We start from the raw sequence: 144179 nt of genomic DNA on the forward strand, positions 1-144179 counted from the left end.
TTATTTTTATATTTTAATAGCTACTAGTTGACTAGTTTTCTAATTAGTCGACTAGATGTAATAACCAGATAATAAGAAGAACAGAAATTAAGATGCAGAAATAAAGTGCAGGAATTAAAGACACCGAAATTTTTATACTGGTTCGGATTCAATGTGAATCCTAGTCCAGTCCCATTGGGTTGCAAGGGAGTTCTCTTTCAGTGAATGAGTTTATGGAGTACAATCGTGAATGGTGTGGTTTACACCAATAGCTCAGTTTCTATGTCACTATTTTCTTTTTGATACAATGCCTCACAAGTATTTTTCTCTCTTTCTTCTCTAACTTGTTACACAGCAGATCTAATAGAGCTACAATGTTTGTTTGCAGTAGAACAAAGAGAGGGTATTTGGTTCGATCAAAGTATGTTTTTTAAGGCTTAAGAATGTGTATAAATACTTTGTAAGAGGCCGTTGCTGAAGAGATTTGCAACCCAAGAGATTTGATCCTTGGAAAGAGATTTATTCTTTTCAAGAATAAGGTTATTTGCCGTTGCTCTTCCTTGATGAAAGGACTTTAATAGCTTTCCTTCTACAGGTCTTGATAGCGCCGGATTTACTCCTTGATTTTTGGTCCTTCCAGTAATAGCAACTTGATCGATCATCTTGAAAAATCTTCGGTACTTGTTTTCCGCTTCAATCAATCTTGGATTGATTTCCTTGTCTTTGATTGATTACTTTAATCTTGGATGCTTTCCTTGAGTTCCTTTAATTGATTCCTCTAATCTTGGATGGTTTCCTTGAGTCCCTATACCAAGTGCAATTATATTATTTTCATCATTAAAACTAAAACCTAACAGACTGTGCGGTGGGTGCAGGAGTAGAAGCCACGTAGGTATATTAAATTACAGATGTAGATGAAATTATTAAAATACCCTCAATGTATTTTAATTCAACTAAGCACATATATCGAAACCTCAACTTTTATAATCTATATTATTATAAAAGTATGAATACAATATTGGTTTACAAAAATAACCTTATAATATTGAGCATAATAAATCATAATAAAAGGACATAACCGAAATTCTAGATATTAGCCTTAGAATCCTATTAGTTTTAGAACATAATACTATACGTTAGGAATATTACATGATTACCTTTAAGAATCATATTAGTATAATTGCATTCTGGTTGTTTAATTCATATAAAATTGAACAAGTAAATACCTTTAGTCATGTAATCCTATTACTTTTTGGATATACTTCTTAAAAATTCCTATCACTAATTTAATTTGAAAACGTATTATAATGTCCTATTACTAATTTAATTTGAGAATGTATTATATTGTCCAAATCCATTTAGAAAAGGGAGAGCCTATATTATTATAAAAGCATAAATACAATATTAATATACCAAAATAGCCCTAAAATACTAAACGAAAGAACTCATAGGGAAAGGGCATAACTGCAATAACTTTTTTTTGGACTACAATACCTTCTATGCTAATTTTTAATATTTAAGATTTTAAAATTAATAAAAAAATTCCTATTAAATTATTATTAAAAATATGTAGGAATGTTTAATAAAATTAATTTCGTCAGAATTCTCCGCATTGGCAATACATTACCACTCCATAATATCCAATACAAAAAAAAAGTAATATTAAATGGACTACATAATGAGTTGACATTGAGGAAAAAAACTATCACCACGATAATATATTTTTATATTATATTTGAACTTTTTTCCTACTCAAATAATATTTTTTTTATTAATTTTTTGTGTAATATTAAAAGATACCCAATTATTAAACAACAACTAAGAAAGTATTTAAGAATATAGATGTGTGAGAAAGAGGAGAAAAAATGGTTGGCAAGAGTCAATACCACTAATGATTCTACAGACATAAAGATCTAAAAGTGAAATGTCATATCAATCTTTTACTCTTTAAAAATAAAATTTATGGTGGATAAAATTATAATTAAGATTAAATATTCAAAAACAAGAGATGAACTAATATTAAGATATGAATCAACATAGAATAAATTATTTTTTATGTTAAAATCAAATAATTAAATCCTTTAATTAATTATTTAGCAAGAGAATCCAATTCAATTATTTTTAAAATTCATCACATGAGTAAAATTCTTATTCAAGTTAAAATAAATCTTAAGGCACATAAACTTATTCCATAAAAAGAGCGTTAGAACATAAAGTAAAAAGGTTAATATATCATTAAGAATCAAAATGTTATACAAGTGTATGAGGAAGCACAATTAAAGCTAAATCCTAAACAAGAACAAGCTTTCAAGACTATATTATAAAGAGTCGACTCTGCTATAACTGAATTATTCTTTGTAGATGCCTCGGCGAAATTGAAATAATATTTCTATGTCATGTATTACTTGCAAATATCATATCAAGAAGTATGACACTATAACGACCCGATCGGTCGTTTTGAGCTCTAGCGCATTGTTCAACAGTTTGAGGCCATGAGCAACTTCACTTCAGGTATTATGACTTGTACGCGTGGTCGGAATTGAAATTTCGGAAGTTCAGAGTTGATTTGAAAAGAAAATTCTCATTTCGGAAGCTTTAAGTTGAAAGAATTGACTAAGGTTGAATTTTTGAGTAAACGATATCGGAATCAGGATTTGAAGGTTCCAACAAGTTCGTATGATGATTTCAGACTTGGGCGTAGGTCCGGATCGGATTTTGGATGACCCGAGAGCGTTTCAGAGCCTATTGTGGAAGTTGGCATTTTGGAAGAATTTCATAAATTTGGGTTGAAGTGCAATTCAATATTATCGATATCCGTTTGGAATTCCGAGTCTGAGAATAGCTCTGTATGGTGATTCCGATATTGGGAGCGCGCCCGGAAGTAGATTTGGAGGTGCGTAGGTCATTTTGGAGTCGTTTGGCGAAAGTTAGGAATTTGAAGATTTTCGAGAAGTTTGACCGGAAGTGGACTTTTTGATATCGGGGTCGGATTCCGATTCCAAAAGTCGGAGTAGGTCCGTAATGTCAAATGTGACTTGTGTGCAAAATTTGAGGACAATCGGACGTGATTTGATAGGTTTTAGCATCGATTGTAGAAGTTGAAGTTTCAAAGTTCATTAAGTTTGAATTGGGGTGCGATTCATGATTTCGATCTTGTTTGATGTGATTTGAGGTCTCGAGCAAGTTTGTGTTATGTTATGGGACTGGTTGGTAAGAATGGACGGGGTCCAGGGGGCCTCGGGTGTGTTTCGGGGTGGTTTCAGACCAAAATAGAATTATTTGCTACTGCTGTATCTGGTATCTGGTTTTCTTATTCGCAAACGCGAAGGGAGTCCCGCATTCGCGAAGAGAAACTTTGAGACTGCTGGGATTTGGCCTTCGCGAACGCGGTGAAGAAATTGAGGAACCTACGCGCACGCGAGTGGGAAGTCACGAACGCGTAAAAGGAAATGAGGACTGAGCCTGAGGATGTTTGGCCTACGCGAATGCGAGGCTGGGTATGCGAACGCGTAGCAGTGAGGGAGGAAAGCTTCGTGAACGCGTCGTGAGGAACGCGAACGCGAAGAGGAAATTTGGGGACGATGTGTCTTTGGCCTTCGCGATCGCGATGGTTTTTCCGCGATCGCGAAAAAGGGCGGACCTGGGCAGTGAAGTTTTATATATGGGATTTGGTCATTTTCCTCCACATTTCATTTTGGTTGGGCAATTTTTGGAGCTTTTGAAGAGGAGATTTCATCATCTATTATGAGGTAGGTAATTCCTGCACATTGTGAGTTAAATACATGGTTTATATATGGATTTAGACATGAAAATTTGTAGAAATTATGGGGTTTTGGTAGGAAACCTAGAAATTGGTATTCTTGGATTTTGATCACGAAATTGGGCATGAAATGGAGAATAATTTTATATTTGAGTTCGTGGGGTTATGGGTAAAGTTTATCTTTGAAAAGTTTTGGAATCCGGGCACGTGGGCCCGAGGGTGATTTTTATCGAATTTTCGAACGGAGTTGGGAATTGTTATAAATTGGATTAAAATGAGTATTAGAGTACATATTTATGGATTTGCTTATTTATTGACTAGTTTTGGAGCATTGGGCATCGGTTTGAGTTGATTGAATGGCTTGGGAGCCGGTTATGGAACATCGGAGGGAGGTAAGTCTCCTTTTTAACCTTGTAAGAGGGAATTTACCCCATAGGTGAAATAAATCACTATGTGCTCCTATTTGTGGGGGATACGTACGCACAAGGTGACGAGAGTCCGTGCGTAGCTACTATTATGCCTAAGTTCGGGTAGTCTAGGACCCAAAAGCATGCTTACTTGTAATATTTGAAATCTTGTTGTCAATTTAAAATGCTTAAATCATATCGAACTGTGTTAATAAATTTCTAAAAGGCTAGGCATTATTTTCTTGACTTTTAAGAGAGAAATTGCCTTTTTCTTGGATAATTGCCCCTTGATGAATTCTTGATTGATTATTTGAATGTGTTATATTTTGTGAAACGGGCCGAACGCCTCGGTAGATTAAATAGATGCATCTATGGTTCGCGCCATTCGACCCTCTGGCAGTGCACAGTTTAAATATTTGTTGGACCGGGCCGTACAACCTCGACATGATTTGCGCATGCTTGTATTGCTTGCCTTGAAATTTATAAATAATGATATTGCCTCCTCGACCTGAGTTAAATTGTTAAATAATGGGAGATAAATTTGGAGATTTCTTAATTATGATAGAACTGCTTACTTACTTCAAAATATTGAGCTTGCAACCGTTCATATGATCCATACTTAATTATACCATTGATATCCCATTTCTAGCCCATAGTAAGTGTCGAAGTCGACCCCTCGTCACTACTTCTTCGGGGTTAGGCGGGATACTTACTGGGTACGCGTTGATTTACGTACTCATACTACACTTGCTGCATATTTTTGTGCATGTACACATATGTTTAGAGGCCTTGTGGGCGCAGAGGCGCGATTATGGCGGGAACTTAGGTGAGCTGCATCCTATACGACGCACCGCAACCAGCAGAGTCTCCTTCAGTGAATTGTATTTTCTTTCCTGTCCAAGTTGTATTCCGGACATCTATTGTATTTTATTTTAAATTTCTAGAAAAGGCTCATGCACTTATGACACCGGGTTCTGGGATGATTACGGGATGTTCACTATTGTAATTGGAAAACATTGTTATTTATTTTGTAAATTCATCTTTTACTAGATAAATTAAAGTAAATTTACGATTTCAAAAGTATTTAAATAAGGATTTAATTAACTATTTAGTGTTGCCTTGCCTGGTAATGAAGTCCGGTGCCATCACGACCTTTATGGATTTTGGGTCGTGACAACATGGTATCAGAGCGCTAGGTTCACTTAGGTCTCACGAGTCATGAACGAGTCTTACGGATCGATACGGAGACGTCTGTACTTATCTTCAAGAGGCTACAGGGCTGTTAGGAGCACTTCCCTTCTTGATTTCTCATCGTGCGATTTGATTCCTTTGAGGCTTATGCTTTCATCTCTTTCTCATTCAATCTTATGCGACGTGAAGCGCTGGTTATAAATCGGAAATTAAGGAATTGTAATAGTACTACAGATGTGGTGTGGGGTATTTCTCCCTGCATAGTTGATTGGGCTATTGTCGTCGCCTTGTGGAGGGATATTTTGTCATTTCAGCCCAGTAACTGTACTTCTGAGAGCTTTGAGGCTATGCACAAGTTGCTATGATGCTCAAGAGTTGTTGTTCCGTAATATTGATGTGATGGTAGGATGCTTGCCTATGTCTCAGGGCAATGAATGTCTTGAAAAGAGGTTTACTCAGTGCATGATTCAGATTCGGTATTTTACTCCCGACGAAGGAAAGGCAATCGAACTAAGAATGTTTAGAATTGGGTTGATGGAGTAGCGAGACTCGATATTTTTGAGCATGGCGGAATCTTTGCTTGTGATGTGGCGCCATCGTCCTTGATTGGTTATTATGTGTTAAGTTCGCCGGTGTTATGGTTTCCTTTAATTCGCCTTGGGGCAGAGTATTATAAATAGTACCGAGAAAGCGACTGTCAGAGGTCGCAGTGTGCAAGGGTTCAGGATCGAATCAGCATTCCTGGTATTGATGACTCGAGAAAGATGATTTCTAGAATGGTTTAAAGTTGGTAGCAATCTATCGGTTCAAGTGCTACAGAGGTAGATTTTGATTTAAGGCAACAACTGGGCAACGAAGGATGAGGAAGGACATGTGTGAGGTGCTTTGCGATGGATAAACTTATAGAAGTCCAAGCGTGAGAAACAAGAGTCGGGTAGTTACTTAATGGAGCGAGTTTGACCAAAGTGGGTGAGTAGAAGAGTAGCATGTGGGTTTTGTGGTAGGATGACTACACGCATTGGGAAAGTTTAGAGAGATTTGGGATTCATGGTGGACCGTGACTAGGTCTACGGACTTAATTTGGAATATTGGCTGCTATATTAAAGAAGATTGGGTGTGACAGGAGGGAGTTGCTTGGTATGAAGAAGAATACAACATGACTTTGGATTGGAATGTATTGTCACACCTTTAGTTGATATCCATGAGGAGTTAACGGACCTGTAAAGCTGGTGGATGAGCATGGGCTCAGGATGGTTTGTTGGCTTCGTGGTAATTGTACTCGGTGCAGCATAGTGGGAATATGTTGGCATGTAATTTACACAGGTGGTTTATCTCCTGTGAGCAGGTTAGCGGTTGCGTGGTGTTGATGGAGCTGTCACGAAAGAATTCTACTGGTTATCTGGCAAGAGGTCGAATATGTGAATGTGGTTAGTGATTCAGAGTGTTCATTAAAGGTTAATAGAAGGAGTTCGAGGAATTTGGTGGGTTGATTGTGCTAGATCATGTCGATGAAGGAAGAATCTTGATGGGTTCCAGGTTTATGCAATAGTAGCTTCAAGCTAAGTGGGAGAGTCCCACTGCCTACAGTTGGATTGCATGGTCATCTATTTGTAAGATTTCTAGTTATCGGCATATTGATGGGTTATTACGACTAAGGAAAGAGAACATCAATGGTAATTTGAGCAAGCGATTTGAGGAATGTGTGCTATAGTTGGCCTTATCGATTCATGCTCAGGCTTTGGGAAGATTCAGGATTTATGCTTCGTGTAGAGGCGAGTTACAAGGAAGATGATTCGGCCAAGTGTGTAATGACTCGGCCGGTCGTTTCGAGAGTTATAACCCTTTTCCCCCATTCCTACTTATTTTTGGTATTATTCAGCTATATTATGTTATATCGGGTTAGTGGGTTCGAGTCCGGAAGGAACTCGGAGTGAAATGAGACACATATGGACATATATGTAAACGACCTCGGATTTGAATTTTGATGATTCCAATAGCTCCGTATGGTGATATTGGGCTTAGGAGAGTGTCCGAAATATTATTTGGAAGTCCGTAGAGGAATTAGGCTTGAAATGCCGAAAGTTTTATTTTTGAGAAGTTTGACCGGGGGTTGACTTTTTGATATCGGGGTCAGAATCCGATTCTAAAAATTAGAATACCTCTGTTATGTTATTTAGGACTTGTGTGCAAAATTTGAGGTCAATCGGACGTGATTTGATAGGTTCCAGAGTTGTTTGTGAAAATTAGAAATTTCAAAGTTCAATAGGCTTGAATTGGGGGTGTAATTCATGGTTTTAGCATTGTTTGAGGTAATTTGAGGATTCGACTAAGTTCGTATGATGTTTTAGGACTTGTTGGTATATCTGGTTGAGGCCCCGAGGGCCTCGGGTGAGTTTCGGATGGTTAACGGATCAAAAATTGAACTAGAACAGCTGCTGCAATTTCCTTCTGTTGGAAATTGCTTCTGCCCAGAAATCGAGCCCAGATGTGAGCCCAGATCGAGCTCAGGGTCGAGGGCAACAATCGAAGCCCAGATCAAGCTCAGGGTCGAGGGCCACGATCGGGGCCATGATCGAGCCCAGAGTCGAGGGACACGATCGAAGGCATGATCGATCCCAGGGTCGAGGGTCACGGTCGAAGACATAATTGAGGTCCAGGATCGAGAACCAGGATCGAGGGGTAGGACCGAGGCCAGGATCGAGGACCTCGATCGAAGGCCAAGATCGAGGATGTCTGGGCAGAATTATAAAAATAGAGACTTCGTTCCATTTGCCATTTTTGACAAATTGGAGCTTGAGGAGAGGCGATTTTTGATATATTTTCAAGGGAAACTTGAGGTAAGTATCATCGAATAATCCGACTAGATTACATGATTTTGAGGTGTAAATTGGAGATTGGAATTTAGAAATTTGGAAATAAGATTTGTAGATTTGAGGGTCGAGTTGAGGTCGGATTTTGGTAAAATTGGTATGGGTAGACTCGTGGTTGAATGGGCTTTCGGATTTTGTAACTTTGTTGGGTTTCGAGACGTGGGCCCCACATGCGATATTTGAGCTAATTTTTGGATTTTTATGGAAAAATCATTATTATCTTGTGGAATTAATTCCAATGAATTTTATTGACTGAAACGAATTATTTGTGACTAGATTCTAGGCATTCAGAGGCCGATTTGCGAGGCAAAGGCATAGCAGAGTAAAAAGTTTCACGTTTTGAGGTAAGTAACGACTGTAAATCTAGTCCTGAGGGTATGAAACCCCGGATTTTGTATCATTCTACTATTTTTAGTGACGCACATACTAGGTGACGGGCGTGTGGGCGTGCACTGTTGGGGATTTGTGACTTGGTCCGCCCCGTAGCAACTGTAAAGTTGCATACTTTGTTGAAACCATTGATACTTATATGTTTTAGAAAGATTTTCTGTAAATTGGGCTGAATGCCATGTTTGGGCCTTGCGCCAATGCTGTTTGGACCCTTAGGGGCTGTTTCTTACCATCCTCTCACTGTTTTCGATTGAAAATCTATACTCAGTCATGTTTATACTTGTTTACCACATAACTTAGTTTTATGACTCTATTTTGATGCATATTAATGTTTTGGGCCGAATCCCCTGTTTTACTAAAATGCTCGAGTGGCCTGATTTGTGAGGATGAGTGTGGATCGGGGCTACCCGCCTGCAGCATACTTTATGACTGAGTGAGGCCGAGGGCCTAATTTGTGAGGATGAGTGTGGATTGGGGCTGCCCGCCTGCAACATACTTTATTATTATCGCACTTGAGTTGTCTGTGCAGTTATAGCACTTGGGGTGAAGGAGCCCCTCCGGAGTCTGTACACACACCTAGTAAGCGCAGGTACCTACTGAGTGTGAGTGCTGAGTGCCGAGTGCTGAGTGACTGGGAGGCAAGAGTGATTGTGAGGTATGCCCGAGTGGCAAGAGTGATTGTGAGGTATGCCCGAGTGGCACGAGTGACAGTGAGGTTTGCCCGAGGGGCTGTATATAAGTGATGTTTTGCCCGAGGGGCTGTTTATGATTTCATCATTTTTGCTCACCTTTGCATTGAGCCTTTGTTTGAAAAACTGTTGGAAAAAAATGTCTTTAAGTGATTTTTACTGGAACTGGGTTTAAACGAGATGTTTGATTCAAATCCTGATTTTTTTAAGAGCATGTGGTATTTTACTGAGATTTCCTGATATGAACGTTATATGCTTTATTGCTCGTCACTACTGCTCAGTCTTTATTTATTGTTGTTACTTACTGAGTTGGCGTACTCACGTTACTCCCTGCACCTTGTGTGCAGATCCAGGTGTAGCTGGACACAGTAGCGGTTATTGAGTGTTCTGGTTGCAGATTTTCTTGGAGATAGCAAGGTAGCTGTTTGGCGATCGCAGCCCCTGCTCTTCTCCCTCTTATCTTCCTCTAGTTGTATTTAGCTATTTTCCGGGCTGAGTTAGCCTTGATATTGTTAGACAGATTATAGTATATGCTCATGACTAGTGAGACCCCGGTGTCGGGCTTTTCTTTTCCACACTTCTATTTTTCTTTGATTTGAACTCTTTAAATGGAGGTTTTATGTTAAATAACCTTGAAATTATCTTTGAAATGAGTCGACTTGCCTAGTTCCACGATAGGCGCTATCACGATAGGGGTTAATTTTGGGTCGTGACAAGGTGCTTCCTTGAGAGGATACTCATGTGCTAACGGAGCCTTGGCGTTGATTATATTCGGGACCAAGTCAAAGTGGGTGACTCTCAATAACGGTCCTAGTGGATTCAAAAGTTAAGGCGCGGTGCCTAAGGATTTCGAGTCCATAGTATGGTTGAATATCGAGCTTCTACAGCGGATTGATAAAGGAGCTTGGAGTGTTCCGTGTTATCTTTGGTCTACGAGATATCACGAGAGGAAGGGGATCATGCAACTTTGGATTTATAGAAGAATCATCAGAATAAGTGTATCAGCTGAAGACGCGATTATACGCACAAGGAGGGTATGAAATAGTTCGTGGGTTTTGGAGACAATATGGTGTCGGAACATGGGGTCGCTCGGGATGAGTGCGGATTGAGTTCGTTATATTGATAAATGAGCCGTTGTTATTTCTAAGGAAGATCCAAAGTAAATTAGGAGAAGTCGGGTTTGGTTAGCAATGTATGAATTGGCATAATGATGGTAATGATCAGCTCCTTCGGTGTGTTAGGTTATTCATGTGATTTGTGACGGTACGTGCGAGGTTTGACGGTCGCCGTAACCGATCTTATTTGGAGGCTTTCGAGTAATATAGCCTGTTATGTGCAGATGGATCCCGGAGGGGTTATGGTGGTTTAGACCACTACATGAGGTTGGTATTTTCTGCGGATATGAGGATTTAGTCGCTTGTTGCAGTGGTTCTCTTGAAGTGAGTTAAGTAGAAGGTTCCTATTTGATAAAGTATCTACCCTATTAGTGGTTCAGGAGTTAAGATGAAATTTTTGTACTCTTGCGCATTGGCATGACTAAGTACAGTGATCGACATGGGATTCAGAAGTTGAGGATCAAGGTTGTAGTTTGGTGTCGACAAGAATGTCAAGAGCTCGGATGAGCGGGGAAAGGATTCAGATAGTCAGAGTAATCTGGTATTATCTTTAGTATCACCTGAGATCGGTGTCCTGTGTAAGAGGCTTTGAGTAGTGAATTCGGATTTTTGATTTGCTTTACAACTTTAGTGCGGTCGGTGGTATAAATGTGCAGACTCGTTTTCTGGTGCGGAAGGTCGTGGGAGCGTGTCCCACGGGAAGATTGTATAAGAGTGGCATGTAGCCACTTGCATGAGTGAATATTGGAACCAAGTATGAAGATTGTGGCGATATCGCCAATTCGAGAATTTATGCCTGGAAGGCGCTCGGTCCATTTGGTTGTGGACTGTGGAAGTTTGTTCCAGTTATGATGGCTGGTCTTGTATGTTATGGGAAAAAGGGTTATTATGGATCCTTGAAAGGTTATTAGCCTAGTACGGTGCGATCAGAATCGGCTTGAGGTCTGTGGATAGATTTAAATACGAATATGGGCTCTATATCAGGACGGATGTGTTCATTTCAGCATAACACTCCTTATGGAGGAGTATTTAGACGTTGGATGTCGTTTCGACGTCGGCTATTTCATGTAATACTATATTGTGCCATGTGAGTTGTGAAATGGCTTGATCAATTTCTTATGTGTTAAGGTACCGCGTAGCGATGATGTTATGTGAGCAGGATAACTCTCGAGATTCAGATCATATATCGCACCTTAGTTGTGCTTGAGTGTTGTAGCGTATGGCGCTGTTTGACATCCCAGGGATGGTATTATGCACTTAGCGTGCTTATGGCCGATATTCGGGTATTTTGTAGTAATGAGCATTTTAGCTCGGTAAGTATTTTCTTATAGATGTTATGTATGGATCGGGTGGCACGCCGCCACGGGTATGTTGTTTGGATCGGGTTGCGCGCCGCAACGGTGTGATGTTGAGTATAGTCCCTTATATTCTATTTTGCGTATTTTGTGTCCCATTTTCTATGGAAGGTTCATGACACCTTTTCGGTTGTCTAATTAGTTACGTGGGTTGAGTTCCAGAGTTCATTTTCCTTATGTATCACGTTCGAGTTGGTAGCTTGTTGGCACATTGTGGCATCACATGAGACTTTTGATCGTGTCTGAGGTGGCTTATTGCCTGAGTAGCTTGTACTGGGTGAGACGAGATTTTTGTATCAGGGATCAGTGCGATCAGATTATATGAACCATATTAAAGAGCAGATACTATTATTTGGTTCATAATGAGGTGATGATTCTAGTCAAGAGGAGAGGTTCAATGGTTTGTTGACTCGACAGTTGGTTATGAATTTCTACACAGCTCTTCCGTCGTGGAGGTATTGCCAAAGTTGAAACAGGACTTATATATGTCATGAGGTGTATTGTGAGCATCAGATTTGTGAGATTTCGGCTATTATGATAAGAGAATGTTATTATGGTCATGTGAATGTTGCGGTGCATGGTGTGAGTTCAGCAAAGGTATGCAGTCATGTTCTGGTACATCGTGTGGTGATTGATACAGTGTTCGTATGTGGGAAGCCAGCTGGCGGAGAATTTCGGATGTTGGAACTGGGTTCTAAGGCTTATTTGCCTAAATAAAAGAGAATATCTTCAGATTTGGTCGAGCTAATGTGCTCAACTGAGTTGTGGTAGCACGGGTAGGTGCACGAGGTGTTAAACAGTGATTTCGGACAACTCCAGCGCAGTTCTTAGCACGTTCGAGGACGAACGTATGTTTAAGTGGGAGAGAATGTAACGATCCGATCGGTCGTTTTGAGCTCTAGCGTGTCGTTCAACAGTTTGAGTCCATGAGCAACTTCACTTCAGATATTATGACTTGTACGCGTGGTCGGAATTGAAATTTCGGAAGTGCAGACTTGATTTGAAAAGAAAATTCTCATTTCGGAAGCTTTAAGTTGAAAGAATTGACTAAGGTTGGATTTTTGAGTAAACAATATTGGAATCGGGATTTGAAAGTTCCAACAGGCTCGTATGATGAATTCAGACTTGGGCGTATGTCCGGATCAGGTTTTGGATGATCCGAGAGCGTTTCGGCGCATATTGTGGAAGTTGGCATTTTGGAAGAATTTCATAAATTTAGGTTGAAGTACATTTCAATGTTATCGATGTCCATTTGGAATTCGAGTCTAAGAATAGCTCCGTATGGTGATTGAGGTATTGGGAGCGCGCCCGGAAGTGGATTTGGAGGTGCGTAGGTCATTTTGGAGTCGTTTGGCGAAAGTTAGGAATTTGAAGATTTTCGAGAAGTTTGACCGAAAGTGTGGACTTTTTGATATCGGGGTCGGATTCCGATTCCCAAAGTTGGAGTAGGTCGGTAATGTCAAATGTGACTTGTGTGCCAAATTTGAGGACAATCAGACGTGATTTGATAGGTTTCAGCATCGATTGTAGAAGTTGAAGTTTCAAAGTTCATTAAGTTTGAATTGGGGTGCGATTCATGATTTCGATGTTGTTTGATGTGATTTGAGGTCTCGAGCAAGTTTGTGTTATGTTATGGGACTGGTTGGTATGATTGGACGGGGTCCCGGGGGCCTCGGGTGTGTTTCGGACCAAAACGGAATGATTTGCTGCTACTGTATCGGGTTTCCTTCTTCGCGAACGCGAAGGGAGTCCCGCGTTCGTGAAGAGGAACTTTGAGGCTGCTGGGATTTGGCCTTTGAGAACACGAAGGTTGAGACGCGAACGCGGTAAAGAACTTGAGGAACCTACGCGAACGCTAGTGGGGAGTCGCGAACGCATAGAAGGAAATGAGGACCGGGCCTGAGGATATTTGGCCTACGCGAACGCGAGGCTGGGTATGCGAACGCAAAGCAGTGAGGGCGGAAAGCTTCCAGAACGTGTCGTGAGGAACGCGAACGCGAAGAAGAAATTTGGGGACGGTGTATCTTTGGCCTTCGCGATCGCGATGGTCTTTCTGCGATCGCAAAGAAGGGCGGACCTGGGCAACGAAGTTTTATATATGGGATTTGGCCATTTTCCTCCACATTTAATTTTGGTTGGGCAATATTTGGAGCTTTTGAAGAGGAGATTTCATCATCTATTATGAGGTAGGTAATTCCTGCATATTGTGAGTTAAATACATGGTTTATATATGGATTTAGACATGGAAATTTGTAGAAATTATGGGGTTTTGGTAGGAAACCTAGAAATTGGTATTCTTGAATTTTGATCATGAAATTGGGCATGAAATGGAGAATAATTATATATTTGAGTTCGTGGGATTATGGGTAAAGTTTATCTTTGAAAATTTTCGGAATCTGGGCACGTGGGCTTGAGGGTGGTTTTTATCGACTTTTCGAACGGAGTTGGAAATTGTTATAAATTGGATTAAAATGAGTATTAGAGTACATATTTATGGATTTGCTCATTTATTGACTAGTTTTGGAGCGTTGGGCATCGATTTGAGTTGATTGAATGGCTTGGGAGCCGGTTATGAAACTTCGGAGCGAGGTAAGTCTCCTTTCTAACCTTGTAAGAGGAAATTTACCCCATAGATAAAATAAATCATTGTGTGCTCCTATTTGTGGGGGATACGTACGCACAAGGTGACGAGAGTCTGTGCGTAGCTACTATTATGCCTAAGTTCGGGTAGTCTAGGACCCAAAAGTATGCTTACTTGTAATATTTGAAATCTTGTTGTCAATTTAAAATGCTTAAATCATATCGAACTTTGTTAATAAATTTCTAAAAGGCTAGGCATCGTTTTCTTGACTTTTAAGAGAGAAATTGCCTTTTTCTTGGATAATTGCCCCTTGATGAATTCTTGATTGATTATTTGAATGTGTTATTATTTGTGGAACGGGCCGAACGCCTCGGTAGATTAAATAGATGCATCTATGGTTTGCGCCATTCGACCCTCTGGCAGTCCACAGTTTAAATATTTATTGGATCGGACCGTACAACCTCGGCATAATTTGCGCATGCTTGTATTGCTTGCCTTGAAATTTATAAATAATGATATTGCCTCCTCGGCCTGAGTTAAATTGTTAAATAATGGGAGATAAATTTGGAGATTTCTTAATTATGAAAGAATTGCTTACTTACTTCAAAATATTGAGCTTGCAACCGTTCATATGATCCATACTTAATTATATCATTGATATCCCATTTATAGCCCATAGTAAGTGTCGAAGTCGACCCCTCGTCACTACTTCTTCAGGGTTAGGCGAGATACTTACTGGGTACGCGTTGATTTACATACTCATACTACATTTGCTGCATATTTTTGTGCAGGTACACATATGTTTAGCGGCCTTGTGGGCGCAGAGGCGCGATTATGCGGGAACTTAGGTGAGCTGCATCCTATACGACGCACCGCAGCCAGCAGAGTCTCCTTTAATAAATTGTATTTTCTTTCCTGTCAAAGTTGTATTTCGGACAGCTATTGTATTTTATTTTAAATTTCTAGAAAAGGCTCATGCACTTGTGACACCGGGTTCTGGGATGATTACGGGATGTTCATTATTGGAATTGGTAAACATTGTTATTTATTCTGTAAATTCATCTTTTACTAGATAAATTGAAGTAAATTTATGATTTCAAAAGTATTAAAATGAGGATTTAATTAACTATTTAGTGTTGGCTTGCATGACAATGGAGTCCGGCGCCATCACGACCTTTATGAATTTTGGGTCGTGACAGACACTGTTAGCAATAATAGCAAGTGGTGTACCAACAACGATATTATTATGAGGCCACCCACTTTAGATTTGATATACCTCTTCAAACAACTTAAATAACCATCACAAATATATCAAAGCAGAACAATGGTGTTAAATTTATAAGAAAAACAAAATTGATAATATGGGATGAACCACTTTTGGATAAGTGTCAAATGGAGTTATAGAGATATATTAGATATTAATGAACCGTTGATAAAAAATCAATGGTTTGGGAGGTAATTTATGTCAAATACTACCAGTAGTTCCAAAATCGACAAAAAGTAGAGACTGTAAAAGCTAACTTGCCAAAGTTATACTTCTGGCCTCAAACGAAAAAGATTCAACTAAGAAGAAATATAAAGTAAAAACAAATCCAGTATTCAGTATTTTCTTGCTTCGTGTCGGAAACAAATAAGAGCATTCAATAAAAGATGATTTTGTTCTTCCTGAACACTTGGTTATCAATCCTAATGGTAATAGTAGTGCATTTGATAAGAGAAATATTTCTATCATTAGATTAAAACGTAATTTATGCTAATCACATGATAGAATTAAAGAGATATCTTAGCTAGCAGAAATGAATATGTTGATCAACTAAATAAAAGGTTGATTGCAAAAATTTTATAGTAAAAATAAAATATTTTTCTGTTTTTGACTCAGTAGCAAATGATATCAATAATTACTACTAGAAGAATACTTAAATACTTTAATACCAAATGGCCTTCTATCATACATATTTGTTGTCAAATTTATTATTTCTTACGTATGTTAGTGTAACCATATATATATATGTAACGACCCGATCAGTCGTTTTGAGCATTTACGCTCCTTTCAACTATTTGAAGTCTTGAATAACTTTCTACGAGGTATTATAACTTATGTGAATTATCGGTTTTGGTTTTAACGTATTTCAGAGTTAGTTTGGAAGAATGAATTTTCATGTTGGAAGCTTAAGTTGAAATAGTTGACCGGATATTGACTTATGTGTAAACGACCTCGGAATTTAATTCTGATGATTCCAATAGCTCCGTATGGTGATTTTGGACTTAAGAGCGTGTCCAAAAAAAGATTTGGAGGTCCGTAGTGGAATTAGGCTTGAAATGTCGAAGGTTGAATTTTGGGAAGTTTGACCCGTGACCGGGGTTGACTTTTTGATATCAAGGTCGGAATCCGATTCTGGAAATTGGAATAGCTTCGTTATGTCATTTATGACTTGTGTGCAAAATTTGAAGTCATTCCGGATTGATTTGATGTATTTCGGCACAAGATATAGAATTTGAAAGTTCAAAGTTCATAAGGCTTGAATTGAGGTGCGATTCATAGTTTTAGCGTTGTTTGATGTGATTTGAGGCTTCGACTAAGTTCGTATGATGTTTTAGGACTTGTTGGTATATTTGGTTGAGGTCCCGAAAGGCTCGGGTGAGTTTCGGATCATTTTAGGCCATTTTTAATTGCTGGTTTCTGCCTACAGAGGTGTGCATCGCGATCGCGAACATTTGGTCGCATTCGCGAAGAGCAAACAGCAGGTTGGGGCCTTGTTAATCGCGATCGCGGAAGCTCTTTCGCGATCGCGTAGAACAAAATCTCTACTGCACAAACCCAAATTTGGAAGCTTATATCTCGCAATCTATAAGTAATTTGGAGATGATCCAAAAATAAAAGTTATAGCCCTTGATGTCTAGTTTTTAGAGAGGTAAACTATTTGTCATTTGGAGTTGTGTAAAAAATGTTATGGTAGATAAACTATAGGCTGTCTGGGAAGAGATTGCAAATCTCTGTTGCATAGGGTTTACTTTGGAAGCATATATCTATGAATCTATAAGGAACTGGGAGATAAGAAACAAATGAAAGTTATAGTCCTTCGTATCTAATTTTCAGAAAGTTAAACCATTTGCAATTTGGAATTTTGTACAAAACGTTATGACCATTATACTAGAGGCTGTCTGGAAGAGTTGGAGAGTTTGTTCTTCGCGATCGCGATAGGTTTTCCGCGATCGCGAAGAGCAATTTTGGGGCTGAAAAATTTTGTACTTCGCGATCGAGAAGCAATTTCCGCGATCACGAAGAGTAAATACCTGGATAGTAGGTATATTTCGAGGTTTCAGCCATTTTTAACATATTTGGAGCTATGGAGCTCAGATTGAAGCGATGTTTTAGGCGATTTTCATTATATGGATTGGGTAAGTGTTCTATATCCGAAAGTGATTATACTTCATGATTATATGGTTATATTCATCATTTATTTCAGATTTAAATAGAAGAAATCAAGATTTTTCAAAATCTTCCAAGAACAAAAATTTAAGATTTGGAGGTCGAGTTTTTATCGGAATTTAATAAAATTGGTATGGTTGAACTCGTATCGGAATGAGTGTTCGGATATTATAACTTTTGTCGGGTTCCGAGAAGTGGGCCCCATGGGCGATTTTTGAGCTAAATTTCAGTTTTTATGGAAAATTAGCATTTTCTTATGGAATTAATTCCAATAAATTTTATTGACTGAATCGAATTATTTATGGCTAGATTCGAGGTGTTTGGAGGCCAATTCACGTGGAAAAGACATTGCAGAATAAGAATTTCACAGTTTGAAGTAAGTAACAGTTATAAATCTGGTCCTAAGGGTATGAAACCCCGGACTTTGTATCATGTGATTATTTTGGAGGTGACGCACATGCTTGGTGACGTGCGTGTGGGCGTGCACCGAGGGGATTGTGACTTGGTCCGTCTCGTGGAAACTGTAAAGTTGAATAAGTTGTTGTTAGCTATGTGCTCTCTATGTGTTGGAAAAATTTGACTGTAAGTCATGTTAGAAACCATGTTTAGGCTATATGTTGGTACTATTGGGACCCACAGAGGTCGTGTACATGTTGAACTATCTGCTTAATTGTTGTTTTGTACTTAAACATAGTTTACTTGATTATTTTATCCTAGTCTCTATTGTTCATTATTGATGCATCATATCATTGTTGTTTGGGCTGATTTCATGATTGTTGAGAGCCCGAGAGACTGGAGAGATTTATGACTGAGCGAGGCCGAGGGCCTGATTGTAAGATATTATACTATAGCACGTGAGTTGTCCGTACATCAAGTGAGTTGTCCGTGCGGATCCAGATATTATACTATAGCACGTGAGTTGTCCTTGCAGATTATAGCGCTTGGGATGTAGGAGCCCCTCCGGAGTCTATACACCCCCAGTGAGCGCGGGTACCCATTGAGTGTGAGTGCTGAGGGCTGGGAGCCTAGTGAGTGATTGTTGTCCTGAGAGGCTGTACTTGCTTTTCATTTGTTGTTGCACTTAGTTGCTATCTGTCATTGTTGTGAAATTTTTTGAAAGATTTTTATATCCGGAATACATGAACTTGAACTGTATAGAATTGATTTGACTTAAAATGCTGGATTTGAAAGCATGTCTATTCTTTGTTGGAATTACTAAAAATGAACTATAACTGTGTAGCTCGTCACTATCATCAGTTCCTTATTTATTATTGTTACTTACTGAGTTAGTTATACTCATACTACACCCTGTACTTCGTGTGCAGATCCAGGTGTTCCCGGACATAGCGGGTGTTGATTCTTTCGCGCAGTTGATTTTCCGGAGATTCTGCGGTAGTTGCCGTGTTTCACAGACCTTGTCTCTCCTTCCCTATCTCCTTGTTTACTGTATTTGGTCTTAGACTATCATAGATCGTATTTTCCAGACTTGAAATCATATTAGATGCTCATGTACTCAGTGATACCAGGTTTTGGGGAGTGTTCGTATAAGTATTTATGGGATTTTATATTGTATTTAAATATTATATTTTTTAACTTAAAAGGAAATCGGGGGTTATTGATGTTATCAGCCTTCCTAGTATTGAGATAGGTGCCATCATGACATGTCAGATTTCGGGTCGTGACAAGTTGGTATCAGAACTCTAGGTAACATAGGTCTCACGAGTCATGAGCAGGTTTAGTAGAGTCTTGTGGATCGGTACGGAGACCTGTGTACTTATCTTCGAGAGGCTGCCAAACCCTTAGGAAAATTTCACTTTCTTGTATTCTATCGTGCGGAATTGATTCAGCTTGAAACATAAATCTTTGAATTTCTTCCACGCATTCGTATACGCACATGAGCGCTCGGTATCAGCTATGTATCGCCGGCTTGTGATTCTATGAACGAGGTTCAAGATGTGTATTATATATTTTGGTGACGGGCTAGTCTGGAGGACTTGAGGCTAGGTTTAGACCGCAGCTTAGGCTCGATAGCTTCAGTTGTAACCTGTATATTTGGACTCATATGTCCGGTAATGTCCTACGAGTGAAGTTTGTGGATCGATGAGCAGTGAAATGGCTTTGTGATGAGTATGATGTAACTGCGGGATGTGTTAAGACTATTTGAATGTGACGAAAAGTGTTTCCTTGAAGTGTAAAGGAAGGCCATTGGGTGCTTTATTTTCATTTTGATGTGACGTACAATCTCGAGTGTGAATGTTTTGAAAGATCTTTCACGTTGTTAAATTTTGGGGCAAATTAAATTCTCGTGTCTGGTTAATGAGTTCGGACTCAGAAAGATTAAGTGATGTCATAGTAATTGTGGTTGTGAAAGGGTATAACAAGATGCCAATTTGAGACTAAGCATGAGGGTTATCTCCTGCGCAGTAATCTATATAGGTGTGTTCCTTATGATGTGAATAGAGAGTTTCTTTTCTACCAACGGGCCGTATGTGTTGATATTTGAATTTGAATCGGGTTGAGAAACTTTGACTTGATTGCCACGAGAATAAATGCTAAATTAGCGGATGATTGAGGTATTTTATGGTGGGTGTTGCATAAGCTTGAGAAGCATTTTTGTTGAATTGACTGCAGTATTATGACAATAATGAAGTATGGGTACTATGAGTTATCGAGTGTTTTGTTCTATGGCTTTGAGCCAAGTGGGGGAGTCTGCTATTGACAATTCAATTTCATGGATATATGTTAAATTTTAGTTTTGGTTTGAGGCATACTTGTGGGTTAGTTATGACTTACATAGGTGAAAATCGAGGATGACTCAGGTAAGTAAATTCCTGGATACGGGTTACATTGAACTTTATGAAAATATGAAAATTATGGAATGATTAAGTTGTTATTTTGAAGGATGTAGTGCGCACGAAGTATGAATTCAATTGGTCATGTTAAGGCAGGGTTACTTCTTTGAGTGTTGATCGTGCTAAAGGAGCACATGTCTTTTGGCCCGTTTGGGGCAGAGTAAATTATATTTGAGCAGAGTGGATGACTTTCGAGAGGGTTCTAATGGATTCAAAATGTATAAGTAAAAATTGAATTTTTTTCGAATTTGTATATCACTAGAATCGGTTACTTACATTGGATGGTATCGGGACGTGCGGTAATTCTGTTTGGCTATGAATTCTACATTTCAGTATAAGAAAGGAAAGTGGAACAATTTTAAATTTGCATAAGGTATTTTCAGAGTGAGTGTTACAGTTGTGGTATTTATGGAGGTGCTTAAGAAGAATACAATGGCTTATGGGCCTTAGGGCGGTGTCGTTTTATGTTAGGATGTCTTGTAGTGAGCTTTGGGTAAAGTAGTGGTGTTCTAACAAGGAGAAATGGAAACTTGAGGATAATCCAGAAGAAACTCGGAGAAAATAGGACAAATGGGTAACATGCTGGATCAATATGGTAATGGCATGCTCGGTTCTTTTAGTTCTTATGATGAGGTGAGGCTTTACGGGTGTTTTGTGGCAATACTCTCGGATTTGGCAACCTGTGTGGCTTGGTCGAGTTAGAGGAATTCAGTTCTGATAGCTTGGTTATATGCAAATGGATTTCAAAATGTTCATGATGGTTTCTACCATGGTTTGAACCGAATATTTTCTACCGGTGTGGGGAACATGTTGTGTATTATGATTTCCTCCTAGAAAGAAGCAAGAGAGAGGTTTCTAACTAATAGGGTATGTAATTTGCTGGTGACTCAGAGTTTATAATGAGATTCTCGTGCCATTCACATGATACATGTTATGTGTTGTGCCAGATTTAGATTTACATGTACAAGGTGGCAGTTCATTCTTGAAAGGAAGATCATGAATTTTGGACAGAATGGTCAGTTTTAGATATTTAGATGAATGTTATAACGGCTCGATAATCCCTGAGAAGGGTGCGCATTTCAAAAGGCGCATTGTGTTTTGACTTACGGATGTTCATTGGTATTGCAGTACTCACCTGGTTGATAGACTGCTCATATTCAAATTATTGCTATGTGGCACGGAAGAATTATGAAAGTATTCCTCATGGGAAGATCGTGAATGGAAGATGTGTTAGTCGTTCTAGTTGGGATCAGTTGCGGTGATTTAGGTGTTTGATGAATTTGGAGACTGAGAGTTCTCAGAAGTATATTGTTTCGGGTTGCGGCCTGTTTGAGATGAGTATTTTCTTTAAAACTCGGCGGAGGCACTAGTTTGCGTTAATTATTTGTGATAGCTATGCGCTATGAGTGCGCATATATGTGAGGTTTGAGCCCATATGCGGGTATTAGAGCAAGTATTCATACTCGGAAGAATGCTTAGGCTACTATATGCCTAGAGTTGACTGTTAAGCGTAAAGTTATAACGTTTCCCTTATTCGTACCTTTGTTGAGAACTACCTGGGCTATACGTGAGGTTACAAAGAAGATGATTCCCTAAATAAATTGGGTGGTTACTAATTCTGCATTAAAAAAATTGCCGATTTAAAGTGTGATAGCAGACTTTGCACATGCTTACACTATGGCATGCTATTTATACCAGTCCAGGAGCATGATAATCTTATTTCATTATCATATACAAGTGTACTTGTTTAATTACTCATGTATGATATGCTGGGACTGGAGGCCTGTGACCATGCCGGGCGATTCATATTATTGGCACGTGAGTCGTCCGTGCAGTATGTGAGAATTATATTTCTATGATAATTTATCTGATTCATTAATTTCCTTCCTCTACAATTGTGCATATGCACCTACGGTTATCCTCTTCATGAAATTTGAGGAGTTGGTTGTAACATTGCGGTTGTAGTGGTGCTTGTTGAACTTGCAATACGATTCTCTTTCTTGAGACATCTCCCATAATTGGGTACACAGATTGCGCAGTTGTGGCTTGAGTTATATTGTTGTGGCGTGTCTATGGGATAGTTGTGTTTAATAATATAAGTCATTGGACCTAGAATGGGTAGTATTAGGTTTGATTAATGTATATTCGGGAGGATAATATTGAAAGTCTGCTTAGAAAGTGATTATTGTTCTGGTTGGGGCGAGAGAGCTCCATGACTTGTTGCTCTGATAAGGGGTCATGAGATTTCTGCATGTTTCTTTTATTATCAGTAGTGTACGAAGGTTTTTGGAACGAGGTTTGGCTTGATATGAGGTTTTATACTAGTACTTGGTTGGTTTTGAGTAGTTACTATGATCAGAAATGGTGTTACGAATATGCGAGTTGTGTAGTATGTTATGTGATTATATCTGGGATTATGGTTATGGATGGATACAGCTTGTTCAAGCTTATACAGTGTGTAGATGTGAGATTCAGGTCTTGAAAAGAATTCTGGATGTTAGAAATTTGGCTCCAAGGTTTTTGGGCTAAGGTTAAATTAATGATTTTCAGTTAGGTTGTGTGGTCAAGCCTATATAGAATAGGGTGACGTGAAATCACCCCCGGGTATGTGCGTGGTAAGGTGGAATAGAGATTTGAAGGTTAAGAACAACTGGCACGTTCGAGGACGAACATATGTTTAAGTGGGGGAGATTGTAACGACCCGTCGGGTCGTTTTGAGCATTTACGCTCCTTTCAACTATTTGAAGTCTTGAATAACTTCATACGAGGTATTATGACTTGTGTGAATTGTTGGTTTTGATTTTAAGGTAATTCGGAGTTAGCTTGGAAGAATGAATTTTCATGTTGGAAGCTTAAGTTGAAATAGTTGACCGGATATTGACTTATGTGTAAACGACCTCGGAATTTAATTCTGATGATTCCAATAGCTCCGTATGGTGATTTTGGACTTAAGAGCGTGTCTGGAAAATTATTTGGAGGTCCGTAGTGAAATTAGGCTTAAAATGCCGAAAGTTGAATTTTGAAAAGTTTGACAGGGGGTTGACTTTTTGATATCGAGGACGGAATCCGATTCTGAAAATTGGAATAGCTTCGTTATGTCATTTATGACTTGTGTACAAAATTGAAAGTCATTCCAAATTGATTTGATGTATTTCGGCACAAGATATAGAATTTGAAAGTTCAAAGTTCATTAGGCTTGAATTGAGGTGCGATTAGTGGTTTTAGCGTTGTTTGATGTGATTCGAGGCTTCGACTAAGTTTGTATGATGTTTTAGGACTTGTTGGTATATTTGGTTGAGGTCCCGAGGGGCTCGGGTGAGTTTCGTGGGTGGTTTTGGACCATTTCTAGGCCATTTTTAATTGTTGGTTTCTGCCTACAGAGGTGTGCATCGCGATCGCGAACATTTGGTCGTGTTCGCGTAGAGAAAACAACAGTTTGGGGCCTTGTGAATCGCGACCGCGGAAGCTCTTTCGCGATCGCATAGAACAAAATCTCCGCTGCACTGACTTGACTTTGGAAGCTTATATCTCACAATCTATAAAGAATTTGGAGATGATCCAAAAATAAAAGTTTTAGCCCTTGATGTGTAATCTTCATAAAAGTAAACCATTTTTTATTTTGAGTTGTGTAAAAAAAGTTATGGTAGATACACTATAGGCTATCTTGGAAGAGTTTGAAAATCTCTGTTGCACATGGCTGACTTTGGAAGCTTATATCTAGGAATTGGGATGAGCAACAAATGAAAGTTATAGATCTTGGTGTCTAGTTTTCATAAAGTTACACCATTTGCAATTTAGAGTTTTGTACAAAACGTTATGACCATTATACTAGAGGCTGTCTAGAAGATTTGGGGAGTTTGTTCTTCGCGATCGCGATTGGTTTTCCGCAATCGCGAAGAGCAATTTTGGGGCTGAAAAATTTTGTGCTTCGCGATCACGAAGCAATTTCCGCAATCGCGAAGAGTAAATACATGGGCAGTAGCTATATTTTGAGGTTTCAGTCATTTTTAACATATTTGCAGCTATGGAGCTCGGATTGAAGCGATGTTTAGGCGATTTTCACCATATGGATTTGGGTAAGTGTTCTATATCCGAAAGTGATTATACTTCATGATTATATGGTTATATTAATCATTTATTTCAGATTTAAATGGAAGAAATCAAGATTTTTGTAAAATCTTCCAAAAACAAAAAATTTAAGATTTGGAGGTCGAGTTATTATCGGAATTTGATAAAATTGGTATGATTGAACTCGTATTAGAATGGGTGTACGGATTTTGTAACTTTTGTTGGGTTCCGAGCGATTTTTGAGCTAAATTTCGGATTTTTATAGAAAATTAGCATTTTCTTATGAAATTAATTTCAATAAATTTTATTGACTGAATCGAATTATTTATGGCTAGATTCGAGGCGTTTGGAGGCCAATTCACGAGGAAAAGACATTGCAGAATAAGAATTTCACAGTTTGAGATAAGTAACAGCTATAAATCTGGTCTTGAGGGTATGAAACCCCGGACTTTGTATCATGTGATTATTTTGGAGGTGACGCACATGCTTGGTGACGGGCGTGTGGGCGTGCATCGAGGGGATTGTGACTTGGTCCTTCCCGTAAAGTTGAATAACTTGTTGTTAGCTATGTGCTCTCTATGTGTTGTGGAAATTTGATTGTAAGTCATGTTAGAAACCATGTTTAGGCTATATGTTGGTACTATTGGGACCTACAAAGGTCGTGTACATATTGAACTATCTCCTTAATTGATGTTTTGTACTCAGTCACAGTTTACTTGATTATTTTATCCTAGTCTGTATTATTCATTATTGTTGCATCATATCATTATTATTTGGGCTGATTTCATGATTGTTGAGAGCCCGAGAGACTGGAGTGATTTATGACTGAGCGAGGCCGAGGGCCTGATTGTAAGATATTATGCTATAGTACGTGAGTTGTCCGTGCATCACGTGAGTTGTCCGTGCGGATTCAAATATTATACTATAGCACATGAGTTGTCCGTGCAGCACGTGAATTGTCCATGCCGATCCAGATATTTATACTATAGCACGTGAGTTGTCCGTGCGGATTATAGCGCTTGGGCTGTAGTATCCCCTCCGGAGTCTGTACACCCCCAGTGAGCGCGGGTACCCATTGAGTGTGAGTGCTGAGGGCTGGGAGCCCAGTGAGTGATTGTTGTCCTGAAAGGTTGTACTTGCTTTGCATTTGATGTTGCACTTAGTTGCTATCTGTCATTGTTGTGAAATTTTTTGAAAGATTTTTATATCCGGAATACATGAATTTGAACTGTATAGAATTGATTTGACTTAAAATGCTGGATTTGAAAGCACGTCTATTCTTTGCTGGAATTACTGAAAATGAACTATAACTGTGTAGCTCGTCACTATCTTTAGTTCCTTATTTATTATTGTTACTTACTAAGTTGGTTGTACTCATACTACACCCTGCACTTCGTGTGCAGATCCAGGTATTTCCGGACATAGCGGGTATTAAATCTTTCGCGCAGTTGATTTTCCGGAGATTTTGAGGTAGTTGCCGTATTTCGCAGACCTTGTCTCTTCTTCCCTATCTCCTTGTTTACTGTATTTGGTCTCAGACTATCATAGACCGTATTTTCCAAACTTGTAATCATATTAGATGCTCATGTACTCAGTGACACCAGGTTTTGGGGAATGTTCGTATCAGTATTTATGGGATTTTGTATTGTATTTAAATATTATATTTTTTTAACTTAAAGGAAATCGAGGGTTATTGATGTTATCGGCTTGCCTAGTATTGAGATAGGCACCATCACGACAGGTCTTATTTCGGGTCGTGACAATATAATAGACTAAGTTGATCTTACATTGTATATAGGTTGATTTTGAATAAAAATATGCCCGTCATGCTACTGAAAAACTTAAATACGCCGAATAGCTCATGTAATAGCACACATATGGTATATAAAAGTTTTGACAATAACGCCATACATGCAAAAATTATGATACTGGTCAATGTGCTTCTAAATATATTTTTATCCTTGAATTCAACTTTCGTTTTCCAAAACTAAGGAATATCCTTTTAAATTTGTGTGAAAATAATTTTTAGTATGTTTATGTTTTACAAAATATAATAAATAATGCACAAGGAAAAACATCCTAAATATTAGACTATATTTACCGCAATATATTTTCTTGCACGAACAACTGTATGTTGCACTTTCAAGAGGGATATCAAGATCGACAACAAGAGTTCTGGTTAAGGCAGAGCAACCAAAGTATTAGGAGGAAACATACACAAAAAAATATTGTCTTCAAAGAAGTGTTCGTTAAGATACCACCACATTAAATACTTTTAAACTATAATATATAATTATTTAACTAACATGACAAAATTGATTACTTGTGTAAGTTTTGATGATGTCCTTTTATTTTAAATTCATGTATTATGCTAATGTAATAATATTTTTCGGCATTTAAATGATTTTGTATTATTATACATAAAATTTCTCTTATTAATTAAATTTTGTTGTTCCTTCATATAAATAAATATTTAAATCATCACGTGTCATTATTAACGTGCAACACACGTTCATAGATACTAGTATAGTAATAATTATGGGCTGGAATTTGGCGATTTACTTAGGTTCTTAGTTTGAAAGTTGAAATGTTGGAACTCAAGGTAAAAATGGAAAATTACAGCGATAATCGAATATGAATTTGTATGTGTAACCTTGTCTATAAATTATTGTGTATATCGTTTTATTAACACATGACCCATGAATTGTTTAGTGGAAATTGTAGAGAAATGATCGAAATAGTCATATATCATATAGCCCAGAGAACAATAGATACACGTATTATGTTAGGATTTTAGGAATAACCGATAAAAAGACCTAATTGAGATTACAATTTCTTTTTGGCCTGAAGAGGAGTCTAGCGTACTTCCAACACTTAAAAAAATGCCTAAGAACTAACTAGCAGACAAAGAGATCACCCCTAGCTAACGAGACAGTGTATGATTGTTGCGATACACACATAATACGAATAGAGATCCAACATATCAAGTTAGAACTAAACTAAGTTGTGTATGTAATCTATCATAATGTAAATTCTGATTTTAATGCACATAAACTCTTAATGGTAAATTGTGGAACTTTCTGATGTAACAAACTAATAATATATCATAAAGTTTTTCAGACTTGCTTAAATTGTGGTAAAAGTAAAACCCAACCACAACCCCTGCATGTATTATTAAGTTCATTTTACGGACCACCAAGAGGTATATTAGGATAGTACGAGTTTTTAATTTCGTCTCTAACCAGAAATTTCAAGTTCGATCCATGAAAATAAAATTTCTTTTGGTATAGAGTATTAAAAATCCATATTGAACTTTGTATGGCCTGATTTTGAACTTCATATGTTTATACCAATATAAAAGAATAACCTCAAGAGACTCCCAATGTACAACCCTTTCACGGGTAGTAGTACACTACTGATTTCAATTGTTTTGAGTCTTACGACAAGAATAAATTTTGCTGCCAAAATATACTAAGTGTCAAAGAGAATGCAAAGCTACCTATTGGGAGTGAGATCTAATCCATTGAATTTTTTACTACTAGCAAATAGGGTAATTATTATTATTATTTTTTTTTGGTAAACACATACACTACCGAATCCCTTTGATATAAGAGAATTTGATAGTTAAGTGATAAGGGAGTTCAAAATTTACTTTAAGTTTTAGGTTCAAATTAATTTCAAATGTGTTATTGTTGTAATTTTTTGAACTGTTACCAGAATCCTTAGCTCTGCAACTAGTGTCAAATTGTCAATCGAAAATGTTAGGAACATTTGTACGTTCTACTAAAATAAAGGGGCTTAAACCATAATGTTTTCATCAATGACAAAGTTTCAAGTTTCTCATCAAAAGCTTATTTATTACCCAATTAAGAAGCTGATTTAGGATTTGAAAGTGGCGGGTGCCACAATTTTTTTTAATGTACACCTTATAATAATTAATATAGAGTTTGTTCGGAACTTTGTTCGATTCATTGTTTTAGTTTACTAGTCTTTAAGGTAAGCGCAATGCATGTACTTCGTCTTGTACAAAATTTTAAAGAATTACATAGATTTTATATTAAAAATTATGTTCGAATTAGTATAAAAGAAAAACTATGTTCCCTTTGACAAGTATGGAATTTTATGAGCTTAATGACTACAACTGATAAGCATGTGCGACACCTACTCATCGATATTGGAACCCAAAAAAAAAAAAAAAAAAATTACCAGCTTCACATTTGATGGTAACAGACTAGATCTCGGTTTGTAATCCAAATTGGGGAAATCGAAAATCTAAATTATCATAATAAATTGATTTTCGAAAAAGTCCGCGGATTCTTGAGAGAATTTGCTCCTAAGGATATTCAATCCTTTCCACGTACTAGATTCTCATTATTTTCTTATGCACCTGCATGTGTTACGTAATACTAAATATATTTTAATATTATGTTTTGGGATTTTATTATTATATGTCATGCCAATTTTTTAAACTTAATCTAAATAAATAAATTTACCAAACAAAAATTGATCGAAATACTAATTATAGTACATCCAATTACAGACAATGATAAAACTCCACTCTTTGGTCGTTGAAGTAGATCTAATTAAACATTTACTAGCAGTCTTGCACTAAAGTATTTGTTAGGATCGAGAATCCGGGTAGTGCGGAATTTAGCCAAACAACGGTATAATGACAATAACAAAGACAATGAAAGTTGATAATAACGGCAATTAAAGAATATAAAGAAGACACAAATTTAACGTGGTTGGTCAAGGTGACCTACGTCCACAAGCGGAGATGAGTAATTTCACTATACCAACAAGAGTACAAAATTAGAGTAAATACTCTAATTAATCCCAAATACCCCAAGAGAATAACCTCACAAGATCACTCCAAAGAAAGGGTTCACACAAGTGTTTTCCAACACCCACTCTCTTACAAAATACTCTATAATGAAATAAAGGAGGAGAAAGAAAGACAAGAGTGAAAAACTCTTGAATTGGTGTGTTTGCAAATGAGGAGAAACTCCTCTATTTATAGCAAGAAATCCTTGGCCTAATAATGGATATTATGTCATGGCAAATGTCATGATCCACAAAATTGTTATAATGGATATTATGTCATGGCAAATGTCATGAACCACAAATTTGTTATAATGGATATTATGTCATGGCAAATGTCATGAACCACAAATTTGTTATAATGGATATTATGTCATGGCAAATGTCATAAAAATTTGACCATATTACAAATCTCCACCTTGGCCTAATTTCGGCTTATAGTAAATTTTCTCCATCTTCTCCGCAAAAACCCCAATGGGCAAAATCATTCTTCATAAATACCAATCAAGTTCAGGCAAAACTTGAACTTGGATACTGGAAGAGGTTTTGTGAACATGTCAGCAGGATTGCCTCTAGTGTTGATCTTCTGAACAGAGACTTTTCTTTCAGCAATGGTTTCTCGGATGAAATGATACTTTATATCAATGTGCTTCGTCCTCTCATGATACATTTGATCTTTAGTCAAGTGAATGGCACTTTGACTATCACAAAAAATGGTAACACCACCTTGGTGTAAACTGAGTTTCGCATATAGACCCTTCAACCATAAAGCTTCTTTGATCGCCTCGGTCACTGCCATATATTCTGCTTCGGTAGTAGATAAAGCTACTATATGTTGTAATGTAGCTTTCCAACTAATAGCGCAACCCCCGATGCAAAATACATAGCCTGTCAGTGATCTTCTTTTGTCAAGATCACCTGCATAATCTGAGTCTACAAAATCAACCAAAATGTTAGTATTTCTCCTAAACTCCAAACATGTGTTTGAAGTACCTCGCAAGTATCTGAGAATCCATTTCACAGTATTCCAATGTGCTTTACCAGGGCAAGCCATATACCGGCTTACCACGCTCACTGCTTGTGAAATGTCTGGACGTGTACAAACCATTGCATACATAATACTGCCGACTGCACTGGAATAAGGAACCTGTGCCATGTACCTCTCTTCTTCCTCTGACTGCGGGAACTGAGCAACTGATAACTTAAAATGAGCAGCAAGAGGGGTACTAATTGGTTTAGCATCTTTCATGCCAAACCTCTCCAAGACTTTCTCCAAGTACTTCTTCTGGGTCAGAAATAGCCTATTGGCTTTTCGATCTCTTTTGATCTCCATGCCAAGGATTTTCTTAGCTGCTCCCAAATCTTTCATCTCAAATTCACTTTTCAGCTGACTTTTCAAATTGTGATTTTCTGTTAAATCCTTAGCAGCAATGAGCATGTCATCAACATATAATAATAGGTACACAAATGAACCATCATTTAACTTCCGGAAGTAAACACAACTATCATACATGCTTCTCGAATAACCATGACCCAACATAAAGGAATCAAACTTTTTATACCATTGCCTTGAAGACTGCATTAATCCGTACAAGGATTTCTTCAACAAGCAAACATGATCTTCTTTTCCTTCAATTTCAAATCCTTCGGGTTGATGCATGTATATTTGTTCCTCAAGTTCGCCATATAAGAAAGTTGTCTTAACATCAAGTTGTTCTAATTCCAAATCATACATGGCAACGAAGGTAAGCAAGACACGAATAGAGCTATGTTTAATAATAGGTGAGAAAATATCATTAAAATCAACTCCTTGTACCTGACTATAGCCCTTTGCAACTAATCGTGCCTTATACCTCGCATCTTCAGCCCCTGGAATGCCATCCTTTTTTTTGAAGACCCATTTGCAACCAACAATTCTTTTTCCTGATGGCAGCTTTACAAGAGACCAAGTACCATTCTTGTGGAGAGACTCAATTTCTTCATTCATTGCAATCAGTCACTTGGCTGAGTCAGCACCAGAAACTGCTTCTGAATATTTTGATGGTTCTCCAATTTCTTCAGTTTCCTGTGCAACTGAAAAAGCAAATGCAACATAATCTCCAAACCTTAATGGTTGTTTACCTTCTCTTCTTGGTCTATGTTTGGCTATAGAATACTCCTCTTCTTCTGGTTCAACTTCAGGAGTTTCAGCTTCTGTCTCAACTTCAGGAGTTTCAACTGTATTTTGCTCCAAAGTTGATGAGCTTGGCTCAGAAGGAATGCCAATCTCAATCTCCACCTGGTTCTGTGTACTCTTTCCTTTATCTGTATTACAAGAACTAGAAGACTCTTTTCTAGAATGTAACATAGAGAATTCATCAAAGGTTACATCTCTGCTAATTATAAATTTTGGTGCCGTGGGATCAGGATACCATAGTCGGTATCCTTTCACCCCAGATGCATACCCAAGGAAAATGCACTTTTTAGCCCTTGGCTATAATTTTCCATCATTTACATGCATGTATGCAGGGCATCCAAATATCTTTAAATCAGAATAATTAGCAGGAGTACCTGACCACATTTTCTCTGGAGTCTTAAAGTTCAAAGGTGCAGAAAGAGCTCGGTTGACAATATAACAAGCTATAGAGATAGCTTCTGCCCAAAAGGCGTTTGTCAACCCAGCATTTGAAATCATGCAACGAGCCCTTTCCAAAAGAGTTCTATTCATCCTTTCTGCCACACCATTTTGCTGAGGTGTCATTCTCACAGTACGATGTGGAGCAATTCCTTCATTCTCGCAAAATTCGTTGAATTCATCATTACAAAATTCCAAGCCATTATCTGTTCTAAGGCGCTTAACCTGTTTTCTTGTTTGCTTCTCAATCAAAACTTTCCATTGTTTGAAATTTAAGAAAACATCACTTTTATTTTTCAGGAAATAAACCCAAACTTTTCTTGAATAATCATCAATAAAAGTTAACATATACCTGGCACCACCTTTTGATGGGGTACATGAAGGACCCCAAAGATCTGAATGAATGTAATCCAAAGTACCTTTTGTTCTATGAATCGCTGGAGATTTGAAGCTGACTCTTTTCTGCTTCCCGAACACACAATGTTCATAGAACTCTATATTTCCGGTACTTTGGCCACATAAGAGACCTCTTTTACTGAGGATGGAAAGACCTTTTTCACTCATATGCCCTAATCGCATATGCCACAATTTGGTGATGTCAGAATCTGATTTATCTGATATTGAAACTGCAGCAGCACCTGTAACAGTAGATCCCAAAAGAGTATACAACGTACCAGATCTGCGTGCTTTCATGATCACAAGAGCACCATGAGAAATTTTTAGAACTCCATCTTCACATGTGTACTTGCACCCAAGAGATTCTAGAGTGCCCAAAGAGATGTGATTTTTCTTCAAGTCAGGAACATGTCTAACATCGGTGAGAGTTCTCACCACACCATCGTGCATTTTGATTCGGACTGTACCTTTTTCAATAACTTTACAGGCAGCATTGTTGCCCATCAAGACAACTCCACCTCCAATAGATTCATATGTGGTAAATAAATCCTGACTGGGACACATATGATAAGAACAACCCGAATCTAAAATCCACTCATTGTTAGATTTGAAACTATTATTAGTTGCTAAAAAAATAATTTTCTCAGTCTCATCAGCAGCTACACTTGCTTCGGCAGTGTCAGTATTTTTGTGCTCATTTTTCTTTTCTGTATGCTTTTCTTTGTTTTTCAATTTAAAGCATTCAGAAATAATGTGACCTTTCTTATGACAATATTTGCACATGACATTTCTGCATCTGGATTTTGACCTTGATTTAGGTTTCTCACTATTTGAATCTTTCTTATTGGATCTACCTCTTATGAATAAGCCTTCCCCTTGGTTCCCACTAGTTTCCCCAGTAATATCTCTATTTATTTGTTCTTTTGATTTCAAAATAGATTTGATATCTTTATAAGAGATATTATCCTTTCCATAAAGCATAGTATCTCTTATATGTTTAAACGACTGGGGTAAGGAAACAAGCAATAACACAGCTTGATCCCCATCTTTGATTTCAGCATCTATGTTACTTAAATCCATAAGAAGAGAATCAAAAGTATCAAGATGAGTAAGTATAGAGTTACCTTCAGCCATACGAAACGTATAGAGTTTTTGCTTTAGGTAAAACCTGTTCTTTTCATATATAGGGTTTTAAGCTTTTCCCATATGCTTTTGGCTGAGCTTTCTGCTGCAACTTCACGCAAAACCTCATTTGAAAGATTTAAAACAATACCTGCTTTTGTCTTTTTGTCTATGACGGCAAACTCCTCGTCCGTTATTTTATCCGACATCTTCTCCTTTCCTTGCAGTGCCAAATCTAAGCCATCCTGAATTAGGATAACTTCTATCTTTAATTGTCACATTTCAAAATTTGCACTTCGGTCAAATTTCTCAACATAAGACTTTGTTAGAGTCATTTTGGCTATTAAAAATAATCCGGTTAGATCTGGCTCTAATACCAATTTGTTAGGATCGAAAATTCGGGTAGTACGAAATTTAGCCCAACAACGGTATAATGACAATAACAAAGACAATGGAAGTTGATAATAACAACAATTAAAGAATATAAAGAAGACACAAATTTAACGTGGTTCGGTCAAGGTGACCTACGCCCACAAGCGGAGATGAGCAATTTCACTATACCAACAAGAGTACAAAAGAGAGTACAAAATTAGAGTAAATACTCTAATTAATCCCAAATACCCCAAGAGAATAACCTCACAAAATCACTCCAAAGAAAGGGTTCACACAAGTGTTTCCCAACACTCACTCTCTTACAAAATACTCTATAATGAAATAAAGGAGGAGGAGAAAGAAAGACAAGAGTGAAAAGCTCTTGAATTGGTGTGTTTGCAAATGAGGAGAAGCTCCTCTATTTATAGCAAGAAATCTTTGGCCTAATAATGGATATTATGTCATGGCAAATGTCATGATCCACAAATTTGTTATAATGGATATTATGTCATGGCAAATGTCATGAACCACAAATTTGTTATAATGGATATTATATCATAGCAAATGTCATAAAAATTTGGCCATATTACAGTACTAAAGGACAGCATCAGTGAATCTGATTGTTAGATATTAAAATTTCAAATAGAATTTTAACTTTAGGAACATCATATGCAAAGATGATTTATAGACTTTTTTTCCCTCTCTTTCTCTTGCTTTAAATCCAAAAATGTCATTAACAGCGAGTAAATGGATCATCATTCACAAAAAGTTAAGAGCTAAGATATATATAATTTTCAATTAGAATAGCAATCACAAAGGTCAAAATTATAATAGGATACATGTAAGAAAACAAATCATTGCAATTTAATACATTAAAAATACTTGGCGACTACACATCGTTTTCATTTCTTTCTGTCGTACATAATGAAAATTATAACTAATCATTGTCATACTTGTGATAGTTCGCTTCACTCATCCTGTAATATAACTAACATATATGTATAAAGCAAAACTGCCCAGTAGTATTTAATTATTCAAAGTTGGAGGCATATGAGAGATAAATCCAAATGGCGGCCATTGCAAGAGGGAAAATGAGGAGGACAAAGATTAATGAAGGTGGCTGAAGTGGACCCATAAACAATGGTAGAACGAGAAGACAAATCACCACGACTAGCATCATCAATATTGAACCAACTCCCCATTGATATTGCTCCATTTCTTTTGCCATATTCTCGATGTATATACCTATAAATTATTATTTTTTGCTTTCAGAAAAGAGTTATGTATGCAACAACGGTAATGGGCTCGTGCTTATATATGTAGTTTTCGTCGACAGTGTTACGCTGTTTTAAAGTTGCACCGGCTTATAAATTTTCATTTTCACACTGTGTTTTGAATAGAGTGAAAACAAAAAGGAAAATCGTATTGATGACTTCATATAGTTTCTAAAACAAGAGAGCATTAATACAGCATAATTAGGAGTATTTTGTTTCTGTATATATGGACAATTAATGACAAATTACAAAATACCATAAATAGACATTTAAATTATCTTCTCGATAGAATTGTATTCACTATTATTCCAACTCTAGTGTGGTAGCATTAACTAGTTCCAACGTCTGATCGACCAAAGTGTGTAACTAATTATTGAAACTCTATTGGTACACAATCTGGCGCGCGCAAAAGGTAAAGAAATTATAATTATATACTAAAATTGTTAAAATGTTGTGTTATGATTTTGCCAACATTAGTTCAGACGAAAGAATAAAATTCATTACCCAGTTCTAAAGCTCTTTTAAAATAGTTTATACCTTTTCTTGTTTTGCTTTCTTTATTTCTATTTAGTTGCAACATGAAAATTAATTAATATCAGATTATTTTTAATATATCAAGTAATTGTGTGGCTATAAATCGTTTAACAAGAATCCCAGTACTTATTCTGTTCATCAGGCATCTCTTCAAATTTCACTATTCAAAAATCCATATGATTCAATTTCCCGATAGAGATTTTTAAATTTTTCACCTTTTATTCTAATTATATCATTATTATTACTATTATTATTATTATTATTATTATTATTATTATTATTATTTAAAACTATACTTATATATATTAGAATTTTAATAATTCAATTCGTATAAATAAATTTTACTATTGCCATGAGTTTTTCTTTTCACTACATCTCCACCGAAAATCTTGAACAAGCAGAATTATTATTTTTCCTTCTTATTCTGTACTACTATTGTAACAAATGTGGGTACGGTGGAAACACATTTGAAGAGTTGGCAAATTACCTTTGGAACTCCGAAAAGGACTCCGGAAAGATGCCTATATATTGAAGAGAAACATAATCAATTAGGATGCATTCTATGAAGTCGTCTCTTTATTTTCTTAGTTGGTTAGATTAACTCTCGAAACTCACTCCCTTCTTCCTTTTCTGTTTCTTCTTCTCTTGGAAGATTTGGTTACTAATTTGGAGTAAATGTGTTTTAAGATAGAACTCTTATATTAATGTACACGATTTCAATTCTCCTTATCAATACAATTCCCCTTCATTACATTAGTGCTTTCATCGTCCCTCGGAGAAGATCTACACTTCCATCAAAACCGTACATGATTTAGTGATAGAGTTACAAGAAAGTAACTCCCGTATGCTCTCTAATTTTAGCCACATGGGGTCAGTGCTGCAAGAGTTGCAATTGGACTCAACAATTTTGGCAGAGACAACAACGGAGGAGGCCACTGTGGATGATGAACCAGACAATGTTGCGTTGGTTGGTGTCAATGAGAGTGACTTTGATTTAGTCTACAAAACCTCAAAAGCTCTTGATCCACAATCTCTTGTTATTAAAGGTGGGGATACATTTCCAGAACTAGAGGGTTTCAAAGTTCTACCTATTGCTACTGTTTTCACATACTCTAAGGTAGAATTTATTCAGGCTGCCGTACTTGGTTTCAAGAACCTAATTTGGGTATTGTTTCCTTCAACGGTCCGATGGAATTTTGTTTACATTTTGAGCGACCTAGAGTTGCTTACAACCTGTTCGATCAAATGCCTAAATCTAATAGACTGTATAGGTACTGGATGATGCCTAAAGTTGTGACTGCGCAACATACGTTACTTCATTTTCCATTTGATCCTAGTTCAGCAAATGGACTTTATATCTGAAAGTGTAGCACTGGTGTTTGATAATAGTCTTCTATGGAATTTTCGCTATAGTATGTTTGTTGAGATGTTGGCAATTGGGATGGGAGATCGAGCAGGGGCTTTTGCAGACCAAGTGTTTGATGGAAATTTTCAAAAAAACAACCATGAGTGTATTTTCCTGTTTGCAAACAAGGAGTCGATTTTAATTTCTCTTAGTTACCACGATTGTCGAATATCTACTGAGACAGAGGGATTGAGTAGAAATGCAGCTTTCCTTCAAAGCATCTTAAACCTTCAATATGGACATCAATTTTCCATGTACCATTGTCGTTGTCTTGATACTGGACAAACACCATCTCTAGTGACACTGTCTGGAGCTGTTCAAAGTTGGCTCAAATGTCTTGATAATGAACCAGCAACTGTAGGGGTCTTTGTTGCTGCACTTGCATCAGCTGTAGAAGCTACACAGTCAAACCTTATGGACCAGATGCTTGACGAAATGCCTCCTTACTGCTCTAAGTTGTTCGATCTTGGGCCATCAGCTGCAACTGTCATTCTCGCGGCAATGGTACTTTATCTGACAAATGAACATTCAGAAGAGGGCCATTTATTCATTGAATGTCCTCAACTGGTTAAATGTGGGGTCCATTTGCTGACATTGGATTAATTTAAATAAATAAAGAGAAAAAGTGAATTTGTAGATGATAGAAAACTTAATAGATAGTACAAGAGAAATAGAGGGAAAGAAAAAACATGGAAACCATTTTCCTTCCTTAATTACCAACTTTTGTCATCACAATAGACAATAGACTCCAACAAAATTTCTCACCACTTTGTGTTGATCAACATAGTCTAACGAAGGCCACATCAAATCTATATTCAAAGGAAAACGATATTCTATCCAAATGTAATACTCCATATACATTTTCTATATATCTTTCTTCTTCTTGTTTTTTTTAATTATCATAGTTTATATCTTTCCAAATTCATCTTCAGTTGCCAAACCTTTAAAACTGAATCTTTAGAAGTTATTCATCGATATCAATATGAAATACAAAATTGTGCTCACTAAATACTCTTCTTTTCCATATCAGTATGAAATACAAAATTGTGCTCCCAAAATACTCTTGTCAATATAAAATTTATGTCTTCTTGTTAATAAAATGCTCCTTATTTTGGTACATAAATACAAATTTGTGCCCACTGACATTGAGACACTTGCATTTGATCCATTTTGCTACCATACCTACAAAACAAATATATCGATACAAAAATATTGTTTACTATAAATTTAAAATAAGATCAGCATGAACTTTTGGTATCAAGGTAATCTTTTAGTGCTAAAATGAGATGGTGGACCAAATTTGCACCAAAGATTTATAGAAAGGTAAGTTTGTTTTCTAATTTTGTGTTCTAAGAGGGATTTGTTTTTGTTGACAGGGGATTCCTGAAACAACATAAACTATTGTACCAGTGGCTAGAGGTGGAGTTAATTTTGCTTTGGGGACTAAGACAGTGCCTACTGCTCCTGTTTCTTACCAAGATCATAATGCAAATAATGAGGAAAATTCCACAACGATACATAATGTGTATAATATCGACAAGAACTTTGCTTTTAAGATTGGCATGAAATTGTTGGAGTAACAATTGGCTTCAGAAGCTATATGACTTGAGGGCGAAGTGGTGTCCCGCATTCAGTCGTTCTTTTTCCTCTGCGGGTATCAGATCAACTCAAAGAAGTGAGAGCACGAATAGGGTCTTTACAGAAATGGCATGACAATGAGTATAACTGAATTTGTAAAGCACTACGAGCAACGGGAAACTGAAATGTGTGATATTGAGGCAACTGAGGATTACAAGTGTCGAAGAAAACCTAAACTTTCCATAGAAGATTGTGGGATCTTAAAGCATACTGCTAGTGTTTACACCAGAAGAATTTTTTCCTGGTTTCAACATGAATTTTTGCAATGGACAACCAAAAAAGTAGTCAATATTGAGAGTAATGGGCCTAGTAGTAAGTTTACAATTTTAAAGGGTGAAAGTGGGAAAACTGAAATCGTTCAGTTCAATTCTCTTGACAAATCCATTATTTGTAGTTGCCAGATGTTGAATCCATGGGTTGGCTATGTTGTCATGCACTAAGAGTTTTGTTCTTTGACTTACACTTTTCTTGTATCCCTCGGCAATACATTTTGAAAAGATGGACAAAGAATGCTAAACATGGTAATGGATTTGAGGAGTACATCAAAAAAAGGAACCGTTAAAATCCTCTATGGCAATTTGCTTAAATGGTTTAATGAAGGAGTCGTTTGCACTTGTGACTTTAGCAGCAAATGATGTCGACTCCGAGGAAATTGCTAGAAAGTATTTGTATCAAGCAAATGTTGAGATAACTAAGCTCCAAAGTGCGTTATATGTAGATGGTCGTGATAAAGATCGGCATAAGTTTATTTCTGTAACGACCCGACCGGTCGTTTTGAGAATTTAAGTCTCGTTCGGCGGCATAAGGCCCTGATCAGCTTCGTATTATGTGTATTGACTTGCGTGCGTGGTTGAATTCAGTTACCGGATGATTCAGAGTGATTTGGGACGCTTAGTCCCTAAAACGGAAGCTTAAGTTTTAGGATTTTGACCGTAGTCGGAACTATGTGAAGACAACTCCGGAATGGAGTTCTGTCGGTTCCGTTAGCTCCGTTGGATGATTTTGGACTTAGAAGCGTGTCCGGACTGTGAATTTGAGCTCTGTAGCTGATTTAGGCTTGAAATGGCGAAAGTAAAATTTTCGGAGATTTTGACCGGAAGTGGACATTTTGATATCGGGGTCGGAATGCGATTCCGAGAGTTAGAACAACTCCGTTATGTTATTTGGGACTTGCATGTAAAATTTGACGTCTTTCCGATTTGGTTTGATAGGTTTTAGTGCGGGTTTTAGAAATTGGAAGATTTGAAAGTTCATAAGTTCAATTCGTGGTCCGATTCGTAGTTTCGACATTATTTGATGTGATTTGAGACCTCAAGCGAGTCCGTGTTAGGTTATGGAACTCGTTGGTATACTTGGACGGGGTCCCGGGGGCCTCAGGTGTGTTTCGGATGGGCTACGGGCCATTTTCTTCTATTTTTGGACTTCTAATATCTGTCATTTGGTTTTCTCCTTCGCGTTCGCGTTTGCTCCTCTGCGTTCGCGATGAGTAATTTTGGAGGAGAGAATATTTTTTCTTCGCATTCACATTCCTCATTCCGCGATCGCAGAAGCCAACCTTTTCCTTCATCGCATTTGCGTTCATCCCACGCGTTCGCGTAGCTATGCCATTCCACTCTTCGCATTCGCGTACTACTTCACGCGTTCGCGAAGAGCAGTCGTTGGGCCGTCAGACTTTTCCTCTCCGCGTTCGCGAACGTGTTGTCGCGTTCGCAAAGCACAAATGGGTAGTTTTCATTTTCCTTCTTCGCGAACGCGATTGCTCTTCCGCGTTCGCGATGCATAAACACCTAGGCAGAATATAAGATCTTCAAATCGAGGGTTAGGCCATTTTTATCATATCTTGACTTGTAGAGCTCGGTTTTGAGCGATTCCTTGTGGGGTTTTCAAGAAAATCGATTGGGTAAGTGTACTTCACCTAGAATTTATTATATTCTATGATTTTATCTTTATTTTTATCATTTAATTTGTGTTTTGAGTTGGGAAAAAAAGAGGTTTTTGAAGAAAATTTTCAAAATGAAAAATCATGATTTGAGGGACGAAATGGTATCGGAATTTGATGATTTTAGTATGGCTGAACTCGTATTGGAATGGGTGTTCGAATTTTTTAAAATTTGTCTAGTTCCGAAGTACGGGCCAGGGGGTCGACTTTTGGGTCGATTTTTAGATTTTGATAAAGATTGAGGCTTTATGATCCGGAATAGTCTCTTATGAGTTTTATTTGTGTTTTGAAGTTATTTTGATTAGATTTGAGCCGCTCGGAGGTTATTTCACCCGAGAAGTTCGTTTTTGAGTATCAGTCTGTCTTCTTTGAGGTAAGTATCTTGCCTAACTTCGTGTGAGAGAACTACCCCTTATGATTTGAGTCTTCTATGCTAATTGTAGTCCGTATACGTGAGGTGACGAGTACGTGCCCAGACTTATTTGTGGAAAATTAGCCTTTAGGGATTCTTAGGTCCTTATATTCATTGAATATACAGTTGCTCTCATTACGATTACGCTTCTTAATTTCCAGTTTCACTTCTATATGCTTTAATTGGAATTTAATTGCTTCATGATCCACTCTTGTTGTTCATTTGATCCATATGTGCCTTAACTGAAATTGTTATATCTTCTATTACCGTGTTATCTTTTCCCTAACTGCTTATCTTTATCTGAAATTTTAATTATCTCTTCTGTAATTGTTCATCCTTAATTGAGGCAAATGATTATCCTTATACTGCTTATCCTTAATTGAAGTTGTTGTATCTCTCTTAATTGCCCAACCTTACAAGAAGTTAGATATCCTATATTTTAGTTGACCTGTCCTTATTTGGAATTATTCGTCTTGTGCTAGCTCCCTCGTTGTCGAATTGTACATTGTGGACCGTTGTTACATAATACTTCCTTTCTTGTTGAGATGTTCTTATTATGACTAGCATTCTCTATTGTGGCTAATCCTTGTGACATAGTTCCTCCGTTTCTTTGAGTTCAGGAATTCCTGAGTTGACTTATTTGTCGTACCCTTGTATTATTATCATTGTTGTTGTTGTTGTACTTATTGTGGTGATGCACGAGATTTCTTCCGTGCGGTTGTTGTTATTGTGATGCATGAGGTTTCTGCCGTGTGGTTGTGGTTATTGTGATGCACGAGATTTCTGTCGTGCGGTTGTTATTATGGGGTTGCACGAGGTTTCTAACGTGCTATTGTTACTATTGATATTTGCACATGCGGTGTGATAAGGCAGGATATATATACATACATATATATATATATATATATATATATATATATATATATATATGTGTGTGTGTGTGGGGGGGGGGGGATATATATTGCGCATGTGGCGAGACAAGGTGGGAACATTGTTATGCACGTGTGGCGAGACAAGGCGGGCACTTACTTTATTATTGCACACGTAGCGAGACAAGGTGGGCTATGTTATGGATTGATTTGTGAAGATTTGTGATGGCATGGGGCATTCTTGTTGTTGATATTTGTGTAGTGGTATACTTACCTGTGTGAGCTTTATCTCGTGAAAGTTGTGAGAAAATATTCTACGTGTTGTCCATTCTTTTTCCTTATGCTTATTTGCTGGTATGGACTATGTTAGGACACTGGCATAAACATACATGTAGTTAAGCACTCTTATCGGATAAGAGGCTTTCTTGATATTGTTGAGCATAGATGCTCACCCTTGTTTACTTGCCTTCTAGGTGAGAATGGCTCTATTGGCACGTGAGTCGTCAGTGCGGTTATGAGGTATTATGAGGGCACATGATGCCAAGTGTTAGGGTTCAGGTATTGAGACCCGTGAGTTGTGATTTGTCCAAGGTTCGGTACCTCGTGGAGTTTGTTAACTAAAACCTGATGTAAAAGCGGTTGTAGTTGCTGAGTTATTACGTGTCCTTACTGTATATGTGATTCCGTATTTAGGTTGTGTTCCATTCACTTTTCTGTGTTATTTTTATGGTATTCCGCTGATACTTGATGTTTTCTTTCTTATTGCAATTGCCGTATTGTTAGCCATTGTCACGACCCAAATCGATGGGAGGCGACAGGCACCCGATACCTTATTCAACTGAGTACCAACGTAACGTATCTTTAGTATCATACTATCATAGGTAAATGAGGCGGAGAGGCTGTCGTGAGATAAGTAGAATAAAACATGAGAAAATACTCAATATAGGGTGACCCAACTTGATATACCGACTTATACATATAACGTACTGGCCTATCACGCCATACCAGTATCCGTATACATGACATCTGTCTACAAGCCTCTAAGAGTACATAAATATCATAAAGGTCGGGACAGAGCCCCGCCATACCAATCAATGCATATTCAACTCATACTGACCAAATAGGCAACTCTGGAGCAAGTGGAGTGCACAAACACCTTCTATTGAACTGATAGTCTACTAGGAGAACTCTCAACCTGTCTATCGGGACCTGCTAGAATGAAACGCAGCATCCCCAGGCAAAAGGGACGTCAGTACAAATAAAGTACCGAGTATGTAAGGCGCGACAGTAGTTTATAAAAGACATGAAAGAAACATGGAGTAAAGAACTCAACCTGAAATTCTGAATAGCTCTATGAATCATGAAAATTTATAATGTCATGCATGTGCGTATAAATGTTATACCATGCATAGGTATATGCGTACATAACACCATCAAGCCTTTGAGGGCATCCCATCATATCATCTCAGCCACTGTGGGCAAAGTCATCAACATATACCAGCTGATCAAGTGGAGGTGCGTATATAACGCCATAACCTTTTCCCAAATCCCATATACATATAATATACGCGTATATAACGTCATCTGGTCATGGGTCAATGTACATGTATACATTAATGAAATGCATAAGAAGTACATTAATAAGATTTCTCAAAATGTCATAAGATCACTATGCCTTTGATTAATATCATGAAATAAACTTTATCAACTTACGTATTTTTCTGAGACCCATGAACATATGATAGAATAATAAGACACATGGGGAATCAAGAATATAGACACCCATAGTATTTCTATGAATAGAGTCATTTATGAAAGTTGCGTATTTTGCTCGTTTCGTTTGTATCATTTTGATCATGCCAAAAAGAAAGAAGGGATAGACTTAACATACCTTAACTCCGTTGAGTCCTTAATACCTTCCAAGAAATTCTTCAAACAACTCACAATCTACCACATCAAGGAGATTCAAAATCAGTGTTGAGTAAAGGCTGAGTCCGCAACTTAAACTAGTAGCTCGTTTACGTAAATTTGGGAAGCATCTCTCCTGTAACTAAGCCCTCCTCCAATACCATATACCAACAACAACAAGAACACAATAATAACAACATGTAAGCATCATTTTCCAACCTTATATCCATCACAATATACCACAAAACAGCCCACACACCCTACTCACTTCATACATAAAACGACAATTAAAGTAGTGTCAAACAACTTTAAAAATGTAACGACAAATGACCAGTCCACCATTCCGTCATTATGTGGTATTTCTCCACATCATTTGTCCTCCAAAATTCCATTAAACAATAGAAAATATACAGCCCAAAGGCAACGCGAAACAGATCACAAAACAGTCTACTACAAGTCAAATAACTCGAACTCACGGCTTCTGATCACCGTCCTGTGAGTTCTAACTATTAGAAAACGAATTTATCAATATTCCTTGATATTTAAACACTTAAATACAAAAATTACACATTTTCTTAACTATGAAGTACCTTCCAAAACTCAAACTATAAAGGAAAAGAGAGACGATATAGCGATACTTACGTCGTAGGGATCGTTTTAATGTTAATGCTTCTTGATTCCGTGCTCGGGATGATAATCTTATTTGAAGCTCTTGCAGAGAGATTAAGAGTAAAGTTAGGGGTGTTATTTGGGTGTGTTCTTTGGAAAAATGGAGAAAGAGACGAGATGGGATGTAAATATCCCATTTTGTTTTAAAAAGTCAAAAGAGTGCTACTTGGCACCCTCTGATTGGCCCTTCTTCTAATGCTTATAACTTTTTATTCGGGTGTTGTATGAACGAACGATTAAGAGCGTTGGAAACTACATTCCAAGACCTTCAATTTGGTATATAATATGTCCCATAAAGACCTCGTATAACATATTAAATTTATTTCTCAAAAAGCTCTGTTACAAGGCAAATCCTTAGTCGGTTTTTCCGCAACTTAAATTTGATTTGTCCCAAACTTTATATTTTCTATCCAAACATCATATATAGTCATATTATGACTTTAAAATTATTTAAATAATGATTAACAAGTCTCATATTCATTACGTCATCTTGGGACGCACAGGGTGTAACAACCATATTGCATAGTCTTTATGTATATATCATATTTCTGTTGTTCCTATACTTATACTTGTTCAGTTTATTAGACCAGTAGGTGTCTTGACTGTTCCTCATCACTACTCCACCGAGGTTAGTCTTGATACTTATTGGTCACCGTTGTGGTGTGCTCATACTACACTTCTGCACATTTTTGTGCAGATCCGGGTATTTGTTCGTTAGTAGCTGTGCGGGTCACCTTCAAGTTTTTGTTTTGCACTGTTTATTCTTATTTCTAGGCAGTTATATTTAGAAGTTTTCTAGAAAACACTCTGTAGAGCTTTATGACTTGTACTACCAGTTTTGAAAAATTATAAATTTTATAGAGGATTCCTGTTTCTAAAGTTGTCCGATGTTATTTATTATTGTATTCGATAAATGTTAGAGTTATCTAGTCCCTAAAATTAGGTGCCATCACGATACCCAACGAAGGGTAAATTGGGTCATGACAATTTCAACTATTGATCCTCTGCTAGGTGGTATGGATCAGATTCTGGATCCAATCAAGAAAAAAGGAAAGGAAAAGGGATATGGGATATTAAAGCCAATTAATGAGCAAAGAAGGAGAATGGACATCTCAAAAGTTATCAAAAGCTAAAGCAGGACTACCACATGCGTCCACGAGATTATATTTTGAGGTCTAATCTCTATGCATGTCAAGGTTACATATTTTTTGTTAATGGTTTTTGCACCTTTCTTTCATATAATAATTTTAATATGTATTTTCCTTCCAATTTCAAATATGAAGCTATATGGAGATTCAAATAGTATTATCACCCAATTGTTGACTCAAGAGTCAGGCTTGCAGACAGCATGTTGCAGCCAAAATCAAGCTCAAACAACAACCAATGCTGGCATCAACTAAAACATAATAGGATTCTATTTTGTGTGAATATATTTGAATATGCTTTTGTACTCTTCCTAGGGGTGTTCTCAAACAATTTACTGCAGAATATTACACTATATGACAAGTGAATTTTGTATTTTGGTACTACTAATTTCAAGCGTAGAAAATGCTTCAACATCTAGAATCTGTATTTGTGAGACATCTTAAATATAATTTATTTTTGTGAGCAATATACAAAGAAGCCATAAGAGATTGAGAAAGAATTTACCTTAAATCCATGGATAAACGTAAGTAGCAGAAGATCTTTAGAATTGAACTAAAATTTGACCGAACAGGATTAGAACTGTACAAGCTAGAACTTTGCATTGAAGTTAATCACAATCTATAAATGATTTCAGATTTACTAGTTGCATTCAAAGCAATCGCATATCTAAGTTTAGCTAAGTAAAAAAATATGAACTATGAAAGTGTTACATTGTAGAGATGAATACGGCAAGAATTGGTTTAAGTAGAAAAAATTACATTGAATAATACCTTAATACACTAGAATAAATGGTGTTTGGAGAAGTTTTTTTTGCTACGGATAGTGTTTTTGGTGGTAAAAACGAGAAGGAGAAGCTCTTCAATTCATCTCATATGGGACCTAAAGTCCACTTTCTCTTTTTTCTATTTTATTTAAGTGGACCCGCAATGACCTCATACAACTAATACAACTATTGTTGTGTGAGTCTCCCAAAATAAAATTTCTCCTCCTTTACTGGTTGGGTGACTGCCAATGTTACAACAAAAATCCCATGGACTTCCTTTCCACCGCCTCCACACTTATATCACCGTCAATATTTTGCTGAACGGGGCAGATCAATAAATATGAAGGACTAAAGCAAAAATTCAATAAGAGATCCTTTTTTTATATAAAAGAAAAAATTCATATATAATTTCATTTAAATTCTGTATTTCTAGTTTTTTATATGCAAAGTTATTAATAATTTTATCTAATTCATTTAATTTCTCTTGAGATATACACGTTCTGGGACTGTATTAAAGTTTTAACCTTTTTTGAGTTGTGAATTAATAGTCGAATCCTTTCTGAATTTATGGTCTAGAGAGTGATTCCCAAAAAGATATTTTTTCTCAATTTATGACCAACAATTTAATCATACTTCTTTACTATGAAAATTTATACTTTCTCATTTTAAGCAGTGAATATTCTTTTAAAAATAAATTAATATACCACCTATTAAAAAAATTTGGGGCCCAAAAAATTATGAGGTCCAAAGCATGCTTTAGCAGCCTTACCCTTGGCCGGCACCGGCCTACACCGCCGAGCCCCACTTTTTTACCTGTAGTTTTGGAGATCCATCAAAATCCGTACATGATTTAGTGATAGAGTTACAAGAAAGTAACTCCCGTATGCTCTCTCATTTTAGCCACGTGGGGTCAGTCCTGCAAGACATGCAATTGGACTCAACAACTTTGGCAGAGAAAACAACAGAGGAGGCCACTGTGGATGATGAACCGGACAATATAATGTTGTGTTAGTTGGTGTCAATGAGAGTGACTTTGATTTAGTCTACAAAACCTCAAAAGCTCTTGATCCACAATCTCTTGTTATTAATGGTGGGGATACATTTCCAGAACTAGAGGGTTTCAAAGTTCTACCTATTGCTACTGTTATCACATACTCTAAGGCAGATGCGAAGCCGGGTATTTAAGTGTGTGAGTTCTAAATTTTAAAATAACACATTGCTTTCAGGGGAATCAAACCCTCATTTTTTTTTCAGCGAACCCACAACCCTTATCATTGAACCGAGACCCATTTTGTTACTAGGTTCGGCAGTATATATTTATATAGATTTAGTAAATATTTCAATACAAATACAGGGTTCCGGAAAAAGCGGTTCGCCCGAACCCGCACCCACTACGGTAGCTCCGCCCCTGCTCTAAGGTAGAATTTATTCAGGCTGCCGTACTTGGTTTCAAGAACCTAATTTGGGTATTGTTTCCTTCAACGGTCCGATTGAATTTTGTTTACATTTTGAGAGACCTAGAGTTGCTTACAACCTGTTCGATCAAATGCCCAAATCTAATAGACTGTATAGGTATTGGATGATGCATAAAGTTGTGACTGCGCAACATGCGTTACTTCATTTTCCGTTTGATCCTGGTTCAGCAAATGGACTTATATCCGAAGGTGTAGCACTGGTGTTTGATAATAGTCTTCTATGGAATTTGCTATAGTATGTTTGGTGAGATGTTGGCAATTGGGATGGGAGATCGAGCAGGGTTTTTTGCAGACCAAGTGTTTGATGGAAAGTTTCAAAAAAACAGCCATGAGTGCATTTTCCTGTTTGCAAACAAGGAGTTGATTTTAATTTCTCTTAGTTACCACGATTGTCGAATACCTACTGAGACAGATGGATTGAGTAGAAATGCAGCTTTCCTTCAAAGCATCTTAAACCTTCAATATGGACATCAATTTTCCATGTACCACTGTCGTTGTCTTGATACTGGGCAAACACCATCTCTAGTGACACTGTCCGGAGCTGTTCAAAGTTGGCTCAAATATCTTGATAATGAACCAACAACTGCAGGGTCTTTTTTGCTGCACTTGCATCAGTTGTAGAAGCTGCACAGTCAAACCTTATGGACCAAATGCTTGACGAAATGCCTCCTTACTGCTCTAAGTTGTTCGATCCTGGGCCATCAGCTGCAACTGTCATTCTTGCGGCAACGGTACTTTATTTGACAAATGGACATTCAGAAGATGACCATTTATTTATTGAATGTCCTCAACTTGTTGAATCTAGAATTCTAGGTTCGGCGATTGCATTTCAAGTGAATTTCACAAAGCAATTAGTTTGTGATGGTGATTGGAGAGGCAACATTCAGGTTGCCAGATTTACTCAACTTCAGGTGAAGTTATCTCCCTTTGATTTTAGTAAGATTTTTGCGAGTATTAAGCTTATTATACCCCATTTATTAGATATTATCGCACTACGAATTCATGCCTGTAACTGGATAAATACCAGCCAGAGATTAAAGATTGCCTTTATCCATGTGTCCACCCGCCTTGGTCCCTCATTACGCCCAGTCATACTTCACGCCTTTGACAGAGGTAGAGATATTTCGGTTTTGAGATCTCACTTCAAGAACTCTCATCTTTTGGTCTTTTGATGCTGACATTAGTTGTACATAAATGGTTTGAGAAAAGTGCTAAAAGAGCATTTACATATTTGTGTGTCAGTATTTGAGTTACGGATTATTTGGTTTAGATTGCTCCATTACTAAATCCTTGTGCTGTAGCCAAATTTTATTCCTATTTCCAACTGAAGTACGCGTATATCTCCTTTCAATTTGATGACTATTTGCGGTTCCCTGAAGATGGTATGACAAAGTAGGAATTAATTGATTCATGGTTGAGAGACGTCTCTGCTAGCTTACTTTTTGCTAATATTCTAGAAAGTGAGCATCTCATTAGTGCAGCTACTAAGCTTCATGCCTCCTTAGCCATTGCTAACACTATTTTTTATGCTCATGTTGGTGTCATTGCTGGTTTGCATATCACAAGTATTATCACTAAGCTTACAGATGCTGCAAGTTCATATAATCTGTCCAATGATGTTAGTAACATAGATTTTAATAACAGGGTGTCTAATCACTTTGAGCTGGACCTTAAGAGCGAACTGAGGAAGGTCTTTATCAGTAAACCTATTGTCTTAAGGAGAACACGAACAACTTGTGAGGGGGCAAGTAGTGTGGCATCAATTGCAAAATGTTTCGAGGGTGCATTGGAGCCGTATAATTTGATGAAACTCGATGGGTATCAACCATTTGACACATCACTTGTTAGCGTGATCAGTTCGTGTTCGACGCTTGCTCCATTTAGACAGGGCACCAGTTTATGATATAAGCACGGGAGCAATATATGTGGTTGCAATTGTTAGTCCATTGTTTATCATGTATTCAACCTCTGGATGTTTTGCTATAGCTGCAAGGAAATTTGAAGACACGGAAGAAGCTGATATTGTTTTGTGTACATTGGACTGCATCCGAGATATTGTTTTCGATGCTACCATGTTCGAGATTGTACCTAGGTTCCATCTAGTTGAATCCTATCTCGGGGGAAAACAGTTTGCCGCTAATGTAATGATGTTCACAGTTGGTGTGCAAATTGTTAACAAGCCAATTGTTGTCGGTGGTGGCAGTGGCTCAAGAAAAAGCCTTGTTGGCTCACTGAGAGAAAGACTTTGTGCTCTAACTAGGTAGCAGGTTTTTATGTGTATTTTGAACATCAGGAAATTACAATTTAGTTGGTTAAGGATCCATATTAGCCCTGTGACTCAAAATCCAGCATTCATTCGTACTATTTTACTTGAGAACAACTTGTATGGAATGCTTGCAGCTATGGTTGAATTTGAAGCTTCTATTTCTATTGTCATTGTGTAAGCTCATGTACATGGTTGCATATTCTTCTTTGCCCATACAGAACACTTTGGTTTGGCGATAATGGGTGGGGAGACTACAACCCACGTTGTTCTTGACTTGAGCAACAACTTGAGCCTTGAGGACAAGGCTCTTATTGGGGGCGGGAGTATTGTAACAAATATGGCTACGGTGGAAGACACATTTGGAGAGTTGGCAAATTAATTACCTTTGGTACCCCAGAAAGATGCCTATATATAGAAGAGAAACATAATCTATTACGGCGCATGTTATGAAGTCGTCTCTTTATTTTCTTAGTTGGTTAGATTAGCTCTGGAACCTCCATCCCTTCTTCATTTTCTGTTTCTTCTTCCCTAGGAAGATTTGGTTACTAATTTGGAGTAATTGTAATAGTTTGAAGATAAGCTCTTATATTAATGTACACGATTTCAATTCTCCCTATCAATACATGTCCCCTTCATTACATTATTAGATGTGATAATGTAAGCCACGTCTCCTTTTACTAGAGTGACAATAAGTTTGATGAAAAATACATAATGTTTCTCGAGTTTCTAAAGCGACACTTATTATGGATAAAAATATTAATAAATGACAAATCATTTTAGACCGGAGGAGTATATTTCATTTTGAAGTGAAAAGTGAAAACCAAAATAAACGAATTTTTTATTTTACACATTGGAAAAATCCATCTTGTTATTAGTAGACCATCACTACTAGAAATCGATTTTGGTCGATTTTTCAAAATATGTTTTTACGAAATCGATCAACTTTGGTCGGTTTTCTTTGGCGCAAAAATGCGGGAAACCATTTTTGCGTACTGCGAATTTTTTTTCAAGAAACCGACCAACTTTGGTCGATTTTTCATTTAAAAAAACTAAAATTAATATTAAAAAAACCTACCTAAATCGGTCGGTTAATTCGGCCGTTCATTTTAAAAACCGACCAAATTCGGTCGGTAATTTTATTTTTTAATAAAATCGACTGACAACAGTATGTTATTTTCGTGTAAAAATGTAATTAAAGAGTATAAATGAAATAAAAGACAGTCTTAAAACAAAATGCACCAATAGTCTAGTGGTAGAATAATATCCTGCCACAATACCGACCCCGGTTCGATTCCCAGATGGTGCATTTTTTAATTACATAATGAAAAAAGCGACCGCCTTCGGTCATTTTTTCGGCAATATTTTCTTTTTTGAAATTTAATTGACCAATCGAAATCGGTCGGAAAAGAGGTCGGTCGGTTAGCTCTACCGACCTTACGATTACCGACTGCCACGAGTCGGTCAGTTTTCGGTCAATTTTTACCAATTATTGATCAACATCGGTTGGTTTTGGCGGTCGATTTTCCACTTCTTTTTTTTGTTGTTGTAGTGTATGCAAAAAGGAAAAGACAGAAAAGAAAAACATATGCGGTCCCATTTTGTCGATATAGTCTGAAGCAATGAATATGATAAAAGCACGAGTGAAACACGAAGAAGTAAGACCACTCGCAAAGAAAATGCATAAATCGAAACATGCTTTAACGGAGGGAGGTATCGAGACCAAAAAGTATGTATAGCGAGAATGGCATAATATCCATAAGATGGATAAGTCAACATCGTCAGTGGGATGAGAATTGGAGGTTCACGAGTTAGAAGATAGAAGCGGAAGACTGGCTGCTATACATGTATCTCCCAAAACACCACTACTATATATACACAAAAACAAAGCAAGTATTGTGAAATAAAAGTAATTTAGTAAAACATGAACAAGAAATAGAGATAGGGAGAAGGAAGAGATTTTCTTCTTCAATTGTGTGTATTTTTCTATCTATTACAAAGCATTTATATAAGCATGAAAAGTGAAGAAAAATATATCATTGAATATGTCATTAAGCATTTGAGATGAAGATCATGGAGAAAGATAATGGAGGAAGAGTAGACATCCACCATAATTTGATTTTTCTTATAACACCCCCCCTGGATGTCCATAGATAACGTGCCTCGTTAAAACCTTAATAGGAAAAACCCTCTACACAAATCCTAGTGAAGGAAAAAGTGTACACATGTTTATACATATGCCTTTTGGTTCCCTCGTTAAAAACCTTCAAGGAAAACTCAGTGGGACAAATTATTGTAAGGGAAAAAGAGTACAACACGCATTAACTCCACCTAATGAGAGCATAAATTTACATTCTTAAGCCTTCGCATCCCAATCTTGTACACTAGTTTCTTGAAGGTTGACGTCAGTAGAGATTTGGTGAACAAATCAGCCATATTGTCATTTGAACGAATCTGTTGCACATTGATATCACCATTCTTTTGAAGATTATGTGTAAAACATAACTTTGGTAAAATGTGTTGTTACGACCCAATTCCATTATATGTCGTGATGGTGCCCAACGCCGTCGTTAGGCAAGCCAACACTGATCAAACTAGTGATCTCCCGTTTAGGTAAATTACTAAGTGGATAAAAATTCTACATTTGTTGAAAAGATTTATAAATTTACCAAGGTGACAAAATTAAACAGAAGCAACGAGTACACACCGTAATCATGTAAATAATACCAAAATCATAAGTCTACTAGTGTGTGTGCTGAGACCCGGCGTCACAAGTATGTGGGCAATCTAGTAGAATATACAAAAGAGTACTAGCCTACTGTCTGAAAGGAAATAGACAGAAAAATAAAGCATAAGAGAGACTCCAGCTCCTGCAGAACGGCTCGGAAGGCAGCTCACCGTGAAGTCTCGAGATGGGGATCAAATATGCGCACCAGACTGGTAACCAGATGCACCTGCCTCAGATCCTGTACATTTAAATACAGAAGTGTAGCGTGAGTACATAAATAATTTGTACCCAGTAAGTATCTAGTCTAACCTCGAAGAAGTAGTGACGAGGGGTCGACTCCGACACTTACTAGGGCCAATAACATGATAATATGAAATTCTAATTAAGCATGATATACAACAATAAGACTCAGAACAAGAAATAACCGAACAAGTCTTCACCATATTTAGGAGCTTGAATCACTTCCTTCCTTTAAATCATATGATCACACAAACAATGAATTTATACTAATTATGAAAGGAACTTCCAGTTCTATTATCACATACGAATACCACCGAGGACGTTCGGCCCGATCCAACATAAATATAACCCGTGCACTACCGAGGGTCAAACAACGCGAACCATAGATGCATCTATTACCCCGATAGCGAATCATGCATGCGACGCGGTCAAATATAAATTTATCAATAAATCATAACCCTTTCTTGATTCTTTTCAAAATAAAGACAATTCGACTTGAAACTTTTAAATCCTTAAAAATCCTCAACTCAATTCCATTTGATACAACTAACAAATATAATCAAATAACGGTGTCCACGAGTATGTTGTAAACCTAAAACTACCCGGACATAAACATGAATAGTAGCTACATACGGACTCTCGTCACTTCGTGCGTACGTAGCCCCCACAAATAACAACACATATTAATTAAGTTCACCTATGGAATAAGTTCCCTCTTACAAGATTAGAAAAGAGACTTACCTCGTCTCAAAGCTTAATTTCTAAATTCAAGAATGCGCTTAAACCTCCAAATTTGATGCCAAACGACTCGGAACCTCAATAGCTAGGTTGAAATCTCCCATTTCGAAGCTCTAAAATCGCCCAAATGTGTAAAGAATGGGAGAAAAATGCCTAAGTCCCGTATTAAATGAAGTGCATTGCTCCTGCGATTTTCGCACCTACGGTGCATTGGACGCATCTGCGGTCCCGCACCTTCGACAAGACCTTTGCAGGTGCGCCTTTTCCTCGCCTGGCCGGGCTCCGTATCTGCGGACACAAGGAGCCGCATCTGCGAGCCCTTTCCGCTCCTGCGACAACAATGCCCGCACATGCGTTCACACAGGTGTGTTAATTCCTCTGCACCTGCGGTGCCTGTGCTTCCTTCGCATTTCCGCTTCTGCGGCTCAGTTCTCGCACCTGTGAGCTCGTACCTACGGCTGGACAAACGCAGGTGCGGTTATGACAGAACTGGAGCTTCAGCAGCTGCTCCCAACTTCTAACTTAGTCCGAGCCTCGTCGGATTGATCCTCGGGGCCCCCGGTGCTCCGCCCGAACATACCAACAAGTTTAGATTCATAAAACGGACTCGCTCGAACTCTCGGAATGCCCGAAACAACATTAAAACTAAGAATCGCACCCCAAAACCAATTGAATCAAACTTAAGAACTTCAAGTTCTTCAATTTACTACCAATGCGCCGAAACGTACTTAAACTACTCTGAATGATACCAAATTTTACGTGCAAGTCTTAAATGACATTTCGACACTATTCCCGATCTTGGAATTCTGTTTGGATCTCGATATCACCAAAACCCGCTCCAAACCAAATTGAAAGAACTTTTAAAACCTTCAAGAACTAACTTTCACTATTATGCGCCAAAATGCTCCCGGATTATCCAAAACCCGATCCGAACATACGCCTAAGTCCTAAATCATCATACGAACCTATTGGAACTGCCAAATTCCGACTCAAAATGTTGACCGAAGTCAAACTTGGTATTTTAAGCCAACCTTAAGGAACCAAGTGTTCCGATTTCAAACCGAACCCTTCCAAATCCCGAACTAACCATCCCAGCAAGTAATAAAACAGTAAAAGCATGTACATGAAGTCTTATTTAGGGGAACGAGGTTCTAGAAAGCAAAACGACCGGTCGGATCGTTACATGTGCTTTGTCCTATCTCCTTTTATGAATCCTCCCTTCAATTGGGCTATGCATGCTGCATTGTCTTCATACACAATTATGGGTAGTTTGTCACACTTCAAACCACATTTGTCTCTAATAATATATATTATAGACCTCAACCATACACATTCTCGACTTGCTTCATGAATAACAATTATCTCAGCATGATTAGATGAAGTAGCCACGATTAATTGCTTAGTCGATCGCCAAGATATAGCAGTGCCTCCACATGTAAACACATAGCCTGTTTGAGATTGAAGCTTGTGTGGGTCAGATAAATACCCAACATCAGCATAACCAACAAGATCAGCAGTTCCTTTTAGATATCGCAATATGTGTTTGATTCCATTCCAACGTCTCATTGTAGGAGCAAAGGTATATCTTGGTAAGACATTAACTGAAAAAGTTATGTCAGGTCTTGTAGTGTTAGCAAGATACATTAGTGTACCAATTGCACTAAGATATGGTACTTCAGGACCAAAAATCTCTTCATTCTTTTTTTGAGGTCGGAACGGGTCCTTATTCACATCAAGTGATCGAATAATCATCGGAGTACTTAATGAATGTGCTCCGTTCATGTAAAACTATTTCAATACCTTTTTTATGTAGGCAGATTGATGAGCCAAAGTCCCATTTTCCAAATGTTCAATTTGCAAACCAAGACATAATTTATCTTTCCGAGATCTTTCATCTCGAATTCCTTATTTAAATAATCAATTGCCTTTTGGAGTTCTGTAGGAGTTCCAATAAGGTTTATGTCATTAACATATACAACAAGTACAACAAACTCACATGTTGTTTTCTTTATAAAAACACATGGACAAATGGCATCATTTATATAACCTTTCTTTAATAAATACTCATTAAGTCGGTTATAACACATTCTTCCTGATTGATTTAGACCATACAAAGATCTTTTCAATTTGATTGAAAACATTTCCTGGGACTTTGAATTATGTGCATCGGGCATTTTAAATCCCTTAGAATTATTTGTAATGACCCAGCCATTCGTTTCGAGTATTACAGCCTCGTTCCCCCTATTTATTGCTCACTTTATGCTTTACAGTTGTTGTATGACTTACCAGGGTAATTGGTTCAGGTCCGGAAGGATTTCAGAGTGAAATAAGACACTTAGTCTCATAATTGAAAACTTAAGTTGGAAAAGTTGGCCGGATATTTACTTATGTGTAAATGACCTTGGATTTGAATTCTGATAATTCCAATAGCTCCGTATGGTGATTTTGGACTTAGGAACGTGTCCGTAAAATTATTTGGAGGTTCGTAGTGGAATTAGGCTTGAAATGGCGAAAGTTGAATTTTTGGGAAGTTTGACCGGGGGGTTGACTTTTTGATATCGGGATCAGAATCCGACTCTGGAAATTGGAATATCTTCGTTATGTTAGTTGGGACTTGTGCGCAAAATTTGAAGTCATTCCGGATTGATTTGCTATGTTTCGGCATGAGTTATTGAATTTGAAAGTTCAAAGTTCATAGATTTTGATTTGAGGTGTGATTCATCGTTTTGATGTTGTTAGGTGTGTTTTAAGGACTCGAGAAGGTCCGTATTATGTTATGGGACTTGTTGGTATACTTGGTTGAGGTTCCGGGAGCCTCGGGTGAGTTTCGGATGAGGTTCGAATCAATTTTGTTGTATATTGCATTGTTGAAGGCTGTTGGTTCTGGTGTTTTCGCACCTGCGGAAATGGACTCGTAGGTGTGATGGCCGCAGAAGTGACAAACACGTCGCAGATGCGAGATGAGAGCTGGATGAGGAGGCCCGCAGAAGCAGAGAAAAGGGCGCAGGTGCGGATGCGCACGTGCGAGTGTCTTCGCAGATGCGGAGTTTGATACCGCAGGTGCGGGGTTGCTGGGCAAGGCCATTTTACGCAGATGCAATTTTTTTCTGAAAAAGCGGTGGTCGCAGGTGCGACGAATTGTCTGCAAATATGGAAATTGCTGGGCAGAACCTATAATTCGAGGTCTTTGGTTTCTTTCTTCATTTTCGGATTTTGGAGCTCGGATTAGGCGACTTTGGAGAGGGAATTTTTCACACAACTTGGGGTAAGTGTTCTCTACTCATTTTTGATCTTATATCACGAATCTACCTTCTTTTTTGGTAATTGGATTGTGAATTTTATAGAGGAAATTGGGGGGTTTGGCCTATAAGTTTTATAATATGAATTTTGAGTTTTGAACATCGAATTTGAGTAAAACTAGTATGGTTGGACTTGGAATTGAATGAGTTGTCGGATTTTGTGAGTTTTGTTGGTTCCGAGGTGCGGGCTCGGGTTGGGCTTTTGGCCGATTTTGGGCTTTTGATTCAAGATTTGATCTTTTTCGATCGGGATTGGTTCTTTTAGCATTATTTTATGTACTTGAGTTCCTTTTGGTTAGTTTCGAGCCGTTCGGAGGTCGGAACGCACGGGATGGCATCTTTGGAGCATCGTTTGGCTTGCTCGGCATTGGTATTGGCTTGTTCGAGGTAAGTAACTCTTCTAATCTTAGTGTTGAGGGTATAAAACCCCGAAATACGTGTTATGTGATTAGTATTGAGGTGACGCACATGCTAGGTGACGGGCGTGTGAGCATGCATCATGTGAATTGAGACTCTGTTGTTTCCATAGCACTGTATAGTGGTCCTACTTTGTTGATATTCGTGTTTTCACCATGTGATAAAATAGTTAAGCCGCCAATCATGCTAGATATCATGTTTAAGCATCATGCCGATACTGTTTGGACCCATATTGGTCGTTTCTTACTGTCATCTCACTGATTTCATTGATATTTCATACTTAGTCACATCCATGCATTCATACCATATCACAGTCTCAGTTATTATTTATTGATACATAATATCATTGTTGTCGGGCTAGTTTCATGACATTGTGAGCCCGTGAGTGAGACTGAAGAGATTGATGACTGAGTGAGGCCGAGGGCCTGAGTGAGAGTGATATTTTGGGATCGGGCTGCACGCCGCAGCATGTTATATTGATTACATTTTATAGGATTGGGCTGCATGACGTAGCGATATATTGATTACATTCTATGGGATCGGGCTGCACGCCACAACGATATAGCGTTTGGGCTGAAAGGAGCCCCTCCGAAATCTGCACACCCCTAGTGAGCGCAGTCGACTATAAATATGGATCAGGCTGCACGCCGCAGCAGATATTGTACAGCGTTGATTTATTAAGTATGCTGATCATAGTGAGAGAGAATGTGAGACAACGAGATTGAGTACTCTGAGAGTGTGAGTACATGAGCTCATCATCGAGATGCATTGTATTTGACATGCATACTTGAGATACATACATAGAGATGCATTTCCTTCTACTACCCAGTTTGGGGACATTTATGATTTTACCTGTATCTTGACATGTAGGCATAGAGAAGTACTTTGCTCATGCTATCTGAAAATGAAATATCTTACTATTTATTGAAAGGAGTTTTGGGAAAAAAATCACAGTCTTCAAACTTACTCGTGTTTTGGCTTTTTCGGTAAAAGATTTGGATTTTCACTAAGATACTTGAAAAGAAATGCCTATTTTTTTTGGAACTATGAACGGACTGAGCCTTTTATTTTTGAGATACTCTTTTGTTACGTGTACTATGTTGTTATGAACTATTGTGAAATTTTTTTGTTGGACCTGACCTTTTTGTTAGCTCGTCACTGCTTTCAACCTATGGTTAGGTCTGTTATTTATTGAGTACATGGGGTCGGTTGTACTTATACTACACTTTTGCACCTTGCGTGCAGATGTTGGCTGCTGATGTTGATGTGTTCGATGAGAGCTAGATTTGAAGATGTACCTGCATCCCGGATGTAGCTGCCTCTTGTTCGTGGTAGCCCTAGATCTATAAAAATTCTGTTTATGTACTTTTCAAACAGACGATATATTTATTTCATTTCAGCTTTGTAAACTCTATTCTTAGAAGCTCATGGTTTGTACTACCAGTTCTTGGGGAATGTATAATATTCAAATAATTTCTTTACTTAATTGCTTTATTAAATTATTATTGGAATTGGTTAGTGGTTAACTGGCTTACCTAGCGGATTGGGTTAGGTGCCATCACGACTAGTTGGATTTTGGATCGTGATAATTTTCATGTATATCTCATTATCAAGTGAGTCGTAAAGGTAGGTTGTAACCACATCCATTAAATGCATATCAAGCTTTTCATGGACAGCAAAACTAATGAGATAACAGAATGTTATAACATCCATTATAGGAGAATACGTCTCTTTATAATCGATACGAGGCCTTTGTGAAAATTCTTGTGCAATAAGGCGTGCCTTATATATTTGTACCTTATTTTTCTCATTCCTTTTACGTACAAAGACCCATTTATAGACAACAGGCTTAATACTATTAGGTGTTTGGACTACAGACCCAAAAACTACACGTTTCGCAAGTGAAGTTAATTCTGCCTGGATAGCGTCTTTCCATTTTAGCCAATCATTTCTCTGTCTACATTCAATTACAGATTTTGGTTCAAGATCCTCATCTTGTTTCATTATTTCAACAACAACATTATAAGCAAAAACGTTATCAACAACAATATTATTTCGGTTCCATCTTTTTTTTCGTTGAGACATAACTTATTGGGATCTCTCCATTCTTATCATTTTCAGGTACCTAAACCTCCCTTGAGGTCTTATAATTTGTTATCTCTGTGTGTTTTTCTTAAGACACTACCTCCGTATTATGATCACTTTGATCATTCGCTACTTTTCTTTTTCGAGGATTTTTATCCTTAGAACCGTTTGGTCTATCACGTTTCAAGCGTGGTTTAAACTCATTTGATTTAATTGATTGTCCTATCGGGATATCAACTTGAATTGGAGCATTAGCAACTGGAATATGTGACTTATTCACCCTTGGTAGGTCAGTGAATGCATATGGCAGTTGATTTGCAATATTTTGCAAATGAATTATCTTTTGAACCTCTTGTTCACATTGATTTGTTTGAGGATCTAAATGAGATAGTGATAATACATTCCAATCTATCTCCTTTCTCAGCTGCTTATTTTCTCCCCCCTAATGTAGGGTATACTGATTCATCAAAATGACAATCAGAAAGTCTTGTTGTAAATAAATCTCCAGTCATAGGCTCAAGATATTTTATAATAGAAGGAGATTCATACCTAACATATATCCCTAGACCTCTTTGGGGACTCATCGTTGTGCCTTGTGGTGGAGCAATTGGAACATATACCGCACAACCAATGATTCTAAGATGGGAAATATTTGGCTCCTGACCAAAAACCAATTACAATGGGGAGACTTTATAATAACTTGTGGGCCTTATCTGCACAAGTGTTGCTGCATGCAAAATAGCATGATCCCATACAGAAATGGGGAGTTTTGTTCTCGTAAGAATTTGTCTAGCAATTAATTGGAGGCGTCTGATCAATGATTCCGCTAGACCATTTTGTGTTTGAACATGAGTAATCAGATGCTCAATTGTTATCCCAGTTGATATACAATAATTAGTAAATGCCTGAGATGTAAACTCACCAGCATTATCAAAACGAATTGTCTTAATTGTTTAATCTAGAAATTGTGCTCTTAGTTTTATTATTTTAGCCAACAATCTCGCAAATGCCATATTGCGAGTTGATAATAAGCACACATGTGACCATCTTGTAGATGCATCTACCAAAAACATATAATATCTTAATGATCCATATGGAGGGTGAATGGGCCCATATATATCACCTTGTATACGTTCCAGAACTGTAGGGGATTCCATCCTAACTTTAATAGTTGATGGTCTAATAATTAATTTGTCTTGAGAACATGCAGCACAAGAGAATTCCTTAAATTGCAGAATCTTTTGGTTCTTCATTGAATGTCCATGTGAATTCTCAATTAGTTTACGCATCATAATATAATGAGGATGACCCAACCAGTTATGCCAAATAATAAAATTATCTTGATTAGTAAACTTCTCATTTACTAGGGCATGTGTTTCAATCCTGCTAATACTTGTATAATATAAGCCGGAGGAAAGAGCGGGTAACATTTCAGGCACATATTTCTTACCCGACTTTATTGTAGTAATATAAAGATATTCAATCATTTTATTATTTGTAGTCTCAATGTGATATCCATTTTGGCGAATATCTTTGAAACTTAGTAAGTTTCTTTGAGACTTACTACAATATAATGCTTCATTAATAGCCAAATTTGTTCCTTCGGGTAGTAATAAATTTTCTCTTCATGAGCCTTCAATTAATTTTGTATTGCCAGATATTGTATTACCATTGGCTTCTTTCATCACCAAATAAGAGAAATATCTCGTATCTTTTAAAATAGTATGTGTTGTAGCACTATCTAAAAGACATATATCATCTTTATTGATCTTGAATCTAACTGATGACTGGGGAATTTTCATATTCTTCATCAATAAATAAAAAGTACATCATAAGAAATACAAAAGACTATAAATAAAAAAAACATTAGAAATTACAAGAGGAATGTAGAAACTAGGATATATGATGATTTCGGAAAGTACACTAAGAAGAACAAACTACATAATATGAAAATAACAACTTTTCTTAAAGCCTTATTCTCCAGTAAGATGATCACTTATTTACTCAATATTCTCAAAGAAGTCTCGAGCTTCTAAATGGGTAATATTTGTAAGGCCTCCAAAATCATCATCTTTATATGCAAGATTTGCCTCAGCATCATCATATTTGTTTGAGGGACCTGCTTTATCATCATTATTTTGAAATGTCAAGTGTGCTTCCACATTGTTATCTTTTCTTTTATTGGATGCTTGATAAAGTTTGACAAAATGGTCAGGTTTACGACAAACACGTGCCTAAAGACCATTCATACCACACTTGTGGCAAATATTAACTCTACCTTTTAAATAATTATTTTGAGGATCCTTATTATTCTATTGTTTATTTTCACCATGATGACGATAATTACTTCGCCCCCCTCCATGTCCAAGTCCACGTCTACGACTATTGCCTACCACGACCACGATAATGATTTTGTCTTCTTTCAGACTTTTGAGCAGGTGCTACCATATTCACTTCGAAAAATAGTGCAGATCTAGTGGGACGTGCTTCATGATTTTTCATTAAAAGGGTATTATGTTGCTCAGCCACCAGGAGGCATGAGATTAATTCAAAATATTTCTTTAAACCCTTTTCACGGTATTGTTGCTGCAATACTGTCACGACCCGAAATTTCCACCTTCGTGACTGTGATGACGCCTAACATTTCACTTGCTAGGCAAGCCAAAGTTAGAATAATATTAGCCATTTTAAAATATTCAGTTGAAATTATAATAAGTCAACCAAATATCTAGAATAAATATGAAATAGAAATTTTCCTACAATCCCAAAACTGGTAGTATAAGTAACAGGCTCTACAAAGTTCACTAGAAAATCTCTAATTACAACTGTTCCAGAATAGAATCAACAGTGCAGGAAAATATCATAAGGTGACTCTGAGGCATGCGAACGCAACAATAGGTATACCTTAAGTCTCCACAGCAATGTCCGATCAATTAGTAAGATTATCAATAACACTGAGGTACCTGGATCTGCACAAAAAGATGTGCAGAAGTGTAGCATGAGTACACCACAGCGGTGCCCAATAAGTCTCAAGCCTAACCTCGGTAGAGTAGTGATGAGGCCAGGTAAAGACACCTACTAGACATATAAACATGTACAATATGTTACATAGAGCTAACAAGGAAAGAATATCAATATAAGGACAATAACAGAAGAATTTCCAATTCAATTTAACAATGAAACAATGATAACACGGATGACATCGAGCAAACAATCAAGCAATTAAGCAACAACACCATCAGAGTACAACTATAATATAAAAATGACACGGCATAGCCCATCGTGCATTTACTCTCGTCCTTTCCATGAAATGATAAATAATTTAAACACAATTAAACACAATTTCAACTTGAACATAGTAAAGTATCAAATGAGTTATTAAGCCAATTTATAATTTAAACAAGGTAAAATAGTGGATAGGTTGTACAAATAGAATATCAGTTGAATTTAGTTTAGAAATATATGATATCCGATAAAATATTATATTTATACAAATAAGACATTTAATCAAATCTTAACGAGATAAGTATGAGATTTATTAAAGTAATATGAAATAACAATTTTCGTGTAAGTTACTCGACAATAAGATAATGAGTAAATTAGATATCAATTAGAGTAAAAATATAACCACCATTTCAATTAGTAAATCTTCGAATAAGATATGAGTTTTATTTTTTTTAAAGATACACAAGTAGAACAGCTTGAAAATTCTTTTCATTTAAATCTGCTAAGTTTTCAGCAACTTATCATATTACATATGATGCATGATTCACCCAAGAAGTCCATATTGTTCCATTTTGAATATGTTGACGGTTAATTAATTATATTCAAAATATAATGAAGTGATTTAAGAAACCACAATAACCGTCCTAACATGGAATACATCATGAGAATCATAATCGGAATTAACCTTAATAACATAATATATTCATATTTGCATATCCATTGCGGCGTACAACCCGATCCTCCAATATATTCATATTAAATTCCGTTGCGGCGTGCAACCCGATCCACCAATATATTCATATTAAATTCCGTTGCGGCATGCAACTCAATCCTCCAATATATTCATTTTCATATAATTCCATTGCAGCGTGCAACACGCTCCAACAATATAAACTTAAAATAAATTTGTTTGCGGCATGCATCCCGCTCCTCCAACAATACAAATTAAACAACCAATTTACAACCAACTACTGTATACCACAAAATCAAAAGGAGGAACGAGTCTACACAAAGAAGTCACAATTAATGAAAAGGCTACATGATAGCTCACGAAGTCAAATATTAAGGTAATAACAATCCACAATCAAGGCACAATTTATGAGCATCAATTAACAATTAAGACATGTAGCAGACAAAGCAGTAATTCAACAAGTGGCTACAATCAACAATTAGCATATAAGGGTGAACTTGACAACAAGGTTGGAATATATGCTAACAATTTCAAGCAAAGCACGTACAAACAATTCTAAGAACAAAAGATATAATCATGACACGGTATTTACAAACAATTGTATAAAAGGAGCCTAACGGTCCAAACCGGTCAAATACCATATATAGGTCGTGTAGTCACTCGTCACCTCGCATACACGACCTTCACATAACACGAATGACACAATCATCTCAACTCCTAAGGGGTGGTTTCCCCCACACAAAGTTAGATAAGACACTTACATTGCTTCGCAACCAATTTCAAGATTTCAATAAACCTTTGCCTCGCAAATTTGTGTACAGAAACTTCAAATCTATTCACAAACATTTCAATATACTCAATATACATCGTAGGAATTAATTCCATATGAAATTACTAATTTTACGGATTAAAATCCGAAATTCATTTTAAAAATCGACAGTGGGACCCACGTTATGAATCTAGGAAAAACTTATGAAATCCGAATACCCGTTCCGATACGAGTTCAACCAAACAAAAATTATCGAATTCCGATATCGGATTGCCTTTCAAATCTTTAATTAAAGTCTTTGAAGATTTCTACCATTTTCAACCCAATCTTTACCCATTTGAACTTAACAATCTTCGCACAACCTAATTGGTACAAGTATGTATAAGTAATACTCTCACATCTAAGAATCATCTTACTAATTACCTATTGCTAGTTAGATTTCGAAATTGAAGAATTGAGGAAAGAAATTCTTACCTCTTTGAAGCTCTAGTAACCCTTTGATGCGATTTCAAGGTTTGATTCAAGGTAGAGTAGTGAAATCCTTAGTTCTTCCTTTCCTCTCTCTAGAATCGCTATCCCCTCTCTCTAGAATCCGCGTAGCACGTGAGTTGACCGTGCGGATCCAGGTATTGATATTGATTGAGTGAGGCCGAGGGCCTGGTTGTGAGGATATTAATACCATAGCGCGTGAGTTGTCCGCGTAGCACATGAGTTGACCGTGCGGGTCCAGGTATTGATACCATAGCGCGTGAGTTATCTGCGTAGCACGTGAGTTGACCGTGCGGATCCAGGTATTGATATGATGGCATGTGAGTTGTCTGTACTTAGCGCTTGGGCTTTGGGAGCCCCTCCAGAGTCTGTACACACCCCTAGTGAGCGCAGAGTGTTGAGTGTTTTGAGTATTGAATACTGAGTGATGGAGTGACACTGCTGTGAGGTTGTATTTATTTGTGTTGTTGCTGCATTTATCTGTTAAACTTCTTTGTGGCATTTACTGAGTTATGGAATTTACCTGTTTATTTCCGTTTATTTTTAAATTGTGAAAAATAAATAATTGGACTGTTTTACTTAGCTCGTCACTATTGCTCAGTTCCTTAGTTATTTCTGTTACTTGTTGAGGTGGTTGTACTCATGCTACACCCTGCACTTTATGTGCATATTCAGGTGAGTTAGAGCGCGGCGATCGTTGAGTTCAGGCCGGCTATCTTTGGATATTGCAAGGTAGCTGCTAGCGTCCGCAGGACCTTGTTACTCCTTTTTATCATTTCTTCTTTTGGATTGTATTGACAATTAGACAGTTTCATTTCTTAGTTCATAGATTTAGACGCTCATGACTTAGTGACACCCCGATGTTTGGGGCTCATTTCCGTATTTCTAAAATAATATTTAGAGTTGATTTAGTTTATGAGAAATTCAATGATGAAATGTTTTATTAAATTCTTATAATCGTTTTAGTAGATATATTTTAGGAAGTAGGCTTGCCTTGTAACATGATAGGCGCCATCACGATCATGGTTAGATTTTGGGTCGTGACAAGTTGGTATCAGAGCCCAGGTTACATAGGTCTCACGAGTCATGAGCGGGTTTAGTAGAGTCTTGATGATCGGTACGGAGACGTCTGTACTTATCTTCGAGAGGCTACAAAACCTTTAGGAATACTTCACATTCTTGAATTCTTTTAGTGCGGTATTGATTCAGCTTGAAGTGTAACTCGTTGAATTCCTTCCACGCATTCGTATGCGAACATGGGAGCTCGGTATCAGTTATGCATCGATGGCTTGTGATTCCCTGGATGAGGTGCGAGATATGATTTCTGTATGTTGATGTCGGGCCAGTCTGGAGGACATAAGGCCGGGTTTTGACTATAGATTGAGCACTAAGGTGTTGATTGTGTGAGCGCATGCTTGTGGTGCTTTTGGGGATATTTAAGAGAGTATTCAGCGGCTTATGAGCCTTAAGGCTGTGTGGTTTTATGCTTGGGTCTCGTGTAGTGTGTCTGGGTTGAGGATTGTGGTGTTATGGCGAGGCAAAGTATCAATTTGAAGGTAATTCAGAAGGAACTCGGATAGACATGACATATTGGTAGTAGGTTGGATCGGCATGGCAATGAGTATGATTAGTTCTTTGGGTGTGTATGAGGTAATGAGTTCTACATGTGTTTTGTGGTAACGTCCTTGGGTTTTTGGTGGTCTGCATAGCTTGGTTGAGTTAGAAGGATTCAGTCCTGACGGATTGGCTTTGTGCCATTGGGGTTCAGAGAGAGTTCTTGATGGTTTTGAGAACAACTCTTGGCACGTTCGAGGATGAACGTTTGTTTAAGAGAGGAAGAATGTAACGACCCGACCAGTCATTTTGAATATTATAACCCTGTTCCCCTATTTATTATTTAATTTATGTCTTGTAATTGATTTATGAACTATCGGGTTAGTTGGTTCGGGTCCGGAAGGAACTCAGAGTGAAATGAGGTACTTAGTCTCATAATTGAAAATTTTAAGTTAGAAAAGTGGACCGGATATGGACCTATGTGTAAACGATCTCGGATTTGAATTCTTATGGTTCTGTTAGCTCCGTTAGGTGATTTTGGACTTAGGAGTGCGTCCGAAATGTGATTTGGAGGTCCGTGGTAGAATTAGGCTTGAATTGGCGAAATTGGAAATTTGGCAATTTCGGTCGGCAGTGGAAAAATTTGATATCAGGGTCGGAAAGGAATTCCGGAAGTTGGAGTAGGTTCGTAGTGTCATTTGTGATGTGTGTGCAAAATTTGAGGTCATTCGGACATGGTTTGGTTGGTTTCGGCATCGGGTGCCGAATTTGGAAATTTAGAAGTTCTTAGGCTTGAATCCGAGAGTAATTTGATGATTTGGTGTTGTTTCGAGTGATTCGAAGGTTCGACTAAGTTGGTATGTTGATATATGACTTGTTGGTATTTTTGGTTGAGGTCCCGAGGGGCTCGGGATGATTTCGGATGGGTATCAGGGAGTTTGGATGTTGGAAAATATAGCTGGAGCTGCTATCTGGTGTGTCCGCACCTGCGGATTGGGAACCGCAGGTGCGATGATCGCAGGTGCGTGGGAGGATCGCAGATGCAAAGAGTGGATCGCACATGCGGGATCGCAGGTCCGAGAAGACTTTCGCAGGTGCGAAGTCTGGCCAGTTAAGTGGAATACGCAAGTGCGCACCGGAGTCCGCAGATGCGGCAGCGCAGGTGCGAGAAAGGGTCCGCAGGTGCAGAATCCCTGGGGCAGACCCTATATATCACACTTCGCGAATTTTGGTGCGTTCTTCACCATTTCTATTCGGTTTTTGGAGCTTTTGGAAGAGATTTGAAGAGGGAATCAAGGGGGTTTCGTTGAGGTAAGTTACTTGAACCCTAATACTTGTATATATAGTGATTTTTCGTTGTTTAATCATGGTAATTAGTGAAAATGAGGGATTAGGGCTTGAAAATTTTGGAAAGTAATTGAAGGATTTGAGGGACTAAACGAAGTCCGATTTTGATAAATTTTATATGGTTAGACTCGGTAGAGGACAGGGTTTATTATTCTTCCATTTTTGACTGATTTTGAGATATGGGCCCAGGGGTCGGGTTTTGGTCGGTTTCAGATTTTTGGCATATTGTTTCTAGTTTTTCTTGTGGAATTCATTCCATTAGCGTATATTGATGGTATTGTACTGATTGTGATTAGATTCGAAGTATTTGGAGACCGGGTCCAGAGACGAGGGCATCCCGGAGTAGGATTTTTAAGCTGTTAAGGTAAGTAACAGTTTTAACTCTGGCTTTGAGGGTATAAACCTGGAGATTTGACATCACGTGATTGTTTGGAAGTGATACCCATGCTAGGTGACGAGCGTGTGGGTGTTCACCGCGAGGGATTGAGACTTGGTCCATCCCGTGAGGCCTAATGGCTATTATCTGTGGTTATGTGTTTATTGTTGTTGAACTTGTTTGCCTTCATGTTAGAGATCATGCTTAGGCTTTATTCATGCTCACATTATTTGTACTCAGTCATAGAAATTATTTTACATGTTTACCTCAATCTCTATTAATTGATAATATGCGGTGATACTTGATGTGGGTTGTGTTCCCTTATTTGTTGGTGATGGTCAGGCTAGTAAGGTACATGATTGAGTGAGGTCGAGGGCCTGGTTGTGAGGATATTAATACCATAGCGCGTGAGTTATCCGCGTAGTACGTGAGTTGACCGTGCGGGTCCAGGTATTGATACCATAGAGCGTGAGTTGTCCGCGTAGCACATGAGTTGACCGTGCGGATCCAGGTATTGATACCATAGCGCGTGAGTTGTCCGCGTAGCACGTGAGTTGACCATGCGAATTCAGGTATTGATATTGATTGAGTGAGGCCGAGGGCCTGGTTGTGAGGATATTAATACCATAGCACGTGAGTTGTCCGCGTAGCACGTGAGTTGACCGTGCGGGTTCAGGTATTGATACCATAGCGCGTGAGTTGTCCGTGTAGCAAGTGAGTTGACCGTGCGGATTCAGGTATTGATATGATGGCACGCGAGTTGTTCGTACTTAGCGCTTGGGCTTTGGGAGCCCCTCCGGAGTCTGTACACACCCCTAGTGAGCGCAGAGTGTTGAGTTTTTTGAGTATTGAGTGCTAAGTACGAGTGATGAGTGATGGAGTGACACTGCTGTGAGGTTGTATTTTTTTGTGTTGTAGCTGCATTTATCTGTTAAACTTCTTTGTGGCATTTACTGAGTTATGGAATTTACCTGTTTATTTCCGTTTATTTTTAAATTGTGAAAAATAAATAATTGGACTGTTTTACGTAGCTCGTCACTATTGCTTAGTTCCTTAGTTATTTCTGTTACTTGCTGAGGTGGTTGTACTCATGCTACACCCTGCACTTTATGTGCAGATTCAGGTGAGTTAGAGCGCGGCGATCATTGAGTTCAGGCCGGCTATCTGTGGAGATTGCAAGGTAGTTGCTAGCGTCCGCAGGACCTTATTACTCATTTTTATCATTTCTTCTTTTGGATTGTATTGGCAATTAGACAGTTTCATTTCTTAGTTCATAGATTTAGACGCTCATGATTTAGTGACACCCCGATATTTGGGGCTCATTTTCGTATTTCTAAAATAATATTTAGAGTTGATTTAGTTTATGAGAAATTCAATGTTGAAATATTTTATTAAATTCTTATAATCGGTTTAGTAGATATATTTCAGGAAGTAGGCTTGCCTTGTAACACGATAGGCGCCATCACGACCATGGTTAGATTTTGGGTCGTGACAAAACACCAAAAAATACCCAAAAATTTGAACCCTAAACGAGTTAAATGAAATGGGGGTCGGGTTATGAATATCCAGATTTTGTACAGTCGCGGTACGTGGGGCGCCGCGGGGCGCGAGACAGCTGTGTAAAAAGTGTCTGGAAATGACATTTTGAAACATCCTAGAATTTCCACAGGCGCGACGCATGGGGCGTCGCGTTGGGCGCCGCGGTAGTGTAAAATTCTGCCAGTTTTTGGCAATTTGGTCATAACTTCTTGTAGGAGTGTCTAAATGACAAACGATTTGAAGCGTTAGAAACTAGGTCGAAGACCTTTCATTTTATAGGTTGTCCATCACATAACTCCTTATATATATAGATATGCTTGTCCAAAGTTTGGTCTTGTGGTACTAATTTAGAATTTTAGTCTATCATAAAATGTTTAACTTAACTTAGGTTAAGGCCTCTCCCTAGACCCCACATCTCTTATAATATGCCTTGTACACTTATTATCATATCCAATTGATATCTATCATATTAATAGTCCTCGTCTGCACACAAAATAATATAATTAGCACACATCAACTTTTTTATTTTGCCAAAATGCGCCGAATTGTTTTATGGACTTCCAACTCCAATTCTGGACATACGCCTAAGTCTGAAATCACCATACGAAGCTATTGGAACCATCAAAGTACGATTCTGGGGTCGTTTGCAAAAAAGTCAAACTTCGGTCAACCCATTTCATTTAATCTTCCAAAACAAGAATATATTGTTCTTTCAATTAAATCTTGAATCATCCGAAAACCAAACTCGACCGCGCGCGCAAGTCATAATACACATTACGAAGCTGCCTGAGGTCTTAAGCTGTTGAACGGGACGCTAATTCTTAAAATGACAAGTCGGATCATTATATTCTCCACCTCTTAAATAAGCGTTCGTCCTCGAACGTGCTAAGACTTATTCTGAGGTTACCAAATTGATGATTTTACTTTTACACATATACTCGCGGTTGATCCCACGTTACAGCATTCGACATAAACCCGACAACACCATCTCAATTGAGATTATTTCTTTTATCCATATTTGTAAACTTTAAGACCAAAACAACTCCTAACAACATATCCACAACCCAACAAAGTATCACAATGTATATATCAATAACACTAATCTCAGCATTACAAGTACTGCATTATCATAATGATATCTGGACATGAAGCACATCATATGTATGCTCATAACCACATCTTTGGTCTTAATAGTTGTACATAATCGATTATAACATCGCCAATTAACCTTATGTTAACAAAATCTCGTTTCAAACCTCCACTTTACTAACAACGAGACACGAGGCATGAAGACCTCATAATTATTTACCCGAATTAACGAGTCATATTTAAAGCCACATGGACACTCACCTCGTAGGCTAATACTCAATAATTACAACACGAATTTGGCAAATTATGCACAAAGAAATTCATACAAGAATTTTCAAATAAGCCTAACATGCATGACTCCATAAGTACTATAGTACAAATTTAATTTCACAAGGGAGAATTTAAACATAGAAATTTTCATCACAAGGATCTCGTCCTTATATAACTTCCATCGCGGCTCGTAGCCCGGTTTAAATATATCAAATCATATTAAAATGCTAGGATCTCGTCCTCAGTTCTGAATCACAAGTAATATACACATCGTGCAAATTGAAATATTCCATTTTCTTCTTTTAAATAATTTTCATTAAATAAAATCAAAACACATAATGAACCCTCGTACTGGGTAGGGCATATAATCCACAATTAAGATCAATTATTCGAAAATTACATCAAACTCACCGAAAATATTAACAAAAGTCACTTTTAGCCTCACAACTATTTTTATTGACCAACACATAATGATAGACGTGGATAACTCCATATAATCTCCCAACAGGAGTATTCACATAAGTTGATCTCAGGATTACGAAGCTCACTCATGAGTGGAGCATATTAGGAGGACTTGCCTCGATACTCAAAACCAAATCAAGTGAAGGAAATTGTTACTTTATAATAACTCGAGATCGTACTTGTAACGACACCATCTGGAGTAGCGACCTCAGTCATACCATAGCAAATATATCAATGGGTCGGGCCTCCACCTCTTAGGCACCCTCTACCCGCCTGTCCTCCACCCCTCACTGGTAGTGTAGGTAGAGTAGTAACTGTAATGGAGTCTGTGGCCTGAGTGTTCTAATGAAATAGGTTTCTCCCAAGTCTAGGACAATTTCTCATAATGTGCCAAGTATCACCACACTCATAACAAACCATCTACGGTTCAGCTTCTCATACTGAGTCTGTGCCGGATAAGTGGAATAATCATTGTAGGAATCCCGTGCCAGTGGTGTATTAAAAGATGACTACCCCACACGAGTGCCCTGATTAACTAAAGCACTACGGGTATTCTGAAATGTGGTATGGGCTAGCCGATTGCTTGAGCGTCCGCCATAATGGTCCATAGTTGTATATTAGAATTCACTTAATCTACCAGAACCTCGAGACCTCTTGGTCTCCTTAGTTTCATTTTCCACACCCCGAACACGTTCTGACATCTTGGCAATTTCTACCACTAGACGAAATAAAGTATCAACCTGTAGCTCCCGAGTCGTACAAAATTTTACAATCATAATTGAGTCCTTTAGTGAATCTTTGGACTCGCTCTCTGGCTGTAGGAACCAAAGTAGGAGTATGATGGGCTAACTTACTGAACTTGATAGCATATTCTGACACCGACATGGTGTCCTAACGCAATCGTTCAAACTCTGTGCACCTCGCATTACGGAGGGTCTGGGGAACAAACTCCCTCAAAATCATTTATGAAAATGGAGCCCAAGAAGGTGGTGTTACATTGGCTGGTCTGCCCTCTTCATAGACTTGCCACAAACATTGGTGGAGAATTATCTCTCCAAAGGCCAATTTCTTCTCTTGCTATGCTAACCCATCACCGCTGAGCTAACTCATTTCTTCACATATTCCTCGATTTTTCTTTGGGGTAATACTTCCCCTATTTGTACATAACGATTCCAAAATTAAAGCTCCGTACAGACAAATCTTGGCACGAACCACGTAGCCCATAAGCTCATCAACCACCATACCTCCTCCGAAGCACCCCATATTGCCACAACCGAGACGTCCACGTTGAATAGTCCTTATGTAAATTTGGAGTTGTTCCTCTAACTTCTTTGATACTGAAATATAGGATTATTAAGGACACGGACATACTGGGAGTCCTAACATTGTCACCTTCAAAGCTCGTATTCATCAACCAGATGCCAGAATCCGTTGCACCCCCACATAAATCACTTAGTGATCCTTCAATACATATGCATCTTTAGTAGGGATCACACGTTGAGATGATGTTTGAGCATCCCTGGCTCCCTCGTAGTCTATCCGCGACATCACAAACCATCGGCGCACAGCTGATACCGAGTGTGCAATGCCATACACGAGTGGATGCAAAGGAATATAAGATATCTAATTCAAGCAGAATCAATGTCGCACGATAGGGAATTAAAGAAGTGAAATTTATTAATAGTTTCTGTAGCCTCTCGAAGATAAGTACAGACGTATCCGTACTGATCCGCAAGACTCTACTAAACCTGCTTATGACTCGTAGCACCTATGAACCTAGAGCTCTGATACCAACTTGTCACAACCCGAAATTCCCACCTTCGGGACCGTAATATGTCACGACCCAAATACCTAACCCATCGTGATGGCGCCTATCGTGGAACTAGGCAAGCTGACATTCTCAATATGCTTTCAATATATGACAAAAATGAGCTAAAGCAATTAAATTACCGGAGGTTTACATAATAACGGGGTTAAACCCAAAACACAAGTACGAAATGATAGCCCGTCATGATCATCTAACAACCAATCTAGAAACAGAGTCTAATACAGTTTGTGTCAAATGCCAATACAAGAGAAAAAGATAATAGAAAAGGAGAAACAAGGACTGCGGACGCCGGCAGCTACCTCGTAAGTCTCCGATAATTAGCTCGCACACAAACTCAGTGACCGTCAGAACAGTACACACCTGGATCTACACATGAAGTGCGGGGTGTAGCATGAGTACAACCAACTCAGTAAGCAATAAAATTAAATAAGGAACAGAGAAGCAGTGACGAGCTATAAAAAATACAGATCATTTCAAAAGTTTTCAGTAAAGAGCGAGCGTGCTTTCAAATCTGGTGGTATAAGTCAAATCAGCTCGAGCTCAAGTAAAACAGATATGAATCTTCCAAAAATTTCACAACAGCAACAGATAACAACATAAGTGCAACAATAATTAAAGCAAGTATAGCCTCTCAAGGCAGCAGTCACTCAGTTCATCTCAATAGCTTATACTCTCAGCTCTCAACCCTCAATACACACTCTCAATAGGTACATGCGCTCACTGGGGGTGTGCAGACTCTGGAAGGGCTCCTTTCAGCCCAAACCCTCAATACTCCTTGCAACCTGATCCACAGTCAATAAATAGCCATAAGGCTCGTTGCGACGTGCAACCCAGTCCATATACCCTCACATAGTTCACAGCTTGGCACTCAGGCCCTATCTTAGTCACTAACCTGTCCAGCCCATCGGGCTCACAGAATATCATAATAATCAGCCCAAATAGAGAATACAACAAGTATCCACAAGAAATGAGAGGAAACAGAGATATAACATACAAGTAAGATTGTGACTTGAGTACAAGACATCAATTAGCAGTCAATTCAATAAGTATACGACCGCTGCGAGTCCCAACAGTGATATTGTATGGCCTAAGCATGGTTTCTAACATGAAAGGCAATCAATTGCTCAAAGACAAGGAAAAACAAGTAATAACAATGGCTATTCGACTTTACAGACTCACGGGACGGACCAAGTCACAATCCCTCACGGTGCACACTCACACGCCCGTCACCTAGCATGTGCGCCACCTCCAAACACTCACATCATACCATCTCTCGAGGTTACATACCCTCAAAACCAGATTTAAGACTGTTACTTACCTCAAACGCACAAAATCCTACTCTGAAATGCCTTTGCCCCTCGAATCAATCTCCAAACGCTCCGAATCTAGCCACAAGCAGTACGCTATAATTAATATAAGCTAAAAGAATCAATCCCACAAGAAAATACGGAATTATAAGCCAAAATCCGAAATAGGCTCAAACTGGCCCCTGGGCCCACGTCTCGAAATCCGACAAAAGTCACAAAATATGAACACCCATCCACTCACGAGTCCAACCATACAAGAATTACTCGAATCCAACCTCAAATCACCTTCCAAAACTCGAAATTTTAGCCTATAAAGTTTCTACCATTTTCCCCCAAATTTATAACTCAAATCCCTAATTAGATGATGAAAATAGCAATAGATTCATGAAATATAGTCCAATCCGAGTTAGAATCACTTACCCCAACAATCTTCTTGAAGAAACCTCGAACAATCGCCTCACACCGAGCTCTCAAAATCCCAAAATCGAAAGGGGAATCAAACCCTTGAAGTTCCATTTTCTGCCCAGTTCTTCCGCACCTGCGGACCTTCTGTCGCATCTGCGACGCCGCACCTGCGGAAATTCCATCGTAGGTGCGAGAATGACTAAAAAGGTTGGGTACACATATGCGTGCAAGTGGTCGCACCTGCGTGTGTACACCTGCGGACAAAAGTCCGCTTCTGCGATCCTCCCCTCCAACTAACTTTTCGCATCTGCAGAGCTTCAGGCGCATCTGCGGGCTCGCGGATGCGAAAACACCCTTGCACTTGCGGCCTCTGGCCATCTCCTCAACTCCCGTTTCTGCACTCCTTCCTACGCACATGCGAGTAAGCACTTGCGGTCTCCCCACCGCAGGTGCGAAACTACCAGATATCATAAGGCTTCAGCAATTTCATAAGTCCAAAACTCAATCTGTTAAGCATCTGAAACACACCCGAGTCCCCGGGGACCTCAACCAAACATACCAACGAGTCATATAACCCCATGCGAACTTAGTCGAACCTTCGAATTACTCAAAACAACATCAAAACACTAATTACACCCGAATTCAAGCCTAAAGAACTTCTAAGCTTTCAAATTCCTCAAACGACGTCGAAACCTACCAAACCATGTCCGATTGACCTCAAATATTTCACACAAGTCATATTCAACATTACAGACCCACTCTAACTTCCGGAATCGGAATACGACCCCGATATCAAAAAGTCAACCCCCGGTCAAACTTCCCAAAAATTTAACTTTCGCTATTTCAAGCCTAAATTAGCTATAGACCTCAAATTCACAGTCCGGACACGCTCCTGAGTCCAAAATCACCCAACGGAGCTAACGGAACTGAGGGAACTCCATTCCGGAGTGGTCTTCACACACTTCCGATTACGGTCAAAATCCTGAGACTTAAGCTTCCGTTTTAGGGACTAAGTGTCCCAAAACACTCTGAAACCAAAAGCAAGACCTCTCGGCAAGTCACTTAAGCAAAAACAGATACGGAAAAAATAGTAAGTAGGGGATCGGGGCTAATACACTCAAAATGACCGGTTGGGTCGTTACATGATGGCGCCTAACATTTCACTTGCTAGGCAAGCCAACGTTAGAATAATATTGGCCATTTTAAACAATTCAGTTGAAATGATAATAAGTCAACCAAATATTTGGAATAAATATGAAATACAAATTTACCTATAATCCCAAAACTGGTAGTACAAGTCACAAGCTCTACAAAGTTCACTAAAAAATCTCTAATTACAACTGTTCCAGAATAGAATCAACAGTGCAGGAAAATATCAGAAGGTGACTCTGAGGCCTGCGAATGCGACAACAGATATACCTTAAGTCTCCACAGCAATGTCCGACTAATTAGTAAGATTATCAACAACACTGAGGTACCTGGATCTGCACAAAAAGATGTGCAAAAGTGTAGCATGAGTAAACCACAACGGTACCCAGTAAGTATCAAGCCTAACCTCGGTAGAGTAGTGATGAGGCCAGGTAAAGACACCTACTAGACATATAAACTTGTACAATATGTTACATAAAGCTAACAAGGAAAGACTATCAATATAAGGCCAATAACATAAGAATTTCCAATTCAATTTAACAATAAAACAATGATAACACGGATGGCATCGAGCAAACAATCAAGCAATTACGCAACAACATCGTTAGAGTACAACTATAATATAAAAATGGCACGGCATCACCCATCGTGCTTTTACTCTCGTCCTTACCATGAAATGATGAATAATTTAAACACAATTCCAACTTGAACATAGTAAAGTGTCAAATGAGTTATTAAGCCAATTTATGATTTAAATAAGGTAAAATAGTGAATAGGTTGTACAAATAGAATATCAGTTGAATTTAGTTTAGAAATATATGATATCCGATAAAATATTATATTTATACAAATAAGACATTCAATCAAATCTTAACGAGATAAATATGGGATTTATTAAAGTAATATGAAATAACAATTTTCGTGTAAGTTACTCGACAATAAGATAATGAGTAAATTAGATATCAAATAGAGTAAAAATATAATCACCATTTAAATTAGTAAATCTCTGAATAAGATATGAGTTTTAGTTTTTTGAAAGACACACAAGTAGAACAGCTTGAAAATTCTTTTCATTTAAATCTGCTAAGTTTTCAACAACTTATCATATCACATATGATGCACGATTAACCCAAGAAATCCATATTGTTTCATTTTCAATATATTGACGGTTAATTAATTATGTTCAAAATATAATGAAGTGATTTAAGAAACCACAATAACCGTCCTAACATGGAATACATCAAGAGAATCATAATTGGAATTAACCTTAATAACATAATTTCATATTTGCATATCTGTTGTGGCGGGCAACCCGATCCTCCAATATATTCATATTAATTTCCGTTGCGGCGTGCAACCCGATTCTCCAATATATTCATATTAAATTCCATTGCGGCGTGCAACCCGATTCTCCAATATATTCATTTTTATTTAATTCTGTTGCGGCGTACAACCCGCTCCAACAATATAAACTTAAAATAAACTCTGTTGCGGCGTGCAACCCGCTCCTCCAACAATAAAAATTAAACAACCAATTTACAACCAACTATGGTATACCACAAAGAAGTCACAATTAATGAAAAAGCTACACGATAGCTCACGAAGTCAAATAGCAAGGTAATAACAATCCACAATCAAGGCACAGTTTATGAGCATCAATTAACAATTAAGGCATGTAGCAGACAAAGCAGTAATTCAACAAGTGACTACAATCAGCAATTAGCATATAAGGGTGAACTTGACAACAAGGGTGAAATATGTGCTAGCAATTTCAAGTAAAGCACGTACAAACAATTCTAACAATAAAAGATATAATCATGACACGATATTTACAAACAATTGTATAAAAGGAGACTAACGGTCCAAACCGATCAAATACCACATATAGATCGTGTACCCACTCGTCACATCGCGTACACGATCTTCACATAACACGAATAACACAATCATCTCAAATCCGAAGGGGTGGTTTCCCCCACACAAAGTTAGATAAGACACTTACTTCGCTTCGCAACCAATTTCAAGATTTCAATAAATCTTTGCTTCTCGAATTTGTGTCCAGAAACTTCAAATCTATTCACAAATATTTCAATATACTCAATACAAATCGTAGGAATTAATTCCATATGAAATTACTAATTTTTCGGATTAAAATTCGAAATTCATTTTAAAAATCGATAGTGCGACCCATGTTTTGAATCTCGAAAAAACTCACGAAATACGAACACCCATTCCGATACGAGTTCAACCAAATAAAAATTATTGAATTCCGATATCGGATTGCCTTTCAAATCTTTAATTAAAGTCTTTGAAGATTTCTACCATTTTCAACCTAATCTTTACCCATTTGAACTCAACAATCTTCCCACAACCTTATGGTACAAGTATGTATAAGTAATACTCCCACATCCAAGAATCATCTTACTAATTACCCATTTCTAGTTAGATTTCGAAATTGAAGAATTGAGGAAAGAAATTCTTACCTCTTTGAAGCTCTAATAACCCTTTGATGCGATTTCAAGGTTTGATTCAAGGTAGAGTAGTGAAATCCTTAGTCCTTCCTTTCCTCTCTCTAGAATCGCTCTCCCCTCTCTCTAAAACACCAAAAAATACCCAAAAATATGAACCCTAAATGAGTTAAATGAAATGGGGGTCGGTTATGAAAACCCAAATTTTGTACAGTCGCGGCACGTAGGGCATCGCGAGGCGCGGGGTGGCTGTATAAAAAGTGTCTGGAAATGACATTTCGAAACATTCTGGAATTTTCCACAGGCGCGGCGCATGGGGCGCCGCATTGGGCGTTGCGGTAGTGTAAAATTCTACCACCATTAGGCAATTTGGTCATAACTTCTTATAGGAGTGTCCAAATGACAAACGGCTTGGAGCGTTAGAAAATAGACTCGAAGGTCTTTCATTTGATAGGTTGTCCATCACATAACTCCATATATATTTAGATATGCTCGTCCAAAGTTTGGTCTTGTGGTACTAATTTAGAATTTTAGTCTATCATGAAATTTTCAACTTGACTTAGGCTGAGGCCTCTCCCTAGACCCCCACATCTTTTATAATATATCTCGTACACTTATTATCATATTTAATTGATATCCATCATATTAATAGTCCTCGTCTGCACACAAAATAATATAATTAGCACACACCAACTTTTTTATTTCGCTAAAATACGCCGAATTGTTCTATGGACTTCCAACTCCAATTTCGGATATACGCCTAAGTCCGAAATTACCATACGAAAATATTGGAACCATCAAAATTTTATTCCGGAGTCGTTTGCACAAAAGTCAAACTCCGGTCAACCCTTTTCATTTAAGCTTCCAAAACAAGAATATATTGTTCTTTCAATTAAATCTCGAATCATCCGAAAACCAAACTCGACCGCGCGCGCAAGTCATAATACACATTACGAAATTGCCCGAGGTCTTAACCGCTGAACGGGACGCTAATTTTTAAAATGACAAGTCGGATCATTACAAATGCCATGTTTGAGGCATAAAAAGTAGAAAGAGTCTTTTCGAGTAAATTCTCATCATTCACAATTTTTCCACATAATTTAAGTTGGGAAGTTATCCTGAATACAAGAGAATTATATTTACTTATAGTTTTAATCTTGTAGTCGTAAGTGAATCCATTCATATCAAGCTCTTGGCAATATCGTTGCCTTAAAATAGTCATATCGTTCCTTCAAACTGCTCCATAATTCAAATGGATCTTTTAGGGTTAAGTATTTAGTCTTTAACCCTTCATCGAGATTATGACGAAGGAAAATCATAGCCTTTGCTTTATCCCGGCCTCATGTTTCATTTTCTTGTATAATAGTATTTTCAAGAGCTATTGCAGCAAGGTGAATTTCATCATCAAGGACCCATGATAAATAATTCTTTCTGGAGATGTCAAGTGACACAAATTCAAGCTTTGATAAAATCGACATAATAAAAATTATCATTAGAAAATAGATAAATTAGAAGCAATTCGGGTAATTATGAAACAAGAAAAAAAAATAAGTCTTATAATATGGTATTCATATTTATGTAAATAGAATTCAACAATTTTTTGAATCAATAAAATTAACCGAAAATTTTTGTGGCAAAATCTTAATTGAATTCAAAGAAAAAAAATAAAAAGAGAGATAAAACTCAGCTGTAATTATGGCAAAGTCGTGTTACGGAATGATTTAATATATGTATTCTATATTTTCTTATAATATCTTAATAACAATTTTATAATGATTTTACAATCTAAATATGGCATATGTATATATTTTAAAATTTTGAATAAAATGCCAATCTATAATTATTTTACAACTTGTTGGCAGTATACTCAGAAAAATAAATGCATAGTGTCTTAAACAACAAATTATATGGATGCATCACTTTTATGTAGTTACCAGAATAATTAAGTTCATATAATGAAGCTTATATAAGTATAGAATTGATTGGTTGAAAATATTTAAAGAACGGTAACATCTAAATTAAATGGTATATATGCATATTAGCAATCAACCTTGGGAAAAAGAAAATTCTCCAGACATAATAACAATGCTATGACAACTTTAAAAGAAACATACCGAAAAGCAGAGTGGTGGTAGCTAGTGTGTGCCGGATCAGACTAGAGTAGAAGTTAATTCGTGTTGATAACGTGTTATGAAATAAAAGCAATTTAGTAAAACATGGACAAGAAATAGAGATAGGGAGAAGGAATAGATTTTCTTTTTCAATTGTGTGTATTTTCCTATCTATTACAAAACTTTTATACATGCATGAAAAATGAAGAAAAATATGTCATTGAATATGTCATTAAGCATTTTAGATTAAAAATCATAAAAAAAGAGTAAATATCCACTATAATTTAATTTTTCTTATAACAGCTAGCGATATAAGTCACTGATTAATATTTTTACAGGTTTGTTTTGGACTATTATTTTCTTTGTACCAATATCAGATTCAATGTGCAGTACTTGGTCGAGTCGAATACAAAGATCGCATACTTGATTGCACGAGGAATTTGAACTTATCCTGTAATAAATTATAAATTATTATTCTTTCGGTACATTTTAATTGATTTTTGATCCACAATATTTAATTTTTTATAATATCAAGAATGAATTACCTTATCTTTTCCAAAGTTGTTAGAGAGGAAAGAGTCTAGGAGTGTTTGTTATATTTTTAATGAACAAATTAAGGTTAATATAGTCTATTTCATTGTTAATTAAGTATTACTCCCTTCCACAATAAGTAATTTTTTGGCTTTTTTGTGGTCTAAATAAGTGATTTTTCTAGATTTCAAGAATGAATTAATTATTTTTTTCCTACATTGCCTTTGAAGTAAAATAGTGTTGGAGTATGTTTTATGAGTGTTTATGTGAAGAGATAGTAAAGGTTAATATGATCAATTTCATTGCTAATTAATGTTAAAAGATAGATTTTTTAATCTATGTGAAAAAACAAAAAAATTATGAGTAAAAATGGATTTCTTAATATGTGTGAAAATAATTAAAAAATCAATTAAAGTGGACTGGAAGGAAGTGCTTACGTTTGCTAGTTAAATTAATTTGGTCATATTAATGAGCAGATTACCGTAATGCAGCATTCAGTTCAGTTTGAATTGGATTGGAACTTTAAATTTAACTGAGCATTGAGAAAGGAGAAAAGTAAAAGCCCCCAAATGGCCAAATTAAACTGATTTACTTACTGTATTAGTAATTAGTTACTCTATAAATATGGCGTTATGCGGTCATCTGTGCATGATTCCGGTCAATGCTCATCTGCCCAACTGTGAAGCCTATTTATCCCGGCGAATACCCTCTTCTCGTTCACTACGCCCTACTGCCACGTGCCTCTCTCTTTTTCCTTTTTTCAATATATATAAATATGGCCACTTGCCAAGCCATATTTGCTACTCCTATTTTTCTTCATTAATATTTTCGTTGCAGAGAGACAACATTGTCTATAGCTAGATAGCTCAAGAGATGGATAATCTTGGGGGAGGAAATGGTAATGGAGGATTTCATGGCTACCGCAGATTCCCTCAACCAACCGCTGGTACGTATTCTTTACGCGGTCGGAGCCAAAATTTTTGTTAAGGTGTGTCAAAATATATAGAAGTAAACATACCAGAAAACTAAGAGTAAATATATAGTATATAAACATATAATTTATTTTTTTACCTATCTACACAGTGTATTTTTCCCGCAAAGATTTGACCCCCTTTCTATAAGCTGGCTCCGCCAGACCATATATACAATACAAAGTGTTGTTTTTTTCTTTAATTTACTTACTCTATCAGAGCTCGACTCTTACAAAGGAGTTTAAGCGTTTGTAGGATTTTCTTGTTTTCCTTTCAAGTTTCAGCTTTCAATTTTTCTTAAGCACAAACCTTTTTTTTAACTGTTAAAAAGAGAGTGGAGCTATATATATATGAGGGGACTTCATTCGTAAATGTTTTATGCTGAAGCCCATCTATACATTCCTTGACCTCCCAATATAAAAAAGAGAGAATAGAAAGAACAAATTAAAGCGGACACTGTTTTCATCAAGAGAGTTTGTCCAACTAGTAGCTAATTATTCGTTCACTCCTAAACATCTAAGTAATTATTTCTCTTCCTATATATGTTTTTCATTATCTTCTTTAGCTCTATTAAGTACTAGCCAACAGATATCTAGGAAATGTAGATACATTATTCTGGTGAAATGGAGAGCTTCTCTACGTTTCTTGTATCGTCTTCTTCGTGTACGTGAGGCTTTTCTTAATATACATACTTTAATTAGTAGGATTGATTATTCAATTTTTTAGAACTTTCTTGAATATCCCTATATGTTATTTACGAAGCTGTTATATATCCTTGAATAGATTCATGGTGGTTTTGCAAATGCTTTGGTGATATATCATTTCTGGTTTGTTCGAACAAAAATTGTAACTTTTCAAGACAAAAATGGAAACAAGTGGCATGCATGCAATCTCTTAACCTATAGTATGTCGTCTTTACCCCTTATGTACACGTGCCGCTTATAATACCCACACTCCCCTCCCCCCACAAAAAGAAAAGAAAAAAAAAAGAGGAAAAGAGAGAGAGGAATCCCCCGTCAAAAGCAATAATCTTACTTCGTCTGATTCTTCTCTGAAAGAAATTAAACCCGCTGTTTTGCAATAAGCCTTATATATTTAGTACAAAAAAGATTATGCGTAGGAGTATGAAGTTAGTGCCTAGAGGGAACTTCTCGGTGCCTTATGGTCTGCATTACATATGAGGACAAATTCTATATCTCCGATCTATATATAAAAAACTAATTTGTGAAGCTATAGTAGCATCAACGTTAGCTGATTTTGGCATAACAATAGAGGATGTATATATATATATATTGGCAAGTAAAATATTTTTTATTTACCAAATAGAGTTATGTAGAGATAACAAAAAAATTGATAGTTGGACAGCAAGCCCCAACTCCAGCTACCACTCTGCACTACAATCGCCTCAACTAATCTCATATTGACAATCCTAACTATATATAATGGATAGCAATTTAGCTGCTCCAGCCATTTTGCAATCCTCTGCTTCATTGCTGCTCTGTGATGCACCTCTTGAACTATCTTTTTGATGATGACTTCCTTTCTTTATTATTTGTTGGTGAATACTCTTTGATTTCTTTCATTCTACATATAGTAAACTGCGGCAGATAACAACATTCTGTATACTGCAGGGCTCTTTCCACTTGCATTCTGAACAGCCCATATTAGTTCCTCATCCCAGCACATAAGATCTCTGTTAATACCCTGCCATTGTAATAGGTGTTTACATATCTGTGCAAAAATCTCACATTTAAAGAACACATGCTCTATAACTTTCATCTTCTATAAATATATATAACAAATTAACGGAAGTAGTAATAAATTTGTGCGACTCCACCTTTTGTACATATATACTTAAAATTTAGCTGTTCTTTTACCAAAGTTAAGAGGCATATAACTTTAGGAACAACTCTTTAGTAGCAAGCAGTACATATGAAAGCAGTGTCCGTTACAATAACACTTTTGTCTTATTCCTATCATAATTATGGAAAAAGAAAATAGAAAAAGCTTTTTGATCAAAGGACCGAGGGCAAGTTTGGATGGTTTTGGTACATGTGACTGTGAGGGTTAGTTGTGGGGGATAATATAAGGGTGTGAGCCGCGTGTATTGGAGGGTTGAAGAGTAGACATAGTAAGATGACGACGAAAACCATGAATATGAAGCGTTTTAGTTTCTGTTAGTTTAATTATTCTGCATTCGCACCATCATTTTGTCGTGGCTTTTAAAATTTGGAGTGACATGAATAACCTATTGTCCAAAAGGTCTCGTCTCTTTTAGTGGTGTCTTATGTGCCCTACGATCAGCTAGCTTCACATTGGTGAAACATATATACGACATTTGTTTTGTTTATTCAATATTGAACAAACTTTGAAAAGTCACAAAGTAAGTAATAAAAAATTAATGCGACTGAATGTTTACTAGAGCCCAAACTATGTACTATTATGTATACGCCCTTGTGAGTAATTCTTTTTGTTTCATGTATTAGAAGATTTTGATAATACCTTTCAATTCACTTTGATGCTTAATCTTATGCAAGAATTCTTTGTTGTTGTGTGAAAGCTACGGAGATGAGCATGGGACTGTCTGCTCATCTCAACCAGGCCACTGCTGCCAATACAAACAATAATGCCACCAACAACTCAGAACAAGATTCTGAATGCACCATTCGGGAACAAGACCGATTCATGCCAATAGCAAACGTGATCAGAATCATGCGCAGGATCCTTCCTCCGCATGCCAAGATATCGGATGACTCTAAAGAGACCATCCAAGAATGTGTGTCTGAGTTCATAAGCTTCATCACGGGTGAAGCCAACGAGCGTTGCCAGCGTGAGCAGCGGAAGACCATCACTGCTGAGGACGTTCTTTGGGCCATGAGCAAGCTTGGTTTTGATGACTACATTGAACCCTTGACTTTATACTTGCATCGTTATCGTGAGTTTGATGGTGGTGAGCGTGGATCTTTGAGAGGGGAGCCTTTGCTGATGAAGCGGCCAATGATTGATCCTGGTTCAGCCAGCATGACGACCATGGCACCCTATCAGCTGCCTCCTTTTCCAATGGCTCATCACCATGGATACTTTGCGTATCCACCACCGACGGGGAAAGGTTATATGCAGATGGATGCATCAAATGGAAGCTCTTCTCATGGTGCAGTGGCTACTGTGGAAAATGATGTTGAGTCTCTTGCGGAGGGGGGTAAGGAGTAAGTGTCTCTGCTGAAGGAAGCTGTTGAAATTTCAAGAGCAGAGAAGAAAACAGACCGTCTTTTCTCTCAATCTTGTTGGGATGTTACCTAATTTAGGATCTTTTGACAATCTTAGATTAGTTCTTTGCAAAGTTTAGTGGTACTTCTTTTGAACAAATCGAACCAAACGGTGGCTTCCATTTTGCTTTTTGTATATTTTGCTGCCTGTCTATTTTGAGTATTTGGTTCATGATTGCCTGCGCCTTGTATATCTTTTGATGCAAAATGTTCGAACCCAATCAAACACCAAGTATTTTGTTCACAAGTCTAGGCTTACATTACAGTGATAAAGGACTCGAACATTAAACGGACCAATAGAGTTGCATCAAGTGGTTAAAGTAACAAGCCAAATCCGTATAGTACATATAACCTTCTGGTCTTAATCAATTTGCTGGAATGGATTGCACAGGGCAAAGTTTTTTTGCAGGAACAACTCTTAGCATAGCACGGACTCTATTTTGATCAAATCTACTAGACAAAAAGCATATCATCTGTTTGTCATCTCAAGTTTGCCAAAGGCAAAATACAACAAAACTATCCTTTCCAACATGCTTATGTACCCAAAAGATGAGCTGCACGAGGAAGAAATAAAAAATAATGCCAAGACATTCTCAACAAGGTAATTTCACCTTAAATTGCCTTCTCTCCAGGACATGCTCTGGAGAACAAGATGATACCCAAAGACTGTCCTGATTGGATCTAGGGGGAAGCTTTTGAAACTTCAACTCTCAATGCACTGTCTTTTCAACTCGTGATCATCTTTCCCTTCAGTCTCTTCTTCCCGTTCAATATCATGTCTTTTAAACAGGTGATCATCTTTCCCTTCATTCTTTTCTACCCGTTCAATATCATTATCACCCTCTTCGGATTCAGCCTCACATCTTTTCCTTTGTGGAATCACGTCAAAGAATGAAGTTTTCCAGTCTCCTGTCTCCAAGTATTTCAGAAGTATCTCTACCACTTGATTGACGGTAAGGACCTGCATCAGAAAAATACATGTTAGGACAAACAGAGGCTTTTCATAATGTGATCTACACTAACCAATAGTAGCACCACTGGCCACAAAAAATTTATTGGCAAAGAAAAGAGAATACCAATTGACCATGTTACCAGTCTAACACAAAAAAATAACGCAGAATCTGTTCTCTCAAGATGCAAATTGCAATAATCTGGTGCATATCTGTTCCCTCAAGTTGCAAGAGACACGTGATACACCAAACCTTTATATACACTCTACTGAAATGCTCAATGCCATCATATCTTTTAATGTTTGCATTAGTCCTCTCTTTTACATACAACATATGATCAGTGTAGAAACAGTTTCTACTAGCGTAACAAAATCCATTCTATAAAATTAGATCATGCAATAATGTGCATCCAGAATCAGAGCAAAGCAAAGGTTAAAAATATTTTAAAAAATTAAATGAAATCAAGTTGAGATATATTGGTAGTCTAAGTACATGAAGAAGGCAACTATACACCTTTAATAATATTTATTAAGTAAACAGATATATTTCTTAGGTATACAAAATGACCGATCATGCGTCATCATGAAGGTCCCTGATCTCCGGGCATTTAAGATGGAGCAACTTTAACTACATCTTCTCAATTCTTGGCTAGGAGAAAAATATTTTTGAGAAGACTCAACAAAATAAAAGGAATAAGTAACACATGAGAACACAAGATACCATCAATATATGACGTACGCAGTTAATTGCTGGTTTAAGTTGAATACTATATTTTTTGGAGGTGGTGTCGCATTTATGCTCCACTTTTAGCATCAAACCGCCTACTAACCCTTTTTCTTCACTAAAATGACAATCGTCCCATGTGTTATACACCAGCAGTTGTACTAAAAGATATAAGATTCACTATTCATGCATATGTATCATACGCTACTGGATCATTCATGCTGCTAATTTTCAAACTTCTTCTATGGACAAAATACACGCTCAAATGATGAATCAAGATATTAGGAAGAAATTGTGCCACTAAATACAGATAAGATAATTAGAGGTCCGACATCTTTGAGACATTTATCGAGGTAATATTAAATTACCATGAGGTGCATAGCTTAAAGTGGCGTGACATATATTGAAGGAAACACAAACAAGATTCTTTTAGCTTCAAGATAAACCTCAGCAGGCGGTCTCTCAGACTATTATGAATGTCCTACGCTCACTCAACGCAATAATTCCATCTCGTGCTCTCAGATCTAGGAAAGTTAAACCACTATGAAGTACTAGCAACAATTTGAATCTAAAAGTTTATAATGCTAGTGACATGTCTTTTACCTCCAAATACATTCATATTTTACGCATTTCAACGCATTTAACCTTATGAAACCCTAACCCTTCTACTCAAGAAGACTATGAGTAATAATCCAATCTGCTGATAAGTGGCATCCTTTAACAAGAGCTGTCAAGGTCAAAGTAACCAACTTTATATTATCCCAGAGAAAAAGTACAGTACTTTATTGATATCCTGCAGAATATGGCGAAGTATTTAAAACAAATGTTTAAATAGCAAGTCACAATATTGTCGTTAGAGTTTCTTCCAGCACAGATACAATGAGCAGGCTCCTAAGAGTTCAGCTTCAAGACACATATCTAGAACCTTATTAGCTAGTGTTGTTTTTCATGTGAACAAATTGAGGCACATAGCCTAGCAGCATACCTCAAATAATCATCCTAACCAGCAAAACCATCTGTGAATTTCATTGTCAAACATAAAGAGTGTCGCAAGAACTCAAGTTTTACCTCATTAACATAGTTCACAATGCAGGGTGTCAAGGCAACGGAGAGAAGTAGCTCAATGATTCAATACCTGGGAACTAGACATCTTTAGGTAAGTTCCTATTGGGAGTTTAGCTGTTTGAATCCCTTGGTCTTCTGCTTTTTTCATGGTTAGCCCTTTCCACCGATTCCTATCCACCAACCCACCAATGATATATATATGGTTTGGATCAAGGACGTCTAGCGTTGTTTCAGAGTCTGCAGTAAGATACACAAGGCGTTCCTTCTGATCTTGGAATGCATCAATATAAGGCCGATTCTCCTTCTCAATTATCCACTTGTCAAATCCTGGTAGTCTCTGCAGCTGATCTTGCATTTCTCCTTGACAGCCAGTCAACCAAAGGTGAGCAGGAGAATTACATCTTGCATTCACGGCATAACAGTACATGATCTGCCATAAGTCCAATAACGTTAGCTTTGTTCAAACATGTAAGGCAAAATTGCATTTGTAAAGAATTAATTCAAGATTCAGCTTCATGTCATGACTATACAGGTATACTGCAACTGCCACATAAACCCAATTAAATCGAATCAGCTAAGGATAATGGAATAAATAGAGTGACTTTAGGCTTCTAGAGTAATAAGTATTTAATGTGAAAAAGCCACCATTTCACAAAACATAAGTTATGTCTCCTAGTCAAACAGAACAAAGCATCTCAAGATTAGATTTTTATTGGAATGTCGCATCTTCTGTATCCAAAATGCAAAATTCTTCGTTTGTCCAAGAGAATAACCAGTCAAATAGTATTTTGATTATTTTGTAACTGTAACATAATTTATAAAATAAACTACAGTAGCACACAAAAAAAAATAACTTGTCATTCTTTTTTCATATGAAGGAATATAATGTAACAACAAATGGTTATAGAAAATGAAAAAAAAAAAAAGAACCTGTTGGACGAGGCTATGGAGCTCACTGGCGTTCATGAGATGACCAAACTCGAGATCAATAACTACATTTTGCCCATTTTGTTTAGCTTCAGTGAGCCTCTGCATCTTCTTTCCTTTTTCTTCTGTTCGTTGGTCCATTCTCTCTTTCCTGAGAGACAATTTGGACTCTATCAACTGTTGCTTCTCCTCTTCGGTAGCGGCGGCCAACTTGTCCTCCCATTCTATACGCTTGCGTTCAGCTTCTTTCTTCTTCTGCTCTTTCAGAAGTGCCTTTTTCTCCGCCTTTTTGGCCTCGTATCGCTGCTGCTTAATCAGTTTCTTCTGTGCGTTCTTGGAGAGTAGTGGTGGTGGACATGGCTGCTGCTTCACTTCGACTTCTTCCTCACCTGCCATCGTTGATTGTTCCTTCTTCCCATGACCCAACTGGGGCTTTAGTAACACAGGGCTCTGCAAATTTGGGCCTCCACTCCTGCCCGGCCCTGGAACATAATTCACAGGGCCATGTGCACACATAACTAGTAATAATACATGTATTTACTTTTAAGCCACCATTTTAATTGTATTTAGTCTTTAGACTTTGCTTTAATAAACTTTTATCCGCCCGAATAAAAATACCCTTCTTCTATAAGGATTTCGCTGATACCTACGCTCCTTATTTACGATCAACACCAGCTCAAACTTACGTGCAAACTTACGTGCACAGAATTGCTGTGATGGTCCAAAATTGCAGAAGCTTCTCTTCCGATTTCACAATACAAAATTCAACCTTCTCGTCCAAAATTCACCATAAAATTATATTAAGTTCTAAAGTTTCATATATCTCTATATGCTTTTGTGTGTTTGTGTGGATTTTTATTTCGTTAATGAAGAATAAGATGCTAGGAATTTGTTTGTTTTTTTTCTGTATTGATAACGTTAAGGACACCACGTCCTTAACTCTGTGATTGTTCTGTAAATACTGAGGACATAATGTTAAGGGCACGATGTCCTTAACTTCATGATTGTTGTTCTAAATATTAAGGACATAGTGTCCTGTTTTTGCAACTTGTACTGATAAAGTTTAGGACATGATGTCCTTAACTTCATGACTACTGTGTAAATATTAAGGACATAGTATCATGTATTTGCAACTTGTACTGATAAAGTTTAGGACATGATGTCCTTAACTTCATGACTACTGTGTAAATATTAAGGACATAATGTCCTGTGTTTGCAAATTGTATTGATAAAGTTAAGGACACGATGTCCTTAAGTTCATAAGTGTTGTTCTAAATATTAAGGACATAGTGTCCTATATTTTCAAATTGTATTAATAAAGTTCAGGACATGATGTTCTTAACTTCATGACTACTGTGTAAATATTAAGGACATAGTGTCATGTATTTGCAACTTGTATTGATAAAGTTTAGGACATGATGTTGTAACGACCCGGCCGGTCGTTTCGAGAGTTATAGCCCCGTTTTCCCCATTTCTACTTTTTTTGTATTATTCAACTATATTATGTTATATCGGGTTAGTTGGTTCGGGACAAGAGTGGTTTCAGAGTGAATTGAGACACTTAGTCTCTTAAGTAGAAACTTAAGTTGGAAAAGTCAATCGGATATTGACCTATGTGTAAACGATCTCGAATTTGAATTCTGATGGTTCTGTTAGCTCCGTTAGATGATTGTGGACTTAGGAGTGCGTCCGAAATGTGATTTGGAGGTCCTTGGTAGAATTAGGCTTGAATTGGCGAAATTGGAAATTTGGCGATTTCGGTCGGCAGTGAAAAATTTGATATCGGGGTCGGAATGAAATTCCGGAAGTTGGAGTAGGTTCGTAGTGTCATTTGTGATGTGTGTGCAAAATTTGAGGTCATTCGGACGTGGTTTGGTTGGTTTCGGCATCGATTGCCGAATTTGGAAATTTAGAAGTTCTTAGGCTTGAATCCGAGGGTAATTTGATGATTTGATATTGTTTTGAGTGATTCGAAGGTTCGACTAAGTTGGTATGTTGATATATGACTTGTTGGCATTTTTGGTTGAGGTCCCGAGGGCCTCGAGGTAATTTCGGGTGGTTAACGGATTTGTCGAAATTGAAAAATACAGCTGAAGTTGCTGCTACTGCTATTTTCGCACCTGCGGAAGAAAGCCTCGCAGGTGCGAGGCCGCTTGTGCGCGTGGGGAGTGCGTAGGTGCGGGCAACGCTGGGCTAGGCAGTTTGCGCAGGTGCGAGTTAGAGGTCGCATATGCGAGCCCGCAGGTGCGAAACCTGGGGCGCAAATGCGGAAAAAGGAAATGCTGGGCAGGCTTCGCAGAAGCGGAGGAAACGCACAGGTGCGCCTTCGCAGGTGCGACGGGTTTGCCGCAGATGCGGAGTCTGGGCGGTTAAGTGAGTTGCATAGGTATGGCTCCTTGGACCGCAGGTGCGGTCGCGCGGGTGCGAGAAAAGGGGCCGCAGGTGCGAGATGCCTGGACAGAAGGTATATAGGAACACTTCGCGAATTTTTGGGCATCATGACTGCTCAGTTAACACTATGAAAGTTGATCAAAGGCATGCAACTTCAAAGTTGATTAGTGATTAAATTATTGACAATTTTCGAGACCCAAGGTTTGAAGTTACACCAGCCTTTGTCATGGCAGAAATGCAAAAATTGCATGGACTAAACATTGGTTATCACAAGGCGTGGCGTGCTATTCAACGTGCTTCAGCTTTAATAAGAGGAACTCCTGAATGGAATTATGAATTATTGTCTTCATACTTGTATATGATGAAAAGTAAAAACCCGGGAACATACACTAATATAAAGATAAATGACAACAACAGGTAAACAATCAAAAAGAGTTTATTAGTCTGTTTTATAAACTTTAGGACATGGTGTCCTTAACTTGGATGTGTGCAGTGAAAATGTTAAGGACATGGTGTCCTTAACTTTGATGTGTGCGGTGAAAAAGCTAAGGACATGGTATCCTTAACTTTGATATGTGCATTGTAAAAGTTAAGGACATAGTGTCCTTAACTTTGATGTGTGTAGTGAAAATATTAAGGACATAGTGTCCTTAACTTGGATGTGTGCAGTGAAAATGTTAAGGACATGATGTCCTTAACTTTGATGTGTGCGGTGAAAAAGCTAAGGACATGATGTCCTTAACTTTGATGTGTGCATTGTAAAAGTTAAGGACATGGTGTCCTTAACTTTGATGTGTGCAGTGAAAATATTAAGGACAAGCTGTCCTTAACTTTGATGTGTGTAGTGTAAATGTTAAGGATTTGGTGTCCTGTATTTTTAACCTTCTGTTAAACTGTATTTTCAGGTTTCTTTATATGTTTTATGCATATGGATCATCAATAGCTGGTTGGAATCATTGTAGACTAGTGATTGCTGTTGATGCAACTTTTTTGAAGTCAAAATATCGTGGTGTTTTAATGATTTCAGTTTCAAAAGATGCAAATAACCAAATATTCCCACTAGCCTTTGGAATTGCAGAATCTGAAAATAACAATTCCTATGGGGTTTGTATCTATCATTTGGAGCAGAACCTAAAGCGAAGGAAAGTAAAAAGTGAGATCATAAAACTTTTCCAAAGTGCTGCAAGAATATACATGCGTAAAGAATTTGATCTATACATGTCAGATATAGCAAAAGTTGATAAGAAGACTTTTGACTACTTGATGGAAGAACCACCGGAAAGATGGGCACGTTCTTGTAGTCCACGACGAAGATATGACATGCTCACAACAAACATAGTCGAGTCAATGAATTATGTGCTATTAGAAGCAAGGGAGCTGCCTATATTAAGAATGATGGATTTCATCCAAGTGAAGCTACAACGTTGGTTTTATAAAATAAGAAATGAAGCAGAAAAAACTTTTTATGACGTTTCTTGTTGGGTAGAAGAGGAATTGAAGAAAAAGATAGATTTAGCTTTTACTTTAAATGTAAGTATTATGTTCTTACTTTAGATTGTTATTTTAATGATAATTTAACATAATGTACTAACTTATAGTTTTTCAACTTTGAGGTCTTCTCTATTGATCTAGAGTTGAGGAAGAAGGAATTACTTTCTTGGTGGACTTAAACAAAAGAACATGTGATTGTTTTCAGTTTCAATTTTATGAATTACCATGTGTACATGCAATTGCAGCTATCGAGAAGAGAAACATCAAGAAGTCCAATTTCTGCTCGGACTGGCACTTAAAGGAATCTTGAGTGAAAACATATGAAAGACAAATATATCATGTAGGACATACGGATTCTTGGATTGTACCAGAGAGTGTTAAGTCACAAATTATTAAACCTCCAAATTTCAAAGTCCCGCCAGGTATAAGACAGAAGAAAAGGCCTATTCCAGCTACCGAATCATCAAAAATAACATTCAAATTTGGTCGTTGCAGAAGAATTGGTCATAATAGAACATCTTGTATATATTCTCCGGCAGTCCATCCATTTTCAAGGAAGCATAGAGAATAATAAATATATCCACTTATGTTTATCTACTCTTTTAAGTTTTTGCTATAAATTGGATTCATTTAGATTGTTTTTATTTGAGTAAGTAAACATTAGCAGATGGTTATATAAAAGATGTTCTGAATTTTTGAAGTTTCTTTGCGCTTACGTGCTCTTTGTTTTTTTTTTCTTTTTCTGGGAGTTCAATTTACCTTTGTCGGACCAATTATTGTTTATGGGATTTTACTCTTGTCGTAAATAAACAAGAAAGTCCTTTTCTTTATATAATTTTTTAAAAGTCCTGAAAAGGTCAAGTATGAATCTAATATTAAGGACATAAATTTCTAAAATATCCTTAACTTTTGGAAATCTCAGATTATTGTCTAGATTTCCAGAAGTTCAGGACATTTCAGAAAAATATGTCCTGAATATTATTTTCATCCTTCAACAAATCAGGATGTTTATGAACATTATGTCCTGAAGTTCTACAATAATCAATGTATCTTTTGCTATATCTCTACAGATTTAATAAAAGACTAACAATTTAAAATGGACAAATCAGTAGTTATAAAACTTGACATCTGCAGCTTGCTACATCTTATTGTTAAAATGAGATTAGTATAAGTAGACTTCAGGACATAATTTTTTGAAACGTCCTGAACATTTGAAGTATGAATCTAATATATAGGACATAAATTTCTAAAATGTCCTTAACTTATGAAAATCTCAATTTATTGTCTATATTTCCAGAAGTTTAGGACATTTAAAAAAATATGCCCTGAATATTATTTTTATCCTTCAACAAATAAGGATGAAGTTAACAGATCCTGAAGTTCTACAATAATCAATGTGTGTTGCTTTGAATTTCTAAAAACTTCAAGATAATTTAATCAAAGATTGGCCCTTTAAAACTGTGAAAAAATGGACAAATCAATAGTTAACAGAAAGAAAGAAATTAATAACACGATGCCTTCATATTACTGCTGAAACTGTAATTTGGCATAACTTTGACCAAATAATTATGATATGCAAATAAAATAAAGTGCCTTGTGAACAATTTACAGGATATTTTAAAATTCATATGGATTCTTTACAGCAATTATATACCAATTCCACTACAACTGACTTTCTTTACGACTACACTACAACTCGTTTGGGCAAGAAGTTTAATTTTCACGATCATAGTCATCGCCGACATTTTTTGGTGCTGTATCATAACCAGAATTTCTTTTCCACTCTCCATGTGCCCAAAGATTTGCTGCAAGTTCTTTTCTGAAGTTTGATATGTCCTCAGGTTGGAATTTTTCCACATCCTTTCCCATCATCAACAACTCCACATACTTGATTAGGAATGTACCACAATCAGTCCTAAGAAAAATATAAGATATGGAGTCAATTAAATAATATCTTTAATAAAATAAATCTAAAGTACATATAAATTATATAGCAAATGACAACACGTACGATCCAGTTTTGTGTGGTGATCTTTGCCACTGAATATCAAATTTGTTGAATGCATTTCCAAAAGACTTGTGATTTTTCTCAAACTGTGAGAACTTTAGCAAGTGGGGGATCATGTGTGCATACATTTAAATGTGTTTCATTCCTTGCTCATATGGCTCACTATATATGGAATCGTACACATCAATCTTTCTCTCATTCAAATCCAATACCCCCAAAAGAAAATGTGTCATAACATCATTATCTTCTGAAGGAAGCCGACATGGAAATAAGATTTTGTCAACCTCTGTCCAAGCAATTCTACATCTACGATTGTCACCCCACACATATGGTGTGAGAACCAATTGATTATCACCACACCAAACCTTATCTGAAGCATCTTCATTGAAATCCTTATACACAAGTAGCATATAATTATCAAAAAGTATATCTGTAATTGTGCAACAAAAAGGATGGGCGCAAGGGTAGTAGCATTCCTTCTTTCTAGAATAATACAAGGCAATGTCAATATGTTTCATAAAAATACAAAAAATAAAAATAAAAAAATCCATCAGTCATAAATAATTAAAAAACAATAAATTAAGAAGAAAGAAAACAAATACTTTGCGAATTATCAAACCTTATCATCAAGTACAAAGCTACTATCTGAAAGCTCAAGGAAGAAAATTTTGCTACTGATTTTTTGATGGTACAATTTATATGGATTCTTTCTCACATCATTATCCTCAGCATATATATCAGTTTATCCCCTGAAAATTTTGAAAATATCAAAGTTAGAAAGTTTATAAGTTAGTCCTCAATTCCTAATTAAGGACACTTGGTCCTGAACTTACAGTAACAAGGTCATAAGTTTAGGACACTTGGTCCTAAAGTTAGAGTTGCAAATTCAAAAATTAAGGACAAGTAGTCCTTAACTTATAGTTATAAGTTCAAAAGTTAAGGACACTTGGTCCTGAACTTAGACTTACAAGCTCATATATTAAAGTCTTGAACTTAGAGTAACAAGCTCATAAGTTAAGGACAATTGGTCCTGAACTTAGAGTGGAAGTTCAAAAATTAAGGACACTTGGTCCTGAAGTTAGAGTTGCAAATTCAAAAATTAAGGACAATTAGTCCTTAACTTACAGTTACAAGTTCAAATGTTAAGGACACTTGGTCCTGAACTTAGACTTACAAGCTCATAAATTAAAGTCCTGAACTTAGAGTAACAAGCTCATAAGTTAAGGACAATTGGTCCTGAACTTAGAGTGAAAGTTCAAAAATTAAGGACACTTGTCCTGAAGTTAGAGTTGCAAATTCAAAAATTAAGGACAAGTAGTCATTAACTTACATTTACAAGTTCAAAAATTAAGAACACTTGGTCCTGAACTTAGACTTACAAGCTCATAAATTAAAATCCTGAACTTAGAGTAACAAGCTCATAAGTTAAGGACAATTGGTCCTGAACTTAGAGTGGAAGTTCAAAAATTAAGGATACTTGGTCGTGAACTTAGACTTACAAGCTTATAAATTTAGGACAAGTAGTTCTTAACTTATAGTTACAAATTCAAAAGTTAAGGACACTTGGTCCTAAACTTAGACTTACAAGCTCATAAATTAAAGTCCTGAACTTAGAGTAACAAGCTCATAAGTTAAGGACAATTAGTCTGAACTTAGAGTGGAAGTTCAAAAATTAAGGACACCTGAAGTTAGAGTTGCAAATTCAAAAATTAAGGACAGGTAGTCCCTAACTTACAGTTACAAGTTCAAAATATAAGGACACTTGGTCGTGAACTTAGACTTACAAGCTTATAAATTAATGTCCTGAACTTAGAGTAACAACCTCATAAGTTAAGGACAATTGGTCCTAAACTTAGAGTGGAAGTTCAAAAATTAAGGACACTTGGTCCTGAAGTTAGAGTTGTAAATTCACAAATTAAGGACAAGTAGTCCTTAACTTACAGTTACAAGTTCAAAAGATAAGGACACTTGGTCCTGAACTTAGACTTACAAGCTCATAAATTAAAGTCCTGAACTTAGAGTAACAAACTCATAAGTTAAGGACAATTGGTCCTGAACTTAGAGTGGAAGTTCAAAAATTAAGGACACTTGGTCATGAAGTTAGAGTTGCAAATTCAAAAATTAAGGACAAGTAGTCCTAACTTACAGTTACAAGTTCAAAAGTTAAGGACATTTGGTCCTTAACTTAGACTTACAAACTCATAAATTAAAGTTTTGAACTTAGAGTAACAAGCTCATAAGTTAAGGACAATTGGTCCTGAACTTAGAGTGGAAGTTCAAAAATTAAGGATACTTGGTCCTGAAGTTAGAGTTGAAAATTCAAAAATTAAGGATAGGTAGTCCTCAACTTACAGTTACAAGTTCAAAAGTTAAGGACACTTGGTCCTGAACTTAGATTTACAAGCTCACAAATTAAAGTCCTCGACTTAGAGTAACAAGCACTTAAGTTAAGGACAATTAGTCTTGAACTTAGAGTGGAAGTTCAAATATTAAGGACACTTGGTTCTGAAGTTAGAGTTGCATATTCAAAAATTAAGGACAGGTAGTCCTTAACTTACAGTTAAAGGTTCAAAAATTCAGGACACTTGGTCCTGATCATAGACTTACAAGCTCATAAATTAAAGTCATGAACTTAGAGTAACAAGCTCATAAGTTAAGTACAATTGGTCCTGAACTTAGAGTGAAAGTTCAAAACTTAAGGACACTTGGTCCTGAAGTTAGAGTAGCAAATTCAAAAATTAAGGACAAGTAGTCCTTAACTTACAGTTACAAGTTCAAAAGTTAAGGACACTTAGTCCTGAACTTAAATTTACAAGCTCATAAATTAAAGTCTTGAACTTAGAGTAATAAGATCATAAGTTAAGGACAATTGGTCTTGAACTTAGAGTGGAAGTTCAAAAATTAAGGACACTTGGTCGTGAAGTTAGAGTTGCAAATTCAAAAATTAAGGACAGGTAGTCCTTAACTTACAGTTACAAGTTCAAAAGTTAAGGACACTTGGTCCTGAACATAGACTTACAAGCTCATAAATTAAAGTCCTAAGCTTAGAGTAACAAGCTCATAAGTTAAGGACAATTGGCCCTGAACTTAGAGTGGAAGTTCAAAAATTAAGGACACTTGGTCCTGAAGTTAGAGTTGCAAATTCAAAAATTAAGTACATGTAGTCTTTAACTTACAAATACACGTTCAAAAGTTAAGGATACTTGGTCCTGAACTTAGACTTACAATCTCAAAAGTTAACGACACTTAATCCTTAACTTAGAGTTACAAGCTTAAAAATTTAGGACATTTAGTCATGAAGTTAGAGTTGGAAGCTCAATACACTTAGTTCTGAATTTAAAACTACAAGTTCAAGACACAAATATAAGCAATTAAGAAATAATGAATACATTTAGGGACTTATACTTTTTTGAGACCTTTCCATTTCTCCTTGCCCAACTACCCAATGAATTTCTTCAATGAGTTTTCATCATCTTTGGCATAATGAAAAATACATGTACGAGTATATTTTGATTTTATCCAGCCCGTATACTCGGGAGTATTTTCATTTTGCACCATCGATGTTCCTCTTTTTCTTTTCTGTTCAAAAGGAGATTTCAATTGCCAACTAAGCTTCTTATTCCTTTTCCCTCGACCAAGCTCTTCTTCAATATTTCCTTCAACCTCCACAGACAAACCCTCATCAATGCTCATTTGTGTAGTCAGAGGAGTAGGAGTAAGAATAGCAAATGATGGACCATCAAAACCAATACTATCTCTCTTCCTTTTCCTAGTATATTGGTTAACGACTTCATTTTTGTTTTGCTCTGCAAGCAACACTACATATACATTAGTTTGTTGTAAGTCGTCAATTCTATGACAAATTGTCAAATTAAGAGACAAAAACTAAGGACATAATTTTTGAAATGTCCTGACAATTTGAATTATGAATATAATATTAAGGACACAATCAATACCTGTGTTGGCCACGCTGCCTTCTTGTATTTCTTTAACAGACAATGGAGCTGACATATTGATTGAATTTTTTTTATCTTGCAACTGTTCTCCATGTTCTTCGATTGCAAGTTCAAAAGATTCTGCAAAATATTTACAAGAGCTAACATAATTAGTACTTGTTACTAATCTTTGATTAAAACAAACATGTATAAGATGAAAAAAAACTCTGTTTAATCTTTTGCAATTGTCAAGATCATGTCAGTTAAATCATTATCTTGACTAGCATTTTTTTGGCTTCCAATATTGTCTGTAAGAGAGAGAGGTATAGAGATATCATATGTTCCTTCTATACATTTGTAAACAATCTCACTTATGCTTGTTCCTTGGGTATTTTCTATGTCTTGAGATTGTCCTCTACTTCTCTCTTTTGAAATTTCATCATCTTGATAGTCCACTCCATCTTCTTTCCCTGCAGCTTCAAAAGATTCTGTAAAATTTACAATTAATACTTGTTACTAATAGTTTACTAAAACTAACATTCAACATATCATGAAAATTCCATCTAACCTTGATTGGCATCATTTTGATTTCCAAATTTCTCTTTAAGTGAGAGAGGTGTAGATAGATCATATATTCCTTCAACACATTTGCATACAATCTCACTTATACTTGTTCCCAATGGATTTTCTAAATCCTGAGATTGCACTCCAGATTTATAAATTATTTCTGTTACACTTGTCTCTTTTGGATTTTCCTGGACTTGACATTCCATTCCATCTTGAATTTCAACTCCATCAAAAGATTCAACACACGTTTGTAATCACAAAAAAGTTTATATGTATTACGCTATTGAATATAAATTTCAATGACAACAAATTCAAAAACTGTATCTAACCTTTCCCAATTTCGATGCCAATATCAGTTTCATCTTCTAGATGCGCATCTCTATATTTGCTTTCATAATGATCTTCTACATGCACATCTATATCATCACATTGATCATCAACTGCATCTTTGCTAATTGGAACACTAAGTTTTCTCTCTATAGTCCTTTCATGAGGTTTGTCAAGAAGCTTCAATAAAGTATAAATCTTTGATGCTAGGTTTTTCTTTAAAGCCTGTGAGATAGTATTTAAAATAAGAATCAGAATGTTAGCTTCTTATAAGTTACAGACACTTGGTCCTTAACATAGAGGTACAAACACAGAAATTAAGGACAAGTGTTCCTTAACTTAGAGTTACAAGCACAGAAATTAAGGACAGGTAGTTCTGAACTTAGAGTTCCAAGTTCAAAAAATAAGGACATGTAGTCCTGAACTTAGAGTTACAAGTTAAAAAGTTAAGGACATGTAGTCCTAAACTTCAAGTTACAAGCTCACAAATTAAAGACACTTGGTCCTTAACTTAGAGTTACAAGCACAGAAATTAAGGACAGGTAGTCCTTAACTTAAAGTTACAAAAACATAAATTAAGGACATGTAGTTCTGAACTTCGAGTTTCAAGTTCAAAAGTTAAGGACATGTAAGGGTGGCAAGTGGGCCGGGTCCGGTCCTAAGTGGGCTTCGCGAGCCCGTTCCTAAGTGAGCCGGTCCTATGCGGTCCGGTCCTAAACGGCCCCGGGCTTCGCGGGCTTATTGCTGGAACCGGCTCGGGACCGGGACCACGAACTAACGGTCCCTGGTTAAGCGGGCCTAAACGGGCCTAAACGGGCCCAACAGAAACTTTCTATTTTTAATTTTTTTTTTAATAGAAGTTAGAGAAAAAAAATAGTAATAAAGATATATAAGCTATATTCGATTTATATACTATATATACATCTTAAAATATATATATACTATATTATATATACATAGTATACATCTTAAAATATACTATATATACATCTTAAGATATACTCTATATATATATATATATAGTATAGTATAGTAGATCTTAAGAGCTTATATATATATATCTTAAGATGTATATATATAATATAATATGCTATATATATATATATAGCATATTATAGTATATATATACATCTTAAGATATATATATATATACACACACACTATACTATATATACATAGTATATTCGATATACTCGATATACATATATATATAAGCTTATATATATACTATATTATACTATATATACATTTTAAGATATATAAGCTATATTCGATTTATATACTATATATACATCTTAAGATATATATATATACACACACACTATACTATATATACATATATATAATATATATAGTAAGATGTATATATATATTATAGTATAGTATAGTATATATTATATATACATCTTAAGATATATAAGCTATATTCGATATATTTGATATACATATCTATACTATAATATAATATATATATATATATATATATATATATACATCTTACTATATATAAGCTATATTCGATTTATATACTATATATACATCTTAAGATATACTATATATACATGTATATCTACTATACTATACTATACTATATATATATCTAGTATATCTAGTATACTTAGTATATCTTAAGATGTATATATAGTATAGTATAGTATATATATATAAGCTTATATATATATGTATATCGAATATAGCTTATATATCTTATGAGATGTATATATAGTATAGACTATAGTATAGTGTGTGTGTGTGTATATAAGCTCTTATATATATATATCTTAAGCTATATTATACTATATGTATAGCTTAAGATATATAAAAAGACAAAAATATTATAAAGAGATATTCAAATCAATGCGTTATATTTTTATTATAGCATTAAAAATCATGGCAATATCTTTCTTAGTCTTCCTCCCCCTATGGAATGAGCACAACAAGGTGCTAATACCACCATTGAGAAGAAAAAGAAACTAATCAAGATGTGCCAAAATACAAGTTACATATTAATTTATATGGTATCTCTTACAAATTTCATAAATCCTTCAAGGTCCGGAGGAATTTTCGTTGGTGGTGGCAGAAATGAAGCTTGGTCATCACCGCTTCCAGGCAAAGCATCATCCTCCGCAAGCTCAGCTAGCATTTCTTCATAAGCTTCGTCTACCTCTGGTTGTGATTTAGCAAGTCCAAAATTTCTTCTTTCCGAACGGATCCAATCTCTGAAAAGTACTGATTTTTCCAAGCTCTCCCTCATAGACACTCTATAATCACCGAGTTGAAATCTTGCTTGACTGAAAGCGCTCTTTGATGCCACTGTTGAAGCTTGAATAGTTAAAATATCTCGGGCCATCCTTGAAAGAATCGAAAAGTGTTTTTCTTTGTCCTTTCACCATTCCAAAATATTAAAGGAGCCGTCGGGATTCACTTCCTCAATTCCTTGTAACAAATAAACTTCAAGCTCATTTAGTTGTGAAAAATCACTAGTACTAGAACCTTGAGAACCCCTGAACCCTGCCCAAGCACTAAGTGCTCTTACTCCCGCAGTTCTTTTAGATGATTGAGAACTAGAAGAAGAAGGAGTTGGAACATTTGGTCTAGCATGACTAAGTGCACTTGTCCCCTCAGCCAAAGCTTTCATACGAAAATATCTAGCTTTATCTTGAGGGTGTAGCAATATGTGTCTAGTCAAACTTCCCGTCCCCCTCCCCCTCCCCCCTCCTTCCAACATATTGAAAAACTAACTCTTTGCCACAAGTTTTACACTTAGCCCTATTTTTTTCTCTTATTTGTGTAAAAAATTGCCAAACAAGAGATGTTTCTGCCCGTTTAGAAGGTTGTCTAGAAAAAGTAGGGGCACTAATAGGAGGGTCAGACGGGGGATCATCTGGATTATTATTAGTTGGGTTAACTTCAGGAGCATGACTAGTGGGTGTATCGTCATCCGGTTGCGTTTCATCATCATTTTCATAAATAGTTGGATTACCATAAAGAGCATTCATATATTCATGGTTTAATTGTTCACCGGGTGCAATATTATGACAAAATTGACTCTCGGTAAATTGTAATAAACTATTATCGCTATCAAGAATAGGAGGTGTAGGACATGTAACATGTTTGGGTCGGGGAGCCGGGGGAAGTGGAGGAGGAACATAGTGGCCACTAGATTCACCACTCTTCGATTTTTCCTTATTTTTACTAAACATATTTTTAAGGAATAAGCCATCTTAATTAATCAAGCAAAGTAAATAAAACAAACAAAATTATAATATTAAAACTTAAGAGTTGGAACGAGTTTACCGAATTGACGAACAACTTGTTGGAAATTGATTATCATTGAAGACTTCAATTCACCAACTTCACAATTGTTTCACAAATTGTAACAATAAAGTAAGCAATAATAGCAATTATAGAAGTAAATTAGAGAGAGATTGTGATAGATTGATGATTTTGTAAGAAAAAATGAAATAATGATGGGGTATTTATAGTTGAAAATAGGGAAAAAGTATAATTATAAAAAGTTTGGGATTAAAACAAAGTTGGGGGGTTAAATGGCTATTTCATAAATAGCCAACGGCTATTTTTGACAGCCCAACGACTATTTATTTTTTTTAAAACGACTATTTTTTTTTTTAAAAAAAAGAGTCGTTGGGACCGTTTGGCCCGCTAAGGGACCGGGCCGGTCCCGGGGCCCGACGGGCCCAAATCATAGGACCGGCCCACGAGACCGGACCAAACAGTCCTGGCCCGTTTAGCCGTTTGGCCAGCGGTCCCGGGCCTGGACCGGCCCACTTGCCAGCCTTAAGGACATGTAGTCCTGAACTTAGAGTTACAAGTTCAAAAGTTAAGGATAGGAAGTCCTAAACTTAGAGTTACAAGCTCAAAAATTAAGAACATAGTGTCCTTAACTTAGAGTTACAAGCACAGAAATTAAGGATATTACCTTGATGTCATTTTGAATCCTTTTTTCTGATAAAGCTATTTTTTGATGTATTCTAGTACTTTCTGCCTCCATATCCGTTTTGAACTTCTCCGATAATCTCTGAATCAAAAACCATAAAAACAAAAAAGTCTCTTAAGCAAAAATAAGCAAATAAAAAGCTAATGGTATTCAAAGACAGAAAACCTACGTTAACAATTTCCTTAAGAAAGACTTCATCAAATTGTGTTGAAGGCATTGAACTTTGATCTTGAGACAATGGCACATGCACACTAGCGGGCTCCGCCTCTTCTTCAGAAGAAAAAAATAGTACCATCTCGAGCAACTGATACAACTATTATATAAGAAACAAAAACGTAAGTATTTAGAACTAAAACACATAAACAAAAAATAGCTAGTAATCCTATTAACTTACTTTTTCATTATGGAAGTACTTTTTACATAGGGTTTCATAATGTGGAGATTTCATATCTGAATAACATAGCATCCGAGGGAACCCACATACTCTGAAGTTCACAAATTGTTTTTCCTGAAAAATTGGGAATAATTCCATAATCCAAACACAGAAGGCGAAAGGGAAGCCAAGTATAGTATAATTGTCCTTCTCTTTATCTTTCTCTTTCTCATTCTCATTCTCATTGTCTGAAGTATGTTGTTTGGGCTTCAAGCAACTCTTCAATGATTTTAGTAACTTTTTATAACAAAGAGAGCCCCAATTGAAAGAAGAGCAGAGTTCATCGTCATCTACGATTTTCATTACCCGCTCAGACATATTTCGATTCTTGCGCTTCCCCATCAACACAAATTCAACAAAATAAATTGTTGCCAACTTCACCGCATCGTCATGGTTGCCTACAAATGATGCAGTTGTACCATATGGGTGACTAGTGCCACAAATAGCCTAACTCGATTCTATCCTTTCCAGAGAAGTAAACTTTCGAAAGCTAATTCTCTCTTTCACTCAAAAACTTTGAAGTCCACTGAATAAGAACATTTCAACCCAGTAATTATCTGGAACGCTTCACTTGTAAACTTCACTTCTGTAATGACCCGACCGGTCGTTTTGAACATTTACACTTCGCTCGGTTGTTTGAGGGCATGTGTAGCTCTGTATGGTGTACTTTGACTTGTGTGAATCGACGGTTATGGTTTGTAGGTATTTTAGAATCAAATTGGAAGAAAGAATTTCATTGTTGAAGCTTTAAATTGGGAGATTTGACCAAGTTTAACCTTTTAGCATTTGACCTCGAATTGGAATTCTGATGGTTCCATTAGCTTCGTTAAGTGATTTTGGACTTAGGAGCGCGTCCGGAATGTGATTTGGAGGTCCGAAGTGGAATTAGGCTTGAATTGGCGAAAGTTGGAAATCTGACGATTTCGGTTGGCAATGGAAAATTTGATATCGGTGTCGGAATGGAATTTCGGAAGTTGGAGTAGGTTCGTAGTGTCATTTGTGATATGTGTGCAAACTTTGAGATCATTCGGACGTGGTTTGGTAGGTTTCGGGGTCGTTGGCAAATTTTGAAAGTTTAGAAGTTCTTAGGCTTGAATCCGGGTTTGATTTAGTATTTTGGTGTTGTTTTGGGTGTTCCGAAGGTTTGACTAAGTTCGGGTAGTGATATATGACTTGTGGAAATTATTGGTTGAGGTCCCGAGGGGCTCGGGATGATTTCGGATGGTTAACGAGAAGTTTGGAAGTTGGGAAATGCAGCTGGAAGCTACTGGTGTAAGGCTACTGGTATGGCCGCACCTGCGGATGGGGAGCCGCAGGTGCGAGGTGCAGATGGCATGTCGCAAATGCGGAAAATGGAGGCCTGGCATTGAGCGTAGGTGCGGAAGAGAGGATCGCACCTGCGAGCCCGCAGGTGCGAAGTGGCAGCCGTAGGTGCGAAGCTTGGCGTTTAAGTGACTTTCGCAGATGCGCACCTGGGACCGCAGATGCGAGTCCGCAGGTGCGAGAAAGGGTTCGCAGGTGCGGAATCCCTGGGGCAGAACCTATATAAGTTGCACTTCGTGAATTTTTGCCCCTTTTCCACCATTGTTGAACGGTTTTGAGCTTTGGGGCAGTGTGTTTCAAGGGAGAATCACGAGATATCAGTGAGGTAAGTTGCTTGGGTTTATTTACACGCGTTTATGATGTTTTTCCACTGATTAGCCATGAAATGATTAGGGGTTTAGGGTGAAATTGAGGGAGTTAGGGTTTGAGTTTTGGAGAGTTTTAAGTGAGGATTTGAGGGACCAAACGGAGTCCGATTTTGATAAATTTTATATGGTTAGACTCGGGTGAGGACGAGATTTGTTATTCTGCCATTTTTGACTGGTTTTGAGACGTGGGCCTGGGGGTCGGGTTTTGGCCGATTTCAGATTTTGGCATATTTATGTAGTTTTTATTGTGGAATTCGATTCTTTAGACTGTGTTGATAGTAGTATTCTGATTTTGGTTAGATTCGGAGCTTTTGGAGATCGAGTCCAGAGACAAGGGCATCCCGGAGTAGGATTTTACGCTGTTAAGGTAAGTAACAGTTTTAACTCTGGCTTTGAGGGTATAAACCCGGAGATTTGACATCACGTGATTGTTTGGAAGCGATACCCATGCTAGGTGACGGGCGTGTGTGTTTGCACAACGAGGGATTGAGACATGGTCTATCCCCTGAGGTTGTGATTCCCAATGGCTATTATCTGTGGTTATGTGTTTATTTGTTGTTGAACTTGTTTTCCTTCATGTTAGAGATCATGCTTAGGCTTTATTCATGCTCACATTATTTGCATTCAGTCATAGATATTATTGTACATGTTTACCTCAGTCCCTATTAATTTGCTGATATGCTGTAATACTTGACGTGAGTTGTGTTTCCCTTATTTGTTGATGATGGTGAGGCTAGAGAGGTACATGACTGAGTGAGGCCGAGGGCCTGTTGTGAGGTATTTGATTGAGGCACGTGAGTTGTCCCTGCGGATCCAGGTATTGATATCATAGCGCGTGAGTTGTCCGCGTAGCATGTGAGTTGACCGTGCGGATCCAGGGATTGATATTATGGTACGTGAGTTGTCCGTGCAGCACGTGAGTTGTTCGTGCTTAGCGCTTGGGCTTTGGGAGCCCCTCCGGAGTCTGTACACACCCCCAGTAAGTGCAGGTACCTATTGAGTGTTGAGTGTATTGAGTGCTGAGTGCCGAGTGCTGAGTGATGGAGTGACATTGCTGTGAGGTTGCATTTACTTTTGTTGTTGTTGCATTTACCTGTTAATTTCTTTGTGGCATTTGTTGGTTTTATGGAATTTACCTGTTTATTCATGTTTATTGTAAATTGTGAAAATAAATAATCGTACTGTTTTGCTTAGCTCGTCACTACTACTCATTTCCTTAGTTATTTTTGTTACTACTAAGTCGGTTGTACTCATACTACACCTTGCACTTTATGTGCAGATCCAGGTGTGTTTGATTACGGAGGTCGTTGAGTTCAGGAGGATCGAGTACCGGAGACTACGAGATATCTGCCAGCGTCCGCAGGGCCTTGTCTCTCCTTCTATGTATTTCTTTCTATCTTGTATTGATACTTAGACACTAGTTGTATTAGTTTGGTTATCTAGATGCTCATGACTTAGTGACACCCCGATGTCGAGCTATTTTTCCGCACTTATGTTTTGATTTGGGTTTTACCCCGTATTTATGAAAAACTCCGGATATTTTAAGTGTTTTAATTCACTTCTCTTAAAATTTTGAAAAAGTCTTGGAAAGGTCGGCTTGCCTAGTACCACGATAGGGTTAGTTTGGGTCGTGACAACTTCATGATCAAAAACCTTGAATGTCATTGAATTCGAGTCATTGCTTACAATTTCTGAAAGCAACACACAATGAATAAGTTTACTACAGAACTTCACACCTTGTAATCGGAAAAAGTTTCCGAAAATACCATCCCTCAACTTTTTCCATTGTGTATTCGACAAGAAACTATTTATTGTTTTCTTATACTGAAAATATCCTTTCCAATAGCTCATCAAATTACGCCAATCATCAAACTCGAAAACACGATATCCTTCCATTAGCACACTACAAAGAAGGAAATAGAACATAAACATTAGGACTATTTTTCAGAAATGTCCTTAATATTTAAACTAAAAAACTAAAATCCAGGACCTTAAGTAGATGCATCCTTAATAGAAGAACAGTAAATTAAAATTAGCCTACAAATTCTTAGGACTATTTTTCTGAAATGTCCTTAATATTTAAACTTAAAAACTAAAATCTAGGACCTAAGTAGATGCATCTTTAATAGAAGAACAGTAAACTAAAATTAGCTTACAAATTCTTAGGACTATTTTTCTGAAATGTCCTTAATATTTAAACTAAAAAACTAAAATCCAGGACCTAATTAGATGCATCTTTAATAGAAGCACAGTTAACTAAAATTCCTAAACACAGTTAGCTTACAAATTCTTAGGACTATTTTTCTGAAATGTCCTTACATAATCAATATATTGATTGAACCACAAACACATTTCAATACCAAAAGGTTCTCAATAACTTTCTCACAAAAATCCCCACCTTATTCCTCAGCGAATCAAGTTATAATTATTATTTTGGACATTTCACACATACTTGATGACAAACACAGCATTGATTACGATTATAGATACACAAAAAGAAAAATGCATAAAAGCAAAATCGAAAACATACCAGTTCGCTGGTTTGCTGCAGAGAAGATGACAAAGGAGAAGACATTAAGTTGGACAAAGTATACGCAGAGAATTGTTGTGGGCTGGGAAGGAACAAAATCTCACAAAGAGTTGCATGCTGGAACGATATTGAGGGAGCGAAATTTTGCATATGAAATTTTGGCTCTAAACTTAAATCGAGAGAAGCGTATAAAGGAAGGGTTTGGGAATAAAAGAAATAGAAGAAAGGGTAAAAATATCTTTTCATATTAATTTTAATAGAGTAGTGGCTATTTTTGCTCAACATTAGAATTGGTGGATTAAAAATAAACACCACCTTATTTAGTGGCTACCACACGCCATTTTTACTAATTCACAGGTAGTAGCGTACAAACCGGTCAAACCAAACCGATAAAAGAACTCGGCTAGGTTTGGTTTGTTTTGGTTGGTATTGAGTAAAAAAATATGAACCAAACCGACATATAAATATATAATTTTTATATATATTTTTAAGATTTTATATAGAATTCTCTTTGAAAAATGACTAGAAATATCGGGATTCTCTTGCGGGATATAATATTTAATAAAATATGAAGTGCTACATATTTATTTACCTTAAATAGTGGGTTGTATTATCATTGTCTTATCAAGTGTTCCTGAAATGTGTCAATCTCTTTGTTCTTCCATATTTATATGTCAAGATCCATTAAATTCTTATATCTTTTCGAATTTGAAGTGGTTATTATTATTTAGATATCATTTGATTTTTATGTTTAATTACTAAATTCGGTTAACTTTGAAAGTGTATATTAGGGGTGGGCATCGGTCGGTTTGGTTCGGTTGTGAATATTATTGGTATCGGTTATCGGTTTACAAATATGGTAAACCGATAATCGAACCGATAAAATATCGGTTATCGGTTAATCGGTTATCGACCATTATAAGTTCGGTTATCGATTTACCCGATAAGATAACCCAATCTAGAGTTAAGCAAAAAAATAGAAGACAATTCACTAGAGTTAAGTAAAAAAGAGAAGAATTCACATATAGTATACTAATTTCGGCATTCTGGCCACAACTAATATTTGAAGCGTGCTTCATTTTGACAAATTCAAGATATGTGCAATCTCAAAAATTGATACTACAACTTCACAAGCATTCCATCTCCAATTCGTTGGAAATAACAGTTAACATGAACATAAATAACATTTTTTTGGTTTCCTGCCAAACCATAATCAAGAGATCAATGTCTTTTTTCAGAGTCCGATTGTAGCAAGAGCAACAATAGTACTAGTAATTCAACAGTTGTTCAAACACAACTGAAATAATACTAATTCTTCAACAACAGTTGTCCAAATACATTAATAACAATACAAAGTAGTAGCAATTTCACCTTAAAATTAACAAGTCCAAACATAATACTAATAGTTCAAATTCAAGTTAACAAGACAACAACTACTCAATCCTTATAGGCTTCACCAAATTGCGCTCCAAACAACACTCAACATGCCTTATTAAGGACTTAGTACCAGTTTGGTGTGCATTGTAACAAAAAATAAGAAGACAATGACTACATATTACTTTCTATCATCCATCATCACCTTCTTCAATCATTTCATAGTGACTCCAAACATGTGAGATAACTTTGATACCATGAAGTCGAGGCATGGTTACACCTATTAAACATAAAAAGAGAAAAATATTAAGTCAAATAAATTCTTACCAACGCATACTATGTATTATATAAGTTGAATAATTAACTTACCAAAGTTTAAATTCACAACTATCTAAGATTCTACACATCATCATCGCAAGGTTCGTTTCCAAGTTTGGCAAAATCTAAGAAAATATATATTAACAAGTCAAACAACAAAAATATTAAATAAACTATTTATAAAAATAATATACGATCAAACAAATTAAAACATTGCTACCTTGTTCTAGTTGCTCGAGAACATATAAATCTTCCTCAACACTTACAGGTCACTCCGAAGCCAATCTTGAAGGCACGCTAGAACTTTCATCAATTTAGGAGTTAATGATGTAAGACCCCATTAAAATTTTCTAATAATTTAAGATTTTAAAGTGCCAACTGCATTTGGGAATAACATATTCGAGCTTTAAAGGAAACCTATAGGTTAGGACCACGTTATTTTGAAATGAAAATATATATATATTTAAGTTGTGTTGAGCATACTAAGGAGTTTTGTGAATGTCAAGAATTTGTGTGGAACAAATTGGATACATTAAGTGGAAAGGATGTCTGAATTCGCACAACATCCTATTTCAAACGCATGCTTCTATTAAACTATAAAGACTTAGGAGGTGATATACCAATCAAATTAAATTCTTTTTAGTCTAGTTTCCAACGCATCAAACCGTTCGTCATTTGAAAATTTCTACAGAAAGTTATGGCCATTTTACCGGACTTATGTCATATGTACGCCCAGATGCGTGGTCGCGCATATTAGAGGGTATTCTGCCTCAGGTGCGTGACCAGATGCGCGATCACTTGCACAGGTGCGCGACCGCGCACGTAGGAGCCCATTAAATACCCCCAATTCTGGATAGAGAGAGGGGTTAAGCCATTTCTTTGAGCTAGTGCTTGCATATCAAGGGAAACCCGTCCAACACTTCCCTCCCATGAACCAAGGTGATGTTTTTGGTGTATTTTGAGTTGATTACTACTCCTAAACACCTATATTAACTAGGATTAATCTTGAAGATCCATAGATTTCTATTCAAATTCCCAAATTGGTCAAGAACACTACAAGTTGGGATTTTTAAGAGTCTCACTACAAGAGGTATGTCTACCATCTCTAAATAATCAATGGTGTTTATTTATGTATGAAATATGTGTTATAACTTATGGTATGGTGATTGGAAGCCAGAAGTTCCCAATTTAAATATATAACCATTGTAGAGATTGAAAGGTGATTATTTGATGGAATTTTGTTAGTTGGGTATGGATGGATGGTCATGTATGTGATGTTGGAAGTTAAGAATTATTTAAGAATAATGGTGGGATAAAATATTGATAAATATTAGTAGTTGGATGAACTAATTCTATGTTTAAGAGATGTAGAGATTCATGCCTACTAGGTGTTTGATAAAGTTCCTGAATGGCCTAAATTATGAATTTTTTACTAATATTGGTCCCATTGGATGTTGTTATTGTAGATTGAAGTTGCTTAGTATAGTGGATCATTGTAGTATCATTAAGGGACGAATTTGAGCTATGTTGGCTAAACTCCTCTCTTAGAATTGAATCTCACGGTATTCATGTAATTTATGTAAGTCCTGAGTTGTTCATTATAAAATTGGCTATTTCGAATAAGCTTGTGTTGAAAGATATATGTTCAATATGTATCCCAACTGCTTTTATCATGTTATGCTATCATTTGAGAATGTGTTCAAAGTATGGGTTGTGCATTAAAAATGTTTCGATTTCAAGTCAAGTTCAAACCAAGACTATTATGCCGAATTTTGTGAAAAATATCTATGTGCCTAAGACTCTTAATTGCTCATATGTGTACTAAAAACCTTGATTTGAAACTCCTCGTTGTTGATGATGATGATGATGATGATGATGATGATGTTTGACAGTGAAAAAGGTGAGCATGAAACACTAGATACGGCCGACGTACGAAGAATGATTTTTATAATTGTGGCCACTAGTGCGAATGAAATGAAAAGATGTGAAAGAAGTATGAAACGAGATGATTGGTATAAAAGGATGATGTCTCGAATGAGATGGCCTACTGATCGGGGCGTGATCGGATGCCATTCCGCACACATGGTGGCGATTGTGCTGGAAATTATAAGTGAAATTGTGATTGTGGTTGATGTCTCGAATGAGACGGCCTAGCCGACCGGGTCGTGATCTGACTCCGTGCTAAAAGTACGGTGGTATTGGTATTGTGAACGGTGGCATATTGATACTAAAAATCTCCCAACTTAAGATATGGAAATAAATTTGAACACTGCTTTGATCCTAATTTGAGGTTTGATATTGTTTGTGGCTTCCACTCATATTATGATTATTCTTGCTTGTATTATTTATCATTCTATTGAGAGGGTATTTTGTCATGCATACTAGTACTATTCCATATGTACTAACGTTCCTTTTGTCGGGGGCGCTGCATCTGCAATGGATGCAGGTGGTTCCACAGCAGGAGACATTGATCAGTGATAGCGGTACACCCTCTTCCCAGATGATTTGATGAGCCCTACTTCATTTCGGGTCATATATCTTTTGTTCCTTGTTCCTTGTTCCTTGTGTTTGAGGTATAGCCGGATCCTTATTGCCGGCATTATCATAGTACTCTTCTGTATCTATTAGAGACTCCGTAGACATGGTGTGGATTGTTTTGGTATTGGAAAAGTCAAGATAGTAATGGTGTATGTGTGTTACATCTTCCGCTTCAAACTATGAAAGTATGTGTAATTTGAGACTTTAAAATGAAGTATCTAATGGTAATGAATTGATATTGTATACATGATCACTTTATTGTCTAATTAACAAAAAATATGTATTATCTTTATTCATAAGTGAGTTTGGGTAGAAAGTATCTAACAAGCTTGCTTGACCGGGTTCACTCGGTTGAGTATCGGTAGCGCTCCCGAGTTTGGGGCATGACAAATGAACTCCTAAATGAATCAAGAATACTCCCTTAAAAGATCCTCCGCTTTGGATACTAATAGTATTCGCTAAAAGCGATGAAGTAAAAGTTTCCATTGTGTCCAATGAAGAGTTAGATAAACATGAAGAAGGACGACAACCTTTATCTTTTGAATGAGACTTTACATACTCATCAAACAATTAAGTCATGTATGTCTGCACTTCCTTCGCGATAATTGGCCCATTTTCTTCAAACATCTTCGCAAGCGCAAAACTAACAGAATCAAACTTGTACCGAGGATCCAAAACACATGAGAACAAAATCATCTTGTTCATTTTTTATGGATCACCCCAATACTTATCAAATTTCTCCTTCATCTTCTTTGCCATTGAACCCAAAAGAACATCTTCATTCAATATCAATTGTTTTAAGTAAACAACAACTTCACAAATTTCAAGAAAATGATGATTTGATGTGACATAAAGTGACCTAGATACCTTTAAAGTAAGTTTATAAAAGATTTCAAGAAATTTTGTTAATTTCTTTACATCCTCCCAATCATTACTCAAAAGTGTACCTGCATGGCTTCCATCAAAAATATCAACAAACTCAAGATGATGTGTGTCACGCCCCCAAAATCGGGGAGCGTGACCGACGTTCAATCGAGAGAACCCGGTCGAGCAAGTCTATTAGATTTTCATCTACCCAAACTCATCCATGAATAAAGAGGAGATGTACTCCATTAATCAAACACTGAAAAGATTTTATTAACAACTTCCTTTTCATTCCCATTAGCAGATTCATTCATAATTTCCAAAATATTATGAGTTTATAGAATTAACGAAAAATATGATTTTCAAATACCAACATTTCTAGTTCAATTCCCAATATCAACCACAACCCACAACCTATCTACGGAACCTCTAAGTACAATAGAAGAGTAATATGGAAATGCCGGCAATAAGGCCCCGGCTATACCTCAAAACACAGTACATGAGAAACAAAAGATACATGACCCCGAAATGAAGTGGGGCTCACCAAATCAGCTGAAAAGAGTGTACAACTATCACTGATCAATGTCTCCTCCTGTAAAACGACCTGCATTCATTAAAGATGCAGCGCCCCCGGCAAAAGAGACGTTAGTACTGTCGAATAGCACTAGTATGTATAGCTAAAAGTTCTCTTTCGAAATAAAATGCCTATATAAGAAAAGGCAACACATAGAAACAGCAAATCACAATCAACAATATCCAAATGTCCAGTTAAAACATAATAATTTTCAAAATACGAACTTCATATACAATTTTGGTTGGGAGATCATTAGCACCGATATACCACCGTCTTTGTTAGCATGGAGTCCGATCACGCCCGATCGGCTAGGCTATCTCCCCACGAACAATGTGTTTTGACAAGTGATGCGAAAGAAAGTTGTTACCGAGAGTAGTACCACCATGTGCGCAACATGGCTTCCGAACTCCACCCGATCAGCTAGGCCGTCTTCCCACATATGCCGTGTGGGTTGACTTTTCCAATCCACAATTATTATCAGTTTCATCCCAATTAAGGGAATAATATCACAATTTCACCAATATTTCAATTTCATCCCAAATAAGGGAAATAATCACAATACACCCCTACACCGGCACGTGTAGTTTCAGGTATGTGCCTTATGACCCACCCTTCCTCGGTTTTGCTAATGATTCTCGCAAAACTATTTTTAATTTTAATTTCACACAGAGGTAACATAAATACAATTGTACTCACCTCAACATCTTTCACATTGTATAAATTATCATTAGTATTTCCAGTCATTCACAGCGCAGATATTTTCTTGGCTCATTTTGCCATTCACAAGATTCTTTATTCTTGGCACGATGGCCGTATTTCATATTCCACACTTTCACCTCTTTCAATTTCAAAGATCACCATCAAATACCAACATATAGAATATTTCAGAAATCATATACTTCAAATCCATTTGTAATGGGAACTTTAAACACAAATGGTTTCTTTCCAAAGAATGGGGCATATCAACCAGCAATAAAAACACACATCAAAATCATAAACAATCAATACACCATTTATTCTTGCAATACTCTTCCCTAGAAATGACAATGTACAATTTCAACACATGAGTATGTAAGAACTTGAATCACACCGGATATATTTATAAAGCAAAGCATTAGTTAAAACAGCCACTTATGTGCATCAATTGAGTACAAAAGCTTTTAGGCAATTCTATTTTCGAAATCATTTTTAAACAGTTGAGTCGAGGCTTATTTCATAATCTTTATCACACCCTCTCGTTTCATTGGCACCACTAGCCATAATTATAACTTAAATTCTTGGAATGGCGGCCACACTCTATATCCCCAATTCACTTATTTCATATTCAAGCATCTTTATAGATTATCAACAACAAGACATTTTCAATCAAAACTTTAGGTACACATATGAGCAATTTAGAGCCTTAAGCATATCGAGTTTTTCTCACACAATTCGGCATACTAGATTTCATTTGAAACACGACTCAAAGCCATAGCATTTTAATACATAACCCGTACTTTGAAACTTATGGGAACATTATGGAATTCAATTCTAAGAGAGAAAGTTTAGCCAACATACTTTGATGGAGCTCGTTAGTGCTACTAAAACCACCCACTACTCTTACAACTTCAATCTACATCAACATAATTCAATTGGACCAATATTAGTAAAGATTTCCAGGTTTTTTGGTCATTTTGACATTTTATCAAACACCTAGAGTGCATAGCATTCGACTACCTCTAGTAATGATGTTTCTTCATCCAAAAATCCCTCCTTCCCACCAAAAAGATATAAAACAATATCCTTTGATTACTAACTACCTTCTTTAGCATTATAATCATCAATGAACTCACATCCACCAAATTTCACAAATTAGCTCATTACAAAATCTCTACAACACCCAATAATCTAGTTTAAGTATTTATGACTTCCAATCACCATATCATAAGTGCTAGTACTAATTCCTTGCTCATTTGTTCACTAACAATCCATGCATGTAGGTTTAAGGGTGAAATATTACCTCTTGTAGATCAAATCTTGAAAGTCAACTTTTGGGGTGTTATTGAGATTTTGAAGAAATCCTATGGAATCCAATAAAAACCTTGTTGTAACTAGTGATTGAGAAGTGAAATCATCATAAAAACACACTTAAAAACTCACCTTAGGTTTATATTTGAAGCCTTGGCCGGATGGGTGATGGAGAGAAAAAACCTAGTCTTGAAATCCTTTTATTCTTCTCTCTCCCCGCTCATGTATTAATAGGCCCAGGTACAGTATTTTTCCATGGGTGCTATCCCTGTGCTATAAGGCTTTAGCTCACTGGTTTGCTAAAATCAGGTACAGTATTTTTCCACTGGTGCTATCCCTTGTGTTATAAGGCTTTAGCTCACTGGTTTTCTAAAATTTTCCGCTTCCCTCCTATGCTATAGCTGCGCTATGGGGAGATAGCTCACTGTATTTTCTTTAGTCTTATTGCTTTGAAATTAACATCCAAGGGTTACCCATTATTACAACATTCAAAGATTAATAAAATAATTATCCCTAAGTATCCAAATAACTTTATTCACTCCAGTAATTCTCGTGTGATTCGGGTCTAAATTATATTGTATTCGTAAGATCGAAATCAATCGAATTAGCAATAGAAATTCAAGGGGCCTTACACATTAGCCTACCTCGGCACCACAAACATTGAGTTCTTGGAAAATATTTAACGGGGCCTTACATTCTCCCCGCTTAGGATCATTCGTCCTCGAATGAGAAATAGAGTCCGCTCAAAACACCCAACATAATTCATCTTCTTCTTTCACATATCGCAATCCCCCAAATTTGACTATACAATCAAGTGAGAATATTGTATTTCCCCAACACTTTCGGCCTTCGAGGTGACGTCCTCGACTCTCGAACTTCGCCATTGCACTTGACCGAGGAAATCTAAATTTACGAACTTATCTAACATGAATGGAAACTAGGTACCTCTTATAAGCCAATTACCCATTAATTTCACCGTCAATAGTTTCCATCGGAACGATAGGCAAAGGATTTCCAACAAACTTCTGGAACCTAGATATATGATGCATTGGGTGCATGAAGGACAACGATGGGAAAGTATCATACTCATAGTTTGGCCTATTCCTTCAATATTCCATAAGGCTTAATGTGAGTACACATACTTTACCTTCCTTAACAATTCACCCAATATATTCATAGAGAAAATCTTGAGAATAACTTGTTCACTTTCTTCAACTCTAAATCCCCATGCCTAACACACAAACTAAACCTTTGTCGACCTCCAACAATTACTCTAAGATGTGCTAGCATGAATATTACCATAAAACTTCCAATCCAATATATTTGATCAAAGGATGATGCTTCTTCTTTGACATGTTTGAACCTTCAACCCCCATAGGTTAATATAAATAGGAACAACGAGGTCCGAGATTGGGCTGGAACTTTTTCAAGAATCCATCAATATGTTGATCAGATCATTTTAGGAGGTTATATCCTAAGAGACATGAAGGTTACTACCAATAACACTAACATGGTTAATCATTATGATGACATCATTGATTCTACAAATAAGGCATAGAGTTGCCTAGTAGTCATTGATAATGTAGGGACCATGTTCATGATTCTGTGATTTAAAGAAATGAGTCATTTTAGACATGTGACATATGAGAGGCATGGTTGGGAGGATAAAGACATTAGCGCCAGTTATTCTTGGAAGACTATGAGTCATCAAAAGGACAACAACAATTGTTTCATTCCATATGTGCCTTGTTAGGCAATAGTAGGCCTCAAGAGAAATATCCAAGTACGTGACACCAGTCGCCTCTTGGAATGTAAGAAAAATCAATTTAACTCGAAATGAGAATATTCTAGCACCCTGAATGTGATATGGGTTTCAAAATACGTGAAGTTGCATTATGCTCTTAACATTAACTAACACAAGGAATAGATATGCCACAAATCCATGAGAATGAAAAATGAAGTTGAACACTTGTGAGATTATTATCATTCTAACAGCTTAAACCTTCATAATAGTTGATCCTATATATGAGGACTAGAGATACAACAAACTTGTCTTTCAAATCAATATGCTCACCATATGTGCTAGAATCTGAAACATCCACCTGAAGTGGGGAGGAAAGTAGTTGTAAGGCTGCTTAACTTTCAACCACACACAAGTGAAAACATATAGCTAGGAAATCTTAATGTTGGGATGAAATCATGTATTGATTATAGAGAATGAACACTTTGCTATGAGCTAGACATGTTTCTGCCATAATAACTCTCAAGCTATAATATCAGGCCACATCATGGGCAACTACTATATTAGGAACAAAGTGAGTCAGTCACTGAGGCATGATCTAGGTGGACATGAAAGTCATACTGATATGGGTGAACAAAAAGATCTTCATGTGACGAATTTGTGAACATCTCAAATTTTCCAGAAACTTTATAAGGACAAGTGACCCCTTTCAATTGACAGGTACACATATGATAGGTGCTGAGATATTCTCTCATGTTACTAGACAGTGAAAAGGATGCATGATAATATTCACAAAGGAGTGAAGTGATTGTTCAAACCATAGGATCCACATACACCGGAGAGAAAAGGAGTAGCTCAAGAAGGATCTCAATACTAGGCTACTTTACATTGGATTTGATTCCACATAGGTAAACTTTGTGGCGGTGCATGCATAAGCACAAGTGAGCAGATATTATCCATTTGAATCAAAAGGTTCCGTCAGAAATTCATCACGTATAGTCTCTTGTTGAGAATTTAGGAAAGTAAGTGGGAAGTATTAGCCTAGGGTTATAACCCAATTCAAAGAGATCATTATAGAACTCAATTTCTCAAAAGGCTTTAAATATAGGGAATTGTGATAAAGAGGCTTCACGAATACTGCGTCTCGTTCAAAGAGTAGATACAAAGAACGACTCATAAAGTTGTTTCGGTTCTATCCCAACTTCCATAGTAACATAAGGAGTGACATATGAAAAAGTAGAACCGGATTCAATAAGAGCATACACATCAGGAGATTGAACAGTCAATATACCTGTAACCACATCTAGAGAAGCCTCAAACTCTTGACACCTCCCCATAGCATAAAACCTGTTGGGCCCTCCCGAGCTCTGAATACCACCCCTAGATTCTCCACACTCTGCGGGTGGTATAGTGCATCTAGCTGGAGGAGGCGTTGTGGATATAGTAGTTATGGAACTTGATGGTTGTGTCGCTCCCCCGTCCATCCTCTGGCAAGAAGAATGACAATCTCTCTGAATGTGACCCCACATACCACACTTGTAACATACATAGGTACCATAGTGACATACTCCCGGATGCCATCTCCCACACTTCACACAACGGGGATGAGTTCCGCTAAACTGACTCGTTGATAAGTATGGATTTTGACCGCTTATTTGCTCTCTTTTACTTACATTTTAGCTCAAAAATACTTAAAGGTATTCCCGAGAACTAATAAAATGTGCTTTCTTGTAGGAATACTGGAAAACGAGCCAAAGAAGTAAAAATCAACTCAAAAAGGAGTAAAATTGGACAGGAACCAAATTAAGGTAAAAAGGGGTACAATGTGGACCGCACAATACTGTGTGCGGCCGCAAACTCTAAAGAGACATTGATAGAATCCCTTCACAGAGTGCGGACCGCACAATTATTGTGCGGCCGCAGAAGACTAGATTCAGAGACCTTGAATTTTGAGAGCTTGAAGATGTGCGGACCGCATCATTATTGTGCGGCCACAGGATGCCAAAATGCGGCCGCAGGATGCCAAAATGTAGATGCACTCACAAATGTGTGGTCCGTAGAGTGAAGCCCTGATCCAGTCCAAGCCCTCAAGAAATTGATAGCCCCAATTAAAGGGTCGAATATAGAGATAGTAAAACCGGACATGAGCATTTATCACTTGTTTCGTGAGATGCCCATTTGGACTTGCGAAAGCCGAATTTGGCAAAATCACTCAAACTACCGAGAGGTATAGAGTGAGTAACTACGTGTGATTGCTATATTGTATCCTGATCAACCAAATATGCCCTAAAGCTATAAATCCGTTAGGTAACCATTTAGGTGGAAGTCGCAATCCTAGATCTTTTATAACTTGAAAAACAACCAAAACCAAAAACATTGTCTCTTAGCTTTACAATTACAAGCATTAGCATAAAAGTAGAAGTAGAAATAACAATTGAAAATGTGGAAGTCTAATCTTAGGCACGTCATACATTGACACTACGTATATACCTAATCCCACATCAAGCTCCATGTGGAATCGACCCCGACTCGCGTTGGGTTTTTATTATTGCATCGACCGCCTCGCAACCAAAATTAGTGGTGTGAGTTTGGGCGACATCAATTTTTGGCGCCGTTGCGGGGGATTGAACCCGGGTCACCCGCGTGATAGGAGGGAATACTTACCACTATACTACAATGACATCACATGAGTCACATGTAAGCCCTGATCCAGTCCAAGCGCAAGGGTGCGGCTGTACTCAGAATTGTATGGTTCGCACAATTAGAGAAAGTGCGGCCGCATCTCACTTTTGTGCGGCCGCAGAAAGCCATACCCACAAGTCAGTCTCAAAGTGCGGACGACACACAAAATTGTGCAGTTGCACAACCTTCGCAGGGGCAATTTTGTCACATATTTTCAGCTGGGTATAAATAGATCTTTTTGTCATTTTTAGGTTAAGTCATGAGCACCTGAACATTTAGAGCCATTTTTATTTACTGTATTGGGCAACTTTGTACTAGTTTAGCATTTAAACATTAGATTTTCTTTCCTTAATTAATTATTATGCATTTTATCTTAGTTTCTTCTTTAATTTCTTCATTTTCCATGAGTAGTTAAACTCTTAGCTAGGGTTGTAAAACAACCCTAGTATGGGTACTTAATGGGTGATTAATTTATGGCTTATTTGTGATTGGGTATATGAATTTTAGCCTAGTTCTTGCTTGAATTTGAGAATTGATGGTTGCAAATATTGATTCATGGCTAATTGACTTAGTCTATAGTTGAGAAAGTGAGACTAAGTCTAGAAAAACTTGGTTAATAAGAAATTGGGGTAAACTCAAGAAATTGATAGCCCCAATAAAAGGGTAGAATCTAAAGATAGTAAAGCCCGACTTGAGCATTTATCATTTGTTTCTTGAGATGCCCATTTGGACTTGAGAAAGCTGAATTGGGAAAAATTACTCAAACTACCGAGAGGTATAGAGTGAGTAACTACGTGTGATTGCTATATTGTATCCTGATCAATCAAATATTCCCTAAAGCTATAAATCCGTTAGGTAACCGACTAGGCGGAAGTTGCAACTCTAGATCTTTTATAACTTGAAATACAACCAAAACCAAAAATAATGTCTCTTAGCTTTACAATTACAAGCATTAGCATAAAAGTAGAAGTAGAAACAACAATTAAAAATGTGGAAGTGTAATCTTAGGCACCTCATGCATTCACACTAGGTATATACCTAATCCTACATCAAGCTCCCTATGGAATCGACCACGACTCGCATTGGGTTTTTATTATTGCATCGACAGCCTCGCAACCTAAATTAGTGGTGTGAGTTTGGGCGACATCAATTTTTGGTGCCGTTGCCGGGGATCAAACCCGGGTCACCCGCGTGACAGATGGGAATACTTACCACTATACTACAACGACATCACATGAGTCACATGTAAGCCCTGATCCAGTCCAAGCGCAAGGGTGCGACCGCACTTAGAATTGTGCGGTCCGCACAATTAGAGGAAGTGCGGCCACATCTCACTTTTGTTCTACCGCAGAAAGCCATACAAACCAGTCAGTCTCAAAGTGCGGACCGCACACAGAATTGTGCGGCCGCACAGCTTTCGCAGGGTTAATTTTGTCAGATATTTTTAGCTTGGAATAAATAGATATTTTAATCATTTTTAGGTTAAGTTTGGTGCACCTGAACATTTAGAGCCGTTTTATTTACTGTATTGGGCAAATTTGTACTAGTTTAGCATTTAAACATTAGATTTTCTTTCCTTAATCGATTATTATGCATTTTATCTTAGTTTCTTCTTTAATTTCTTCATTTTTTCTGAGTAGCTAAACCCTTAGCTAGGGTTGTGACCCAACACTAGTATGGGTACTTAATGGGTCATTAATTTAGGGCTTGTTTATTATTGGGTATATGAATTTTAGCCTAGTTCTTGATTGAATTTGAGAATTTATAGTTTCAAACATCGATTCATGCCTAATTGACTTAGTTTTTACTTGAGAAAGTGAGACCAAGTCTAGGAAAACTTGGCTAACAAGAAATTAGGGTGAACTCATGAAATTGATAGCCTCAATTAAAGGGTCGAATCTAGAGATAGTAAAATCCGACTTGAACATTTATCACTTGTTTCGTGAGATACCCATTTGGACTTGAGAAAGCCGAATTGGTCAAAATCACTCAAACTATCGAGAGGTATATAGTGAGTAACGTATGATTGCTATATTGTATCCCGATCAACCAAATATGCCCTAAAGCTATAAATTTGTTAGGTAACCCACTAGGCCGAAGTCGCAACCCTAGATCTTTTATAACTTGAAAAACAACCAAAACCAAAAACATTGTCTCTTAGATTTACAATTACAAGCATTATCATAAACGTAGAAGTAGAAACAACAATTGAAAATTTGGAAGTGTAATCTTAGGCACGTCATACATTCACACTAGGTATATACCTAATCCCATATCAAGATCCATGTGGAATCGACCCCGACTCGCGTTGGGTTTTAATTATTGTATTGACCACCTCGCAACCTTAATTAGTGGTGTGAGTTTGGGCGACATCAATTTTTGGCACAGTTGCCGGTGAGCTAAAACGGATTTAGCTATATATTTGGTTTTATGTATGACTTGTCTTCTTTTACTTCCGGGTTACTATCCTTTTTGTGAACCGATTGTAGGTACAAAAAAATAGCTCTCAACAATGATCCTCTCGGAAACATGCCTTTGGGGAATGTGGACGTGGAAGATGACCCAGTTGAAGAGGTTCCTCTTGAACCTCAAGCAAATAGACGAGGTCGACCGCCTCAAGACAACATTCCCGTTCCTCCCCCGAATCCACCAAGAGTGGCTCCACATTGTGTGTTGCCGAATGAAGGGTATGCAAGTGCCATAGTCCCGCCCCGCATTAGGGCGAACAACTTCCAAATCAAAAATGTTGTGCTTACACTGCTTGAGCAACGAGATTCTTCACCGGGGCTCCGAATCAAAATGCGTACAAGCACTTGAAAGGATTTGTGGACACCTGCTGGTATAGTAAACAGACCAACGTTCTGAGGATGCTTTAAGGTTGAGACTATTTCCCTTTTCTCTACGGGGGACAACCTTGGACTTGTTATAAAGATTGCCAAACTATTCTATCCATACATGGGATGTATTGGCGGAAAAATTCATTGCCAAGTTCTTTTCAACCGGGCATATGGCTACTCTTAGAGACGAGATTCTAGAATTCAAACAAGAATCCAATGTGCCTTTGCACGAGATATGGGAGAGGTACTACACTATGGTGAAAGAGTGCCTCAATAATGACATGACCGAGGCTATGATTCTACGAACCTTCTACAGGGGGATCAATACTACCAATCAATGCGTGGTCAACCAACTTGCCGGTGGAAATTTCATGACAACACCATATGTCGAAGCATATAAAAGCTTAGATGAAATGGCGGATACCTCATCGGCATGGCAAAGTAGATCAAATGTTCCTCAAGGTGATCCAAATATGATTCACCTACACAAAGAATTGCACGATCATGGGCAAGCAATTGCCGAGTTTACCACTACAATGAATCAATTGGCCAAAGCTAAACTTCAATAGGTTCAAGGTCCTAAGCAAGTAAATGCAATGAAAGGTGTCAGTATGATGGTGAACAAGCGAAGGCAAAAGGGTCAACAAGTGCAAAACCATGTAGAACAATTTATGCAAGATGATAGTGGGTTCGACCAAAACGAATCATATAATGGGTAAGAAAAAGAAGTGCAATATGTGAATAACTACCAAGGGCAAATGAACAACTCTCAAGGCCCGAATCAACAATGGTGATCTCAAGGAAATCAAGGAAATTAAAACAATCAAAACCACCAAGGCAATTGGAGTGATGGTACCAACAATCAAGGTAATTGGAACAATAAGAATAATCAAGGGAATTGGAACAATCAAGGCAACCAGGGCAATTGGGGTGGAAACAATCAAGGATATTTTGGAGGCAACAACCAAGGGGGTTGGAATGGTAACCAAGGGAATCGGGGGTCGGGCTCTCAAAGGCCCCCGATATATCAACAACCAAATAACTTGTCTCCTTATCTATCTCAAAGTTGTAGTTCTTCCAACAATGAGATGGGAAGGATTGAAAACATGTTCAAACAAATGATAGAGAAAAATGCCGACTCCGATGCTCAATTAGCCTCTCATAACACTTCAATCCGCAATTTGGAAGTTCAATTGGGGCAAATCTCTCAAGCTTTAAACACTCGTCCTAAAGGGGAACTACCTAGTGATACGGTAGTGAACCCGAAGGGTGGGAACAACACGGGACATGCCATGGCCATAACAACAAGAAGTGAATGAGGTGGAGATGCAACCACCTCAAATCAAAAAAGAATTGTGGATGATGATGCAGTGGTTCAAGAAGATGAGATTCCAAGCAATGTGGTTCAAGCTAATGAAGAAGTGAAAATTGATATTGATGAGAGTGCGGAGGAGACCCAAAAGAAGTGAACCCGTCTAGGGAACATGTGATTGACATACCGGAACTGGTAGTGCCAAAGACCAAGGAACCAATGCCAAGGACTCCTCCTTCATATCCTCAAAGGCTCGCCAAGCAAAATAGTGAGAACCAATTCAAGAAGTTTATTGACATGATGAAGATATTATCCATTAATGTGCCATTGGTTGAGGCGTTGGAACAAATGCCCGGTTATGCAAAGTTCATGAAAGATTTGGTGACAAAGAAAAGATCAATGAATTGTGAGATTATCAAGATTACACATCAAGCGAGTGCTATTGTGAACTCAATGGCTCCGAAATTGGAAGATCCCGGTGCTTTCACAATCCCTTGAACTATTGGAAGCGCTGACTTTGCCAAAGCTCTATGTGATTTAGGGGCGAGTATCAACTTGATGCCCTACTCGGTGTTCAAAAATTTGGGAATTGGGCAACCAAGACCCATATCTATGAGGTTACAAATGGCGGATCGTACTATGAAGAGACCATTGGGTATTGTTGATGATGTGTTGGTTCGTGTTGATAAGTTCAACCTCCCAGCAGACTTTGTGATCCTTGATTGCGAAGTGGACTATGAGGTGCTTATTATCTTGGGTAGACCTTTACTTACTATGGGGAAGGCTCTTGTTGATGTAAAAGCCGGTGAGCTCACCTTTCGGGTGGGCGATGAAAAGGTGGTTTTCCATGTGTGAAAATCTATGAGGAAACCGAATAGCAACAAAGTTTGTTCGTTTGTGGACTTAGTGATCGAGGTGATTGTTGATGATGCTAGTAACATGATGAATGTTGATGATACTTTAGAGGTCGTATTACTTAATCATGATGATGATGAGAAGGACGACTATGTGGAATGTGTAAATGCATTACAAGGAATGGGGTCGTATACTTATGAACCCCGAAAATTGTCCTTAGATCTTGAGAACAGGAAGACGCCTCCAACAAAGCCCTCGATCGAGGAGCCTCCCACTTTGGAGTTAAAGCCATTGCCTTCACATCTCAGGTATGAGTTTCTTGGCCCATGTTCTGCTTTACCTGTTATTCTTTCCTCTTGCTTGACTAACATGCAGGTAGATTATACTTTGGCGGTGCTTCAAAAGAGGAAGCTATTTATAGGATGGACACTGGCGGATATTCGGGGTATAAGCCTCACATTTTGCATGCACAAGATTATTTTTGAGGCGGATGCCAAACCCTCCATTGAACATCAAAGAAGGTTAAATGAAGCAATGTAAAAGGTAGTAATGAAGGAGATCATAAAGTGGTTGGATGCCGGGGTAGTTTACCCCATTTCCGACAGCTCGTGGACCTCTCCGGTGCAATGTGTCCCAAAGAAAGGGGGCATGACTGTGGTCACCAATGACAAGAACGAATTGATTCCTGCAAGAACGGTGACCGGGTGGAGAGTGTGCATGGACTATCGGAAGCTCAACAAAGTCACTCGGAAAGATCATTTCCCTCTTCCATTTCTTGATCAAATACTTGACAGGTTGGCCGGACGAGCGTTTTATTATTTCCTTGATGAATATTCCAGCTACAATCAAATTCTAATTGCTCCTGAGGACCAAGAAAAGACTACTTTCACTTGTCCCTATGGTACTTTCGCATTCTCGCGGATTACATTTGGGTTATGCAATGCACCGACGACTTTTCAACGGTGCATGATGGCCATCTTCAACGACATGGTGGAGGATTTTCTTGAGGTCTTTATGGATGATTTCTCTATGGTTGGGAATTCCTTCAATGAATGCTTGAACAACTTGGATAAGGTCTTGGCATGATGTGAGGAGACAAACTTGGTTTTGGTTTGGGAGAAATGTCACTTCATGGTCGAAGAAGGCATAGTCCTCAGCCACAAATGTTCAAAGGATGGTATTGAGGTCGACAATGCCAAAATTAAGGTGATATCCAAACTCCATCCCCCCACATCCGTGAAGGGAGTGAGGAGTTTCTTGGGTCAAGCGGGGTTCTATCGCCGATTCATCAAGGACTTTTCTAAGATGGTGAACCCCTTGTGTAAACTTTTGGAGAATGATGCCAGGTTCCATTTCAATGAGGATTGTATGAAGGCATTCGAATTGCTCAAGTTCAAGTTGACTACTACTCTTATTATCACCGCACCAGATTGGAGCTTACCTTTTGAGCTCACGTGTGACGCTAGTGATGTGGCGGTCGGAGCAGTTTTGGGGCAACGTATCAACAAAATTTTCTATCTGGTCTATTATGCTAGTAAGACCATGAATGATGCCTAAGTCAACTACACAGTGACCGAAAACGAGCTCCTTGCTATTGTTTTTTCTATGGAAAAGTTCCGCCCGTACTTGATGGGTACAAAGGTGATTGTTCACACCGACCATGCGGCGCTTCAATATTTGATGAGCAAGAAAAATTCTAAAGCAAGACTAATACGGTGGGTACTTCTTTTGCAAGAGTTTGATCTATAGATTCAAGACCACAGAGGTAGTGAAAACCAAGTGGCGGACCACTTGTCTTGTTTGGAGGAGGAGGCGAGGTCACATGATGGCCCTGAGATAAATGATTCATTTCCCAACGAGCAACTCCTAGCCATTTCTATGACCAGGATGCCATGGTTCGCCGACTTTGCCAATTATCTTGTGAGTGGCATTGTACCGAATGAGTTTTCTTCAAACGAAAGGAAGAAGCCCAAACGGAATTGCCTTGAATATTATTGGGATGAGCCTTATCTCTTCCGAATTTATAGCGATGGTGTGATTTGACGATGTGTACCGGAGGAGGAACAAATGGAAATTCTTGAGGCTTGCCACTCTTCGCTATATGGTGGTCACCATGGTGGAGCTAGAACGACAACAAAAGTGTTGAGGCTTGCCAATCAAACATCTCGTTTAAACCCAATTCCAGTAAAAAATCATTTAAAGATATATTTCCAACAGTTTTTATAACGAAGGCTCAATGCAAAGGTGAGAAAAAATGATGAAATCATAAACAACCCATCGGGCAAAACATCACTCATATACAGCCCCTCGGACAAACCTCACAGTCGCTCGTGCCACTCGGGCATACCTCACAATCACTCTTGCCACTCGGGCATACCTCACAATTACTCTTGCCTCCCAGTCACTCAGCACTCGACACTCAGCACTCGGCACTCGGCACTCGCACTCAGTAGGTACATGCGCTCACTGGGGGTGTGTACAGACTCCGGAGGGGCTCCTTCAGCCCAAGCGCTATAATCTGCACGGACAAATCACGTGCGATAATAATAAAGTATGCTGCAGGCGGGCAGCCCCGATCCACACTCATCCTCACAAATCAGTCCCTCAGCCTCACTCAGTCATAAAGTATGCTACAGGCGGGCAGCCCCGATCCACACTCATCCTCACAAATCAGACCCTTAGGCATTTCAGTAAAACAAGGAATTCGGCCCAAAATATTTATATGCATCAAAATAGAGTCATAAGACTGTGTTATGCGGAAAACCAATATAAACATGACTGAGTATAGATTTTCAATCGAAAACAGTGAGAGGATGGTAAGAAACAGCCCCTAAGGGTCCAAACAGCATTGGCGCAAGGCCCAAACATGGCATTCAGCCCAATTTACAGAAATTCTTTCTAAAACATATAAGTATCAAATGGTTTCAAAAAAGTATGCAACTTTACAGTTGCTACGGGACGGACCAAGTCACAAATCCCCAACAGTGCACGCCCACACGCCTGTCACCTAGAATGTGCGTCACTTCAAAATAATAGAATGATACGAAATCCGGGGTTTTATACCCTCAGGACTAGATTTACAATCGTTACTTACCTCAAACTGGTCAAATCTTTACCCCGCAATGCTCTTGCCTCTGGACTCTGCCTCTAAATGCTCCAAATCTATTCACAATTAGTATAATACCATCAATATACGCTAATGGAATGAATTCCACAAGAAAAGCTTCAAAATTAGACCAAAACCCGAAATTGGCTCAAAAATCGCCTGTGGGGCCCACATCTCGGAACCCGACAAAAGTTACAAAATCTGAAAGCCCATTCAACCACGAGTCTACCCATACTAATTTAATCAAAATCCGACCTCAACTCGACCCTCAAATCTACAAATCTTATTTCCAAATTTCTAAGTTCCAATCTCTGATTTACGCCTCAAAATCATGTAATCTAGTCGAATTATTCGATGATAATTCAATATTATGGAGTAGAAATGATCACAAGGGACTTACCTTAAGTTTTCCTTGAAAATATATCAAAAATCGCCTCTCCCCAAGCTCCAATTTGTCAAAAATGGCAAATGGGACGAAGTCCATATTTTTATAATTCTGCCCAGACATCCTCGGTTCTACCTCGATCTTGGCCTTCGATCGAGGTCCTCGATCCTGGTCCTCGGTCCTGCCCCTCGATCCTAGTTCTCGATCCTGGCCCTCGATTATGACTTCGATCGTGGCCCTCGACCCTGAGCTCGATCTGGGCTCACATCTGGGCTCGATTTCTGGGCAGAAGCAATTTCCAACAGAAGGAAATTGCAGCAACTGTTCTAGTTTAATTCTTGGTCCGTTAACCATCTGAAACTCACCCGAGGCCCTCGGGACATCAACCAAATATACCAACAAGTCCTAAAACATCATACGAACTTAGTCGAATCCTCAAATCACCTCAAACAACGCTAAAACCATGAATTACACCCCAATTCAAGCCTAATAAACGTTGAAATTTCTAATTTCTACAAACAACTTCGGAAGCTATCAAATCACGTCCGATTGACCACAAATTTTGCACACAAGTCCTAAATGACATAACAGAGATATTCTAATTTTTAGAATTGGATTCCGACCCCGATATCAAAAAGTCAACCCCCCGGTCAAACTTCTCAAAAATAAAACTTTCGGCATTTCAAGCCTAATTCCTCTACAGACTTCCAAATAATATTCCGGACACGCTCCTGAGCCCAAAATCACCATACGGAGCTATTGGAATCATTAAAATTCAAATCTGAGGTCGTTTACATATAGGTCCATATCCGGTCCACTTTTCTAACTTAAAATTTTTAATTATGAGACTAAGTGTCTCATTTCACTCCGAGTTCCTTCCGGACTCGAACCAACTAACCCGATATAACACAATATAGCTGAATAACACAAAAAGAAGTAGGAATGAAGAAAACAAGGTTATAACTCTCGAAACGACCGGCCGGGTCGTTACATTCTCCCCCTCTTAAATATCCGTTCGTCCTCGAATGGGTCTAGAAACATACCTGGAGTCTCGAATAGGCATGGATATCTGCTCCGCATCTCCCGCTCGGTCTCCCAGGTGGCCTCCTCCACAGGCTGACCTCTCTATTGCACCTTCACTGAAGCTATATCCTTTGACCTCAACCTTCGAACCTGCCGATCCAAAATAGCCACCGGCTCCACATCATAAGTCATATCACCCTCCAACTAAACCGTGCTGAAATCCAAAACATGGGACGGATCTCCAATATACTTCAGGAGCATGGAAACATGAAACACTGGATGCACACTCGACAAGCTGGGTGGCAAGGCAAGCTTATAAGACATCTCCCCTGTTCTCTGAAGCACCTCAAAAGGCCCAATGAACCGGGGGCTCAACTTGCCCCTCTTCCCAAACCTCATAACACCCTTCACGGGTGATACCTTCAGCAAAACCTTCTCCCTAACCATAAAATACACATCACGGACCTTCCTATCCGCATAGCTCTTCTGCCTAGACTGCGCCGTGTGAAGTCGCTCCTGAATCACTTTCACCTTATCTAATGCGTCCTGGACCAAGTCTGTACCTAGGAGCCTAGCCTCACCCGGCTCAAACCATCCAATCGGAGATCTACACCTCCTCCCATATAAAGCCTCGTACGGAGCCATCTGAATACTCGACTGATAACTGTTGTTATATGCAAACTCCGCGAGTGGCAGAAACTGGTCCCATGAACCCCCAAAGTCAATGACACAAGCACGCAACATGTCCTCCAATGTCTGAATAGTGCGCTCGGACTGCCCGTCCGTTTGAGGGTGAAAAGCTGTGCTTAACTTAACCTGAGTACCCAACTCTCGCTGCACGGCCCTCAAAAACTGCGATGTGAATTAAGTACCCCTATCTGAAATGATGGAAACTGGGACACCATGTAGGCGAACGATCTCTCGGATGTAAATTTTAGCCAACCGCTCTGAAGAGTAAGTAGTACAAAATGGAATGAAGTGCGCGGACTTGGTCAGCCGATCCATAATAACCCAAATACCGTCGAACTTCCTCAAGGTCCGTGGGAGCCCAACTACAAAGTCCATAGTGATCTGCTCACACTTCCACTCTGGGATCTCTAACCTCTGAAGCAAGCCACCCGGTTTCTGATGCTCATACTTAACTTGCTGACAGTTTAGACACCGAGCCACAAACCCAACTATATCCTTCTTCATCCGCCTCCACCAATAGTGCTGCCTCAAATCATGGTACATCTTCGCGGCACCCGGATGGATAGAATACCGCGAGCTGTGGGCCTCCTCAAGAACCAGCTCTCGAAGCCCATCTATATTAGGCACACATATCCGGCCCTGCATTCTTAGCACCCCGTCATCACCAATAGTCACATCCCTTGCATCAACTCTCCAAACTCTGTCCTGAAGAACGAGCAAGTGAGGGTCATCATAATGACGCTCCTTGATACGGTCATAAAGAGAAGACCTGGAGACCATACAAGCCAATACTCGACTAGGCTCCGAAATATCCAATCTGACAAGCTGGCATGCCAAGGTCTGAACATCTAATGCCAAAGGTCTCTCTGCTGCTGGAAGATATGCTAAACTCCCCAAACTCTCTGCCCGGCAACTCAAAGCATCGGCCACCACATTGGCCTTCCCCGGATGGTACAAAATAGTAATATCATAGTCCTTAAGAAGCTCCAACCATCTCCGCTGATGCAAATTAAGATCCTTCTGCTTTAACAAATACTACAGACTCCGGTGATCAGTATAGATCTCACAATGAACCCCATACAAATAATGACGACAAATCTTCAAGGCGTGAACAATGGCTGCTAACTCAAGATCATGGATAGGATAGTTCTTCTCATGGGTCTTCAACTGGCGCGAGGCATAGGCAATCATCCTACCCTCCTGCATCAAAACACAACCAATGCCTATCCTCGAGGCATCACAATACACGATGTAAGAACCTGAAACATATGGCAAAACTAATACTGGAGTTGTGGTCAAAGTAGTCTTGAGCTTCTGAAAGCTCTCCTCACATTCATCCGACCACCTGAATGGAGCACCCTTTTGGGTCAATTTGGTCAAGGGCGATGAATTAGATGAAAATCCCTCCACAAAGCGACGGTAGTAACCCGCCAAACCAAGAAAGCTCCTAATCTCCATGGCTGAGGATGGTCTGGGCCAACTCTGCATTGCCTCTATCTTCTTTGGATCCACCTGAATACCCTCACTAGACACCACGTGCCCCAAAAATGCTACTGAACTGAGCCAAAACTCACATTTAGAGAACTTTGCATAAAGCTTCTCCTCCCTCAATCTCTGCAATACAACCCTCAAATGCTGAGCGTGCTCTTCCTGGCTACGAGAGTACACCAGGATGTCGTCAATGAATACAACGATGAATGAGTCCAAATAGGGCTGGAATACACTGTTCATCAGATGCATGAACGTTGCTGGGGCATTGGTCAGCCCAAATGACATCACCAAGAACTCATAATTGCCATATCGGGTTCTGAAAGCTATCTTGAGAATATCTGAATCCCGAATCTTCAGTTGGTGATAACCGGACCTCAAATAAATCTTGGAGAACACCTTCGCTCCCTGAAGCTGGTCGAATAAATCATCAATACGAGGCAAAGGATACTTGTTCTTGATTGTGACCTTGTTCAACTGCCTGTAATTAATACACATTCTCATGGAACCATCCTTCTTTTTCACAAATAGAACCGGTGCACCCCAAGGTGACACACTAGGCCGAATAAACCCCTTATCAAGGAGTTCCTGAAGTTGTTCTTTCAATTCCTTCAACTCTGCCGGTGCCATACGATACGGTGGAATAGAAATGGGCTAAGTGCCCGGCACCAAATCAATACCAAAGTCAATATCCCTGTCAAGCGGCATGCCCAGTAGGTCTGCAGGAAACACATCCGAAAAATCACATACCACCGGAATAGAATGAATGGCAGGAGTCTCTACACTAACATCCCTCACAAAAGACAAATAAGATAGGCAACCCTTCTCAACCATGCGCTGAGCCTTTAAATATGAAATCACCCTACTTGGTACATAATCTACAGAACCGCTCCACTCAACCCTCAGAATTCCCGGCATAGCCAACGTCACCGTCTTAGCGTGACAATCTAGAACAGCATGACATGGAGATAACCAAACCATACCCAATATCACATCAAAGTCAACCATACTGAGCAACAATAGATCTACTCGGGTCTGCAGACCCCCAATAGTCACCACACATGACCGATATACGCGGTCCACAATAATAGTATCACCCACATGAGTAGATACATGTACAGATGAAACTAAGGACTCACGGGGAATATCCAGAAAATGAGTGAAATACGAGGAAACATATGAATACGTGGAACCATGGTCAAATAATACTGAGGCATCTCTGTGGCAAACTGAGACAATACCTGTAATCACAGCATCTAAAGCAATAGCATCTGGTCTGGCAGGGAGAGCATAGAAATAGGCCTGACTACACCCTGATCTGCCTCCCTCTCTAGGGCGACCCCTAGCTGACTGACCTCCACCCCGAGCTGACTGGGCGGATGGTGAGGTAGCTGGTGCTGTAGTCGGAGGTTGACTCCTCTGCTAAGATAGACCTCCATGACGACGAGGACACTGCCTCCATATATGCCCAAGCTCCCCACACTCAAAATAACTCCTTGGTGCTCGCGGCGGAAACTGAAGGGAATCCCTAGCACCGGGATGACTGGTAGAAGAACCCGGCATGGAAGAGCCCTGAACAGGTGGAGCACGGGACGAACTCTAAACTGGAAGGGCACTAAGTGATGAGTGGCCCTGATGAGAACTGTGAGAACTATGGCCAGATGATGCACCCCGATGAAATGGTTGAGCTGACTGAGCCTGTCTGAAATGATGACCTCTACCGTGATGGAACTGACCCCCAAAAGGAGCACCGCTGAATCCACCCTGACCACGAGGCCTCTTGGCCTCCCGCTCAACCCTCTCCTGACCGCGAACCATCTCAATCTGCCGAGCAATGTCGACAACCTCATCGAAGGTAGCACCCGAAACCCGCTCCCTGGTCATGAGCAACTGTAGCTGATAAGTGAGGCCATCAATAAACCTCATGATCCTCTATTTGTCCGTGGGAACCAACCAAATAGCATGACATGCCAACTCGGAGAACCGCATCTCATACTGCATCACAGATAAATCACCCTGGTGAAGCCGCTCAAACTGTCTACGCAGTTCCTCTCTACGGGATCGAGACACGAACTTCTCCAAAAAGACCACGGAGAACTGCTGCCAAGTAAGGGGTGTTGCACCAACAGGCCTACGCCTCTCGTAAGTCTCCCACCATCTGAGTGCCTCCCCAGAAAATTAAAAGGTAGTGAATGAGACCCCACAAGTATCCAAAATACCAGCAGTACGGAGTATCCTCTGACACCTGTCCAAAAAGTCCTGAGCGTCCTCTCTCTCTGTGCCACTAAAAGGTGGTGGCTGAAGTCTCCCAAACCTCTCCAACCTACGCTGATCATCCTCAGGCATAACAGAAACCACATAATCCTGAGCAACATCAACTGGATGGGTTGGTGGTACCTCTGGTGTCTGAAGTCCCTGGATAACCTGCTCGGGTGTGCGAGCGACGGGATTCTGTATGCCTCCCCTAGCCTGAGAAGTGGTTGCGGCCGTCGAAATAGAGAACGCCTAAGCAAGGCCAGTACACGCTGTCAGAATCTGAGTTAGGGCCTCCTGAAGGCCTGGAATCACAATAGGCACAAGTGGTGCTTGAACTGGTGCATCAACAACTGGAACTTGGTCCTGATCTAGGACAACCAGTGGATTTATAGGTACTGCCCCAACTGATGTACGGGCTGTACCTCTGCCCCTACCACGGCCTCGGCCTCTCGCGGCCCTGGCTGGTGATACTGGTACCTGGCCCTCCTAACCGGTAGCATGAGTCCTCACCATCTGTGAGAGAATGAAACAACAGATATTTAGTTACTATAATCAACAAATTTGCACGACAAGAATTCAAGAATGTGGAGTTTCCTAAAGGTTCTGCAGCCTCCTGAAGATAAGTACAGACGTCTCCGTACCGATCCGCAAGACTCTACTAAATCCGCTCATGACTCGTGAGACCTATGTAACCTAGGCTCTGATACCAATCTGTCACGACCCAAAACTAACCCCTGTCGTGATGGCGCCTATCGTGAAACTAGGCAAGCCAACTCATTTCCAAAACAAAACAATATTTTTATTTCAAAGATAATTTCAAGGTTATTTAACATAAAACCTCCATTTAAAGAGTTCAAATCAAAGAAAAATAGAAGTGCGGAAAAGAAAAGCCCGACATCAGGGTGTCACTAGTCATGAGCATATACTACAATCTATCTAACAATATCAAGGCTAACTCAGCCCGGAAAATAGCTAAATACAACTAGAGGAAGATAAGAGGGAGAAGATCAGGAGTTGTGATCGCCAAACAGCTACCTTGCTATCTCCAAGAAAATCTGCAACCAGAATACTCAGTAACCGCTACCGTGTCCAGCTATACCTGAATATGCACACAAGGTGCAGGGAGTAACGTGAGTACGCCAACTCAGTAAATAACAACAATAAATAAAGACTGAGCAGTAGTGACGAGCAATAAAGCATATAACGTTCATATCAGAAAATCTTACTAAAATACCACATGCTTTTAAAATCAGGATTTGAATCAAACATCTCGTTTAAACCCAGTTCCAATAAAACTCATTTAAAGATATTTTTCCAACAGTTTTACTAACGAAGGCTCAATGCAAAGGTGAGCAAAAATGATGAAATCATAAACAGTCCCTCGGGCAAAACATCACTCATATACAGCCCCTCGGGTAAACCTCACAGTCGCTCGTGCCACTCGGGCATACCTCACAATCACTCTTGCCACTCGGGCATACCTCACAATCACTCTTGCCTCCCAGTCACTCAGCACTCGACACTCAGCACTCGGCACTCGGCACTCGCACTCAGTAGGTACATGCGCTCACTGGGGGTGTGTACAGACTCCGGAGGGGCTCCTTCAGCCCAAGCGCTATAATCTGCACGGACAACTCACGTGCGATAATAATAAAGTATGCTGCAGGCGGGCAGCCCCGATCCATACTCATCCTTACAAATCAGGCCCTCGGCCTCACTCAGTCATAAAGTATGCTGCAGGCGGGCAGCCCCAATCCACACTCATCCTTACAAATCAGGCCCTCGGGCATTTCAGTAAAACAGGGCATTCGGCCCAAAATATTTATATGCATCAAAATAGAGTCATAAAACTGAGTTATGCGGTAAACAAATATAAACATGACTGAGTATAGATTTTCAATCGAAAACAGTGAGAGGATGGTAAGATACAGCCCCTAAGGGTCCAAACAGCATTGGCGCAAGGCCCAAACATGGCATTCAACCCAATTTACAGATATTCTTTCTAAAACATATAAGTATCAAATGGTTTCAACAAAGTATGCAACTTTACAGTTGCTACGGGACGGACTAAGTCACAAATTCCCAACAGTGCACGCCCACACGCCCGTCACCTAGCATGTGCGTCACTTCAAAATAATAGAATGATACGAAATTCGAGGTTTCATACCCTCAGGACTAGATTTACAATCGTTACTAACCTCAAACCGGACAATTCTCTACCCCGCAATGCTCTTACCTCTCGACTTTGCCTCCAAATGCTCCAAATCTATTCACAATCAGTATAATACCATCAATATACGCTAATGGAATGAATTCCACAAGAAAAGCTTCAAAATTAGACCAAAACCCGAAATTGACTCAAAAATCGCCTGTGGGGCCCACGTCTCGGAACCCGACAAAAGTTACAAAATCCGAAAGTCCATTCAACCACGAGTCTACCCATACCAATTTTACCAAAATCCGACCTCAACTCGACCCTCAAATCTACAAATCTTATTTCCAAATTTCTAAGTTCCAATCTCTGATTTACGCCTCAAAATCATGTAATCTAGTCGAATTATTCGATGATAATTCAATATTATGGAGTAGAAATGATCACAAGGGACTTACCTCAAGTTTTCCTTGAAAATATATCAAAAATTGCCCCTTTCCAAGCTCCAATTTGTCAAAAATGGCAAATGGGACGAAGTCCATATTTTTATAATTCTGCCCAGACATCCTTGGTTTTGCCTTGATCTTGGCCTTCGATCGAGGTCCTCGATCCTGGTCCTCGATCCTGGTCCTCGATCCTGCCCCTCAATCTTGGTTCTCAATCTTGGCCCTCGATCATGCTTTCGATCGTGGCCCTCGACTCTGGGCTCGATCATGGCTTCGATCGTGGCCCTCGACCCTGAGCTCGATCTGGGTTTCGATCGTGGCCCTCGACCCTGAGCTCGATTTGGTCTCACATCTGGGCTCGATTTCTGGGCAGAAGCAATTTCCAACAAAAGAAAATTGCAGCAGCTGTTCTAGTTCAATTTTTGATCCGTTAACCATCTGAAACTCACCCGAGGCCCTCGGGACCTCAACCAAATATACCAACAAGTCCTAAAACATCAAACAAACTTATTCGAATTCTCAAATCACATCAAACAATGCTAAAACCATGAATTACACCCCAATCCAAGCTTAATGAACGTTGAAATTTCTAATTTCTACAAACAACTCCGGAACCTATCAAATCACGTTCGATTGACCTAAAATTTTGCACACATGTCCTAAATGACATAACAGAGGTATTCTAATTTTTAGAATCGGATTCCGACCCCGATATCAAAAAGTCAACCCCCGGTCAAACTTCTCAAAAATAAAACTTTCGGCATTTCAAGCCTAATTCCTTTACGGACTTCCAAATAATATTCTGGATACGCTCCTAAGCCCAAAATCACCATACGGAGCTAATGGAATCATCAAAATTCAAATTTGAGGTCGTTTACATATAGGTCCATATCCGGTCCACTTTTCTAACTTAAAATTTTTAATTATGAGACTAAGTGTCTCATTTCACTCCGAGTTCTTTTCGGACTCGAACCAACTAACCCGATATAACATAATATAGCTGAATAACACAAAAAGAAGTAGGAATGGGGAAAACAAGGTTATAACTCTCGAAACGACCGGTCGGGTCGTTACAGCTATGTGGCCATTGAAGAAGCTTAATCTTGAATGGGATGTCGCCGCCAACTTAAGGGTGGCACAATTGAATGAGCTTGATAAATTCCAGCTCCATGCATATTCAAGTTCATCCTTGTACAAGGACAAGATGAAGTACCTCCATGACAAGTACATCCGGAACAAAGAGTTCAAAGAAGGCGCTCTTGTGCTATTGTTCAATTCTCGGTTGCAGATGTTTCTGAGAAAGTTAAAATCCAAGTGGAGTGGTCCATTTGAGGTTGTGCACGTGACACCCTTTGGTACATTAGACTTTAAGAATAAGAATGATGAAGTGTTTAGAGTCAATGGTCACCGGGTGAAACATTATATTGGCAAAGTTGATGATGGCCATGTTGTGGCGTTAATTCATTTTTAAGTGATTGATGGTAACCTGCGTCGTGTCGTGACGTTAAATCAGGAGCTTATTGGGAGGTAACCCATGTGTCTTTTTCTTTCTTTTTTACTAGATATGCTTTGTTTTGTGCTAACTAGTTTTGAAGTGTATGCAGGAATGGATGTGCGCACTCAAAATTATGCGGCCTCACTCGCCTTAAATTTGGGGCAACTTGGTCAACCTACAAATAGAACCTCGAAACTCTATTCACAACTTTACCACTCTGAAATCTTAAACCCTGAGCAAACACAGTGCACGATCGATTAATTCATAATTTTCCTTCATTTCATCAGTGTAGATTCTTACCTGCATCTTTCATAACTGGTATGTTCATTACATTTTTAGATTTTGAAATTTCTTTTAGTTTTTGTTATTTTGTGGTGTGAGTTGTTAGACCTAAATTGTCAATTGTTAGTCAAGGGTGCTTAAAATCATGTAGGTAGTTTCACATATGTTCATTAGGGACTGGGTAGACCAGTAATCGTGTTAATTTGTGCATGCCATGTCTAAAGCTTGAAAAATTGCATAAACCCTAACTTTACTGTCATAAATGCTCAGATTGTGCGGCACGGTCCGCAAACCACTTGATTAGGGTAAATGTTGCGCTTGCAACGTGTGGACCGCACTCAAAAATTTGCGGTCTACAGAAAAAATTATGCGTCTGGATAAAAATATGTGTGACTGCACTTTTGAACTTCAAATAATGAGTATCTTAAGACTAGACCTATGCGGCACTCAAAATTGTGCGGTCCACAGTAAAATTGTGTGGCCGCATAAACATGTGTGCGACCGCACTTGTGAACTTCAGAGAATCAGTATCTCAGGACTGGACCTGTGCGGTCACACATAAAATTATGCGGTCCGCACTTTAGGATGTGCGGCCACACTCAAAATTATGCGGTCCGCACTTCAGGGCGTGCAACCGCACTTCAAAATTATGCGGTCCGCACTAAACAGTCTACGGTCGCACTCAAAATTGTGTGGTCTGCACTGTCTCATTTAATGATTATTGTGCTCAATTGTTCTGTAAATGTTTGAAGTGTTTTGAACTCAACTGACCTATGTACCTTATATTACAGACAATGGTTAGAGCACATGGTAGAGGCGATACAACAAAAGGGAGAGGTGAACCCTCCCAAGGCAGAGGAAAAGGCACTCGCCCTCTGCGAGTGCAATCTAACCCCATTGCCAAAAATCCGACCACAGGGAGAGGAAGGGCCATAGAGCCCTCAGAATCCAGTTCCTATGCCCCATTCAGGGAAGCCTTCCGAGGGTCATTCAATGGAGGTCCAACCTGAGGCTCAGTCCCAACCATCCCAACCCACTAGCGTTTTCAATTGCGCGACGAACCTACAACTAGTTCTTCTTGGGGTTCTGATGCGAAAAGCCAGGGTTTCGAGCCCTCCTCTACACCTACTCCTCTGGCACCAGTACCTATTAATGTCGATGATGATAATGACCCGGATGATGGTAGAGGGGGGAACACACAAGTGGGCGTCCTTAAGAGGTCGAAAAAAAAGGAAATGTAGGAGGGTCGGTTCGTGAGCTTGACAACCTTTAACAGGTTCCTGGAATTGTGGCCCCAGAGGTCGCTCACACTTGAGCGACAATTTTTAATGAAGGATTTGGATATTCACAATCCAAATATCCTTAGATAGTTCCACGAGCACAAAGGGTGGAAGTGGTTCACCCACAGTGTCATCGATGCAAATGAGCACTTGGTCAGGTAGTTCTACGCTAATGTGGCTCACATCAAGAAGGGGACGAAAGTGACAAAGGTGAGAAATTTGAAAGTCCGCTTTTGTAACACTCCAGAAAATTTTGAATTATTTCAGTGTAAAGCCCCGTAAATTTCGCAAGTGAATTCAAGGTTTCGTGGTGCCAGAGTAGGCTTACGTGTTTGAGGATGGTATAAAATCTTTGCGGCGAGCGTGCGAGCCGCAGTTCAGACTTTTTGGGTTGAACAATGTACCAGAAAGTAAAGGAAAATTTTCTGGCGGAAAGGCGCGTTTATGCGGTCCATCATGCGACCGCATAATCACTCTGCGTGCCGCATAATGGCCGCACAAGTGAGCAGGAGAAGGGTCAGTCAGGGGCAATTATGCGGTCGGCTATGCGACCGCATAACTGTTATACGGTGCATTATGCGATCACATAACAGTTATGCGGACCGCATAGTGACCGCATACACGGACAGATTTTTGATCGTTTTGGTCTGTAATTATGCGACCGATATGCGGTCCGCATATCCATTATGCGATCGCATATGTGACCGCAGAACCTGTTCTGGAGCCCCATTTTTGGGTTTTTAAAACCCGACCCTACTTCGTTAAACACACGTTTTGGGTCATTTTGAGCAAAAATCTGATGTTTTAGAGAGAAGGGAGAGTGTTTTAGAGAAAGAGGAAAACCCTACGCTAATTATTCATCAAGTCTTGCTCAAATCTTGGAAGATTAACAAGGAAAACCCACAAGTTTTCATCTAAGAGATAAGGTTCCATACCCTAGTCTTCAATTTCGAATATAGGTAGAAGATGGTTGATTAGGAGTATGATTCATGGGTATGAGATTATTATTTATACATGCATGTACCAATAAGAATTGTGGGAAGATTGTTGAGCCAAAATAAGTAAGGATTGGGTTGTGGAGTGAAGAAAATCTTGTAGAAGAACCTTGTAGTTAAATTTGCGCACCTAGTGTCTGATAGAATGCTCAAATAAGCTGAGACCATGAATATCTTCCTAATTATGGTTTAATTTTGTTATGTCTCAAAATAGATCGGGATTGCTAAGAATTCCGGATCATTCTAGAGTTAAAGAAGCTAGATTGAGGTATGTTGGCTAAACTTTCTCTCTTGGAATTGAATTCCATAATGTTTCCGTAAGTTTCAAAGTATGGGTTACGTATTAAAAGGTTATGGCTTTGAGTCGTGTTTCAATGAAAGATCGTATGCCAAATTGTGTGAGAAAATCTCGATATTCTTAAGAATCTTAATTGCTTATATATGTACCTAAAGTCTTGATTTGGAAATGTCTTATTGTTTATAATCTATAAAGATGGTTGGAAGTGAAATAAGTTAATTGGGGATATAGAGTGCAGCAAACATGCCAATAATTTAAGTTATGATTGTGTCTAGTAGTGCAAATAATTTGAGAAGATGCGATAAAGAATGTGAAATGAGCCTCGATTCAATTGTTTAAAAATGACTTCGAAGATAGAATTGTCTAAAAGCTTTTGTACTAAATTCATGCCCATTAGTGGCTGCTTTAACTAATGCTTTGATTTATAAATATATCCAGTGTGATTCGAGTTTTATATACTCATATGTTGAAATTATACATTGTCATTTCTGGGGAAGAGTATTGCAAGAGTAAATGGTGTATTGATTGTTTATGATTTTTCATGTGTGTTTCTATTGTTGGTTGGTATGCCTCATTCTTTGGGAAGAAACCATTTATGTTTGAAGTTTCCATTTCAAATGGATTTGAAGTATATGATTTCTAAAATATCCTATATGTTGATACTTGATGGTGATCTTTGAAATTGAAAGAGGTGAAAGTGTGGAATATGAAATACGGCCATCGTGCCAGAAATAAAAAATCTTGTGAATGGCCTAATGAGCCAAGGAAATATTGTCATTATGAATGACTGGGAATACTAATGAGAATTTATACAATGTGAAAGATGTTGAGGCGAGTACAATTGTATTTATGTTATTTCTGTTGCAAATCAAATCAAAAAATATTTTTAAGAGCATCATTAGCAAAAACCGAGGAAGGGTGGGTCATAAGGCCCACACCTAAAACTATACGTGCCGGTGTAGGGGTGAATTGTGATTATTCCACTTATTTGGGATGAAATTGGAACCTTTGGGAAATTGTGATATTATTCCCCTTAATTGGGATGAAACTGAAACCTTTGTGGATTGGAAAAGTCAACTCGCATGGCATATGTGGGAAGGCGGCCTAGCTGATCTGGTGGAGATCAGACGCCATATTGCGCATATGGTGGTACTACTCTTGGTAACAACTTTCTTTCGCATCACATGTCAAGCCACATTGTTCGTGGGGAGATGGCCTAGCCGATCGGGCGTGATCGGACTCCGTGCTAATAAAGACGGTGGTATATCGGTGCTAATGATCTTCCAACCAAAATTGTATATGAAGTTCGTATTTTGAAAAGTATTATGTTTTAACTAAACATTTGGATATTGTTGATTATGACTTCTTGTTTCTATGTGTCGCCTTTTCCTATATGGGCATTTTATTTTGAAAGAGGACTTTTAGCTATGCATACTAGTGCTATTCGACAGTACTAACGTCCTTTTGCTGGGGGTGCTGCATCTTTAATGGATGCAGGTGGTTCTATAGCAAGCGGCATTGATCAGTGATAGCGGTGCACTCTTTTCAGCTAATTTGGTGAGCCCCACTTCATTTCGGGGTCATGTATCTTTTATTTCTCATGTACTGTGTTTTGAGGTATAGCCGGGGCCTTGTTGCCAGCATTTTCATATTACTCTTCTATTGTATTTAGAGGATCCGTAGACAGGTTTTGGGTTGTGGTTGAAGTTGGGAATTGGACTAGAAATATTGGTATTTGTAAATCATGTTTTTCATTAATTCTATAAACTCGTAATATTTTGGAAATTATGAATGAAGCTGCTAATGAGAATGAAAAAGAAAGTTGTTAATAAAATCTTTTCAGTGAATGATTAATGGAGTATATCTCCTCTTTATTCATGGATGAGTTTAGGTAGAAGGAAATCTAATAGGCTTGCTCGGCCGGGTTCTCTCGGTTGAGCGCCGGTCGCGCTCCCCGAGTTTGGGGCGTGACAGATTTGATGCATGTTCTTTGAACACTTATGTGGGATTCAAAGATGTAGAGGCAGTCCAGTACCTAGAAAGGTTGGCTCTGGGTGACGCAGCTCACCCGTGGCTAGCTGAGATTTTGGCTGCCCGAGGACCATCACCACCATGGATTACGGCAGGAGTTCCTATCCTCCGGGCCACCCTAAATTTTGAAGCTAAAGGGTGGCAAACCTTTGTGTGTAGCCGGATTGATCCGAGTTTGAACGAGAACAACCTCCCACTTCCCCAGGCAATTTTGATGACTTATATTATGGTGGGGTACCCGATCAATGTGGGTGCAATTATGTCAACCAACATCACATTGGCGGTCCGAAAAAGTGAAAAGTCTTACCCTTATCCAAACACCCTCACAGAGTATTTTAATGATGCCAAGGTGGAGCTGAGACCATATGACACAAAAGCAAAGGCCGAGAAGCCTTTCTCATGGTACCACTTGCATGATGTTGACAACCCAAAGTTCAAGGGTAAGATCACTACCATTGTTGGTCAGTCTGACGAGCCATCGGTCGTGGGTTCT

At 38.0% G+C, this 144179-nt stretch overlaps 4 protein-coding genes and 1 long non-coding RNA gene across 5 annotated transcripts; 4 read left to right on the plus strand and 1 right to left on the minus strand.

The window, feature by feature from the left end:
• The first annotated feature begins 36276 nt into the window (after nt 1–36276).
• Nucleotides 36277–39336, plus strand: LOC104104969 (uncharacterized). Its single transcript, XM_009613190.4, has 2 exons — nt 36277–37729; nt 38602–39336. Exons 1-2 carry the CDS (start codon nt 37166–37168, stop codon nt 38620–38622), a joined length of 585 nt encoding a protein of 194 aa, XP_009611485.1. The 5' UTR covers nt 36277–37165; the 3' UTR covers nt 38623–39336.
• A 7919-nt stretch (nt 39337–47255) lies between these two features.
• LOC104104976 (uncharacterized) lies at nt 47256–50480 on the plus strand. Its single transcript, XR_688231.4, has 2 exons — nt 47256–48955; nt 49689–50480. It is a non-coding gene; the product is annotated as an uncharacterized lncRNA (long non-coding RNA).
• Nucleotides 50481–82089: 31609 nt separating this feature from the next.
• Nucleotides 82090–85735, plus strand: LOC104104959 (nuclear transcription factor Y subunit B-6). Its single transcript, XM_009613181.4, has 2 exons — nt 82090–82370; nt 84956–85735. The coding sequence occupies exons 1-2, from the start codon at nt 82298–82300 to the stop codon at nt 85603–85605; spliced, it is 723 nt and encodes a 240-aa protein (XP_009611476.1). The 5' UTR covers nt 82090–82297; the 3' UTR covers nt 85606–85735.
• A 228-nt stretch (nt 85736–85963) lies between these two features.
• On the minus strand, nt 85964–89786 carry LOC104104950 (tRNA (guanine(9)-N1)-methyltransferase). Its single transcript, XM_033658393.2, has 3 exons — nt 89330–89786; nt 88470–88829; nt 85964–86622 (listed from the first exon to the last, which is right to left on the minus strand). Exons 1-3 carry the CDS (start codon nt 89720–89722, stop codon nt 86365–86367), a joined length of 1011 nt encoding a protein of 336 aa, XP_033514284.1. The 5' UTR covers nt 89723–89786; the 3' UTR covers nt 85964–86364.
• A 2157-nt stretch (nt 89787–91943) lies between these two features.
• LOC104105014 (uncharacterized) lies at nt 91944–93387 on the plus strand. The gene is made up of 3 exons (XM_070177010.1): nt 91944–92134; nt 92623–93247; nt 93316–93387. The coding sequence occupies exons 1-3, from the start codon at nt 91944–91946 to the stop codon at nt 93385–93387; spliced, it is 888 nt and encodes a 295-aa protein (XP_070033111.1).
• The last annotated feature ends 50792 nt before the right edge of the window (nt 93388–144179 follow it).

Source organism: Nicotiana tomentosiformis, chromosome 5 (genome assembly GCF_000390325.3).
Source record: "Nicotiana tomentosiformis chromosome 5, ASM39032v3, whole genome shotgun sequence".
NCBI lineage: Eukaryota > Viridiplantae > Streptophyta > Magnoliopsida > Solanales > Solanaceae > Nicotiana > Nicotiana tomentosiformis.

Bases quoted from the DNA above. Each gene is read 5' to 3' on its own strand.
- LOC104105014 (XM_070177010.1), top strand. From the start codon at position 91,944: ATGGCAGAAATGCAAAAATTGCATGGACTAAACATTGGTTATCACAAG. The intron at 92,135-92,622 runs GTAAACAATCAA...CTGTATTTTCAG, and splicing joins AAGATAAATGACAACAACAG to GTTTCTTTATATGTTTTATG. The intron at 93,248-93,315 runs GTAAGTATTATG...ACTAACTTATAG, and splicing joins ATTTAGCTTTTACTTTAAAT to TTTTTCAACTTTGAGGTCTT.
- LOC104104959 (XM_009613181.4), top strand. From the start codon at position 82,298: ATGGATAATCTTGGGGGAGGAAATGGTAATGGAGGATTTCATGGCTAC. The intron at 82,371-84,955 runs GTACGTATTCTT...GTTGTGTGAAAG, and splicing joins ATTCCCTCAACCAACCGCTG to CTACGGAGATGAGCATGGGA.
- LOC104104950 (XM_033658393.2), bottom strand. From the start codon at position 89,722: ATGGCAGGTGAGGAAGAAGTCGAAGTGAAGCAGCAGCCATGTCCACCA. The intron at 88,830-89,329 runs GTTCTTTTTTTT...GACTTATGGCAG, and splicing joins TCCATAGCCTCGTCCAACAG to ATCATGTACTGTTATGCCGT. The intron at 86,623-88,469 runs GTATTGAATCAT...TTTCTGATGCAG, and splicing joins TAAAGATGTCTAGTTCCCAG to GTCCTTACCGTCAATCAAGT.
- LOC104104969 (XM_009613190.4), top strand. From the start codon at position 37,166: ATGGACTTTATATCTGAAAGTGTAGCACTGGTGTTTGATAATAGTCTT. The intron at 37,730-38,601 runs GTACTTTATCTG...TTTTGTTGACAG, and splicing joins CTGTCATTCTCGCGGCAATG to GGGATTCCTGAAACAACATA.